Source organism: Bos grunniens, chromosome 10 (assembly GCF_055505025.1).
Source record: "Bos grunniens cultivar Pamir isolate PY7600 chromosome 10, Bosgru_T2T1.0, whole genome shotgun sequence".
In the NCBI taxonomy this organism is placed as follows: domain Eukaryota; kingdom Metazoa; phylum Chordata; class Mammalia; order Artiodactyla; family Bovidae; genus Bos; species Bos grunniens.
Window position 1 is genome coordinate 56,558,762 of NC_141174.1, and position 138,518 is coordinate 56,697,279.

The window sequence follows — 138,518 nt, forward strand, 5'->3', positions numbered from 1 at the left end:
TAAATAATAGTCTAAGACAATAAATGACGGATTGGGTATAACAGAATGTTCCTTCTCCCCTATTTGTTATCCATTAAAATGAGAGCCTACAAAGGGCTGAAGAAGGTAACCATCAATACTAACATTGCCACATTGCCTTAAGGATTTCAAAGTAGGTTCACATTCAGTATCTCACTTAATTTTCCTACAATCCTATGAGACACTTGTTTTATACCCATTTTACAGATGAGAAAACTGAGGTGCAGAAAGCCTATGTGCTGTTAAGCAGCTGAGCCAAGACAAAATCCAAATCTTACCCTCCAGATTCCCACCGTCAGTTTCTGCCTCGAATGAATGCTTGCAGTTTTATCAGGCACATGCCTGACGTACAAGCCTCACAGATTTCAATTCCCAGATTCTTTTTGTCCATCCTCCTGCAGGAAGAGGGGAGCGGTCTGCACAGTAGATCCTTTAAAATACCCACTGTATTTAGCTCTGCTCTGGAGGTTTGAAGAAGGGAATAGGAGTGGATTCAAGTGAGAAAGGCAGTCATTCTTTTTGAGCTCGGTAATTGAGGGGTTGAGGGAGGGGAGGGGGCTTAGACGTAGTGCTGGACAGGAACTGGAGGAGAAGCAAGATAAGGCACTCTGCAAATAATCCACAGGCAGCGCCACGGCAGCATGAAGGAACGAAAGCATCTCAGCTCCGGGGCGCGGTGGAAGAGATGCGGGAACTGCGGACTCAGCCTTCAAGGTCCTGCATTTGAAAGGCGTCCGCACACAAAGAAACGATGAAATTAAGTTCCGGTGGCGCAACACGCAGAGTTGGAAGCCCGGCCTCCCAGCTAGCTCTAGAGGAAACGCCTAATGCCGGGTCACCCAGCTTAGAGAGGATCCTCTTTTATCCTCTGGGGCCGCGGGGACAGCCCGCCCAAGGCACGCCCGAAGCGCCTCACAAGAACTACAAGTCCCATAAAACACTGGGACGCCGGCTGTGATTACGAAACCCCCGTGGATTGGCCACGCGGGGCGGGGCGCGCAGGCCTTCTCCGGGGAAGGGGGCGGGGGAAGGGGCGGGGCGAGCGGCGGCTCGGCGGGCACGCCCCCTCGCCCGCGGCCCCCTCCCCGCCTCTCTCAGCCGCTCTTCTGGCTCCCGGGTCAGAGGGCCGGAGCGAGAAGATGGCGAAGACGTATGATTATCTGTTTAAGCTGCTGCTGATCGGCGACTCTGGGGTGGGCAAGACCTGCCTGCTATTTCGCTTTTCCGAAGACGCCTTCAACACCACCTTCATCTCCACCATCGGTGAGGGAGGGGCTGCGGCCGCGGACTGGGAGTGAGAAATGGGGGGCGGGTGCGAGGGGGCCGGGAGAGAGCGGTGGGAGGACTTGGGAGCCTCAGTGAGGGGACCCCGAGGACAGCTGGGCGGCGAGGGCAGTGGGAGAGGGTGAAGGCGTGAGAGAGAGAGGCGATGAGGACGTGGGGCTGAGAGGGTTGAAAGGAGGAACTTGGGGGCAAAGGAAGAGGAGGAGGAACCAGAAGAACAAGGACTAGGGGTATTGGGGGAAATGAGAGGGTTGGGGGTGTGACAGGGAGGGGATCTTAGAGAGACAGAGTGGGGGGACACAGGAAAGCTCATAGAGAAAGAGAAGGGGATAGTGAGTGTGAAATGGATTAAAAGAGGAAGGAAATGGAAGGGGGAAACGAAGGGTTGGGGGAGTGGGAATGGAAGGTCCGGGGAGTAAAGGGACCGAGGACCCAAGGGACAAGGTAGAGGAGAACCCAGGAATCCGAAAGGAATTCGGAGGAAAGAGTGATTGAGAGTTGAGGGATGAGAGGGACACTGGCTGCAAGAAGTCTGGTCAGAGATACTATGAGGAAATCGTAGGAAAAGGTAGATGAGTTAAGGGGACTCAAGAACGAAATGAGGATACTCGGAAAAAGTAAAGGAGAGCTGGGTGTGAAATAGAAAGGAAAAGCAAAATATACAGTAAAGAGGTGGGGCATAGAAGAGAGAAGATGGTAAAGGGAGAGAAATAGAAAGTAGAACTTTCTCTAGTTACTGGGAGTACTGGTTACCATTTCTCTTTCTTTACTCCCTCTGGATCAAGTGCAGGAGAAAGAGCAAAAAGTGACTAATGAGATACTGTCTATGGACCATTAAATTGTTCTGGGAGTGTTAATGGGCGTTGGGAGGGTTGGTGACTTTTGGAATGATATGATCAGGAAAATATGGTTTACTATCTCCTGCAAAGCAGCACATCTCAATTTTTAAAATTCTTACCCTTGAAGGTTTAGTAAGTCTCAGCTGGGAAATTGATCTTACATTCTACCTGCCTTTCTGTGTATTTTCCTTTTGGTTTTATTACTTGCTAAAAGAATCAGAACATGCAGTGTACCCCCCAGTTACTTTCAATTGATTCTGATTTTTCTGGTCTTGGTTGGGAGCTGTCCTTCCTAGTTTTGGAGGACTCTGTTCAGGTAACAAGATCTCAGACTTAACCTAAACTGAAGAAGAGCAAATCAGAGCTGGTTTTAAGCTGCCTGTACAAGTGACCTTAACATCAGAGCTGGAGTTAATTAAGCACCTTAAGAATCTTAGCTGTTGGTTGTCTGGGTGATGTTGTGACTTCTCACCTAAGCATCTTTCAAATGGTTCTTATAGCATATTTCACCATGAATTGCTGGGATTATTAGGGGGGCTAGTGCTATGGTAATGAGTTATGTTTTAAGGATAATTTATCATTTATAAAAGAAGAGTATTGGGGTATAGAGCACTGTTCGGTGAAGCACTGGGAAAAGCTATGGTTTGTTTGTTCTGGCATCTTTCATATGGATTGAATGGTCTGAAACCTCCTGGGTGTTAATGATGTCTGGGCTTAGGGAAGTTTGAGTTGCAAGTTCTTGGCAGTCATTCGTGAGTGGGACTTTTTCTTTTCTGAGGAAGCAGATTTTAAATGTCATGTCTCAAGTATGTTCTTAAGAGATTTGATGGGAGCTGTTGTAGCCACCAAAAGGTGTTAATTTTTGATGCTGGTACTCATGTCAAAACCCCAAATCACCGTTTTTCATTGTTGAGTGCACACTGAAGTCCAGAAGGTAAAGGACAGTCTCTAACAAGTCAAGCGGGTCGCCTTTTGTCCATTCTATGAGTGAACCTCCCAGAAGCATTCTCCTGCATCGAAAGTGACTAAATCTCACTGAGGCTGTTTCTGTTAAGCTCCTTAAATGACTTTTGCTTGTTTGTAACAGTTTTGTTAGTTTCCTCTTTTTTTAGTCTTAATTTTTGTCCTACTTTTTCTGTGAGAGTGTCTGCTTCCTTTTACAATAGTAGCTTTGAAAAATTACTTTTTATTCTGAGGGAGTACAATCTTTCTTGTGTGAATTTTTTTTTTTTAAATGATTGAAATTCTGTTTTGTGGAGGGTTGCAGGAAAGTGAGCATCCTGAAAAAGTTTAGACCTGGAGGGAAGCATTAAAGGGGGGGTGAATCTCATGTATGATGTTGGCCTTTGCATTTTCTATGGAGTAGACGTGGTAAAAAGAGGCTCTGAGCTGTGTCTTCAGTTGACATGGAGGAGGGGAAATCCCATGCCTCTTTTTTAGCCCCAAGAGCTCTGACAGGAAGTGGTAGCCAAGAGGCTTCAAACAGCACAAAAAATACGTTACCTGCAACCTAATGCTTTGGAGTTGAAGTTAAGTTAGGAAAATAAGGTGAATGTTAACATCATTCTAGTGAAATGTTCCACACACATTGACCACAAACATAGGCTTGAAGTGTCTGCATCTCTAGCAGAAATATCCATGCCCCCAACCTTCACCCCCGTTTCCAGGTGGTCTGAAGTTGCTGAAGGAAGCGTTGGTGGTCCACCTCCTCCCAGTCACAATTATTTCTTGAGGCATCTCAGCATGGAAGTTTCCAGGGCTTCTCTGACTGGGTTTGGAAAGATTTGCCACATGATTGCTGACAAAATTTGATAAGGTCTACGTCACAGTAAAAATCTATTTCTTAATACCTGGGGTTTGTGTGTGTGTGTTGTGTGTTTCAGGAGTTATATATATAAATATCTCTTTCTTCCCATGGAGTTACATTTACTGTCTTAATTTTGCTTTATTAAAATTTAGGTAGTTTTAGAAAAGGACATCTGCCACCTCTCGACCCTGTTTTGGTAGGGATTCTGCCTTCATGAAAGGAAGGAGACAGTCATTTTCATTACAGATATAGTTGTCTCACAGATAGTTTCTTCTTTCATGTATGTAAGGTTCTGGTATCTTCTCTGATATCCTGGCTCTCCTCATTTCCTTTCTGCTCTTGAGGGTGGTGGAGGGTATACTTCTTTCAACTGACTTGCTGGGAGTCTTCACGTATCAGTCAGATAACTATTAACTATTGAGTAGAGATGTTTTATCCATTTGAAGTTGTAGGTTCAGTGCCTAGAACCAACAACCAACTCTCATTCAATTCAGATGTTTAAGAACTGAAAAAGCAATTTTGATTGGCTTCTCAAGCCCCTTACATAATCATTGTTGTTGTTCAGTCTCTAAGTCATGTCGGACCCTTTGTGACCCCATGGATTGCATAATCATTATCAGTGGTTAATTAAATGTATGTAAAATGTATCATGAAGACAACTAAGAAACAGTAATGCAATCTCTCTGAATTATATTTCCTATGGGATGTGGATACATGTTAATATTGATACGAAGGCAGAGGGACATCTTGGAATGGCCTGTACTGAACCTGGTGCCGGGAGAACAGAGAAGACCCAACTCTGTCTTCTAACAGGACAGTCTCAGCTTCTTCCCTTTACTGTCTCTCCCCTGCCCAGCCCCCCTCTTCCTGTTAGGGTATTTCCTGAGTGGTTATATTATTTAGTATAGTCATAGTTGAACAGCATAAAGAGCCTTAGAAATTATCTACATGATGTCTGTGCCCCAGTTTTATAAATAAGAAAACCAAGCTTAGGTTGATGCTGTCAAGATCATGCAGCTGATCAGATGCTTGTAGAAGCATCTCTAGTGAAACCTCAAACCCAAGTCTGGATTGCTTCTCATAGTTGAGCTGCTGCTGTTTCTGATCAGCATGATCACCGCTGTAAATTCAAATTACCATCTTTTCCAGGGAGGAATTCAATTTTGCACATTTGCTTATATGTGAGGAAAGTTAAAGTGTTACCATTTGGATCAGTTGTATCTCTTCAGGGAAACAGTAAATGCTAATACAACAACTCAGAGTCCTGTAGAAGTTTATATGGGCTAACTCAGCATGTTTTAACTGTCCTTTGCCCTTTTTTTCTATGTCTGTTGTTTCAGGTTAGGGAATCAAAGTGCATCCTGCCATTAAAATTCCTTCCATGTGCAAAGTAACTAATGACATTGACATTGTATTAATAGTGTGCTGGTAATTGGAGCCTAGTCCCATCAGAGCACTTTTAGACAATTTATTCCCTGGCATTTTTTTCTTGGATACACTTTCTCTATGTTTAGGAGTTGGTGGCCTATGGCCCACAGGCCAAATGTAGCCTCCTGCCTGTTTTTGTGCAGTCCACAAGCAAAGAATGGTTTTCACATTTTTAAAGGGTTATTAAAAACTAACACAAAACAAGAAATATGAAGCAGACACCATATGTGTCCCACAAAGCTTAAAAATATTTACTAACTGTTCTTTCACAGAGAGTTTGCTGACCCCACGTTACAATTAAATACTGTTTTCAGTTGGTAGCAATTCAAAACTTTTATCAAGACTTATTGACCGAAAAACAAACTTTGTCATATTTACATTTTTATCCAAGATGATATCAGCATTTGGCTGAGCATAATCCAGATATGTAGTACAAGTTGATTTGATTTTCATCATTGTTTTGTTTGATTTCAGCCTCTCAAACAGAAATATGCAAGGGCCAGGCAACTTCAGGGCTTCCCTGGTGGCTCAGACAGTAAAGAATCTGCCTACAGTGTAGGAGATGTGGGTTTGACCCCTGGGTTGGGAAGATCCTCTGGAGAAGGGAATGGCCTCAGTCCAGTATTCTTGCCTGAAGAATTCCATGGACAGAGGAAGAAGCCTGGCAGGCTTGCAGTCCATGGGATTGCAAAGAGTCAGACACAACTGAGCGAGGAACACTTTCAGGCAACTTCAAGTTGAACATTTTGTCCGTAAAACCTTAGTTTAATGCCATTGTGTTCTTTCAGAGTGTCAGTAGACTTCCCACCTAAGTGACAGCTTTGAAAATAACACTGTTTCAAGAGTGTAATACCTGAGATTGAAGGGTTAAACTCGTCTCCTCCGTTAGTGTTCTACTGATTGCAAAAAGCCATTCAACAAATTAAGGTAGGAAACTGAGTCTTGGAGACAGACCTGGACATGTCTTAAGAATACGTGTGCTTTAACAAAGAGCTTCGCCAGCTGTTCTGCATGGCAGCAAACCAGGGAGGAGGTTCTCTTGGCAACAGCACCAAAACTGTTTGGATCCTCTGAGAAATGCTGGAGGGAAATAGGTTTGGATATTGCCTAAGTGGAAAATGTCTGGTCTTTGAAGACAGGGAAAAATTTAGCAGTTGATGTTTTAATGGAAGCTCATCACTGAATCTGAGAAAAAAATATGGAACCAGAATTGGGAGACCTGGGAGCTGCTGACACGGCCTGAGGCTGACTGGCTCTAGGTCAGGTCTGCCTGCCTGTACACAGGACTGTTCTGGAGATGAGCTCTTGTGTGTGTTAGAATCGCTACATGGGAAAGATGTGCAGAAAAGGGTTTTCACAGTGGCATGAGAAGAGGGTGGGAGTAGGGAATGGGGAACTAGCTGTTAGATGGTAGTGTAGCTATATAATATAGTATGCTATGCTATGCTCCATAGCTTAATATGGAGCTACTGAGATGTAAGTAGCCAGTGAAGTGGCGTGGTCGGTGTTTGGTGTTAGGAAGATTGCACGGTGAATTAAGAGCAATAGGTCTGGAGTCAAATTGGGGTTCATGTCGTGACATCTGCTATTCCTACTTGTCTTACCTTTAGTGAGTTGGTGGTCCTTCTTGGGCCTTAGTTCCTTTATCTGTACTAGAGTATATTACTACTATGCCAACTTTTCACGGGTGTTCTGTGTTCCCTAGGGCAAGAATCAAATCTTACTCACTTTTTAAGTCTCTAAGGCCTCTATTAAATGACTGATCAATTGGATGAATGAATGGCTGGATGGATGAATTATAAAGCACTGTGAGCCATACAGCATTGCTTGAATTTTAGTCATTATCTTTCATAGTATTCTAGATAATTAGATGATGTCAGAGATGAGATTAAAAGTGCTTAATTTGAATTCCTAACACTATTTCTCCCTCTATCAAATGCTGTCTTTCTATAATCAGTTTTAAAGGGATATTTTAGACTCTGAAAGATATATCACTTGTCTTTCAGTCTCCATAATAAGCTGTTTTAACACCCTGCTTCCAACCCCCCACTAACATAAATACCAAATAGAAAATGAGTGAAATCACTGGGTTTGCTTTAGAAGAGCCATTTCAGCTTTGTCTTTGCCCATTAGCTGCAAACAATGCAACAGATGCCTGTTAACAGTTTCATGCCCAGTTTTAATTAGCAGATGGAGCTGTGTTTGTGTTTGTGTTCTGCCCAGCACTGGTTTGAGTGACAGCATAGTGAGTGGATTGGAACTGGGTTGGGCCTTTGGGTTGAATAAAGCCAAATGCTATTTTGAAAAAGATGAATATAAACATTTATTACATAGAACTGCTTGTGTATCTCAGTGGAACAGCTTCATGTCTAGAGGAAAACTAATGTTTGCAGTTATGTTTTCTGCTCTTACTATCCTTTAGTAATTATGTAATATGGAAAAATACCTTTTTTTGGCTTAAATGAAGGGTTTTGGGGAGTCTTGAAACTGTCACCAAGTGGCTTTCTCTGAAGATTGGTTTCAGTATTTCGGTATAGTAGGTTGAGGACTATGCAGAGCTGGGGTGAAATGGGCTTCAGCCTGAATGCCAGTGCTGAGTTGGTAGCTGCCTCCTGGCATGCTGTGTTGTATAGAGTTTTCAGGTCCTGTCTGAGCTCAGCAAGACCGAAGACTGTGACAAATTCCTGATGTGAGTCGTGGGCAGGGGATGGAGAGTGTGGGTGGCAACTTCCTACACATTTGCTGTCTGTTTCTGCCCCCTCCCCACCTCCGCCACCGTGTTATAAAAGAAGCAGTCCATTGATAGTTTTGCTCTGCAATGTATATTGATAGAAGATGTCCCTGGGCACAGCCTGGCAAACTGTATCCTTGGAACTGATGAGTGTTTTCAGTTTTGTTTTGTTTTTTTTCTGGAGTGAATAGGTAGTATTTGCTTTCCAATGTGTCGTGGCTAAATTTCAGTATTAAAATATTATCTGTCAGTGATTGCGGGATATATTGTGTCTGGAGATGTGTCCTTTTCCTTTGTTCACTTTTAAATTTTGGATTATTTTTATTTTGCATTGAATTATAAAGAACCTTAAAGGAAATAGGTGCCTGATTGTCTTCAGAGGAAGAAATGTCTGCGCTATTTTTTTTAAGTTACTTAGTTACTCAGGACTTCCTTAGCGAAGCACATAAAGTAATGGCGACAACTCAGAAACAGTTCTTACAGCAGCCCTGTGCCCTGACTGTGACAAAGTATTTTCTTGCTGTCTTAAGCTGTAGCATTCAGCATCAGTTTAATTACGCACTCTGGTGTTTCCCTGTTGCTCAACCTTTGGACATTTTCCACAGAGCTCTCATCTTCCTGGGCCCAGAATTTTAATTCTTGGCTCCCGGGAGGAAGTGTGAAAGCTCTGCACGTCCCCATGCTCGTCAGATTAGGCTTACTGTCACCACGACAGGCTGGGTGACAGTGCTGCTTGCAGTCCCCTGACGGCATTGCAGGACTTCAGAGCACTTGCAGAAGCTCAGTAGGGTATGGAATTCCACCTCATCATGATAAAAACCAACTACAAAGTCTTAACCAATATGTAGCGTTTCACAGCTTTCTGCTGGCAAAGTTGGGAGTGGCATGATTTCCCCACCTCACATTGCAGTTTTGCATATTTGGGGTAGAACTTGGCTAGTTATTTTAATAACTCATAGATACTTTCCTGATGTATAAAATAGGACAGTCTCTAGCATACATGATCAAGTTTTGCCATGAAATATCGGGTGATCTACTTAAAAGTTGAATTATAGGAGTTCATTTCTGGGGGACTTCCATGGTGTCCAGTGGCTACGACTTTGCTGTCCCAGTGCAGGGGGCCAGGGTTGAATCCCTGGTCAGGGAACTAGGTCTCACAGGCTGCAGCTACGGGTTCACATGCCCCAGCTGCAGATACGGCATCTGCAACTAACAAAACACGCAGTGCAGCGAAACAAATAAATAAACATTTTTAAAAAAACGTTTATTTCTGGGAATTCCCTGGTTGTCCAGTGGTTAGGACTCCGTACTTCCACTGCAGGGGGCACAGGTTTGATCCCTGATTGGGGAACTATTAATAAGATCCCGGCACCCCAAAAAAGTTCATTTCTTGTAACCCTATGCAATATTTTCTTAGCTGGAATAGGTATTGCAAAATATTCTAATCTCATACAAAAAATCCATTACGAAAGAAAAGTGTATACATTGTGAGATGTCAGTGACTGACCGTACTGTAATTTGTTTGTTGCTTATGAATTTGGATGGGTTAGCTGTTTATGGTTTTCAACAAGGAATTTTTTATCGTAAGGTCTCTGAATAACATCTTGAGATGGCGTGGAAAACAGTTCTTTATTGAGAGTTAACTATTCCATTTTTGAAATGATTCAGACCACTTTCTCATTTCACTCTCCATTGACACATCAACCCTATCAGGATTTGGGGCGAGGGGTCTGAATAGGGGAGAGAAGGATGAAAACAGCATTCTACCCTCCTCCTGTATCAGTTTCTTTGGCTACTTGTTCAGCCTCTTTTGCTTTTGTAAATTGGAGTAAATTGTTGGCTGAGAAGTGAGAAACTTCTGCCTAAAATATGGTGACTTTTGACTGCATTACTTTCTTACAGTGTTTAAAACTAAATAATAAAAAAATCATGATTTCCCCACTTCACATTGCAATTTTGTATATTTGGGGAGAGAACTTGGCAGTAGTTATTTTAATAATTCATAGATACTTTCCTGATATATACAGTAGAAGGACAGTTTCTAACATACATGAAATATAAGGTGTTCTACTTAAAAGTTGCATTATAAGAGTTCATTTCTGGGGGACTTCCCTGGTGGTCCAGTGGCTACGACTGCTCTCCCAGTGCAGGGGGCCAGGGTTCAATCCCTGGTCAGGGAACTAGGTGCTTGTTTCAGTCATAACCTGTGATGAACAGATGAAGACTTTGTCCACAAGCAAAATCATTTGAGTAAGTACATTTCCTTTGTCTACTTACTATTGTTTTGAAAACTTCCAGTCTTATAGAAGCATGAAAAAGTAATGAAACAAGTGAAATAATTTCTTTTACATCCACAAAATTCCATAACAATGAAATGTAAAAACATATATATATATATATATAAATTCAGAGGTGTGTCTCTGTCTTAGCCCTTCAGCCTTCAATTTGGATAAACACCATTGTATTTTATTTTATGTTGGGATCTCATTAATATGATTTACCACATATACAGTGCTCTGAAAAACAATGGTGCATGTTTCCAGTCAGTGGTGGTACAGGTCCTTCCTAAGGACATTAGCCTGGGTCTGTTTTCTCATTGTGAAAGGAAAGTTCAGGCTTCAGGGGTCTTGAGAATCTCTCTGGCTGCAGTGTTCTGTGAGTCTATGAAATCAGGTAGTATCTGTAAAGAAAAAAGAATTTGTCCTTAGTTAATGATTGTGGGGAAGTTGGGTCAGGAAGATCCCCTGGAGAAGGAAATGGCAACCCACTCCAGTATTCTTGCCTAGAAAATTCCATGGATGGAGGAGCCTGGTGGGCTACAGTCCATGGGGCCGCAAAGAGTTGGACACGACTGAGCGACTTCACTTTCTTTCTTTTCTTTTTGCAGGTGGACACTAGTGAGGTTTTGTTGTGTTTTTTTTGCCTTTGTGTTTATTTGTGAAAAGGAGAAGCTGGGGTTGGGAACTGTAGTGATTTATTAGTAGGCTACTAATGTCAGATACCAAGTCATTTTCACGAATTTTACTCGTTCAGTGAGCAGCTTTTTTCAGTCCACAAAATATTGAGAAGAGAAAGAATAGCAAGTGTCCAGGCAGTTTGAACTCAGTGATGAAAAGGGCTTCAAAGGGGTTAATGTAAGATGTCAGCAAAGAGTAGAGGAGAGGGAGAGGAGGGCATCTAGGAGAGAATAATGTGGAGGTTAAGATCAGAACCTCAGGAGGCCTTAGTTGGGTCGAATTTGGAGTGTCAGGAGGAGGGGCTCTCACCTGCAGATGTCGGGGAGACAACCCCTGAAGGAGCTCCTCCTCAATAGATGGGCATGTGGCACGGGTCAACTTGAAGGGTAATCAGAGGGCAGGTTGTGAAGGGACTTTAAACCTGTTCAGGAGTCTGGACTTTATCCTGAGAGCAGTGGGGAGTCATTGGGGATTTTCTACAGGGAGACCAGTGAGGAGATAAGCAAACATCCTTGGTTGCCCCGTCCTTCCTTTGGCCCTTTACCATTTACAGAGCACTTTAACTAACAACCCTGTTTAAACTCCTCAGTAATCATGTCCATGGACAGAGATTGTCTTCATGTTCTAGACGAGGAAGGTAAGGTTCTGACAGAGTGATAGACTCTTGATCCATCAACTAAGTAGGTAGAGGAGCCAAGACTTGAGCCTTGAACTCAGTTCTGAACCACAGTCTGTCCACAACAACCTGCTCCTCTCAGGATGGGTCCTGAAATTTTCCATGGGACTCAGTGCTCTGTCCGGAGAAGGCAATGGCACCCCACTCCAGTACTCTTGACTGGAAAATCCCATGGATGGAGGAGCCTGGTGGTCTGCAGTCCATGGGGTCGCTAAGAGTTGGACACGACTGAGCGACTTCACTTTCACTTTTCACTTTCATGCATTGGAGAAGGAAATGGCAACCCACTCCAGTGTTCTTGCCTTGAGAATCCCAGGGACCGGGGAGCCTGGTGGGCTGCCGTCCATGGGGTCGCACAGAGTCGGACACAACTGAATCGACTTAGCAGCAGCAATGCTCTGTCACTTAGCCTGTAGTAGCGGTCACTTCCACTGGTCTGTAAGAACTTTGTAAACTGACCAGCAAACCCTTGAGAAGTGTGTTGAGTAGAGGGATGAAATCAGCCTCTCCCTGGACGAGGCCCAGTAACAGCTAATGCAAACACGCATCGTGTTGCTTGCTGGCTGTGGAAGGTCAGCAGACTCTGGTTTCAGATTGTCTCCTGGCTTCCCCACCCAGTCCCATAGGAAGCAATCAAATACATACACAGCAGAACCAGGGCAGGAGGAGACAGAGTTTAATTATGAATCCAAGTCTTTTGTGGAAAGGAAGCTAATTATATTGAAATCTCAGCATTGCTTCTCCACATGGGGCCAATGGTTTGTTATACTTGTACGTTTGTTGTTGGTCTCAGCTAGACTGTAGAGTGCTAGGAACTGCTGCTTTAATTGTGAGCTTCCTTCCTTTGACAAATTAAATTTAAACTTTACGTTAGCCTCTCCTTTCCTTTTTTTTCCAGAGTGAAATTGGCTCTGCTCTGGGTTTTGTTTGTAAAGCTGTGTTTGGCAGTTTTCCTCAGATTCACAGTGACATTGTAGACCAGTCTAACACCTGATTTGTTTGCTGACTCTGGGTCTCTAGAACGCTGTTGTTGAGCCAGAAAGCGGAAAGGTCCAAGCAGCAAAGCTAGTTATACAAAGTCCATTTGCTAAAATGCTGAACTTGCCTCATTGGGGAGGGAGCCCCTGGATCCAAACTTAGCATTTGCATTCTTGCTTTAAAGCAGGGCTGGGGGCCTCCTAGAGGTGGGCCATCAGCATCTGAGAGGAAGAAGTGGCAACGTGGCAGTGGCATTCTTTATGTGACTTGGGGCAAGTCAGCAGCCAGCCTCCCAGGCTTCCTTTTTTCTCCATAAGCAAACAGGGAATGTTGTGCTAGATTCACTCTATAGTCCCTTCCAAAACTCTGATCCTAAGTGGTGACGACGGGTTCACTCACCACTTTTATTCACAAAATGGTAAAAACAGATGTGAAAACTGAAGATGACATTGTACAGGTAAAAAAGAACTTGGACTTTCGAGACAGAGACTCATATTCAAATCCAGACTCTGCTAATTCCTGTTGAGAGCTTTGAGTGAATTATTTAACCATTTTCCTTATTGATAAAGGAAGAGTACTGCAAGAATTTTGTTTTATTTCGAGAACGAAATGCATTGTTGTGTGCATAATACCTTTGGCACGTGGGAGACAGAAAGGCATGTGTGTGTGACTGTGTGGGTGAACTCAGTCTGAGTTCATTGAAGGTAGGTCCACACAGCTCTGAGAACCTTGGCGATCCATGGGGGTTTCAATGTTACAACACTTGCTTTTAATTAATAAGAGCTAATATTTACTTGGCCACCTCATGCGAAGAGTTGACTCATTGGAAAAGACCCTGATGCTGGGAGGGATTGGGGGCAGGAGGAGAGGGGGACGACAGAGGATGACAAGATGGCTGGATGGCATCACTGACTCGATGGACATGAGTTTGAGTGAACTCTGAGAGTTGGTGATGGACAGGGAGGTCTGGCGTGCTGTGATTCATGGGGTCACAAAGAGTCGGACACAACTGAGCGACTGAACTGAATTGCATATTTACTGAGTGTTTACTATATATCAGGTACAGTTTTAAGCATTTTACATGAATTAACATTTTTCATGGGTTGACCCATTTAATTCTCATAACAGCCTCTCAGGTACATTGTTATTATTTCCGTTTTTCCAAATGAGATCATCGAGGCACAGATGTTAAAGAACATCTCAGGGTCACAGAACTCATAAGTGGTAGAACCAACTTGGATTTGAATCCAGGCCGTTTGGCTCCAGAGTCTGTGGTTTTAAGCCCTAAGCCTTTCTGCCCCATCGGTGACTCAGAAATATTAAAAAAGAAAAAGATTAGCTACCCCTGGTGGCTCAGATAGTAAAGAATCTGCCTGCAATGTGGGAGACCCAGGTTCGATCCCTCGGTTGGGAAGATCTCCTGGAGAAGGAAATGGCAACCCATTCCAATATTCTTGCCTGGAGAATCCCCATGGACAGAGGAGCCTGGCAGGCTACAGTCGTGGGGTTGCAAGAGTTGGACACAGCTGAGCGAGTAACACACACAAGGAGTTGATGTGATGCACGATGCGTTGCGGGGCAGCTCCTTACCAGCTGGGTGACATCATTACATCCTTTAAACCACCTTGGTCCCTGTCTCTTCTGCAGAGAACTATCCTGGAATGGTTTAATGGAGTGTACTGGAGGGAAGCATTTAACACAGGGCTACACATGCAGCCAGGCTTAGTAAATGGTGAGGGTTTGGTTTTTCCCTGGTAACTTAAGAAGCACCTGTTAGAATAAGTTACATAAAAAATATGAATGGGAACATTTTGGTTACTTAATGGGATGTGCTTTAAAGTTTAGGACTGTATGCGTTTAACTAAGCTAAAACGGGAACCGTTTCTTTAAACTCATTCCCAAAGTGAAGGTCCTTATGCCTCAGCTGGCATAAGGAGGTGTCCAAGACAGCCCTTGGCCTTGGCTGTAGGATGTTAATGTGATGATATAAAGGGCAAGTTCTTCAGAGCCTTCTAGCTGCTGCAAACTCTCAGGCATATTGAATTCTTCCTTCTGGTGAAAATATAAATAAAATCACTGTTGAATGCCCTGTCTAGGAGGGACAGATGTTTCAATTTAAATATTTGAGCTCAGTGTCCTCTGTTAGGGCCCTGAATTTTAAATGCAGTGAGTTTCTGAGTGAGGTTCTGAATTTTAACGAATTTGTTTGCATACATGAATTTGAACAATATATTAATCTTGAAACACCATAGCTGATTTTAATGGAGTAAATTACCCAACTCGAAAGTTAGTTACTAGGTTTTTCTTTACCTAATAATCAAAAGTCATTAATCATATTTTCACAGTATCGATACATGCTAGTAGTTTCTTTTTAATCATTAAACTATCTCTCCAAGAGGATTAGGGAAATAAATGTGTCAGGGTGAGTGTATAGCATGATCTTCCTCCCTTTTAACCCGTTTCCTGCCACATACTAAATGATTACTTGTACATGGTAGGAATAAAGCCAAAATTGGGTTTGGCTTTGTACAGTGCTTACTTAAACCAAGAAGGTGAGGTGAGATGCTCTCCTCTAGTTTAAAAGTATTTTTAAGCATTTATATATATGTGTGTGTATGCACACATGCACACATATACAAAGATGGTACAGGAGGTGACAGAGACCAGGTCACAAGGAGCCTCGAGGGCTGAGGTTAGGAGGAGAGCATTTTTTCTGACTGCAGTTGAAAGTACGTATGCAGGACCACGTGCAGGGAAATGATACACATAATTGATCAGTTTTAAAGCGGCAGTGGTTTTAAGATGAGTTCTGTCTTGGGGTTTGATGGCACTGAAAACCACGCCGTGGAGCTTTCTGGTCCAGTCCATTCCCTAAAATCATGTTGTGTCCAGAAAAGTGTAATGTTAAAAACGTTCAGTTAGCCAGTCTTGCCTCCTGATGAAGCATAAAAATTGTGAGGGTTGGCTCAGCTAATGTTCTGAGCACTCAAATGTGCCAAAATTGTGAGCATGCAGAAGCTTTCAGGACATCCCACCTGATGGTGACCTTCTGGAAGACAGGAACCATGGCTTGCCTCTTCAGAGCTCATTTGTTTGATGTTCAGGCATGCGGTATCTGTGGGATAAATGAACTAACACCATATATTTCCTTCTGAGGAATGGATTTGAGCCTCTTGTAATAGTGAGATCTCATCCATTAGCACATACATAATCTTCAAAGGATATGTAATTATCACCTGTTACTGCTTATGGTCTTTCTCTAGATATGAGAGTGATAAAATCAGTCTGTTTCTCTTTTGCCTAGAGTATTTGCCTATCGTAATAAATGCCTGCTGATTTCACTTATGCCCACTTGTAAATGCACAGTTTCTGGTGTGTGGAAGGCCCTGCTTAAGTGTTTGTAGCCTGAATGTACAGTTGGTGGCCATTGGCACTCTCCAGCTGTTCATGTCTCACTCAGATCGCAGCCAGTGTCTCCTCTTTCCCCGTATTTTTCCAGCAAAGACCCTATGACTAACAAGAACTTTGCCAACATCCTTTCTTGCCAGAAATTTCCAGATAGTTTCATCTTCCCTTGTTTCCTTTTCCCTTCTCTTCAAGGAGCCGGTGTTGACCTCTTGGTTGACCCTCTTTCTTTTCTTTTCTTTTTTTTCTTTTGGCCACACTGCACAGCATGCGGGATCTTAGTTTCCCATCCAGTGATTTAACTGTGCCCTGTGCACTGGAAGCGCAGTCTTAACCCTTAACCACCAGGGAGGTCCCTGGTTGATGTTTTTGATGGAATACCTTTCCACTCTGCTGGAGCCAGGCTCTGGCAGTCATCTTCCTCTCATGTCTTCTCGCTCCTCTTTCTCTGGCTCAGCTGGCTCTTTCTGCTCTGCCATTAATCCTGTTGAAATCACCTCCATTTTGATAAAGAGATCCCTTAAATTCACTTCCTTACGTCACCTTTCTCGCTGTTTAACTTCTTGAAAGAGAAGTCTTATCGCTTGCGCTTTCCTACCATCTCCTCACTCATTAACCCTTAGAAATCCTGCCCTGCCTGCTTCAACACTGCACTCAGGGGGTCCTGTTCTCAACTGGTCAGTGGCCTTTGCCCAATCCTCATCCCCCTTGGCACTGTTTATTACTTGCTTCTTGAAGCTCTTCCTGCACCAACTTCCAGGAATTGTCTGCTCCGGTTCGTTTCCTACTGTTCTAACTGCCTTCTGGTTCCATGGGTAGTCTCATTTTGCCTTTTGATTGAAGTAATTTTCCAAGTATCTGCTCTCTATTTATTTTTTCCTCTTTCGGAAATTAGACACTCTGATGCAATTTGCAATCACCCACCTGTGTGATTACGTGAGTGCAGGTCCCAGGTCTGCTGGTCTTCGGTGTATCTCTAGGCACCTAGTATAGTGCCTGGCATATAGTGAGGTCTGCCGTCTATGGGGTCGCACAGAGTTGGACACGACTGAAGTGACTTACCAGCAGCAGCAGCAGACATCCATAAGTGATGAAGCAGGTAAGCTTGCCCCTTGTAAGCCTTCCATGTCTGACTCTCCAGTGTCCTGTCTTGTATCCCCAGCCTTTCCCAAACTCCTGCCCTTCACCCCAACATGAACTAATGTCCTCTTCATGTCTAGTACCCTTCATGAATTTTCATATATCTGTTAACACTACTGTCATATTTTTTTCATTTACCTAGGTTCAGAAATCTGGAAATCTCTTTGTTCTTTTCCTCACATCCTGTACATAATTTGTTGCTAAATCCTTTCCATTCTTCTAGTACCCTGCTTTAGGCCCTCAATGCCTCTCACCTGAACTTTGCATTCTCCTCCTGGGTAGCCTGAGCACTCAGTCTCACTTGGACAGCAACCCCCTCCACCCACTCCATTCCATCTCATACACTCTGATCAATTAACTGTGGAACATAGCTTTGATTGTACATCATGTTAATCCCTTTTCCCTCCCCTGAAAAGTCTTATCTTTCACTTTGTCTAATTGACTGTATCTTGCTCAGTCTGCCATTCCAAACCCCTACCTTGTGGCGTCACCTTTATTTCCTTCATCTCCTTTTTGGTTAGCCCACAGACTCCTATTACACAGTGGGCAATGCCTGAGTTTCCACCTGACCAGTGAGGTTACCAGCTACCCTTCCATGAGAGGGCTTCCCTGGTGGCTCAGACACTAAAGAAACTGCCTGCAGTGTGGGAGACCTAGATTCAGTCCCTGGGTTGGGAAAATTCCCCTGGAGAAAGAATGGCTACCCAATCCAGTATTCTTGTCTGGAGAATTCCATGGATGGAGGAGCCTAGTGGGCTACAGTACATGGGATTGCTGAGTTGAACATGACTGAGCGACTAGCACTTCACTTTCATGGGAAGGACTTGCATTTTTAAGTTTCTGAGATGAAGTGATTCCTGCATTTTTGGAATGAAAATGCTCCTTGTAAAATGATGGTACTAATAGATAGTCATTATTTATCTCATTATCCTTTGCAAAATTAAAAAAGAAATACAATCAGTCGAATTCTGGCTATTTTGTTTTTCCAGGGGGAAGAAAAACCTTTCTAGCCAGTGTTCTACCCAAGCAAATTTTATGGAATACAGAGTTCCTAGCTTAGTATATTCCGTATTTTAACTTCTTTCATTCTTGCCACCACTACTCTTTCATCCTTTCTCCCTGTGTCCCCTCCTGCCCCTGCCCCTGCCCGCCCCCCTCCCCTCCCCAACCCCGCCGCCGGAGATTTCACTAATTCACAAAATTCAAGAGTCTCAGAATCACTGCTCTATGAGAACAGATGGTTCCATGACACCCCTCATTCTGCCTGTTGACATTCTGCCTTTCTTTCTTGAGTCCCCTCAAATGTTACTTTCATTCTGTTGTCAGAGCCTTCTTTCTGTGCTTTCTCTTTCCTCAGTAGTACTTTATACCCTGTAGTAGTTTGGACTTCGGCATGGCATTTCCCATGTTCTTCCTGTGTTCAAGGTAGAGCCGGCTTCCTTCTCTATTTTCCCAGCTCCCCACCCCCACGAAAGCTTTCTTTGAGGCAGAAGCTTGTTTTATCTTTGTGTTCTTTGCATTTGCCAGACGTTGTATTTGGCACATATTTGGAGCTTGGAAAAATTGCCCTTGAGCTGAAATTTCAGGGTGATACTGATGAAATGATTAAGTAAAGCTCATCTTTGGAGGTAGGGAACCTCTAAAGGCACTAGTTTAGAATTTTTCTTCTGACAGTTCTGAAATTAGAATTACTAAAATATGTTAGGAATGATGATCTGTTTATCTTTTAAAGATAAAAGAATCTTAGACTGCAACCCCAGATAGCTCCGGGCCGGGGGAGGGGGTGGGTGGGTAAGGTCTGCTGTGGTTGAGGTGGTCAAAAAATTAAACATTTCATTTGGCCTTTTTTTGTGGAACTTCTTGGAACATTGATTTTGATTTCATTTGGACAAGAGGAGGCCCTGGAAAGTCTTCTTTCCCCCAGGTGATAAGGCTGCACTTTGTCTGGCTTGCCCTAGAGCTGGCAGCACCCTGTGAACATTGGCCTGATCTGGATAAGGAGGCTTTCTCTTATCTGCGAAAAAGCTATCTTTGAACTAGATACAGGCCTGTCACTTTTATTCTTCTTTAAACAAAACAAAAAAAATTTTTTTTTAATGAACTCGGTTTTTCTTCCCACTTTGCCTGTGCCTGCCCTGTCCCACCAGATCTTCTGTTACTGAATTTGGATTATGGGAAAGCAAGCCTGGCTGGGAGATAAGACAGGTAGTTTCACTACTGGGCCTCCTAGTATACACACCCGAGGCAACCTTCTGTGCAAAGTTCCTCCCCCCACCACCCGCCACCTTTTTAGTCATGACACGTGGCATATGGGATATTAGTTCCCTGACCAAGGATTGAACCCATGCCCTCTGCAGTAGAAGCTCAATGTCTTAATCACTGGACCACCAGGAAAGTCCCCTCACTTTTGGGTTCTTGACCTCTTGTGATGGAGCAATTTTTCAACTTTTTCCACGGAAGCACTGACATCATTTTGGACTTGGGGACAATGGTGGGTTTCTCACATGGAAGACCCTGAGAGGAGAAGGAAGAGGAAGCCGCTGCCTCTTCTGTGTCTTTTCTACTGAAAAAGAGATGGAGAGGGCAGTGACTAGTGATGGCAGTGGTGGTGCCTACAGCTGTGGCTAGTTCTTGGCCTTCTTTTTCTAAACTGGAGGCTGCTTTTGTGTTATGAGTGACTGGTGGGTAAATAGAAGACAAGAAATTGAATTGTCTCTTGAAGAGAAGGAAGGCTTAACATCATAAGCAGTGTGCTAAACAGTGCTGCTTGATGTGGTTCTGATTAGCTTTGAAGAGCCAGTACTTAAACTTGTCCCAAGGAACTTCTTCATTTTTTGCTGAAAGATAACCACTGCACAGTGACCCTTTGGAGTTCTTGCAACATCAGAAGATTAAAGCAGGAATAGTTTGGGGAGGGTTCTGTACTTTGTTTGAGACGTGTGTCTTATCCGAAAAGGCCAGGATAAAAGTGAATGATCAGCTCCACCCTCATTGGCTTAAGTGTTTTACATTAAAATCTCTTTTGGCTTTTCTGGCCTAACTTTTCTGACAGGGGAACAAATGATAGAATATTGTTGCTAGATCACAAGTAGAGAAATCACTGGGATTAGGGGGAAATGCTTCACAGATGTTCCTGAAACTTCAGCCAAGTTGAGTGGATTCTTGCCCCTTTACGTGCTGGGAGCTTGGGAGATTACTGTGTATTGTGACTGCTCCACTCCAGGTTGCATTCACTCCCGGTATCTCCTGGGGACAGGATTATTTAACCCTGTCATACTTTAATGATGAGGGCCATTTGACAGGACAGAATGTGTAAGGCTTTGGAGAGATTCTTAGTTTGAAATTTTATTTATATGAAGGATCTTGATACTGTGTTTAGCAAATACTGCCTTTAAATATAGCTTGTTAAAAGTAAAAGTGAGTATGGCAGAGTTCAAAATTAACTTCCGGTTAAATCCACTTATAGCTTTGGTGAATTTTTTGCCAGGCACCCACATTTTCCTTAGTCTCACCACATAGCAACTGAGATAGCATCTCTTATATATCAGATCTGAAGATGAAATACCCTAGTTGATTGTTCCACATCATGTGGAGTCCTGTCTTCCTTGGATGGTGCATTGTGGTCCTGCCTTCTGAGTTGGCATGGAGTCATCCTTGGTGCAGGGCATGCTGAGCTAGTTCCCAGCAAAAAACAGCAACAGCTCGATACCCAGGTTGTTGCATTGGCCACCGTGTTTATTTATCATTTTTACAGATAGTTTTTAAGGGAGGGATTTCACCAGCACGTTTGCTGTTTCAGTTCATGTTCAGCTGTGACTCATTCTACTCTTAACTCCATTTTGCTTGGAAATTTTTTTGTGCTAGAAAATGTCACTTTCACCCAGGGGAGGGGAAATTCTGATTGGGGATCAGAATAGCCAAGATACTGTAGTGATAATCTGGCATCACCTTTGACTCGAGGAGAAAAATAGAGAACCCCTGACAAAGGAAAGTGTTGAAAAGGACACAATGATTCTTATAAACAGGTGGGGGAAAGGAAAGTCACCTCTGAGCTTTACTGTGGGAAGGAGGTGGGGTGTGGATCAGGGAAATTACTATAGAATTTCTATACATGGCAGGGTAAGGGCCTCTGGACTTCCCCATATGTTGCCTTATCCACCGAGACAGCTCTAGTGAATTGCCTCACGATTGGTGTATGAATAGAGAGAAAGACGCTGAAACTCTCACACTTGATCCTGAAAGGCCCATCTTCATGTATAATCAGCCACAGATGTCTGTATGTGATTATATATTCCCGTAGTGAGCAAATGATACATGTAAATGAGGACCGTGATAAAATTTTGCCTCGCTTGCTTGCACATTTTCAGAATAGAATTAAAAGCACATGTCACTGTCAGTAGTTAACTGTGAGGTTCATGTTAGGTTTTTATAAGACTTTGGCAGAAACATAAAACATGTTTTAGTGTCAAAGTCCTTCCTCTTCCCTCTTTCCCTCCCTTCCTTCCTTCTTCCCTTCCTCCCTTCCCTTTGGAAATGAAAGGAAACTCTCTAGGTTCTGACTCATCTCTTTTCAAAACTAGGGATAATTCCAACCTCAACACAGATTAAATTAATTTTCATTTCTCTAGTACCTGAAATTGTACCTGAGTTATACTAGATAATTGCTTTCTAACATCTTTCTTCAAATGAAATTTGAAGGATAAATGTCTACGAGGCACTATTTCACTACCCCAAACAGGTGGATGTGTGTGGAGGTGGGGTATGGGAAGGGAGACAGGTCAAGTTAGGGGAGCAATCATAATATGACTTCGGTCAGTGGATCGGTACATGGTAAATCTTTGTCCTCCACATAGTGCCAAATGCCCAGAAAAGCCTAAAGAATTTCTTGTTCATTTAGCCACTTGTACTTATGCTAAAACTAATGTGTTCCTCTTTTAATTCATTAGGCTGTGCATTATGCCCACAGATAAAGCAGCTTTCATTTTAAAAATGATGACAAAAGCTTAAGTTATTATAAGGACGTTAAAAAAAATGAGGAAACCAAACAGTCTTCCTCTGATTAAGGGGAATTCTTAACACGAGTTCTCTTTCCAACCACATTTGTTTATGAGTATTGAAACTTAAAATGAGTAAATTGTCTTCCAAATAACATTCTGCATTTTCCATCTATTCCTCTCATATCTGCTCTCAGGAACAAAACAAACGTAGCTTCATTCTGTCCATAAGTTTTGTATAATGTAGACATTTTCAGTGCTTAAAAATTCAAATTGGTTATTCTTTTCAAAGCCTTAACAGTGTGGGAGGTAAAGGGTCTGTTTAATGTAGTTATCCAAGAGCTTAATTCCAGTTTGGAAAAAAATTCCGTGATGGTGTTGAATTCCTTGGAAAGGGGTGTGCTTGGTTTCTAACGCATTCCAAAGCTTGTGCATTTGACAATGGACATGACCAGGGCGGGTCTCCTGCCTCCAATTTCAACAGCAGTTCATTTCTCTTTTCTTACATAACCATCAAGATTTGAGTTTCTGCTTCTGAGAGTTCACGTTTACAATTTTTCCCCCCTCCTAACTTAAACACTGTATACTTTTTTCTAAAGAAAAACATATTTTCTATGAGATACATATATAGTATTTATTTTTCTTGTTTACTAAGGTCTTTAGAATTGAAGGAGGGTCTCTAGAGTGCCATGTCCTCATACCTTCTACCTCATCATCGTAGAATCAGGTGTCTGCAGTCTCTACAGGGTTCTGAGTTGCTTCCCCATTCCACATGGGCCCCATACCTACTGTTCCTGTTTGGGACCAAATGCCATGGTGGTCCCAGACCACCAACAGGGGCCCAGGGAGTTTGGAGACTAATGTCTGCATAATTGAGTCCCAGGATCCTTCCTCTCTCAGACTCATTCCTCCTCCACTCTCTGATTTTGACCTCTGTCTTCTCCATCTGGACCTAGGTTTTTCCTCTTGTGTAAAATAGGGATAGTAGCCCTCATGAAGGCTTATGTTGAGACTAGTGGTAAGGTATATTAAGTACATAGCACAGAGCCTGGCACTAAGTGGGCTCTTGAGGAATGTCAGCTATTTTTATTAATGATAGCCTATCCCATTATAACTGTCAGCATCATTATATGTTGAAGGGGGAGGAGTCTCAGGAGAATATCTTGAGGGGTATTATTTAATAATGATTCCATTATACAGGGTGATCTAATCTGATGCTCATTTGTTTGGCTACACTTTGTTCTCTGGTACAATTTGTACTGTAGCCATTCTGGACTGATTTAAAGTGAAGTTTAAATCCTTGATTTTGCAGGCAATTATTCCCTCGTTTAAAAGATACAGTTCTATTTTATTGATTTGTAATAAGGTAAATTATCAAACCCTGTTGAATTCTTATACCCTTTTTTGAAGGTACTTTTTCTCATTTTCTTCTTGGGCTTGGGCCAGTAAATCAAAGCATCTCAGGTAATGAGGAAGCAGAAGCTCTGGCTTTGTCTTGCTCAAAAAATTGGGCACGTTACCCAGGCAGCATTTCTGTCATTGGAATTCTCCTTTTTCTCCTTTAAGTCTTCTTCGCCTTACTCCTCTCTGTTAACTTTACCCACAACACAAAAACATCCATGTACACTTTTTAATGGCTTCTTAAATTTAACAGATATTTTAGTGCTTACAGTATACTGGGCCCTGAAGTTGTCATTTTTTTCCCTTTCTCTCTCTCTTGTTAAGAAGTGAAGCTGGAGTGGCTTTTTCTTATCAGCAAAGGAATTTTAGAAAAGAAAGAAATAGCATGTGACCTTTGGTTGACTTCCAGAATTTTCTTTAAGCCAGTGTTTTTCATTGTGGATTGCAGCCCATTATTGGGTCATGGAGTCAGTTTAGTGTGTCCAGACCAATCTCTCTTTGGACGGAGGGGAAGAGACTAGACCAGAACATAAGAATAGAAAAGAAAATACATTGTTTACAAAATATGCAAACAGCTCATACAACTCAACAACAAAAAAACAAAACCACCCAACTGAAAAATGGGTAGAAGACCTAAATAGACACTCCTCCAGAGAAGATATACAGGTGGCCATTAGACACCCAAAAAGATAGACTTTTAACAGCTCTTATTATTAAAGAAATGCAAATCAAAACTGTAATGAGCTATTACCTCACACCAGTCAGAATGGCCATCATTAAAAGTCTACAAGTAACAAGTGCTGGAGAGGATGTGGAGAAAAGGAAAGCCTCCTGCACTGTTGGTGGAAATGTAAACTGGTGAAGCCACTATGGAGGATTGTCTGGAGGTTCCTTAAAAAACGAAAAGCTACCATATGATCCAGCAATCCCACTCCTGGGTGTGTGTCCAGAGAAAAACATGGTTCCAAAGGATACCTGCAACCCCAGTGTTCACTTACGTAGAATCTAAAATATGATGCAAATCAACATACCTGCTAAACAAAACAGACTCACAGATAATAGAGAACAGAGCTGTGGTGCGGGGTAGGGGAGGAAAGGAATGGGAGTTTGGGATTAGCAGGGGCAAACTATTATATATAGGATGGGAAAATGACAAGTTCCAACTGTATAGCGCAGCAAAATATATTCAATAACGTGACAAACCTTAATGGAAAAGAGTATATATATGTATATGTATAACTAAGATTATGGCATCTGATCTCATCACTCCATGGCAAATAGATAGGGAAAAAGTGGAAACAGTGGCAGATTTTATTTTCTTGGGCTCCAAAATAACTGTGGACGATGACTGAACCCATGAAATTAAAAGATGCTTGCTCCTTGGAAGAAAAGCTATGACAAACTTAGCATATTAAAAAACAGAGACATCACTTTGCCGACAAAGGTCTGTATAATCAAAGCTATGGTTTTTCCAGTAGTCCTGTATGGATGTGAGAGCTGGACCATAAAGAAGACTCTCAGCACATAAGAATTGATGCTTTCAAATTGTGGTGTTGGAGAAGACCCTTGAGAGTCCCTTGGACAGCAAGGAGGTCAAACCAGTCAATCCTAAAGGAAATCAACTGTGATTATTCATTGGAAGGACTGATGCTGAAGCTCTAATCCTTTGGCCTCCTGATGTGAAGAGCCCACTCATTGGAAAAGACCCTGATGCTGGGAAAGATCAAGGGCAAGAGGAGAAGGGGGCGACAGAGGATGAGATGGTTGGATGGCATCATCAAATCAATGGACATGAGTTTGAGCAAATGCAGAAGATAGTGAAGGACAGGGAAGCCTGGTGTGCCACCACTGATGGGGTCCCAAAGAGTTGGACACGACTGAGCCACTGAACAACAACAGCAGCAACGTGGAGACTGTATTTAATTGAATAAATTATTTGTGTGTGTGTGAAAAAAACTAGACTTTTTAACTCTCAGGCTTTTGTTGATGGAAGGCTTCCACTGCTAGTTTGACTTGCTGTGTTTCTGTAAGGTAATAAACCTATTTGGGGTAATAAACCTATATTCTGTCTCCTTTTTTTGTTTTTCTGCTTTCTCTGTCTCTAAGTCCACTTAGAGAAGGGAGAACAACCATTCTAGTTGTTGGAGCAATGGCAAAAGGTCCCACACAGCAGAGATGTCTATAACATATGGTTTTGTGGTTGTTGCCAAAGTTTTAAGAAAATTATGGTTTCTGAAGGAAGTAAAACTTCCCTATATGAAATATTCAGTTTCCACTCCTCCTCCCAACCTGGGGTGTTATATTGGTTCTCCTAATATACCTAACAGAATTTTTATCTCATTTCATGTATGTTTTTAAAAATCATCTAGATTCCTAAGCCTATCAGGTAACAGAACCTTAAATTATAGGTAACAGAACTTTTAATTCAATTCTGTCTCTCTAGAAGAGACTGTATTACTATCTTTTCTTCATTCTAAAAAGAAAAGACATCTGTTTTATGTGTGCTGAGTACTGTGTTTTTGATTTGTTCTTTTCTCAATAATTTAATTTAGTGTTTGTGTGCCTTCCCTCCCTCCCTCTCTTTTTTCCCCTCCCTTCCTTCCTTCCTTTCTTCCCTCCCTAAAGTTATCCAAATATGTAGGTTAATTTGTTAGGCATTAAGATGCATTCCAGTAGGATCGGTTTGGAAATATGTCAACCTGATTGTTTTCAGAAGTAGAAGTGATTAATCAGTGTCAATAAGTATTTATTGAGTGCCTATGATGTTCTTGGCAAACAGGAGGGAAGGTTACAAAGAGAATAGCTTGTAAAAGATGAAGCTTCACTTCCCTTCATCCCTTTAAACATGTATTGAGCACCTAGTTAATCAGCTGCATACTGTGCCAGATGCTCTGCCTAAATTGAATCGGGAAGGCAAAACTTATCATATGAAGCAACAAGAATAATTAAATGCCACCACTAATGGTATTCTAAATTTGGTAGAAATTTAGGGTCGAGAGTGAGCAGAGTTGACCCAGATGTCTGGAGGACAGAGGAAGTGGAGTTACTGGGCTACTTGTCAGGATTCCAAGGGGAAGGATGGAGAATGTTCCAGATGGCAGGGGAATCCTGGAAAGACAGGGAATATCAGAGGGCAACATGAGGGAAGCATTTCTGAGTGTATGTACTGAGGCACTGTGAAAAGTAGGGTTAGATATATTGGGTGAGGCCATGTATTTTAAGGTGGATAATTGTAGAGAACTCAGAAGCTAAAAAGGCACTCCACATCCTGAGGTGCTTATCATCTAGTCTGGGAGAAGGGATTATAAATAATTAACCAGAATGTCCTGTGAACATGATGGAGGCTGGTACCATGGTGGAAGTAGTATAAGCAAAAACCTTGGAGTCACCGTGTCAGTGGCTACCCTTGAGCTATATTGGTACTGCTCCGGCTTAGAGCTTGGCAGCATTGCTGACTCAGTGACAGACTTCTTTTTGGAAGCCTGGCTCCTGACTTGCTAGCATATTTCACACTTAAGTTCACCAGCTCTTCCTTTCCCAAACTGCCCCCAGTTGATTCTGAAGCTGCAAGACAGTAATAGCAAGGTATGTACTGAGGTATGTACATTACTGAGATCTTCCTGCAAGATAGTAATAGCCAGGTATATACAGCTCCAGCTTGAGATCCTGAATGTGCTTCTCCTTCAGGGCCAGGATGTGGTTGGGGATCTGTCCAGGGACTTGCCCTCTGCCCCAGGCTCCCACATTAATGGTGAAGATGTTTTCTTTAAAACAACTGTTGAAAATAATTATTCACATTATTGAACGTTTGAGTCTCCATTTATCTGACTTTTCTGTCTGCTTATTTATTTGCCTACTTGATGTTGTTTATAGAGGTATCAGTCAGCTTTTGCTGATACACAGCCCCCAAATCTTAGTGGTTTACAACAGTAACACATTTAATTCTTACAGCTAAAGGTTGATCATATCCTTGGTCAGTTCTGTCAAATCCATTTCTTCCAACTCTTTTCCTACCCAAGCTCCTGGGTCAGCTGGCTTTAGACTGAGTTCAACCAGTTAGAGACATTGGAGGGAGATTGGAGGAGACGAGAAGGGGAGAAACAAGGTATTTCTCCTCCCTTTTGGCCCCAGGTGGCTTCTTCAGCAGACTGTTTCTCCGGGGCTCCAGCTCCCACTGGATAGGGGCACAGTGGTTCCACCCTTTTATCAGGTCTAGGCCTTCAGCTCCAGTAACTGTCTCCTTTTGTCTCTCTGGCTTGGGAGTGGTAATGGTTCCCTGCTGTTGCAGCAGAAAGGTTTACTTTATCATCCCCTCTTTGCTGTACTTAGTTGCTTAGTCGTGTCGGACTCTTTGCGATCCCATGGACTGAGGCCACCAGGGTCCTCTGTCTATGGGGATTCTCCAGCCAAAAATACTGGTGTGGGTTGCCATGCCCTCCTCCAGGGGATCTTCCCAACCCAGGGGTCAAACCCAGGTCTCCCGCATTGCAGGTGGATTCTTTACCATCTGAGCCACCAGGGAAGCCCAGGGAATCCCCTCTTTGGTGCTCAGCAATTTCATGGCTTGTATAACCAATTCCCTGTATTAAATTCCTCCTGTGTAAATACTTGAAGTGGTTTCTCTTTCCTGATTAGACCCTAACTGATGCGTTGTTTCAAAAAAGGAGTATTTCTTTTGTCTTTGTGTTGTTGTTTTTTTCTATAGTGCAGCCACAGAACTAGATATCAACCCATTTTATTATCCCACAAAATATCTCCTAATAAAGCAATGTGATGTGAAAAGAACACTAGGTTTAGAACCTAACTGAAGTCCCAGAACAGTCTATCAGCTGGTCATATTTTAATCTTTTGTGATCATTTGTAGTTATTTCCAACATAGTTTCTTTCTCATTACAAACTCAGAATTGGAAGATGCACCTACAATTATTAAGTTGTATAAAGCAGTCATCTCATGTTGGAAGAAATCTAAGTGCATTTAAAGAGTACTCTCTCAATGACCAGGAAATACACTTGACCACTGATGATACCATTGGTATCCTAGATTTTTTGGTTCTTCCTAGCTTTCCTTTGGAACCAAAAGCATGTTCCCTGGGGCAGCGTGAGTTATCATAATTCCTGTCTTGCAGGCTGACACGAAATGGATTTCCGTTGTAAGAGCAAAAGTTGCCTCTTGCCCCTTCTCCTTGAACACCCCTTATTTTGGGCCTTGCCTGAGGAGAGAGGTTTGCTTTGATTCAAAACAGACTTGGTGTGATGGAGTCTTTCCAGTTGGAAAGATTCTAAGATGATCAGATCTGTTTCATATTAGTCTAGAATAAGAATTCTTTATGGAATGGCTATACCAAACATACTGAGAGGGCTCACAGAACTAATACCTAGTATTCAGGTCCACCCAGAGTAGACCCATCCTCCTTTTGTGATCTAGAGATGACCTAGAGCTAGGTTCAACTTTCATTGCTCTTTCGGAAAGTGCTTCTTCCCAGATCCTCTGTGATCTGAATTCTTAGTGGATAGCCAACTGAAGCGAGCTAGGCAGGCACAGATAAACATCCCTGCTTTGCTCTTCCTAGCCTGTCATCTTGGACAAGTTACTCCTTTGAGCCTCAGGTTCTCTGATAGTGAAATGGAGGATAATAATGGCTATTTCTTGTGGTTATACCTGGAACATAGTAGGTACACAGTAAATGGTAGCTCCTTAATATCATTTCATCAGTAGCAGACAAAAGAGTTGAGGAAGGGGCTCAAGATTCTACAGATGAGCTCCAGAGGTATCTGAGCCTTTTAGTCTTTGCTCATATAACTTAGAAATGATAGTTTTCATTTGAATTTTTTAATTTTAAATTAATTTTTTAATTGGAGTATAACTGATTTACAATGTTTGTGTTAGTTTCTAGCAAAAATTGTTTTTGATATTACCATTCTTTGTAAATGTGATGTTTGCTCATTTTGATTTTTACCTGGTCATCACAGCTCTTAGAGTTCAGAGAAACTATCACACTTGACCAAGACTATTGCTTATATATTGGAGAGCTGGGTGGATAGAATGAGTCCTTTTTTTTTTTTTTTAAGACTGTTTTAAATCCTAAGCCAAATCGGTTTCTAAACAACAGTGAAAAATTGCTATTACCATTTTTGCCATTTGTGATAGACAAATGCCACTTGTTTTCTCTGAGCCTTTGGGGAGATAATTATACACTTGCTTATGGAGAAGATAGAATTAAAGCAGGCAGTTTCATATCTTAGGAAATCATGTTTTCTGTTGGCTCATCATCTGCTGTTAGTTCATGCTTCTGAAGAACAAACCTTAGAGTATTATCTTTAACAAAAGATGTAAGTATGACATGGGATTTTCACATTATGAGATTTTGGGGCCTGTTGGCCTGAGACTCAGCTCCCTGAGGCCCGTAACTTTTCATCTTTGTATTCCTTAGCACATAGCATCTTGTCAGGCTCAGGACTTCGTGTCAGATGAATACTGAAATTTGTCTTTTCATTAGTAAACTTGATTTTCATTCATGTGACTTATCTGCCTAAGCTCAGCTTCCTTGTATCTGTCGTATGTGGTTGAACACTGTTATAGCAGTGTCTTTTATGTAGACAAAATGAAGCTGTCTCAGTCAGTTTTCTGTTTTATAATTTGAGTCGTGGATTATACTCACAGACAGGCTGAGGAACCAGTTGCAAAGTCGAAAAGAGGGCCATGTCTGCCACTTCTCTGTGCTCAATATATCATAATTTTCAAACATGGACTGCAACGCTGAGGCCTGCAGAGGCTTATTTGAAGTCGATTCGGTATCCATTTTTCTGAGTGCACAACTTTTTTCTGTCACTTTCAGAAATCCATTCAAAGAATACCAGTCCAATGGGTGTGATCTCTTCTGTTCCCAGAATGGCCAGTGACATTTTTCTTCACCTTCCTTGTTCTGCTGATAGACCATCTGGGGTTAAAAATACACAGTCATTGTGTATCAGGTTTCTTAACCTCTTTGCATCACTGTTGTATGCATTTCCTGACCTAATGACTGCGCTGTCCAAACCGGGGGCACTGACATCGTGACCACCAGATGTGGAAATCCTGCTCCGGGCTTGCCCGAGAACATCACTGAAATGACAGTGTGTCTATAAAATGATCACATGCTTGGAGAGTCCTGTTTTTGTTTTTCACTTTAGTAACTGAGGGTTACAGTTAGGGTGTTGCCAGTGTACTTTTTGGATCAGTCAGAAACTGGGTAGATGAGTTTTAGCATTTTAAAATACCACCTTTTCAATTGCAGAGGTCAAATTTTCAACTTGATGATCAGGTTTGTTTTGTGTAGTTTTTTCTCAGCTGTTTATATGTGGCAACACTTGGGCTGGATCCACCCCTCCACGCCCAAGAACCTGAAATTATCTATTCTCTGTACCCCCGAGTTTACTTTTAAAATAATCTGTATATACCTGCTGTTTGTTTTTTTCTAAACCACATTGTAATATGGAACCTTAAGTAGAAAGATGAGTTAAAAATACACAAAGCAAATTATTCACCAGGGCCACTCGTGCCCTTTGTGGTGTGTGGGGGTATTGTGAGCCTCGGCTAAGCAGCTTTTCAAGTTCAGCGAGCTCCCTTTATTAAAGCTTGCACTGTTGCCCTCTTCTGTTTTACAGCTGATTGGATTAATTGAATAAGATTAATAAATTATAGTATGGCAAACTCAGAATTATCTTGTTAATTAAGGGCAGGGATAGCATGGAAAGATGCCTTTCCTCCTGGGTGTGTCCTGCCGATGCCCCCAGGACACATCATGTGAAAGCAAGCTCACGTTTCTTTATCCCTTGTTTTGGTCTTACCATACATTTTCTTGCAGGTGACAGCTGGTCCCCGGCAGGAGGCTCGATCCCGCCTTTGCGTATGTCGAGCCTCCTTCCTCATGACCTTTGCCATGGGCGGAGTACCTCACTCTGGCCCCCAACAGGTGACAGCAAATAAACTGAATCTGAGGAATTAGAAAAGGGACACATTTGTCTAGGCTGTTTTGTAGATAACGGTTGCAGTCTTCACTTCAAGACTCTTCAGGAGTGTATGAAATTGGTTATTTGATGTGCCTTTTTACGCCTTCCCCTGCATAGAAACAGTACTATATTCAAGGGTAAGATTTTGTAGGAGCAGTCCCCCAAAGCTTGTTGGTTTTTTTTTTTTTTTTTTTAATTATTTATTATTTGGCTGCACTGGGTCTTCATTGAGGCATGCCGGCTCCTTAGTAGTGGCATGTAGGATCTATTTCCCTGACCAGGGATTGAACCCAGGCCCCCTGCATTGGGAGCTCAGGGTCCTAGCCACTGGACCATCAGGGAAGTCCCCCCCCAAAACTTCTTTAATCCAGAATTTGAAGTTTAGTTTCAGTGACTACTATTTCATCTCTAGCATTTGTAACATTTTCTTCAAAATTGCATAATGTAAAGAAATGTGGGAATATGTGAACATTTTAGGTTCATAAATTTGAAAATCACCTCACAGTAATGTACTTACCCTAACATAACTGCTTTACTGTTTTACATGTTGCTTCCCATATGTACATATACATATATGTACAAATATTTTCATATTTACAGACATAATGCCTTTTATATTTTGCTGCTGCTGCTGCTGCTAAGTCGCTTCAGTTGTGTCCGACTCTGTGCGACCCCATTGACGGCAGCCCACCAGGCTCCCCCGTCCCTGGGATTCTCCAGGCAAGAACACTGGAGTGGGTTGCCATTTCCTTCTCCAATGCATGAAAGTGAAAAGTGAAAGTGAAGTCGCTCAGTCGGGTCCGACTCTTTGAAACCCCTGGGTCTTTGCTACTTTATCAAATTAGAACATAAATACTTTCCAAGTTTCTGTGTATTCTTGATAATGATCAAGGATTGCTTTTAATAGACTGAAAATACTCTTTCATGGTGAGAAAGAAGCAAAGCTTTCAGTGACTTCCCTAGCATTGGAAATAGGGGAGGAGCTGTCGGTGGGGAGGCAGGGCTGGGGGCGGCAAGCGGATGCCCTTTTCAAGGAAGTGTCTGTCTGTAGCTGCCTAAGAGAGAGTGTAACTCTTGGTCACTCACTCCTGGTGTTCTTCTGTGGGAAATAATGTTCTGCTCCAGACTCAAGGAGACTTCCAAATGAGTTGTTTGCATTTTATATACCTGTTGGTTGGGGCAACTGCCTGATGTGTGCTCAGTTACGTCAGACTCTTTGTAACCCTATGGACTTTAGACCACCAGGCTCCTCTGTCCATAGAATTGTCCAGCAAGAGTACTAGAGTGGGTTGCCATTTCCTTCTCCAGGGGATTTTTCCGACCCAGGGATGGAACCCACGTCTCCTCTGTCTCCTGCATTGGCAGGCGGATTCTCTTCCCCCGGAGTCACCTGGGAAGCCCACACTGCCTGATTATGGCTTGTTTGAAGAACATATTTGTAACTTTGCAACACTTGCCTGAGAAGGACAGGTGTTAACACACATTCTGTGATCCTTAACATACGTCTTCTCTAGGATTTGGAAAGAGCTGTCTATTTTGAACAAAATGGGTAGAAAGAAATTTCAGGTAAATAATTCTCCTATCCAAGATGGAGGACCAATTGGAGGCAACCATGGAGGTAGTTTTTTGCTGTAATGCCTGAGGCCTTAGTTATTGGCCATGGGGGTAGGGGACCTTGAGTGGGGTTTTCCACTTTGAAGTTGGTTTTATAAAACACGCTGATTCCCAGAAAGCTGGAAATCTACTCCCAATGCACCTTACGTAACTTCTGCACACATAGCCTAAAATCTCACCACTGGGGAGTCAGACTTTAAGGCAAAGAAAGTGGGTTTCTTTTAAAATACAGATAAACCTGAAAAGATCTGTCTGTTAAATAGATTTTTTTCGATCAATTTTAGAAAACTGTTTTATGTGGCGCTGGATGAATCTCCCAACCATTAAAGTATAGGATGGCTTTAAATATATACATATATTTGGCTGCACTGGATCTTAGTTGCGGCACATGGGATCTCTACTTGCAGCATGTGGGATCTAGTTCCCCCACCAGGGATCTAACCTGGCCCCCCTGCATTGAGAGCATGGAGTCTTAGCCACCAGACCATCAGGGAAGCCTCTAGGATGGCTTTTTAAAAATGATCTATTAAAAAAAAAAAAAAATGATCTCTTGTCAGTAGTGTGTAGGTCTCCTCCCCACTGAACCCCTCCAAAACACAGGGCTTTGGAAGTAGAAAGAATGATTAAAAGTGAATTCACTATAACATATTTTTGTAACCCACTCATTTTATGCTTTGAATCTAGTTATTACTCATTCTTTGTGTATTTGAAGTTTAAAGTGGCAGTTAGCCAGGGGACAGGGGAGAAAATAAAATATGACATGCTGCATCATTGGTCCAGACCACATCCATAAGTTAGAGAAGGTCTTGGATTTACCAACCAGTTGTAACATTGTTTTCTGTTTTAAAAATCAAACCAAGAAAGTAGTAGGTGGCATAATCCTTTATCACCTTATAAAGTTACAAAAATGTCTCAAGTATTTAGAGGTGGCTGGCTATATATATACATGAGATGTTCATTATAGGCTGGTGGAAGTATTTCCTATATACATGAAAGTTATAGGGTGTTGTCAACTTTGAACTTTTGTATCATAGGGAAGTATGTTTACAGATCAGGCCGATATAATCATCTGAAAAAGGTTTTCACTTTTGATTAGGAGAACTATATTCTGTTTGTGCCATTTTTGTGGATTTTTGTCTCATCCTTTTGCTTGCATATACCCCATCTGTTTTTTAACCCTACTCATTAGCAATAGCTTATTATAATTATCCATCTGCCACCCTGACTGCAGAGAGCTGTTAGTGCTGCTTTATTTTACTCTTGTTTTGTGGCATCGATGTTGGTTTTGATCAAGAAAAGGCGTTTTTGCTAACTAGATTCAGAGCAGTGTGAGTTTGCAGCTATGTTTGTTTATTTTGTAATCTCTGATCACTTTCCTTTTATCTAGAGAAAAGTCAGTGGGAAAAGAGGATGGGAGGGGTGAGGTGGGTACTGCAGGAGACAGTGTAAGACTTTAGATGATTCTTCTCTTCAGCCTCCAGTAATTTGGTATAGACCCTACCTATTCCGCATTAAAAGCTGATTTGTGTTAACTGAATGAAGAAATTTTTACATTTTGTACCAATATAAGCTGAAATCTTAAACAAGAGATTTGGAAATTTTCCTGGAAAATACTCAATAATAAAATTGTAGCTGGACTTCCCTAATAGCGCAGTGGGTAAGAATCCTCCTGCCAATCCAGGGGACACAGGTTCAATCCCTGGTCTGAGAAGATTCCACATGCCACAGAATAACTAAACCCATGTGCCAAAACTACTGAGCCTCCACTCTGGAGCCCACAAACCACAACTGTTGAGCCTGTGTGCTGCAACTACTGGAGCCTGTGAGCCCAGAGCCTTAGAGCCTGTGCTCCACAATAAGAGAAGCCTCTATAATTAGAAACCCGCACCCCCTCTTGCTGCAACTATAGAAAAGCCCAGGCAGCAACAAAACCCAGTGCAGTCAAAAAAAAAGATTGTAGCTAAGGTTTATTTCAGCCCTAGTTACTGACTAGTATATTACATTGATAACAATCTTTTTTTTTTTTTTTGGTTTTCCTCTTTTAAGAACTCATTCTTTTCTCAAAAGGAAAATATACACTTTGTTTTTAATTAGTTACACCATGTAATGTTGTTACTTAGTTTTTTTTGTTTTTTTCTTTATAGCTTTCATTTACCTCCAAATGAATGGAAAATGTGATACATGTCAAAACTTGGAAAAATTTAAAGGATCAGTTTTGCTATATTTTTGGTGCAACATCATTGGAATGTAGTTGTAATTTTTTCCAGTGGTAATTCCAGTGATTTGGCAGTATGGTTTTCCCATAGCATTAATATGTAGAATCTGAGATTTTTTATCTTCATCTTTCGAATAACCACAGTATTCCCTTCACCATTAAATGAAGCACACCTGACCCTGAGTTGTCAAAGTACAAAGAAATTCCTGGGTTGGGACTCTAGTGGATGCTGTTATAAAAGTACACCATCAGAAACAGTGGATAGAGCAGAGGAAATGCAACTGGTTTCATTGAGGAGCAGTTTGGTTTGGTTTTGGGGGTGATCATTAGTTAATAATGGGAAAAAAGAACTCTTAGAGGCATTCTAAACTTTTCTAACTACAAGGAATTCTGGTTCGTAGGTTTTATGAAAAGAGATTTTATTGAAGGGAAAACATCTGTTCATTGAAAGCCTTTAAAATCCACATTTTGACAACTTCAAGCACATTGCTATTTCCAGATTGAGTAACACTCAAAACACATTTCCTTTTGAAAGTGCACAATTTGCAAAAGAGACTTGTGCATTCTTTGGCCATTCTCAAATGGTGAGTTGAATGCTGAATGATCACTGCTGGCTCCTTAATCAGATTTAAACATGCTCAGTCCTTCCTAGGTGTTTCTGCATACTTTATATGAGTTGTTTTAGCTGTGTAATTACATCTTGTTTGCCAGTTGTTTTTCTTTCTTGATGTTTTGGCTGTTCTAGCATTAAAGAACTTTAATTTGTAATTCAGTTATATTAGAATACCAGAGATGGCGGAGCGTGGCGGGCTGCCGTCTATGGGGCTGCACAGAGTCGGACATGACTGAAGCAACTTAGCAGCAGCAGCAGCAGTTATCATTTGGTATTGTGGTGATTTATTATTTTGACTTTTCATTGCCCAAAGATATTTTAAAGGTTAATTGTATCTTTATATTTTAGTCTATAAAGCCCTTTGAGATTCTCAAATACAGAGATTCCTTAAAACTATTCTTAAATGTTCTGTTTTTGTATCTGTCATGCATATATTTATGGCTTGAAGAAAAATAAGTAAATTCTTCCTAATAGCTAGAATTAGTTTACGAATTTGTCATCTTTTGTTGGTGTGATTAGATTTTATGGGTTCAGCTGTCTTATGAAGAATGCCAAGAATTGGATTTAATTCAGTAACAAGTAGGAAATTCCAAAACAGTATAAAGACGTGCAGTTTTTTCAGCAGGAAATGGTGGTAAGTGTCAGTGTTGATTTACACCATAAATGAGGTTTCATTTGCCACTTCCTATTCACCAAGTAGAAGAACCAAAGAAATCTGAAAACGTCTAGTCTGCCTTCTTTTTTAGTATATCATATGTTCTTTCCTCTAAGGGTAAATTATGTTCACAGACCTCTTGTTAGTCCACCTTAAAAAAAAAAAAAAAAAATCCCCCTTTTCCAGTGTTGGATTTAACAAAACTTACATCTTTTGCTGCCAGTGATCATTTCAAACTGTTGTCACAGTGTCTTCTAAATTTACTTTTAATGTGTTTTTCCTCTTAAACTTTAGATTTTCTAATTTTCAAATAAGAAAACAGATATTAAATTTGAATACAAATGAATAAGACAAAAAATAGTTCTAAATATATGCAGCAAAGTTGGCACTTGGTGGAAATATGGCTTTTATGAACTTACAGAATGTGCTTCTTAAAAAGAACAATACCTTGATCTTCTCTCTTTCAATCTAAGTAACATCCTTAACTTTATTTCTACCTTTAAACATTGTTTTTCTAAGTCCTTCCTTTATTTTGGAAAAAAAATATTTTAAAGCTTCAATCTATGACTCATATTTTTTCCTATTTCATTAATCTGTTTTTCTAATTAGAGCTTTAGCCAATTATCCTGAAATTAGCTGCTCTAAAATTTAATTATTCTCCATTTTATTATTCTCCATGTTTATTATTCTCCACAGAAAAAGCACAAGCAAATATGGTTGTCAAGGTTTCAAAACTGGCAGGATCTATCTATGCTGTATCTTTATCGTTAATAATAAAGCTCTTGAGTGAGGAAATGAATGTAACATTTCTTTAAAGTGAATTTGAATATTTGAGATTTTTTTTTTTTTTTTCTGTTTCTGGGATATCTCTCTGAAATGTAAATAGACAAACCACATAACTCATATTCAGATCGCCTGGAATCACAGATGTTTGTTGTTCCCAAATGTACTTTTGAAACAAAGTACATTTTTTCTAATTATAAAAGTTCAGTGTTAAACTTCTGCTTCCTAAAGTCGGTCAAAGGGGATAGATGATCCATGTTTTTTCTCTCTCAGTGTGCACAGCACTGGGATAAACCCAGCATTGAAAGCTTGCATTGCTATCATTCACTGAAAGGCTAAATATCCCAGAAATCTGTTTGTTTTTTTTTCATGGCTCTCTTGACTTCAGCCAGATTGGACTTTTAGAAGAACATCAGTGGGAACCACATATCTAAAACCTCAGTTGAAGGAAGGTCCCTACTGTTTCTCAACTCCTGATTTTTCTTGGCGAGGCAACAGACTTGCCTAAGTGACCTGAGATAGAAGAGCTATGTGTGTTGGAAACTCCAGCAGCCACAGAGCAAAAATGCATCCAGTCACAGCTTAGGCCGAAGGTCAAGACAGCGCCCTGGGCCCAGAGAGTGAGTTCTGAAGGCCAGGAAAAGTCCTTTGTACCGTTTCCCACACTCCAGCAAGGGTATCCTTTCACCCATTCACAAGCCCAGCAACTGCCCTGTTCTCTTGCAACAGAGAAGGTAACATTATTATATCTGTTGGCTGACTAATTTGACTTCAGTGTAAGAGAATTTTGTCAATCTGTCTTCTCTCCACCTTAAATCGTATCTAACTCGCAGAATGAAAGGAGGCCCAAGACTGCTCATTCCAAGCTTCCTTTCCCTCTGAGGCTGTTAACTGTGTACTTGAGCCAAGTTCAAAGCTTCCATCCCTTTCTTTTGCTGATCACACCCTCCCTCAGCTGCCTCCAAGTCCACCACTGGTTTCTGAGAACTGTCTGATTGATAAGCAGTGCCTTAGGCAAGTGCTGGGTCCATATCCCTAAGTAAAGCCTCACTGTGGCTTCTGCCAGCTTTTGCCCCTGTGGGTCACCCTGAACAATGAAAACATCTTAGGTACACTCCACCTTCTCCTTAGAGGTGCTGGGCAGACCCTCCCGCCCCCGCCCCTAACTCACCTCCCCTCTCCCAGGCAAAGCCTCTTCCCTGTCCCATTAGAGATGGAAAATCAGGGCTCCTTTGTTCTCTCCCACAGTGCACTCCCAACAGTGACCACTTGTATATTCCTCCCTTGTCCTTGGCCCAAATGGAAGCTCCTTCTCCTCCAGGCAGGGGAGGAAATGTTCTTGAACCCCCTATTTGAAGTCTGAGTGGGCAGCACACCTTATTTTTGGGGCTGCACTGGGTCTTTGCTGTGACACATGGGCTCTTTGTTGCACTGCGAGGGCTTCTCTAGTTGTGGCTCTGGGGCTTAGTTGCTCCGAGGCTTGTGGTATCTTAGTTCCCTGACCAGGAATTTAACCTGGGTCACCTGCATTGGAAGGTTCTTAACCAGGGACCACTAGGGAAGTCCCTCCCTCCTCACTTTCTGAACTTGATCCAGTCTTGCTGTCACTCCATAACTGGTCACCAAGGGCTTAGTCATCTGATGCGAAGAACTGACTCCTCAGAAAAGATCCTGATGCTGGGAAAGATTGACGACAGGAGGAGAAGGGGACAACAGAGGATGAGATGGTTGGATGGCATGGCCGACTCAATGCACATGAGTTTGTGCAAGCTCTGGGAGTTGGTGATGGACAGGGAAGCCTGGTGTGCTGCAGTCCATGGGGTTGCAGAGAGTCGGACATGACTGAGTGACTGAACTGAAAGGCTTAGTCTGTTGAACTGAGCACCAAGTCCCTCTTTGTATAGAACACGTTGGGGAAGGGGTGGTGTCAGCCTTTCCCGGGATTAAATCTTCTCAGGTGCCTTTCATCTATAAAATTTGGTTTGATTTTTCTCCTTCCATGAATGAATATATGCCTCCCTATGTCGTTACCCCAGTAACTAATCGTTTCTTATAAAAAATATGAACAATTTTAGGCATACAAAAGTATACCTAATATAAAACAGCTCCCCATCCATGTACCACTTACGTTTAGAAATTTTGAACTGAAGTAGAGCTGAAGTCCCCGGGAACCCCTCCCTAGTCTTCTGCTTCTCTCCAGAGAGAGCAAACAGCTATCCGGATTCTGTCGATAATCCTTCTTATGCATTTTTAAAATACTTTAATTACACATGGATAGATGTATTGATATAACTGGTACCTTCTGTTGTTTTGGATATTACTGAAATTTTACAGAAGTGGTTGGATTGTGTGTGCGTGTTTGTGGTTGCTCTGTTCACTTGACTTTGTTTTGAGCTTCACTCATGTGGCTCTTGTTCACTGTTCCCTAGTATTTCCTTGTGTTCCAGGGTGTTCTTGGCCTTGTATACTAGGGCATTTCCATTGTTGCTAGTACTTTGCTATGATCCTTAGAGAGGAGGCCTCTTCAGGGAGACATGAAATTCTTGTACACACCTGTTTACGAAGTCCTGATCTTTATTTATTTATTTGTTTAAGTCCTGATCTTTAAATGTCAGAATTTGATTTTAACCCCGTTCTGAATTGGCTCTTGTGAACTGCCAATGAGTTGCTGCATCTCCTGGGCTGCAGGTTTCCTCGGCACAGAGTGAGGACTGGACTAAACCACCACAAGCTACTTCCCAGGCTTAGGATTCTGTGATTCCTTTCCTTCTTCCCTCCAGGCCTGCTTGTGTTGCATCATATGTATCAGCGATGAGCAACTATTTATCATGAGAATCAGTTCAGAAGAAATGAAAACCTATTAGTGTGAGTGTGTATGCATGTATTTAAATTCAGAATAAAAAATGCTTTTGAGTCCCTTCTAAAGTTTTCTTACAGTGTTTCTTACAATTTAGATTTCCTGTTTTATTGACTAGATGAATATTAATGAGAAAACTGGCAATTCTTTAAAGTCATCAAAAAATTAATGTCAGGGCATGTTCAAGCAAGGATGGAGTCTTCTCTTGAGCATTGATGTTGGTTGTGCTGCCGGCCGGGTAGGCTGCGTGCAGGCTGGTGGCTCATGGATTGCTCATGAGGTGGGATGACTCAGGACTGTCATTTTGAACATGATTTATTATATGCTGCCAAAAAATGATGCTTTCTAAAAGGCTATTGAAATACAGAGGGCTTTTTGACCCTAAATGTAATCTCTCCAGAAGCCATGTTTTTTGAGATTGTGTAGTTCCTTTAAAGGGAAAAAAAAAAAGTTGCTCTCTTACTGCCAAGATGAGTTTTGGTTCTTGCTGCTGGCAGTAATGACCACTTCCTCCTCTGCAGTCTGTACTCCTCTGGGGCCAGAGCATAAGCCAGGTCTTTGGAGCTGTGGACTCGGGGACTCTCCTAGCAGTGAAGATCATGGTTTAGCCCAGAGAGGTTGTGGCAGCTACTTGGGCTGCTCGTTGTCCTTATTTTCCTTCATGTTTTCTTTCTTATTCGTGGCTGAACAGTAGGAGAAATTATCTTCAGAGGAGTACTATAGTTATCATGAAATTTAATAGCATTCGCACCAGGGTAGTAGTGATAGCTGTTAAGATTTATCTGTTTCATGTAGCTATGAATATTAAATTTTATTAAATAAACTTGCATTATTCTAACAGATACTAGGACTGATTCAACAGCTTTCCCTTCTCTCCTATTTTTAGCAGCCCTGGAGATCAGGGGCAGTGACCCAGCTCCAGGGATGGGCCTGGATTCATCTAAATTTAGGGCTGGGCTTAGATTAATCCAATCTTGGTAACTGCCCATGGCAGTAATTAGTTCAGGAGCTTAGCCTTGAAGCTCAGGCCCCCAGAACAGGCCATCCCCATGGTTATAAATCCAGAAATGAGCCATGAAAGAAAGGTCGCTGGAGGCTGTGGGGAAACATTTCTCACTTTTAAGAGAGAGGCACAGGAAGATCACCTCTTTTCTTTCCAGTTTTGCTGTTGTAGTCAGGAACTGCTGTTGGTCAAAGGATGAAATTGCTTCTCCCAAGAGGACAGAGCCAGAGGAGGTGCAGAGAAATGAACCGGAACTACTGGACTGAGCCGTCTCTGAACCCCCACTCGCCACTGGGCTTATCATATGAGTCAACAAATTACCTGAAGCTAGTTTGACTTGGGGTTTCTGTTATTTGCAACAGAAAGCATCCTCATTGATATAATTATATTATTATTCTTATGACTGGCTATTCTTTTAATCCTGGAGTAGCCTCAGGAAGTTGCCTTTCCTTTAAAGCAACTGTTAATACACTATATATTCTACTGATACTGTCAAAGCTAATGGTAATGTAGAGATCTTCATTTTCTTAGTGTCATAATTTCTCAGCATCCATATTATTGTCACTAGAGTGTGCTAACAAAACTTTAAACTTCTGAGATTTTCTTAGCTCTCTCCACACTTAGAACCTTTACTTAATTATGTGTGTATGTGCGCTACGTCGCTTCAGTCACGTCTGACTCTTTGTGACCCTATGGACTGTAGCCCACCAGGCTCCTCTGTCCATGGCATTCTCCAGGCAGGAGTACCAGAGTGGGTTTCCATGCCCTCCTCCAGGGGATCTTCCTGACCCAGGGATCGAACCTGTGTCTCTTAATGTCTCCTGCATTGACAGGCAGATTCTTTACCACTAATGCCCCTTGGGAAGTCCTACCTAATTATGTAGAGGTGTTTAACTTTTCACTTAGTATCTGTGGTCTACATGTTTCTGTGTGCATCCTGGTTGGCAAAGAGAAGGTGGAGCCCTTACTTGATGTGAGAACAATTCCAAGTAGTTTATTAAACCCAGTAACACAGTACTGAGCTGCTGTGTAAAGGCCAGGCCTGGAGGTAGGGATGAACATGGGCTGAGTGGAGACCGGAGGAGGGAAGGAGGGACAGGACCACCGGGTAGAGTGGCATCTTCAGAGAAGGCTGCCAAGTGCGGTGGCCATGCACCTGCCGAGGGGAGGAGGTGCGGGGCCCAGTGAGAGGAACAGAGGTTGAAGTTGGAGAGAGGCTGTGAGGGTGGCGGTGCTTCCGGTGGGAAAGGCTGGATTGCCAGGCCCAGGAAGTTGGGTCCATGGCTTCTTGAATGGGGAGGTGACATTTCCACAGGGCTTGTTGAAAGCTTTTCTCTCAGTGGCATGCAGGGGAATTAGACCAGGGAGAGATGTTGTCATGGTGCCCTGGGAAGCTATTACCATAATCCATGAAGGAGGTGACAAGAGCTGCCAGATAATAGCATCTGAGTGTGGAATATCTTACATCTGTGTGAAATTTCAGAGTTCCTACAGCATTATCAAATACATTATCTAGTTTCTCTAATGAGATCCTCTCTGCCGTTTTTTATGGATGGGAACCTAGAGGTTCAGAGCAGGTAAGCAACCTCCTAAAAGTTGTTGATGACAGAACCCAACCTACAATCTAGGCCTTTTGACTTCAGGGCCAGTACTTTTCAATTGTAATACACACCGATATTTCCCATTTCTATGAAGTTCAAATTATGATAATTTGATTGTGCTCTAAAACAGAGGTCCCCAACCTCCAAGATGTAATGCCTGATCTGAGGAATAAAGAGCATGATAAATGTAATGCACTTGAATCATCTCGAAACCATCCCCCACCCGCCTGCCCCCATTCTGTGGAAAAACTGTCTTCCATGAAACTGATCCCTGGTGCCAAAAAGACTGGGGACCACTACTCTGCACTGTTTGTCTGTCAACTGGCTCCTGACAGCAGCATCAGCCAAAGCTAAATACCAGTTCACAACTCTTATAAAACATGAAAACTTGTGAAAAGTAAACAGTTGGTTAAGTATCACAGACAATAGTAGAACCTCCTCAAATAACAGAAAGGTAATCCTTCTAACAAATACAGGAAACAAAAGCCTAGGTCAGTAGAACGCTTTCTCAATGTTTCACATAAATGGAGAGTAACTGAGATTTAAGGGAGCCTCAGAATGGTTTTGTTAAATGAAGGCAAAAAAGTTGCCCATGACTTCCAACTACAGGTAACAACAGCCTTGAAAGCAAAGGAGTTACATCTTAATAAAATAGAATAAAGGAAAGTATTCACTTGGTAGGCATTTTGATAGACATCGTCCTTTTAAAATGTGAACAAACTATTTAAGATGGAATGTTGGATGACTTTAGTCTTCCAGTTAAGTAGGTTGTTTTCCGGAGTTACAGTAGGTATTTTGAAAGTCAAGAATTTTTCTTCTTTTTTTTTTTTTACTGTGATTAGAAAAAACAACACATAAAGTATAAGTTAACCATCTTAACCCTTTTTTCAGTGAGCAGTTCAGCAGTATTGTCTATTTACATTGTTGTGAAACAGATCTTTTTCATCTTGCAAATCTGAAACTTAATGCCAATGAAACAACTCTCCTTTTTCCCCCCTGCTCCCTTCAGCCTTTTATAACCACCATTCTATTTTTTGTTTCTATAAATTTGAAAAATTATGAATTTAAAAAAAATGTTAGTATCAAGAAACATTTATTGATTGCCTACCAGGTGCTGGGCATTGTTCTTGATGCTAGGGCCAAAAAGAGATGCAGGCTAGAGAGAATCCCTAGAGGGTCTTTGTTACACTGGATTTGGAGAGATATAAAAAGATAAATCACAAAAATCAGTGTGTGTTAAGTCTTAAATGAATGATAATCACAGTGAATTCTGTGTGATGCTAACAAGAACGTGCTGTGTTGCTCAGTTTTACTTGAGTGACTGCAGACCCTGCAGTACCGAGGTAACTTAGAGGAGGGAATGTGGGTCAGATAACCTGGGGATGTTGGGTATGAGAGTGTATTTGTTAATATAACCTGGTTATTAGTGAGGGGACAGAATGAGAAGCTGTTCTGCTAGATTAACTTGGGTGTGATTGCCACCTATTTCAAGATTCACAAGCATACCTAGAAAGGTTCCCTGGGGGAAAGTGGCCACATAGAGAAGAATGGGCAAATCCACTTGGTTTATGCCTTTGCCTTATGTGAAGCTAGAGCTGGCAAGCAGCCTTTTTGGGTGTTCTCAGTGCTAATATGCAGAAATAATGTAGTAATGTAGCCCTTGAAGACTTTTCTACCTCTAAATAGCTGCATTTGATGTTTAAGTCACTTTAGAGCAGCAGTCCCCAACCTTTTCGGTATAAGGACCAGTTCTGTGGGAGAATTTTTCCACAGACCAGGGGTGGGGGAGATAGTTTCTGGATGATTCACATGCATTTACATTTATTGTGCACTGTAATCTAATGCTGCCACTGATCTGACAGTAGGTACTGGTCTATGGCCTGGAGGTTGGGGACCCTTGCTTTCAGAGAATGCATAGTTGACATATTTTCTTGAAATGTCTTGGAAACCTCTTTAAGGGGTTCTATAGAGAATGTAAGGGCTTCCCTGGTAGCTCACCTGGGAAAGAATCTGCCTGTAATGCAGGAGACCTCGGTTCGATTACTGGGTTGGGAAGATCCCCTGGAGAAGGGATGGGCTACCCACTCCGGTACTCATGGGCTTCCCTGGTGGCTCAGTCGGTAAAGAAACCTCCTGCAATGTGGGAGACCTGGGTTTGATCCCTGGGTTGGGAAGATCCCCTGGAGGAAGACATGGCAACCCACTCCAGTATTCTTGCCTGGAGAATACCCATGGACCGAGGAGCCTGGCGGGCTGCAGTCCATGGGGTTGAGGGTCAGAGGGGACTGAGCAACTAAGCACAGCACAGCACAGCATAGAGAATGTGAAGGAGTAGAAACATCTGAAACAAAAGCTGAGTGGCCAGATGATGAGGATTTAGTAAATTGCAACTGAGTTGTGTTCACTCATTGGTCCCTTCAGAAAGAGCAGCAGCCTGTTCTTGATAAATCATAGGGGATGCTGATATTTGTCAGGGACTTTGTGGTTCTTTGTATTTGAAATTGCTGAGTAGATTTTGAGCTACTGTAGTGAGGGGATAGGGATTCCCTGATAGTTCAGTTGGTAAAGAATATGCCTGCAGTACAGGAGACAACAGTTCAATCCCTAGGGAAATCTGCTGGAGAAGGAAGGGATAGGCTACCCACTCCAGTATTCTTGGGCTTCCCTTGTGACTCAGCTGGTAAAGAATCCACCTGCAATGTGGGAGACCTGGGTTTGATCACTGGGTTGGGAAGATCCCCTGGAGAAGGGAAAGGCTACCCACTCTGGTATTCTGGCCTGGGGGATTCCATGGACTGTATAGTCCATGGGGTCACAAAGAGTCGGACACAACTGAGCAACTTTCACTTTCAGTGGGGGGATAAATAGGTGAGGAAAGAGTTAAGTGTTTGAATGTTGGAATGGCAAATGACTGTCACAGTGCTACCTGTCAGGCCTGTTGATACCTTATTAACCTTGGCTTCCAGGTCAGAATCACCTGGGGAACATTTAAAATTACCAGTGTGGGGACTTCCCTAGTGGTCCAGTGGATAAGACTGCTCTCCCAATGCAGGGGGTCCAGGTTCGATTCCTGGTCAGGGAACTAGATCCCATGTTGCATACCACAACTAAGATCCAGCACAGCCAAAATAAATAAATATTAAAATAAAAATAAACATGGGTGTACCTGTGGCTGATTCTTGTTGATGTATGACAGAAAACCACAAAATTCTGTAAAGCAATTGTCCTTCAGTTAAAAAATTAAAAATAAAATAAAAAATAAAACTACTAGTGTGCAGATCCCACCCTTGAACAGTTAAGTCAGAATCTCAAAATTTGGGGAAAAGAGCAGATCTAACCATTATTTTTATTAAGTTCTTCAGGTAATTCTAAAGTGCGGCCAGGTCTAAAAGCCCCTTTCGCTATTTACATTTATTAACGTGTATGTAAAATACTTGCTAACTGTATAAAATAAATCTACAGACTTTCCTATTTCTGCCTTCAGATAGATGGTTTTTGTTTTGTTCATTCTTCTTTAGCCAGTTGCAGATTCTAAAGAAATAAATGGAAGGAGGTGGAAGAAAACAGAAAGAGGTCTCATGGCCTTCTTTGAGAAGGGGCATGAGGGGTGGGTAGGAAGCTTTGTTTATTGCATTTCAGGAAGTAGAAAATATGGCATGGTCTCAATCTATCTTAAATTACGTAACTTTGAGGGATGTGATCCATTTGTGTCAAAATAAAGAGGCATATAATACTTTGCATTTAACATGTGTGGGAATTCTTTGCAGAGTAATTAGCATTCCTTTCTTTAGCCTGTATTCAGGGGACACATACCGTTCACACCCTCTCTGTGTTCACATTTTCCAGTGCGTTGGAGAGCTTTTTTTCAATAGAAATCTTTGTCCTTTTCCCAATAAGACTTGAATTATATTTGAAGACATTGAGCATGTCTTTCTTTCTTTTTCTGGCAGGCATTGATTTTAAAATCAGAACGATAGAACTAGATGGAAAGAAAATTAAGCTTCAGATATGGTAAGTAAAAAAAAAAAATATATATATATATATATATAGCATTTCTACTTTAGTCAGGTACTAAAGCAGGAATGAGAAGGTGAATTGTGGTAAATTAGAGGTATCCTTGGGTAGCTAAAACATCTTTTCTTTACCAGAACCAAGGGGGAATGGGTAAGTATTCGAAAATGTCTAACGCTCACTGCCAGGAGAGATCTGAGAACTCATTCTTCCAAAATGCTAATTTTAGAGGGGAGGAAACTAAATTCTAGAGTATGTCAGTTACTTTTTCCCTGCGGTTGTTGTAGCTGTGAAATTAGATGGGGCAAAGGAGTCAAGTGGTAAGAACCCCAAACAAAGTGCCAATCTGGAGTCAGCCTATATACTAAGAACTTGGAGCTCTTTGCTTCTCTTCTCAGGGCCTTCTTGTCCTCATTTGTAAATTGGTTTGTCAGACTGATGACATCTGAGTTCCCTTCCAGCTCTGATATTTCCTCATTTATTTGCCTATTTCTTCTCCTTCAGTTTAAAATGGGGAACCCTGCACTGGAGAATAAGGGAGGAAAAACTCAGGCCTCTGATCTCTCATGTAATATACGAGGCAAAGGTCTCCTTATGATCAATCAACTCCAACTGGTTTAATTCCTGAAAAATCTGTCAAACTACAGTGAATAAATATGGTTCCTCCAGATTGCCTGGTTGAATATTTCTGGGTTGAACTCACACTCTTTGATTTTTTTTTGAACCTCCTATAAGCCGATCTAAGTTCTTTCAGTGTGAGGCCTTCCATGGAGCCACATAGGTTTGCAGCCTTAAGGAAGGGTTTTGATGGTGTTTACTGACCTGATGTGTGACGACGACAGCAGGAAACAAAGCTTAGACGTTGAGAACATCATAGACTCAGAAGAAAGCAGGCCAAAATAGTCAAGTAATACGTATACGCCAGCTTTTTCCTTGGGCTGTTTTTCTTCTTTGAATTTCAGAACCAGGATAGAACTAGAACATTATATTGAAATCCACCACTTTTCTTTTACAGGAAACTGGGACATAGAGTGGTTAAGTCCATCTGAGGGCGTGTGTCTGGGTTAGTGATAGAACTGGGACAACTACCCCAGTACCCCAGAACCTTGCGTCAGCTTCATGTATTAACCCCAGATAGAGGTTCCCAGTATATTTCATTGCAAGACATTTTGAAGGTTACCACATGCTGCTCTTTTCATCTGTTGCTATTTAATAAGAAGTCAAATATTTTAAAGGTTAAAAAAATTATTTTAAGGGAAAAGCAAAGAGAATGTCTGACTCTGTGCAGTACAGCAGGGTTCCCCAACCCCCAGGCCAGGGACCACTACCATGCCTAGTTAGGAACCAGGCCACACAGCAGGTGGCGAGGGTCGGGCAAGAGAGTGAAGCTTCATCTGTATTCACAGCCACTCCCCATCGCTCACATTACTGCCTGAGCTCTGCCTTCTGTCAGATCAGTGGCAGCATTAGATTCTCATAGGAATGCAAACTTATGTGAGGCACAAACCTTGTGAACTGCACATGCAAGGATCTAGGTTGTGGCACTCCTAATGAGACTCTAATGCCTGATGGTCTGATTCAACATTATGGCAGGTCGTCTAATTATTTTGTTATGTATCACAATGCAATAATAATAGAAATAAAGTGCACAAGAAATACAGTGTGCTCGAGTCATCCTGAAACTGTTCTCCCTGAACCAGTCCGTGGAAAAACTGTCTTCCATGAAACTGGTCCCTGGTGCCAAAAAGGCTGGGAACCACTGCTGTATAGTCTTGATCAGAACAATAAGGAACATTTCTAGGAGCCTGTGGGTGATCAGCTAATTAGAGCTCCATGGCACTATTTATCAGCACTCTTGGCAGCAAAATAGTCTACATTCAGTCTTCATGACCTGCATTCAGGATGGTAGGGTTTCTTCTCCATCCTCACTGCAAAGCTGGTTCTAAATCAGGTAGCATATTAGAATCAAAATATACTTAGTCTGCTCAAAGGTGCTTTGCTTCTGTTTTCTCCATTTGTTTGCTGGGTACCAAATAAGTGCCTGTGGTACCTAATCCTGATCAAGGAGAAGATAGCAAGATAAGATAATGGTGGTGTGAGACCCGGCCCTGCACCAAACAGCCAAGGCCTTGGATACTTGATTCTCACTCAAGTGTATGAGCTGTTTGGGCTTCCCGGGTGGCACTAGTGGTAAAGAACCCACCTGCCAGTGCAGGAGACCTAAGAGACACAGGTTTGATCCCTGAGTTGGGAAGATCCCCTGGAGGGGGGCATGGCAATCCACTCCACTATTCTTGCCTAGAGAATCCCATGGACAGAGGAGCCTGGCGGGCTATAGTCCATGGGGTCACAAAGTGCTGAACACGACTGAATCGACTCAGCACTCAGATGAGCTGTTTAGTGGCAGAGCTGGGCCCACAGCCCACCTGAGCCTGTCTCCTCTTCTGGAGAACATGGATGATGGCAAAACTACCTCATTGGGCTGTGGTGGGCATCATTTGCACACCATCTGAAAGTATTTTGTAAGGTATACATAAATGGTAAGGTATTTATTAACATTTTAAATGACCATATTTTCCTTGGGCCTTCATCTCACTTAAATTTGGTATGCACATATTAGAGTTTCAGTGTATTTCCACAAATGCATCCTTTTTAGAAGCAATCAAATTAAACAATTTAGTTTTGTCTTAGTAACACAGGGAGTGAAATTAGTTCTGGCAGGAAGTGGAAAATTTAGGAATATTGATTTTTCCCAGATACCAAGGAAATTTGACTTCCTTTATAAGAATTGCTTTGGTAAATGTAATTTGAAATGCCAACATTTTTCAGAATGTATTTTAATGGTATGTCATTAGCCAAAAAAGTAAGAATAAATGCAAGTTTATATAACTTGGAGGTGTTGTTCATATTTTGAATTCTTGGTCAACAATTGCATGTTGAACTCCAGGGTCTCATTTAATCACGGGCTCTAGAGCTGAAAAAGTTCTTGAGGAGATCCATTTTAGCATGCTCTACTGAGCAGAATTTGCACAGTAGTAAGTCCAGCCTGACTGCTTGCTTTGTATAGAAATCAGACTTTCCATCAAAAGAGCAAAATGCCCTAATGATTAGGCATTTATAGAAAGGAATTGAACTGCCTCTAGGAGTCCAAGAATTTACAACTATTCTCTATTCTCTTTCTCTTCTGGTTGACGAACACAGTGTGCCTGTTCGGGCTGTGCGTTTTCTTGTCGCTGCTTTTGTTATCAGAGTCCAAGTTTTTCACCCAAGTCATTGTGAGCTCCTGACAGGCGCCCGTGGCCACGGCCGCCCCCAGTTCACAGACGCACAACAGGCTCTCTTTGTGTCTTGCCCCCTTTTCCCTGAAACCACTGCACTTGTGAGCAGACCGCAATTACATCTTCCTGCAGCTCAGAGTCTCTCGTCAGCGATGTTGTTGATGATTTTTCTAACTACCCTTTCCTTTGTTTCAAATCTTAGGGACACAGCGGGTCAGGAAAGATTTCGAACCATCACGACAGCCTACTATAGAGGAGCCATGGTGAGTGTGTTTTAGGGTTTTGTGGAAGTAAAACATGTATATTCATTCGTCAGGTTTGTAGGATTCAAGCTGGAGTCTCATACATTGAAGAAAATAGATTTTCTGATGTGAAAACAAGGCATTTAAAGGGTGTTTTTATACTGCGTTTAGTAGCTGTGTCCTCAACCATTGGTCTTCATAATATTACTCATGTATTTGGAGATGGGTTAGAACTCCACACATTCTGAGTGATCATATATTTTTGTGCTTTGTCCTTTTATTAATGCCTTTGCCAAATCTGAACAAACCACAAGCTCTGTGACCAAGTATTCATTTCTTGCACCTTCTCCCCCATTCAGCCCTGCCACCACCATACTTTGTCTCTCACCAGATCTACAACATCCGCTCCTATTGGCTCCTCTTTCTGGAGTCTCCTGCACCAGTCTTCTGCCAGCGGGCCAGGAACTAGCCGAAAGATGTGTGACTATCTGAGGCTTAGCATCTGGTGAATCTTTGACTACCAAGTCCTTCCTTGCTACATACTTGCCTTATCCTTGTTATCATAACTTCGTCACTTGGCTATTTTGCATCCTAAGATGCTTCATCTACACAACCCATTCTATTGTTGGCTCATGGTGGATTCTTTGTGGTGCTGCGAGTACAATGGTGAATAAGGCAGTGTAGAAACTGAGCTCTACTGAACCAAACCTAGAACGCCAGACCCAGAGCAGGGCTTTATCTCTGGCTTTTAGGCCTAAGTCACGTATAACTTTGGAGAAGGAAATGGCAACCCACTCCAGTGTTCTTGCCTGGAGAATCCCAGGGACGGGGGAGCCTGGTGGGCTGCCGTCTATGGGGTTGCACAGAGTCGGACACGACTGAAGCGACTTAGCAGCAGCAGCAGCAGCAGCAGCAGCACGTATAACTTAGAGCTTTAAATTATGATGAAATCCCGTATGCTCGGAGAGAAGACTGCACAGTCGAGATCAGGTAGACCAACCTGGTAGACTCTGGGGTGCCAGCTGCCGTCATACCTAGCTTGTTGTGTAAAAGACTTGGTGCTGAGAGTGTCTGGAGGTGCTGGAGCTGTAGGGGTGATGGCTGTCCCTTTGCTGCAGGCAGTTGTGATCTGAACCCACAGGTCCCTCTGTTGTCATGCTGCTCCCCCCGCCTCCTTCACTGCCACTTACCCTCCATTATTTGAGTGCCAGTAATACCCCCCACAGAGGTTGGGAATTCCTTTTGGGAATTCCTTTTTAAAGCTCTCCTGCCTGGGAACTATATACAACTAAGCATTACATATATATATGTTCTCCACCCTATAATACTTTAAGGTTTTAAAAGTCATTATTTTAAGAAGGGCGGTTGTCAACTACTCTCTATTTTGCTTAGATTAGAATCCAAGGGAAGGGACTTACCTTGTGTGAAGAAGTTTGTTTGTTGTTTATTTTCCCCCAGAAAGGATTTTTAAGGGTAAATAAGAACATCTTAACAGGGATGATTTAGAATAGTTCATAGGTAATTTTGATTAGAGGCATCTTTTAAACACAGTTTTTTATTTTGGGGGAGTAATGTATCGATACTACTTACAAGCTTGTTTTCACTAGACAGTGGGCAAGAACACTTAGAGTGTGAAGCAAATGTTTGCCTTGGATGTGTAGCTCTAGCTTATGGTACAAAGCAAGAGGTCATTGAAATATGTTCTTTGAGATTTGAAGATGGTCTGTCTTTTTCATTTATCTACTGCCTAGCCATTTTCACATTATTGCAAGTAATTAGATATCATTGCTATTCTAAAATATATCATCCTTTCCATTTTGACGGTAGGGATTTTTTGTCTCTCTTGCTTTGCTATGATGCCAGGGCCTTATACATAGTAGATGTTCAATAAATACTTGCCAAAGGAGTGAATCAGTGAAAAATTTCAGACCTAGAAACAGTCTTAGACACATCCTCAGGAAACCCTGCTCTACTTGAGTCTTGGATCCTGCATGTCATCCATTTCAGTGGGATGTGGGGTCATCATGTTCTCATTTCCACAGTTGGTGGTTCTGGCAGGTTTAGTTGGGTTGGCTCAGGTGCACAGCACAGTGGCAAGCACACTGCTGTCTGCCACCGTGACAGAGTCCTTGAACCTGCTTCATACTGTTCAGCAACACGTGTAGGCAGAGCAGTAACCCTGATGGACAGTCAGGCTCTGAGGAGAAGAGGGACCATATTCAACATTTCTCAGTACTGTCTGGCTGTTGTTGTTAAAGGTCTGTATACTAAATATATAAAATTTTTAACTGGTGTACCTGAATTTGTATTTCCAACTGATTCATAGTATCAATTAGCCTAAAAACATAGGAAGTAGTCAAAGGGTTTTTGCTACTGAAACCAGATATAAATTAGTAATAGCTGCCAATCATTGAGTCCAAGCTGTGTCCTAGGTTCTAGGTAAGTTAGTTCAGTTCAGTTGAGTCTCTCAGTCGTGTCTGACTATTTGTGACCCCATGGACTGCAGCACACCAGACTTCCCTGTCTATCACCAGCTCCTGGAGCTTACTCAAACTGATGTCCATCGAGTCAGTGATGCCATCCAACTGTCTCATCCTCTGTCGTCCCCTTCTCCTCCCACCTTCAACCTTTCCCAGATCAGGGTCTTCTCCAATGAGTCAGTTCTTTGCATCAGGTGGCCTAACTATTGGAGTTTCAGCCTTAGCATTGGTCCTATTCAAGTGAATATTCAAGACTGATTTTCTTTAGGATGGACTGCTTGGATCTCCTTGCAGTCCAAGGGACTCTCAGGAGTCTTCTCCAACACCACAGTTCAGAAGCATCAGTTCTTCAGGGCTCAGCTTTCTTTATAGTCCAACTTTCGCATCCATACACAGCTACTGAAAAAACCATAGCTTTGACTAGACGGACCTTTGTTGACAAAATAATGTCTCTGCTTCTTAATATGCTGTCTAGCTTGGTCATAGCTTTTCTTACAAGGAGCAAGCGTCTTTTAATTTCATGGCTGCAGTCACCATCTGTAGTGATTTTGGAGGCCCCCAAAATAGTCTGTCACTGTTTCCACTGTTTCACCATCTATTTGCCATGATGAGGCCAGATGCCATGATCTTAGTTTTCTGAACATTAAGCTTTAAGCCAACTTGTCTGTTTTTCCATGTCCAGTTCTAACTGTTGCTTCTTGACCTGCATACAGATTTCTCAGGAGGCAGGTCAGGTGGTCCGTTATTCCCATCTCTTTAAGAATTGTCCACAGTTTGTTGTGATCCACACAGTTAGAGGCTTTGGTGTAGTCAATAGAGTAGAAGTAGATGTTTTTCTGGGACTCCCTTGCTTTTTCTATGATGCAACGGATGTTGGCAATTTGATCTCTGGTTCCTCTGCCTTTTCTAAATCCAGCTCGAACATCTGGAAGTTCATGGATATTCAAACCCCTTATGATTATATGGTGGAAGTGACAAATAGGTTCAAGAGATTAGATCTGATAGAGTGCCTGAAGAACTATGGACAGAGGTTCTTGACATTGTACAGAAGGCAGTGATCAAGACCATCTCCCAGGAAAAGAAATGCAAAAAGGCAAAATGGTTGTCTAAGGAGGCCTTACAAATAGCTTAGAGAAGAAGAGAAGCTAAAAGCAAAGGAAAAAAGGAAAGATATATCCATTTGAATGCAGAGTTCCAAAGAATAGCAAGGAGAGATAAGAAAGCCTTCTTCAGCTATCAGTGCAAAGAAATAGAGGAGAACAATAGAATGGGAAAGACCAGAGATCTCTTTAAGAAAATTAGAAATACCAAGGGAACACTTCATGCAAAGATGGGCTCAATAAAGGATAGAAATGGTACGGACCTAACAAAAGTAGAAGATATTAAAAAGAGGTGGCAAGAATACTCAGAAAAACTAAACAAAAAAGATCTTCATGACCCAGATAACCACAATGGTGTGGTCACTCACCTAGAGCCAGACATCCTGGAATATGAAGTCAAGTCAAGAATAGGAAGCATCACTACGAGCAAAGCTAGTGGAAGTGATGGAATTCCAGTTGAGCTATTTCAAATCCTAAAAGATGATGCTGTGAAAGTGCTGCACTCAATATGCCAGCAAATTTGAAAAACTCATCAGTGGCCACAGGCTGGAAAAGGTCAGTTTTCATTCCAATCCCAAAAAAAGGCAATGCCAAAGAATGTTCAAACTACCGCACAATTATACTCATCTCACATGCTAGCAAAGCAGCGCTCAAAATTCTCCAAGCCAGGCTTCAACAGTACGTGAACCATGAACTTCCAGGTTCTAAGTAAAGTACTTTACAAATAATATGTCAGTTGATCCTCAAAAATCCAATCTGGGGACTTCTGGTGGTCCAGTGGTTAAGAATCTGCCTTACAATGCAAGCAACATGGGTTCAACCCCTGGTTGGGGAACTAAGCTCTCACATACCACAGAGCAACTGAACCTACGTGCGGTAACTATTGTGTCTGTGCGTATGCCCCAGAGCCCAGATGCCACAACTGGAGAAGTGTGCATGTCACGACGAAAGGTCTTGCATGCCATAATTAAGACCTGATGCAGCCAAATAAATAAAAATAAATAACACATATCTTTAAAGTAAATAAATAAATATTGTGGTTTTTTTTTTTTTTTTTAAAAAGGGCCAGTGTGGAAAATATTCTGTCCTCACTTCCCAAATGAGTAAATGCAGACTGAGAGGGACAAAGTAATCTCTCCAGCATCTCCCAGGTAGCATGTGGTGAAGCCCAGCCTGAGCGTCTCTGACTCCAGACTCTGTGCCCTTAACTACTACACTGGGTTTACTTCCTGTGCTAACTGCTCCAGGTACTACTTCACAGACAGAAAGCAGTGAAGATCCAGGTTGACTGTATAGCCCAAGAGGTATTAGAGCTCTGGAAGTATTTTGATTAATTTTAATTGTAGGCAGCCAAGCTGTTTGAATCAGGAATTATTCAGGTTGCATTTTTTTGAGGCATTTAAAAATTGTTGTAAAATATATGTAATATAAAATTTAGCATTTAAATGTATGAAGTGAAGTGAAGTCTCTCAGTCATGTCGGACTCTTTGCGACCCCACGGACTGTAGCCTACCAAGCTTCTCTGTCCACGGGATTTTCCAGGCAATAGTACTGGAATAGATTGCCATTTCCTTCTCCAGGGGATCTTCCCGACCCAGGGATCGAACCTGAGTCTCCCACATTGTAGACAGACGCTTTACCATCTGAGCCAAAGTGTATAGTTCTCCACTTTGATTTTTTTAAATTAAATTTGCTTATTGTAAAATCTTCTTTACAGTGTAGTCAAAGTTAAACATTTCCTTTTGAGGCTAGGAGGAGGGAGGGTAAAGAAAAATGTTGTTTGCCATTTAAATTTAAAGAATATTTATTTTTCTGCTTGTGAAAAGCTTACATGTAATGTTGTTGTTGTTCATTTGCTAAGTCGTGTCCCACTCTTCATGGACTCCAGCACGCCAAGTTTCTCTGTCTTTCAGAATCTCCTGGAAAGTGAAAGTGAGGTCGTGTCCGACTCTTTGTGACCCTATGGACTGTAGCCCACCAGGCTCCTCCATCCATGGAATTTTCTAGGCAAGAATATTAGAGTGGGTTGCCATTTCCTTCTCCAGGGGATCTTCCCAGCCCAGGGATCGAACCCAGGTCTCCCACATTGCAGGCAGATGCTTTACCATCTGAGCCACCAGGGAATCCCTAGTATCTCCTGGAGTTTGCTCAAATCCGTGTCAGTTGAGTTGGTGATGCTATCTAACCATCTCATCCTCTGCCTCTGTCTTCTCTGTTTGCCTTCAGTCTTTCCCAGCATCAGGGAGTTTTCCACTGAGTCGTCTCTTAGCATCAGGTGGCCAATGTACTGGAGTTTCAGCTTCAGCATCAGTCCTTCCAATGTATACTCAGGGTTGATTCCTTTAGGATTGACTAATTTGATCTCCTTGCAGTCCAAGGGACTCCAAAGAGTCTTCTCCAACACCACAGTTTGAAAGCATCAATTCTTCGGTTCTTGGCTTTCTTTATGGTCCATCTCTCACATCCGTACATGACTGCTAGAAAAACCATAGCTCTGACTATACAGACGTTTGTTGGCAAAGTGATGTTTCTACTTTTTAATACGCTGTCTAGGTTTGTCATAGCCTTCCTTCCAAGGAGCAAGAGTGCTTTAATTTCATGGCTGCAGTCACTGTCCACAGTGATTTTGGAGCCCAAGAAAATAACATCTGTCACTGCTTCCACTTTTTCCCCTTCTATTTGCCATGAATTGATGGGACCAGATGCCATGATCTTAGTTTTTTGAATGTTGAGTTTTAAGCCAGCTCTTTTACTTTCCTGTTTCATCCTCATCAAGAGGCTCTTTAGTTCCTCTTCACTTTCTGCCACTAGAGTGGTATCATCTGTGTATTTGAAGTTGTTGATCCTTTTCTTGATTCCGTCTTGTGATTCATCCAGCCCGGCATTTCGCATAATGTATTCTATATATAAGTTAAGTAAACAGGGTGACAATATGCAGCCTTGTTTTAGTGCTTTCCGATTTTGAACCAGTATGTTGTTCCATGTAAGCTTCTAACTGTTGCTTCTTGACCCACTTACAGATTTCTCAGGAGACAGGTAAGGTGATCTCCCATCTCATTAAGAATTTTTTATGGTTCATTGTAATCCACACAGTCAAAGGCTTTAACATAGTCAGTGAAGCAGAAGTAGATGTTTTTCTGGAACTCCCTTGGTTTCTCTATGATCCAACGAATGTTGGCAGTTTGATCTCTGGTTCCTCTGCCTTTTCTAAACCCAGCTTGTGCATCTGAAAGTTCTTGGCTCATGTACTTCTGAAGCCTAGCTTGAAAGATTTTGAGCATAATCTTACTAGTGTGTGAAATGAGCGCAATTGTGTGGTCGTTTGAACATTCTTTGGCACTGCCCTTCTTTGGGATTGGAATGAAAACTGATATTTTCCAGTCTTGTGGCCACTGCTGAATTCGAAAGCTTTAAAAATCCCAAGAAACCATCTTAAAACCCCACGTGAGACATAGCTTCTGTTAACATTTTGCTATGTTTCCTGAATTCTTTCATCTACGTGTACATGTGTGTTGTATATGATTTATGTTTATTTATATTTATATTTTTATTTATAAAGTTGGAAACCAGACCCTGAAAGATTTTGCCTACTATTTAAGGAATTTTAATATAATTAAGAGTACAATGGAGAGATGCTAAAGGATTTTAAGCAATGAGGTGATAACCCTGGTGAAAGCAGGGAGACCTAAGTCACCCAGGTAAAGGCTAATTGATGAAAATGTGAATAAGGCCATGCATGTAGGGTATCGGATTGTGGAAATATTGAGAGTGTTGAGTCCATAGGACTTAGTGACTGGTGGTAGAGGAAATTACTCCAGGGGTCTGCTTGTGCAGGCTGGCAGGGTTGAGTGAGTGAGTAAAAGTCGCTCAGTCATGTCTGACTCTTTGCGACACCATGGACTATACAGTTGGAGAAGGCAATGGCACCCCACTGCAGTACTCTTGCCTGGAAAATCCCATGGATGGAGGAACCTGGTAGGCTGCAGTCCATGGGGTCGCTAAGAGTTGGACACGACTGAGCGACTACTTTCACTTTTCACTTTCATGCATTAGAGAGGGAAATGGCAACCCACTCCAGTGTTCTTGCCTGGAGAATCCCAGGGACAGGGGAGCCTGGTAGGCTGCCGTCTGTGGGGTCTCACAGAGTCGGACACGACTGAAGTGACTTGGCAGCAGCAGCAGGACTATACAGTCCATGGAGTTCTCCAGACCAGAATACTGGAGTGGGTAGCCTTTCCCTTCTCCAGGGGATATCTCAATCCAGGGATTGAATCCAGATCTCCCGCATTGCAGACGGATTCTTCACCAGCTGAGCCACAAGGGGAGCCCTACAGGGTTGTACTGCACTTGAGAGCGGAGGGAGAAAGAGAAGATTTGGAGGGGACAAAGACAACTTTCTGTTTCGCTTAGCTGAGTTTTCGGTAACCAAATGGGCCATCTGGGAGCTGATGTCCAATCAGTGTTCTCCAGGGCACCCTGACCCCTGTCTTTGTCTTCAGCTTTATCTTGTGCCCTTCTCCCATTGGATCCAGGCACTCTTTTTTTGTTTTGTTTTATAATGTTTATTCATTTATTTGAGTGTGCTGGGTCTTAGTTGCAGCACACGGGATCTTCAGTCTTCCTGGCAGTCTCTAAGATCTTTAGTTGGTACATGTGGGATCTAGTTCCCTGACCAGGATCGAACCCCAGCCTCTTGGATTGGGAGCTCATCGTCTTAGCCATTGGACCACCAGTAAAGTCCCTCAAACCGGGGCACTCTTGCCACGCTGACCGTCTTTACTCAATCTAATAGGTTCTGGGCCTTTCTGGAGAGCAAGATAATTTATCCCATTTCTGTGATATTCCAGACACTGAGGGTTTCCCCTCTTCACCCCAGCCTCTATCCCTGTGCCCAGTTCAAATCTTCTCAGTCCTCAGGCCTTGGCTTTAATGTCATTTTCTCAGGGAAACCCTCCGTGAACCACCCTAGCCCCTCAACCAGATTAGATTAGCATTTTCACTCAGAACTCCTCAGCCTTCTTTATAGATTGTCTAAATTATAATTAATTATATAACTAGTGGTTCGTTGTTTTCTTTGCCAACCGTCCATAAGAAGAAGGGAACTTGTCTGTCTTATTTACTACTGGTAGCATTTGTTACACTATCAGGCACATAGTAGGTAGGTTGAAATGGATAGATAGAGGTGGATCTAGCACTTAATATGCAAGTGCAGTCTTGTGATATAGATTTTGAAATGGGTAGCATACAAGTGTCAGCTGAAACATTTAGAAGATTAACTGTTTAAAATACCAGACATGGGGTCTTCCAAAATATGATGATTGTGCCTTCATTAAACTGTGTAACAAATGCATTATATTTTGAGTGTCTGTGATTTACTTTTTTTAGATTAGTAACATTTGATCAGTTCATATAAAAAGAAATAACTCTAAAGTTGTGTGGTTATAGTCTTAGAATAAGTGTAAGAAGCAAAAGGACTTCCCTGGTGGTCTAGTGATTAAGACTCCATGCTTCCAATGCAGGGGACTCAGGTTTAATCCCTGTTTGAGGAATTAAGATCCCACATACTGTGTGATGTGGCCAAAAAAATTAAAAAAAATTTTTTTAAGAGTAAGAAGCAAGATACTTTCTGCTTAGAATAAATAAGTGCACAGCAGAAGTGATCCCCTCTTACCTTCAGTGTTATCTCTGCTGCTGCTGCTGCTAAGTTGCTTCAGTCGTGTCCGACTCTGTGCGACCCCATAGACAGCAGCCCACCAGGCTCCCCCGTCCCTGGGATTCTCCAGGCGAGAACACTGGAGTGGGTTGTCATTTCCTTCTCCAATGCATGAAAGTGAAAAGTGAAAGTAAAGTTGCTCAGTCGTGTCTGACTCTTTAGTGACCCCATGGACTGCAGCCTACCAGGCTCTTCGGTCCATGGAATTTTCCAGGCAAGAGTACTGGAGTGGGGTGCCATTGCCTTCTCCGAGTGTTATCTCTATTTTAACGTAAATATCCTGCTAGCTTTAATTGGTACCAGTTCTCATCCTATGAGGTCAGGTAGAAAGGGTGTATCACCTTTACCATAATCACTAATTCATTAAAGGTTAACAGTGGAAAAATGTAAACAGAATTTATTTACATGGTGAGACAATGGAAGATTTTATTTATTTATTTTGTTTCTCTGTATTTTAAACTTTTATTATAAATTCCTTTTATAAAGACAGAAAAAGGACGAACACAGAGTTCCTGGAAGAGAAGATACATTGATGTGATATTCTTTGCTTTAAAATGTATAAAGCACTAAATAAAGATCTTTTTTTTTCCTCTTATAGGGAATTATGCTTGTCTATGACATCACAAATGAGAAGTCCTTTGACAATATTAAAAATTGGATAAGAAACATTGAAGAGGTAGGTATGGGAAAGACAGTGGATACTGGAGAAGAATCCTGCTGGGTGCTTATAGAGGGCTCGCTCCTTCTGTCTCCCTGTCACGTAGCTGAGCTGCTGGAAGCAGGGTGCAGGCAGGTTAGACCCTTCACTCTGAGGAGTACCAGGGACAGTAACATCTCTGGTACTGCCAGTCTGACTGCTCCGTTGGCCTAGGGAGTGCAGACAGAGGTGCAGTTTCACAGAATTTTAAACTTGTTCCCAATCTTGAAAATAATTTAATCTAAAAAACCCCTCTTTTACACATGAGAAGACTCAGGTCAGAAAGAGGTAACTTGGCATGTGCTCTTAGAGCCTTTAAAAAGGAGTTGTTGTCATTCAGTCTCTGTGTCATGTCTGACTCTTTGCGACCCCATGGATTGTCTGGTTCTCGGGTTCTGTCTGTTCCCTCATACTGTTTGACTGGAAGAAATATGTCCTTATTCTGGTAACTCATTTTGCCCTTCTAATATTTTGTTCATCTTAGATATTTAAAATTTGATTTAATTCCACTTTGATTGGTACTGAGACCTTTTTTTTAATGTCTCTGACATTTCAGACTCTGAAATAATTTCATACACATTTATATTAAACCATGTGAATTTATTGTTTAAGTAGTTCAAAATCCAGAATACCTTCTGCATTGGCTCTCTTGGTACTGAGATTCTCTCCTTTCTTTGACCCAGACTAACATTTGGGAGTTTTATTGTTGGATAACTATAGGTTTTATTTTTGTTTGTTCATGTACCAAAGAAGACCTAAGAATGACTACAAGGCCTTTGGGGGAAAAGTTATGCTATAACTTTCCCCTCCTCTCATTTAAAAATTTTTCCTCTGAATCAGGTTTTGTGTTGAGTAAGAGACTATTTGTTTTGCAATTAAATTTATGGATCTGCTTCTGACAGGTTAAGATTTGCCTACTGGACAGCTGTGTTTTTCTCATGTTGTCTCCTAATATACTGCTTTATCCCTGCAGCATGCCTCTTCAGATGTTGAAAGAATGATCCTGGGTAACAAATGTGATATGAATGACAAAAGACAAGTATCAAAAGAAAGAGGAGAGAAGGTAAATTTGAACTGAATAAATGAAGATTGGAGTCTGTTCATGTTAAGCATTCATTTTCATACTATTATTTATTGATTTAAGTTTTTGAAATATCTATATTTTAATCCATTAAAAAGCCAGCAGACAGTTGTAATCCATACTTGAATGGTATGAATTAGTATTCAAGCTCCAACTCCATACACTGTGTAGTCATGACTCATTCTTCAAGAATTTGCTCTTTTCTGGGAGATACAATTTGGTCCTTTTTCAGATTCGTGCAGCTGAGAGTTCAGGCTGTTTCTTCCGTATCTGTGTGCAAATGCCCAGTTCTGAAGTTAAACCAATTCCTTCTCTTAGAAAAAAAGTCAGAGGATAGGTAAAGTTTCAACAGTAATCATTTTTCAGTTCATTATTTTTTTTTCCAAGAATATTTTACTACACATTCGATTTAGGTCATTATGAATAAACTCTTTTTAAACTCATTGAGCTTTAGATATTTATATTTATAACCCTTTCTCTCTTTTGTGTCCTGCAAAACAAGTCTATTATACATATATATTCATTTCTATGACATTTTCCAAACTGACTTAAAGGCTTCAATTTTTTAAGTCTTGTAATTTTGCTTTAGCTTTTTTTTTTTTTTTTTTTTCTTTTTTAGGGGTACAGGCAAAATGCATTTTGTTTTTTTAATCTGACTATACACTTTTCTCGCCTGAAAACACTTAGTCTTGTTGCAAATGAACTGGGAATTCTTTGGAAATAGATGGGAATGTAGAAGAATTCACAATTTGCCACGATAATAGAAACCCAAGCAATGAGATTTTAAGTTTTAGTATTTTAAGCTTTAGTTCTTTTATGCAGTTTAATAAAATTTATTTATTTTATTTATTAAAATAATATGTATTATCTTAAATATCCAATGTATTAAGAAAATAATGAAAACTTACAATAGTAATTGCTGGAGATTTGTAATTTGAAGGCAAATGTATCCCAAATTTATGGTAGAGGTGAGTGTCTAATATGTTTTCTAGTGATTAGAGAACTAAAGATATAGTAGAAAAAAAGAGAAGTACTCAAGTTATGTTTGGAGAGGAAGTGGTGCCATTTTAGTTACTTATGATGATGGAACTGGATCTCTAAATTTCAAACACAATAGAAGAAAGCAAAGAAATTTGAGGACCACAGGAGTTCTGAACTAAGTACTCTCCCTTTGGGACTTTGGAAAACCTAAAAAAATATAAATGCTCTATATGTTCAAGAAGCTTGCCCTGAATTTCATTGTTCCTCTTTTGTCTTTCAGTTAGCAATTGACTATGGGATTAAATTCTTGGAGACGAGTGCAAAATCCAGTATGAATGTAGAAGAGGTGAGAAGGAAATGTTTGGTGACTCGTTACGTAGTAGCGTTCATGTCTTGGTGCCTGCGTTCAACTCTCCGAGCCTTGATATTTCCTGACTTAGTGAATGCTTCCATTTCCATTTCATAAACTTTTGTGCTTCTGTTACGAGGACTGTGGTTGCTAGATTTCTAGCACCTGTCTTTCACTTGGCATATATTAGGTCGCTTCATTAGAGTCACTGGACAGAAGATGGCAGTTCAGGTTCAGTGCAGTTTTGCCCTTTGTTTGGGAAGCTGGAAATCCTGCTGCTGTGGTCTCTGCTCATTCATCATTGTTCATGTCATCCTACACCAACTTGTAGCACAGAGTCTTAATTCCTTTCATGTCTGCACTCTCAAGAGACAATTCAACTGTTAGCTTACTGAACAGATTCCCTTAGAATACATGCTTGAAGTCAATTAAGCATGATCCCTTTTAATACAATGGCATTAAATAGATGTAAGAAACTGTGTTCATCAGAGAGTAGTTTTAATAAGTTTTCAGTGAGTTAACTGTTAAAACCAAATTATCTAAAGTCTTCTAAGAAATAGATTTTCTTTAGAAGGGCAGAATGTTGATAATATTTTCTTTTTTAAAAACATTTTTTAAATTGATCATAAAAATAATACATATATGTTAATACATGTCATTTACTTAACAGTAATACTGAGGGTTTCGTAAACATTTACTTTCTCAAGCTAAGTCACTGTTCACCGTGACATCATGACTGCAAATTGAGACTTTAATGACTTGACTCATGGTCACTGATCAGAACTTTTTCTTTCTTTTAAATAACTAATGGTCATTTTTTCAGGTAGGGGGTGTTAGGAAACAGGAAACCTCTTCTGATTTATTTATTGGAGAACAGAAAAGTAGAAAAATGCTTCCTTTTGCTTGCAACAAAAGGATTTCCTTTCATGCAAAAGAGAGGAGCCTCTTAGTCAGCTTTAATGGTGGAGACAGGAGAGAAACTTGCTCTGAGATGTGGTAGGACTGTGCCACAGAACATTTTCTGTACCCTGACTACAGTCTCCACTAGTCCTGTGCCCTGATCTCACCTGTGACTTAAAGAGAATATTGAATTGTGAATTCCCTGGCAGTCCAATTGTTAGGATTTGCACTTTTACTGCTGAGGGCCCAAGTTCAATCCCTGGTCAGGGAACTAAGATATCCTACAAGGCACGTGGCATGGCCAAAGAAAAAAGAGAAAGAGAGCACACTGAGCTCTCTCTATGGAAATACTGACCTGGAGATTGCTCAGGCTGCTTATTCTAGTCAGGTTTCCTGCAGAGATTAGCAGTTTTCCCAGAGCTTTAACTTAAGCTCAAAAACTGGGATAGGATTACTTAGAAACTTTGACTCACAGGTGACCAGTGTGACAGTGAGACACTGACAAAGTGATAATAGTAGTTATCGTATTGCTTCTTTTTGACTGGTTTGGGAATAATAACCCTGCTGGACATGTTTGGGGACGTGAGGAATTGTTGGGAACAGATTGACATAGCAGTGGGTTTAGCATGGAGACAACTGAAGAAGCCTTAAGAATCCTGGCTCTGTAGAAGCAAAGTCAGGATGATAAGTTTTAAAAACATTTGACTTAGAGTTGGGTCAAGACACACTAGGCGTAAAATGCCACTGAGATTTTGTCCTGCCACCACTGGAACTTATTACCATAGTGGGGAATTTAGTTGAGCGTAGAAACTCTTGAGATTTGGGGGGGTTGAGACATGAGAGGTTCTATGTTTTCAGGGATAAGAGTGAAAGTCATTTGAAAGAGAGGAAGTTGGGAATAAAGGGTAGAAATTTTTATGAAAATAGATTTCAGAGCTGTGAAAGTGAAATGAAAGTGTTAGTCACTCAGTTCTGTCTGACTCTGTGACTCCATACACTGTAGCCTGTCCATGGAATTCACCAGGCAAGAATACTTGAGTGGGTTGCCATTTCCTTCTCCAGGGGATTTTTCTGACTCAGGGATCAAACCTGGGTCTCCTGCATTGCAGGCAGATTCTTTACTGTCTGAGCCACCAGGGAAAATTATTGCTTCAGTTATTAAGCAGATATTCATCATCTCCTACACCAGAAACTATGCCCTGACTTTGGGGACACACAAGTGCTGTAGAGCCTCTGCCTCGCAACTCAACAGGTGTCATATTAGGAACTTGTGCCGATGTTTGTGGGTTTTTTTTTTTTTAATATTTTACTTATTTGGCGGCGTTGAGTCTAAGCTGCATCATGTGGGGTCTTCATTGCATCATGCAGGTCTTTTGTTGCAGTGCACAGACTCTTCTAGTTGTGGCACATGGGCTCTAAAGCATGCAGGCTTCAGCAGTTGCAGCGCTCAGGCTTAGTTGCTCCGTGGCATGTGGGATCTTAGTTCCCCATCCAGGGAGCGAACCTGTGTCCCCTGCTTTGCAGGGTAGATCTTAACTACTGGACCACCACGGAAGTCCCAGTGCCAGATGTTATGTGCAGAAAATATTTGATGAATGACAGTTTGATTATATTGGAAAACCTTTATGATAAAATTGAAAAGTTACAGTAGTCATGTGTCTACTGATTGCAGTTATGTTCTTTTTCTCAATTAAAAACATTAAAGTAATATATTTTTATTCTATAATGAAATAAATCTACATTTCTAATTTAAAAGATAAACATATAATAATGAAATCTTTTGGTTTATCTTTTAGGCATTTTTTACACTTGCACGAGATATAATGACAAAACTCAACAGAAAAATGGTTTGTATAATATATAATTTTATTTTCCTTATGCTGTGTTTAAATAAATTTTCTTATTTATGTTATTTATTTAATTAAAGAAAAGGCATATATTCACATTAAGTCATTTTTTCCCTGTCTTACCTTTTATCCCAGTTAAATTTTGATTCTTATTTCTGTTTCCTCCGATTTTTTTTTTTTTTTCTGAACTGCAACTCTTTCAGTTCTTTCCTCTGGCTCCATAAGTGGTCTTTGATTGAATTTTGTTCAGAATAATTAAAGTAATAATGGCACAAATTAAATATTTTAATCTCTCTCTGTGTCTGTATATAACTATGATTTTGAAGTTGCTCAAGTCTGCTTCAATTTGAAACAATCTCAGTGATGACTCATTAGGACAACCTGAAAAGTTTGGTTTACCCTAAATCTTGCATGTAATTGTATACCTTATGTTACCAGCTCTTCTTGCCTCTAACAGGATTGCCTGTTCAGTTCAGTTCAGTCCCTCAGTCGTGTCCGACTCTTTGCGACCCCATGAATCGCAGCACACCAGGCCTCCCTGTCTATCACCAACTCCTGGAGTTCACTCAGACTCACATCCATTGAGTCAGTGATGCTATCCAGCCATCTCATCCTCTCTCGTCCCCTTCTCCTCCTGCCCCCAATCCCTCCCAGCATCAGAGTCTTTTCCAATGAGTCAACTCTTCACATGAGGAGCCCAAAGTACTGGAGTTTCAGCTTTAGCATCATTCCTTCCAAAGAAATCCCAGGGCTGATCTCCTTTAGAATGGACTGGTTGGATCTCCTTGCAATCCAAGGGACTCTCAAGAGTCTTCTCCAACACCACAGTTCAAAAGCATCAATTCTTCGGCGCTCAGCCTTCTTCACAGTCCAACTCTCACATCCATACATGACCACAGGAAAAACCATAGCCTTGACTAGACGGACCTTTGTCGGCAAAGTAATGTCTCTGCTTTTGAATATGCTATCTAGGTTGGTCATAACTTTCCTTCCAAGGAGTAAGCGTAGTATCTTAACATCATCTCCATCATTATCCTTGATACTTTACACTCTTGTGGTTATAATTTCTTTGGACTGGAAATAGGAACTTCCTAACCAAAATGTTGTTAATGTATTAGGTGCTCACCTTAAAATATTTTTCCCATTTTAACCCACCGTTTCCAAAGAAATAAAAAACATAAGAGCTTAGCTAGTTCCCTTCCTAATTAGACTACTGAGTACAAATTTATGAGCATGGTTAGATATTTTTATTTTTTAGATAATTGGGCTCAAACCATGAGACTTTTATCTCCTTGGTAACTTCATTTTCTGTTTTTCAGAACGACAGCAATTCATCAGGGGCAGGTGGACCAGTGAAAATAACAGAAAACCGATCGAAGAAGACCAGTTTCTTCCGTTGTTTGCTCCTTTGATGAACTCTTTGTGAGAGACTGCAGCACACCTTGAGGACCCTCTCCTGCTTCTCTGAAAGCACAGGTCACCCAGCCTCAGAACCATCCTGCCTGGCTGCTACTGAGAGCACCGCTGAACCTATACCTAGATTCTGCACACTGAGTGTGCAGTGGATTCCAGCCTTATGGCCCATCAGGATAACAGGCTTCTCTCTTCAAACGTGGAAGCCATGAAGTGGAGACACGTGCCGGACTTAACTTGTTTTTCCTCTGTTTTATTGCGTGTTGCAGAAGCTGCTATCTTTTTCTTTTTCACTTTGCACATCAGTGTTAGCCTTTCATTGTTACAGCACAATCTGAGATTCTTATCTGCACACTTCTGACATGAAGTTCTAGACAAATTTGCTTTGGGGAATGTTTTTTAAAAAAGAGTAGAACATTTAAAGCAGAAGTTAATATACTAAAATTTTAGGACATTTGGTCTGGTTCATATGGCCAAATGTTATTGCATTGATAGCATTTGTTTAAAGGCTCTGGTTTTCTTAAATAAGAGTCATTAAATTTTGATAAAAGTTTATCTTAGAAATTCCTAAAAATGCCCATCAGAGGCCACAGTTTATTTCTTTAGATTATTCAGAGTTTTTCTTCATTCCTGACCTTTTTGCCGAAGAGTCTGAGTAGCTGAATAAATCATTTTTTTAATTGATTACTTCTGCCTAATCTATTGAAGCTGCATTTGGAAACCATCTTAATGTCACTTTTCTTGAGATTTGTATTCCCTCCTCTTTCCTACATTTGACCTATTATAATCACTCACCTAAGACATATTTGAACACTGCTGTCTGTTTCTACATGTAAACTTCTTGAGCTGGAATTTTACATAGGCAGAGAGTTAGTTTAGGGTTTTATTTCAGCATCTAATTGATGTTTTGTCACATCAGCATATGTCATATAGCTCTTCCTAGACTCGCTCTTAGCTTGCTGGTTTAGTAGTAATGTCCAGTTCTTACCATAATCCCTGTCTGAAGAGTTAGATTCAGACTCAGTTCACAGAAAGCTTACCCATAGGGAGAGAGGTTAACTTGTGGATGTAATTTTATAGAGATAGTTGTTGGTAATGGTAGAAATGATTTTTTTTTTAATTGGACTTTTATTATTATTAAGAGTAATTAGTTCTAGTGCATCCTCTAGGAAAAGTCTCACCTTTTCATTAGAGAAAATAAGAGCATGGTTTCAGTTTTACAACAGCTGTTATTGAATGTGTAGAACCCAGATCCATCTGTTCAGGTTCACTGTTATAGAACTTGGTCCAGCCATTTGGGCCAAAGCCAACCAAAAGCTTAGCTGCCTTTCTCATCATAACACTGGTACTGGTAATGCCTTTTGTAGATGAATCTGTCACATAAGGAAAAAAGAAAGTATTTAGTATTAACTTAGGTGCCAAATTCATTCTATTATTCCAGCCTTCAGTGTCATAAGACAGAGAGAGTAATAACGAGGTGATTAGGCACTAATAATTATAGTTCCTGTTAAGCCAGTTTTGTTTCACACTGGTTGCCATCATGCTTGATGGTTAAGGTTGGAAGATGAAAGTGGAAATGGATTGCTTGTTACTGCAGAGAATTCTGCTTCAAATTAAGATGTATCACTGGAATACTTGGCCTAGTCAGTCTTTACTACTTGTTTGAAAACTTAGGCACAATTTAGTGGCAGGAAATATATACCAGAGCTAGTTTTGATGGGTTCTCTAAACTTAATATTCACAAATTTCGATCTCCTTGACTTTTTTTTTTTTTGGTACTCATAGGCTTAAAAGCACTTATTGGTGTACCAGTGAAATCAGTAGTTCCTTGATCACAAGTGGATTGTAAGTCTACCATCTTAAAATTAGATATTGATATATTTCTGAAATGAAGAAAATAGTTTCTTAGAAACATCTTGTATTCACTAATTTTCAGAAAAAGATCCCAGCAGTTAAGCTTTCTGGATGGTAACAAGGTAATTTCTAAAAGGCAAGTGCTATGACACCACATATGAATGTAACCCTCTTAGTAATTTACCTCGGACTCTTTGGTGTCTTAACACTTTGGTTTATATCTCAGGGGTTGTCTGCAAACCAAAACTGACATAATCTGTGGTTAGCCTTTTTTTATTTTTAACAGAATGCTTTGCTTTTGTTTGTTTTGTTTTTTCCTTTTCTGTTGTTGCTTATGGGTTAATAACTAGTCTCCATGAACTTCCCTTTGAAAGAGCCTATAAAAGTTAGATGAGTCTAAAAGTGTTCTTTGAAGTAGCAGCAAACTGGGGGTATATACTCTGTTATATAGAAATAAATTGTCCTTGCTATTTTCTTACATTTAGCTTTGCTAAATTGTATATAATTTGAGCTAAGACCATAGGAAATTCACTTTCTGCATGGTAACACTGCCCCAATAAATATTCCACTTTGCTTAATAATGTACATATAGTGCATTATTTTTTCTATTTGTAGATGAATTTAGTGAGAGATAATTGTCTTTTCCCTGCTGAAACCGAAGAAATCTAGTTTTGTGTGAACATTTTTGTGGTTTTATGGGTCAGGATACATGAAGATTTTTTGCAGCAGTGTTAGTGGTTCAGTGGCTGCATTTTATTATCAATGTGCTGATTTTTGACAATGATTGGGCTCGACCTTTTCAAATAAGAGTCTGAGGGTTATCAGACAATGCAAATGTGCTGTAACTAAGTAGCATGTAGATCAGTTAATTATAAAATGTTTCCCTGGGAACTTACTTTAGCTACATTTTTCTTCAGACAGATGATGGGAAAATAATCCACCTGTGCATCAGTTAGGCGGTGCTGCAAGGTTTCTTTCTCTTCACATGAACATTTTGTGCAGTCTTTGTTACAAATTTTCAGAAGACTATACTCTTTACTTTGAAGGACTATTTTTTAATTATACCTCATTTAGCTAACTAGTATTCTAATACCTAGTAGAAAAACAGTGAGCCAGTCTTTAAGTATCCAGCACAATTTAGACTCTATGTTTTGTTTTGAACTAAAGCATCATTGGAAAAGGTAGGAGGTAGTTTAGGATAGATCATACATGTCTTATCCAATAGCGCAGAAAAAAAAGTATTATCTTCCTGTCTCCATTAATAAATTTAGCTGTGCAATATAGATAAATGTTTGCAGAAATTTCTAAATAAGAGATTATAACTCCATTTTACAGGTTCTGAATGCTGAGAATCTGTATTAAGGCTTACTGAGTTTTTCTTGTGAGCAGTAAGTGATACATGTAAGCAGACTTTCTTTCCTTGTTCATAACTTTGATTTCTTTATAAATTTAGTTCTTAATCTTGAAAGATGAGTTTTTAAGCTTAACATTTTAGAACAGTATTTTGTTATGTTGGTTTACTTATCTCAGATTTTAAGCACTTGTTTCTCATATCAGATTTTTTAGATTTTTTCTTTTAACAGAAAGGACATTGCTTTTGCCTTCTTGTTACATCCAAAAGGGGGCGGGGGAATGTCTAAAAAATGCCTTGTCCGGTAGAGATGTAGATGGAGAGGATATGCTAATAAAATTTCAAGTACTAGCACAATTTTACAGTAGAAACGGTCTTTTTTCAGACTAATAAAATTAATGTCATGATCACGATGAAAAAAATGTAGTTGAAATTTGCAGAAATGGAAATTAGCAAGCAATTGTTTTAGGTATATTTTCAAATTTTACTTCATTTTTTAAAATGCTTGTGCCATACGCAATTGCATTTCTTATTGCCAAGAACTAATAGAACTTCTTGTTTCATTTCTTACCTTTTTTTAAAATGTGAATTTAATTATAATTCATTCCTATGGCCTTACAGATGGGTCTTATTTTGTTTATTTGCAGCTGACACTGTTCCTTTAAAGCAAAGTACCTTAAAGTTTTTGACTAAAATCATGTCCCAAGTGGGAAATACCTGTTTTTTCCATAGAGTTGTCCTCCTGTCTATGTTTCAGCATACTTTACCTTTGCTCCAACGGCTTAGTGTGAAAAACCTGCAGATAAAATGGATCTGTCATGTTGTTAATCTTGTTTAAGCCAAGTCATTAACTGTGTACTGATAATGATGCTATGTTTTGGGTTTGTTTTTTTTTTTAAGAAAAAAAAATGGATTTTATTCCAGATGAACTTTTTTTTACAATGTTCGTCTAAAATAAAAACTACATAATGAAAATACTCATGTCTCTCTGAAATGCACATTTAAAAAATGTTTCTTCTAATTTGCTAGGTATGTGTCACAAACCATGGTAGACCTGAGATATTTTAGCAAACTTTACATCTGACTTAGAGTTCTTTTTTGTTGTTGTTTTTTGGGAGAGGGAAATTTTATTTATATTTTGCAGCAGTTTTGATGATTTATAGTTGATTTACAATGTCATGTTAGTTTCTCTTTGTTCAGGCCTCCTTATCTTTTGCCTAGATTTCTGTAATCTCGCCTAACCAGTCTTCTAGTCTCTAATTTTATTTTCCTCCTCTCCAATTTTCACTGTGCTGAATGGTTTTTAAATCTGTAACTGCCACATTTAAACCCTTTAGCCTTGCAAAGTCTTTTGCGATCTCCACCTCTTTCTCTCCAGCCTTTGATTTTGTCACACTTGAACTCACACATATCTTTTGAGCCTCATCAGTACTTGCATCTCCAAACATAACATGCTTTGTCATTCCTTTCCTTAGGCTGCTCCTTCTGCTGACTTCCCACCCCTTGCCTGACTGACTTCTCCTTATCTTTCAATATTCAGTAAGGGTTTGGTGGGAAGACTTCAGCAACAACCCCATCCATGGTTAGGAACCCTGTCCTATGTCTGCCCAAAGTGTCACTCACGGCCCTGGATTGGAATCATCTGTTTACTTTCCTTCCCCACTAGACTCAGCTCTTGTAGGCTGGGGACTGAGTGTTTGGTTTTTGTATTCACAGTATCAGACAAAGGACCTGGCATATAGTAGGTGTTAAAGAAATGTTGGGGAAAAAAATGAGTGAATTTCAGCAGTCATCAAAATCAACTGTCACTAAAGAAAGTTAAGTATAAATTAGGAGTTGTTTGGTTCTCCATTTACTTTTTAATTTGAAGAAAGATTAAAAGTAAAGGGGGACTTCCCTGGTGGTCCAGTGGTTAAGAATCTTCCTTCCAATGCAGGGGACTCGGGTTTGATGCCTGGTCAGGAAACTAAGATCCCACATGCTCCCACAAGGGCCTCAACCATTGAGCCTGCACATGCCCAATGGGTGGCCCACATGCTCTGGAGCCCGGGTGCTACAACAGAAACCAAATATAAATAATAATTTTTTTTTTTTTAAGTTGGAAGTAAATTCATCAGAGCCTCAGTAAGTTTGGCAATAAAAAGAGAAGCTTCATTATCTGGCCCCCATCTTTATTTTAGTCTTTGTTAAATATTTTACACTATTTTAACCTTTACTAAATACAGAAGGATCTTCTTTTAATAAGACAAATCACCCAGAATGCTGTTTATATATCAGTAAATTGAGTAAATCCTTTCCCCCTCTCTTCAATGTTTCCTATTCACAAAATTTAAGTTTTTTAATACTAGTTACAGGGATACATGAGTATACTCCCACAGCAAGTATGTATGAAACACATCAATGGCCATATCAGCAAACAAAGGATACTGTGGCCATCAAGCCATGAGCCACTGCATCCACCACCACCACCCCCCCCACACACACACACCCCGCAAAACAGCACCTAGAGGGGATTCAGGATGAAGAAAAGCAGGACGCTGACTCTAGATCTAGATAGGTAAGGTACATACCTAAGAAATGATTTCAGTGAGCCCAGACTCTTGCATCTTCCCATCTGTAGAAAAGTGCTAAATTCATTAACATGAACAGTAATCTTTTTGATGTTCTGACTACCAGGTTTTTTGCTTTTTCAAAAATTCCTATATATCTGGCTCCTTCCTTGCCTCTTTGAATCAGTAACTCAGAAATATCTGAGAGGCTGTCTTATGGGCTTAATGAATGAAGTCGGCTGAATGAAACAAAATTCTCAACTTTTAGGTTGTGCCTTTTTTTTTTTCAGTCAACACAAGTAAAATTAATTAATTTGTGTGTGTATATATATATCTTTGCAGAAACCATCATCCTTGATTTTTCCCTCTTCCTCACTCCATGGAGCCCATCAGTAACTAACTTTTGTTTTGCACAATTCCTAAATCTCTTTTGAGTTTGTCTGCTTTTCTCCAGACTCCTGCTATTTCCCTGATTCATACCTGCAGATGCCAAGAACTTCTTATCTGGAATCCCATTTCCCATTATCTGCAAAGGAGATCAGAGCCTGCCACTCCGTTGGATAAGCCTGGAACTTGAGGTGAACTCTAACCTGCTGGCCTTTTTTGTCTCATCTCTCCTCACACTCCGAGGACATCCTGACCTACTTCCTATGCTCAGAAATGCTCGGCTTTCTTTCACTTTGAAGCCTTTTCTCTTGTCTTTCTATGTCTCTCCTACTTCCTAGCTTTACTAACTCCAAAGCCGAGTCCTGAATGAGTGGGTGTCATCTTCTTTAGCAATACCTCACAAATTTGGATTGGCTCTCCTTCTGAAACAGGAGAGAAGAGGGCAGGGTACAACCTTTGAAAAAATGACATAGCCCGAGGACATGACATAAACTGATCAGAACTAAATAGGTCCAAGATGGTGGATGAAGAAACAAATAGGTCCAAGATGGCAGATGGGTTGACTTCCACGAGACCTTGAGCCTCATTATATGCTCATTGTAACACATCATCAAGCTAAATGACACATCCAGCAGCACCATGATAGTTCTGAGACCAACCATCAGAGGCCAAAAGGTGGGCAGCGGCCCAGTTCCTGGAAATCCCCACCACTTCCCCCAAAATAGTTGGAACACTCCTCCCACTCAGCCTATGAAATTACCCAGCCCATAAAAAATAACCATGCCATATTTCAAGGCCACTTTCACCTTCTGAGATGGCCAACATACTGTGGAGTGTGTTTCTCTCTAAATAAATCCACTTTTTTACTTATCACTTTTGTCTTTCACTGAATTCTTTCTGCAGTGGAACATCCAAAACCTGAGTTTCATTAAGTTCTGAAAACAAGTGTGTGATCTCAGTTAAAAGACCATGGGTTTTGACTGGGTTTGAGTCCAATCTGAGTTACATGGATTCACTTTCCCCTTTCTTATATCCTCATAATCCTTCTCCTTGCCTGTCTTGATAAAGAATCCACCTGCAATGCAGAAGACCCTGGTTCAATTCCTGGGTCGGGAAGATCTGCTGGAGAAGGGATGGGCTACCCACTCCAATATTTTGGGGCTTCCCTTGTGGCTCAGCTAGTAAAGAATCCGCCTGTAATGCAGGAGACCTGGGTTTGATCCCTGGGTTGGGAAGATCCCCTGGAGAAGGGAAAGGCTGCCCATTCCAGTATTCTGGCCTGGAGACTGTATAGTCCCTGGGGTTGCAAAGAGTTGGACACAGCTGAGCGACTTTCACTTTCCTGTCTGGTGTCTTCACTAGACTGTAAGCTCGGTGAAGACAGGATGCACAGCTGTTTCATTGGTGTAACTCCCAGTGCCTAGCGTTGTGCCTGATACGTCATAGTCATGCAACATGCATTTTGAATGAATAAGTAAATGGTTGAGTATAATCTATCAGCACTATCAGAAAATAAAGCTCAAGTGAATTCATTAGCATATTATGAATTACTAGTAGCTATGTCCAAGCATTACTGGATAAATTGCTAAAATGTGGTATTACTTTTTATACTCCCACTCCTCCAGCAGTTTGTATTCTTGTCCATAGCACGTGTCAGCCTCCTTCCCCCAGGTATCTTTTCGAGACTTAACTCCCAACATCACTTAGTATGTTTTCGAGTTTCTGGAGAAAGCTCATAGTAAGTTCATAAAAACTTGAGAAGTCAATAGCACTGCTATTTAGCTTCTCAGTCCTCACTAGTAAACGGAATTGCTAAAATCAGTGTAAAGTGCTTTTTAAACAGCAATGCATTACATAAATGTAATTCAGACAAAGCTTGAAATAAGTGTTTTTAGTAAATAACCATGAGTGCTGAAGATTATCTTGTTGATGATTTTGATGGTTTGTTCTAGCTAATTTCTATTCCAACAGACATATCAGTTAAAGATGTCCTAATATTGGGGGTGGGGGTAGGAGGGAGGTTTAAGAGGGGAGATACACACACACACACACACACACACACATACACACATATGGTTGATTCACGTTGTTGTATGGCAGAAGCCAATACAACATTGTAAAGCAATTATCCACTGATTAAAAATAAATTTTAAAAAGATATCTTCATAGATAGGGGGCAGATTCATTACATTTTACATTGGTGGTGGTTGTTTAGTCGCTAAGTTGTGTCCGACTCTTGCAACCCCATGGACTGTAGCCTGCCAGGCTCCTTTGTCCATGGGATTCTCCAGGCAAGAACATTGGAGTGGGTTGCCATTTATTTCATAATTAGAGCTGCTAAATACAATTGTCTCATATTTCTTTGTAAGGCCTAGGTATGATTTTTTGGAGAGTGGATAACTGATTGTTAAAACATCATTTCCCCAATGATGAAAACTTAACTTAATTATAGGTTTTACACTGCCTCCCCATTTTTTAACTAGACTTGAAGACTAAAATTGAACTGAGATATAGTCAAGATATCATAAGTACAAATTCCCCCAACTTATAGCTCTCTATGTTGAGTTGCCTACTTCCAAAGTATTTGAGGCAGCTTTAATGGAGACACAGATCTTGGTTAAAATCAAGGTAATCAAATCAAAATAGGGATAAAAGAATAAGCCATATTCTGAAGTCATGGCAGTAATTGTAATTAAAACGAAGAAGAATAGTTGCTATAATCGACTATTAGATTTAGCTCCAAGCTTCCTGGGAATTAAGATAAAGCCTGAATATGATAAGTTAGCTCTCAGGCTGAGCATATGTGTTTGTCAGGCAAAATAAAACTTTTTTCCTAGCCCTGAACTTAAAAAGTAAATTAGAGATATTGAATAATGATAATGAAATAGTTTTGTGAAATTTGCAAGAAAAATGTAGATAGCCATTTTGCTACATGAAAAACTGGGTTCACCTCTTGGTGGACGTCAATGCAAAAAAACACAAGGAAGCCAAAGATCAGGAGAAGGAAGGATTTATTACTCGCAGCAAGTATGGAGAACACTGGGGATCTTTCTCAAAGCAGTGTACAGACAGCAAAAATGGGGAAATGTCAAGGTAACTGTGCATGCATATTCATGAAGGGGCTTGAGCAGAGGGGAATTCAGCATAGAATCGAGACTAAGTTTGACAGTAGTCCAAGCTTAAGTTGATTGAAGTCATGAAGGTCAGGAAAGGTCAAATGCATCATCCCTCAGGTTCCAGTTGATCTGGTGGTTGAGGTTTCAGGCAAATCTTTACCATTGAAACAGTCTTTATTGCTGATGTATTATCTTTACCATTGTTGCTTCTCTTGCCTGATAATAGTCGTGCATTCTTTTGTTTCCTTAAGATTATTAATTACTGGGACATCCCTGGTGGTCCAGTGGCTAAGAGTGTGCTCCCAATGCAGGGGGCCCAGGTTCAGTCACTGGCAAGGGAGCTAGAGTCCACATGCCACAACTAAGACCCAACACAGCCAAATAAATAGAAATAAATATTTTTTAAAAGAAGATTATTAATTACTAAGACCAGTTCAAGGACAAGCATTGTGTCCAGGCTTAGATGACAAAACAGCTTAAGCCAAAAATGGCTTTTCTTATGTCAATAAAGCCATGCCTGTTTGTCTTTCTCAGGGGATCCTCTATTGTATCTGCTTACAATTTCTCATATTAAAAAAAGCTTAATTTCACACCAAGGACATGAGTATGATATGCTTCCATGAAGGCATTTCTGCATGGACCTGAAATAATGTAATTACATTTGGCAAATCTGATTCAGGATAGAACCAAAGGAATCTATCTAATGGTGAATCACTTTATCAGTTTCAACTATTGTCTCAACCTGAGTTTTAATAGATACTGGAAAAGACATTTCAAAATGAAGAAAAATTCTGTGGAGTAAAAGGAAACTATATATGTCTCTTTTAAACGGACAAAGATGACATTTTACCATAAAGAAATGAGCCGCAAAACATTTTCAGTCAGGTCCCAATTTTTGTCTTTTCAGTGTTGATTCCAAAGAGCTTTATTCATGATAGATAAAGAATAAGTAGAAATGGCTAACACTTATATAGCACTTACCAAGCAGGCACAATTCTCAAAATAACCCATAATATGTTAAATATTATCCCCATTAAATGTGGCTCAGACAGTAAAGAATCTGCCTGCAATGCAGGAGGCCTGGGTTCAATCATGGGGTTGGGAAAATCCCCTGGAGAAGGGAATGATAACCCCACTCCAATATTCTTGCCTGAAGAATTCCAGGGACAGAAGAGTCTGGCGGGCTCCATTCAGTCCATGGAGTCACAAAGAGTTGGACAAGATTGAGCGACTTAAGACCAGACTGTTAGACATGGAGATAAATCTTATTAGATGTGAATGATCAGGGAAATAAACCTTCTGGTTTTAATTTGTAAAACTCTCAGAAACTGTTCAATTAATATAAAATAGCAAATGTTTGTGAATTCCACTTTTTAAATTATTTCATTCATTGAACACGTATTTAGTGAGCACCCTCTTCTGGTCTGAAGGCAAGAATACTGTAGTGGGTAGCCATTCGCTTCTCCAGGGGATCTTCCAAACCCCAGGATACAACACAGGTCTCCTGAATTGCAGGCAGATTCTTTACCATCTGAGCCACTGCTGTTGTGCAAACAGCAAAGAACAAAACAAAAACCCTGCCCTCCAAAGTTTTATGTATTAATGGGAGAGACAAACGAGTAAAAACTGAGCAGGGAGATGTTCCTGTTACTATGAGGTAATCAAAGAATGCCTTCAAAACAATTTTTTAAAGACTTGGCAGGAGTGGAGTACAAATAAAACTAGCTCACCTAAACAACCCTGAGATGGGCCTTTTACAGTCTGAGGGTTATCACCTGGGTCATCAGAGCCACCCCAGCTACAGTTTTGTACAGTCAACAAATGGCATAATGTCCTTTAAAAAAAAGACTCCTTTGTTTAGAAATGGAATCCTGCCTATGTCCTGCGTGTTCTTCAGTTGATCGGGAATCTTCCCCTGTCCTGGATCCAAAGGGGGTTGGGGACCTCCACTCCTCTTAGGCACCTCACGGCTGGCGTCCTTGGCCAGCCTGATGTATACGATTAGTGGCAGCAGGGGACTGAGTGCTTTGCTCCGATTTTAAAATCTCCAGCGATCTCTGCCTCTGGATCAGAAGCTACTACGCCTTGAGACATGTTAGAACTGGACACGGAACAACGGACTGGTTCCAAATTGGGAGAGGAGTATGTCAAGGCTGTATGTTGTCACCCTGCTTATTTAACTCATATGCAGTGTATATCATGCGAAATGCCGGGCTGGATGAAGCATAAGCTGGCATCAAAATTGCCGGGATAAATATCAATAACCTCAGATATGCAGATGACACCATCCTTATGGCAGAAAGCGAAGAGGAACTAAAGAGCCTCTTGATGGAAGTGAAAAAGGAGAGTGAAAAAGCTGGCTTAAAAGTCAACATTCAGAAAACTAAGATCATGGCAGCCGGTACCATCACTTCATGGCAAATAGATGGGGAAACAACAGACTATTTTCTTGGGCTCCAGAATCACTGCAAATGACTGCAGCCATGAAATTAAAAGATGCTTGCTCCTTGGAAGAAAAGCTGTGAGGAACCTAGACAGCGCATTAAAAAGCAGAGACATTACTTTGCTGACAAAGGCCCACATAGTCAAAGCTATGGTTTTTCCAGTAGTCATGTATGGATGTGAGAGTTGGACCATAAAGAAGGCTGAGCACCAAAGAATTGATGCTTTCAAACTGTGTTATTGAAGAAGACTCTGGAGAGTCCCTTGGACTGTAAGCAGATCAAACCAGTCAACCCTAAAGGAAATCAATCCTGAATATTCATTGGAAGGACTGATGCTGAAGCTGAAGTTCCAATACTTTGGCCACCTGATCCGAAGAGCCAGCTCATCCTGCTGCTGGGAAAGATTGAAGGCAAGAGGAGAAGGGGCGACAGAGGATGAGATAGTTGGATGGCATCATCGACTCAATGGACAAGAATTTGAGCAAACTCCGGGAGATGGTGAAGGACAGGGAAGCCTGATGCTGCAGTCCAAGGGCTCGCAGAGTCGACGAGGGCTGAGTAAGCAAACAACAACAGCGCCTCCAGAGCGGAAGCCCGGTGAGGCCCACCCCGCCCCCCAGCCCCTCCAGACCTGCCCCGCCCCGCCCCGCCCCTCCGCAGCGGCCCGCCCCACCGCCGCGCCCCGCCCCGCCCCCACCACGCCCTCGCCCTCCGCGGCGCCCTGCTCTCGCCCCGCCTCCAGTCCCTGGTCCTGCTCCGCCCTCGTCCCGGTGCACAGCTGGTTCGGCGCTCTGCGCCCCAGGGTCCAGGCCAGGCCCCCCGGCCGGCTTCTGCGGTCGCCATGACGGCGGCCGTGTTCTTCGGCTGCGCCTTCATTGCCTTCGGGCCTGCGCTTGCCCTCTACATCTTCACCATCGTCACCGAGCCGTTACGCATCATCTTTCTCATCATTGGGTAAGGCGGTTGCGCCGGGAAACCCGGACCCGCGGCTCCCCTCCCCCGCTGGGGGTACCCGCGATCCCTGGCGCCCCACCAAACTTCTTGATCACGTTGGGCTTTAGAGCGGAGAATGGTTGGAAGAGGGAGAGCTGAGACCCCTTTCCCTGGGACTTCTTGCCCTCCTCCGAGGGTCGGCGACCTCAGAGAGCGAGCTCACATCGTAAAGGAGCTAACACCGTGGGTCTCAGAAAACTCTGACGCTTGGTTCGGTAGTCTGCCTAGGGTCCGTGGGTGGGCGTTCGTCATACATTAAAACTGTGTAAAGAATTGTGGATAACTTCAAATATGCATCTTTGATTTATTTTGGAGAGAGCGCGCCTCAGATTCAAACAGGCGTCTGTAATCCCAAGCTAGTTAAGAGCCCTTAAGCACCTGGGGATCAGGTGCTTTAAAACACACTCCTGCCCAGCCCCTACCCGTGATCAACTGAATAGGAATGTATAGGGGGTGGGATTCAGAACACGCAATTTATTTTAAAAGACCCAGGTGATCCAGGTATGCGGCCAAGGGGTAGAAGCCTGTGAAAACTCCGCGGCACCTGTAGTACATCTCTTTGCAGGAGCTTGGTCAATACCGAACTCCTGTGGCGAATGTGATCATAATGCCAGTTTTCACCTATCTGGCAGCTCTTACTGGAGCTTCCCCATGACCCTCTGTGCTGTTGAGTCTCAACTGGCATCAGGAGAAACGGCCAGGCCAGGCCAGTGAGTCCCACCTTTTCTGAACTTCTTCACCTCTCTCACTGTATTGAAAGTGCTGCATCACAAGAGTCATTTAAAAACCAATATAGAGGGACTTCACTGGTGGTCCAGTGGTTAAGAATCTGCCCTTCAGTTCAGGGGACTCTGGTTCGATCCTGGTTGGAGAACCAAGATGGGACATGCCTGCCTTGGGGTAACCACGCCTGCTGGCCACAACTAAGATCCTATGCGGCCAGGTAAAACAAAACAAAATACAATAGAGATTTGGGCAGAAGGTCTGTAAAGCTTGTTATAATCATTAAACTCCACAGGAATGTTGTAAAAACCAGACGTGGGAAACTGATCTAGATCAGAGCACAGGCTTTCAACATCTGGATTTTAAACAACTGTTCTGTTAATAGAGACATAGACATTTTCCTGGAAAAAATATTTACACATCAGTGGACACAGCTTTAGTTAGGAAGCTTAATTAGCAAATAACGAAGTTTCCAGCCAGACAGTCCTTGGCAAATAGTCTTCAGATGTACTTACAAAAAGAGGGGTCAGTGAAAAACGTGATTTTTTTACGAAAAATTTCAAATTCCTCTTGGACTGCATGTTTGTTTCACCAGGGAAACCGCACATTAATTAAGAACAGTTGAACGTTTTCTGTCAGGAAATCTCTTTATTCTCAAGCAGGGTTTTATTTTTATTTATTTTATTTATAATTCTTTCAGCTGTAAGCAGTATATCTTGGCTCTATACATTTTATTTATTTTTAACTTTTTACTTTGTTTTGAGCTGTAGCCAGTTAACAATGTTGTGATAGATTAAGGTGAAGAGCAAAGGACTCAGCCATATGGATACACGTATCCATTCTCCCCCAAACCACACTGCTATATTTAAAATGAATAACCAGAACCTACTGTGTTTGGAGAAGGCGATGGCACCCCACTCCAGTACTCTTGCCTGGAAAATCCCATGGATGGAGGAGCCTGGTGGGTTGCAGTCCATGGGGTCGCGAAAAGCCGGACACGACTGAGCGACTTCACTTTCATGCATTGGAGGAGGAAATGACAACCCACTCCAATGTTCTTGCCTGGAGAATCCCAGGGACGGGGGAGCCTGGTAGGCTGCCGTCTATGGGGTCACACAGAGTTGGACACGACTGAAGCGACTTAGCAGCAGCAGCAGCAACTGTGTATAGCACATGGAATCGTGCTCAGTGTTATGTGGCAGCCTGTACATTTTATTATTATTATTGCCATGTGATATGTGGGATTTTATTCCCCAACCAAGAATCTAACCTGCTCTCCCTGCATTGGAAGCTCAGAGTCCTAACCACTGGATGACCAAGGAAGTCCCTTTTTTCTTTCCTGCTTTTAAATCATTTTTGATCCTGTTCACTTATAACTTTTTTCCCCTCCAATTTTCAGAGCTTTCTTCTGGTTGGTGTCTCTGCTGTTTTCTTCCCTCATTTGGTTCACGACAGCAACCCTTATTGGTAACAAAGATGAACCAAGAGAGAAATATCTGCTGATTTTTGGAGTGTTAATCTCAGTCCTTATCCAAGAAATGTTCCGGTTTGCATATTATAAACTTTTAAAGTAAGTGTTTGGTTTACCTTTTTCCCCAGTGTTTTTTTGAATTATTATTTAGTAATTTGAAACATTAGTATGTTGTTGTATTTGAAGGTCCGTGTCTTCCTACATAGTTCCAAGCCAGGGGATGGTACACTTCCAGCCTGAAAATATTGAGTATTTTGAGTTGTGGGCCCTCATTCCTTCCTTCACTCATTCAAAAAATATGTCTTGAGAGTTTGCTTAATGCCATGCACTACTCTGGGTACTGGGGATACATCATGATTAAAAGACAGTCTCATGGTGGTGGTACCTTATAGTGGAAAGAGACAACAAATGAATAAATAAGAAAATATATCATACATTACAAGATAAGTGCCATAGAGAAAAATAAGGTAGAGCAAGTCATCGAAACAATAAGTACAAAAACTGTTCCAAATCAGAATTTATATGTGCTTCTCTTTGACATCACCTAAAATAGATAATTCTTATGGCAGTTATGCTTGCCATAATTTTGACTGTATTGGGGAAACAGGTGTTCATTTTGTGATAATGTCATATGATTTCATGTCTGTAATAGAAAAATACATTAAAAAAAAAAAGTGGGCGTGAGTTCCCTTTCTAGGCCAAGAAGCAGGTCATCTGTAGGATCCATGAGGAGCTCACGTGAAACCACTGTTTGAAAGCAGAGCTTGAACTTGGAGCAGTAGTTTCCTTCCGGCAGTCATGAGTTTGGCTTTGATTACGTAGTAATGCTTAGTTAGTAGGCTGATAAATGTGCTGTTTTTTCATTTCTGCAAATGAGTTCATTAAAGCACTTTATGACTTTCAGGGGTGCAACCAAGACAGAAAGGACCTCAATAGCATCTCTTGTAATAGGCTTCTGATCCTTTGTTCCTGTCAAAATGCCAAGGCTTCTGTATTTTTTACTTGATGCTTTTAATAACAGATACTGAAATTTTAATAATGAAGCAATTTAAACCACGAGTAGAAAACCAGGAAGCCATTGCTTAGAAGCAAAAGTAGTATCTTAGAAAAGGTTTAAAAATGAAAGTTCCATTAGTTCCTGGAAATATTAAAGAGCAACAGATAAAAATCAAAGATAACATTTCAGGTTCCATGGGAATTACAGTATCCTTAAGAGATGGACATTCAGCTATGGTTGAATATTTCTGGCATGCAGCAGTTAACTGCCATTCCAAAATTTAATTTTTACTGTAGAATATGGTAAGGTAATAAAAATCTCCCCTCTGTCTCACCTCTACCATGCACAGGCAAAAGCGGTCTCTCACATGGTTGTCATCTTATCTCTTTCAAGACTGTGCATTCCTCATTTTCTCACCTGGCCCTTAGAAGACAGGGATGTGACTTCCAAATCTTTTCCTGTCTCTGTTCTTTTATGTCAGTGGACACACCCCTTTTTGGCAATGCCCGGGGTTTACCTGTGCCCAGGACCCAGCACAGTGCCCCGCTGTGGTCAGAGTGGTTCAGAAAGCAGGGCCCTTCCCACCGTTGACAGGGCACTTTTCTCTTAAGCCAGTTTCTAATTGTACTGGACTTTCTTACTCTAACGTCATCGTCATTGGCTCACATTGGTTTTGCGTTTTCTGATTTCAGTAGATTTTCATAGATAGGTCCTGGCTTTAGTAATAACCCTTTAGGTCTTGAGATTCTACAACCTCAGTTACCTGAATTGGCTGAGTATCTGCTGTTCTTTACTGTTGTGTTTCTTCATGATTTCCTCCTGAAATGCAAAGCTTTATTGGCTCTAACCCAAGGTTCCAGTGGCAACCCGCTCTAGTACTCTTGCCTGGAAAATCCCATGGACGGAGGAGCCTGGTAGGCTGCAGTCCATGGGGTCACTAAGAGTCGGACACGACTGAGCGACTTCACTTTCACTTTTCACTTTCATGCATTGAAGAAGGAAATGGCAACCCATTCCAGTGTTCTTGCTTGGAGAATCCCAGGGACGGGGGAGCATGGTGGGCTGCCGTCTATGCCGCACAGAGTCAGACACGACTGAAGTGACTTAGCAGCAGCAGCAGCAACCCAAGGTTCCAAAAGACAACAAGCCCAACATGAGTTGCCTTTTTGTGGGGAGTGGGGGCGGGGAATGGCGGCTATTGCTGTGCTGCTTGTGGGATCTTAGTTCCCTGACCAAGGATTGAACCTGCATCCTGGCAATGACAGTGCGGAGTCCTAACCACTGGATTGCGAGGGAATTCCCCATGGGTTGCCCTTTTTAATGAGGGCAGTGAGGGCATAGGACCACATGCGGAAGGAAGTATTGCTGTCAGTCTGCAGGCTCTCAGGCCAGGAAATTCAGAGAAACCTCCTTGGCCTTCTGGGGAAACCATATTTGGTCCTCCAAAAGGACCTTTGGCGATTTGCAGATAAATAATAGGACAAATATGTATTAACAGGTGCCTTTGTTTGCCTTTACAAAATGGATCTGCAACAAACCTTTGGAATATGATAAGTATTTTCCTAGCACATTTTTAAAATGTTGGATGTTATATAGTTACATGTTAAAACAAGTTTGAAAATTATGTACTTTACTCATGACTAACATTTATATAGATACATTTAAGTTGCTCTCTTAGGCTTCACCAAATTAAATATAAGAACTTCAGTTTAATCAATATTTTAACTATCTCCACTGCCAAGGTAGGTTTTGAAATTTTAAGTTTAAAGTACTGCCTCAATAATATTTTTGCTACCTGAATTTGGTGCCAAGATTAAAGTGTGGAGAGCTTGCACCAGTTTTATATATATATATATATATATATAGAATTGAATCAAAGTATTTATTGTTGTTTAGTCACTTCAGTAGTGTCCAGCTCTTTTGTAGCCCCATGGACTGTAGACTTCAAGGCTTCTCTGTCCATGGAATTCTCAAGGCAAGAATACTGGAGTGCGTTGCCATTTCCTTCTCCAGGGTATCAACCCGGGTATCAAACTTGCGTCTCCTGCATTGGCAGGCAGACTCTTTACCACCGTGAGCCACTAGGGAAGGCCACTTATCATTGTAGTTCAATATGAATTTATTTCATGACTCAGGCCTTAGGAACAGTGCTTCATCTTGAATGAATGAATCGTAACTTTCAGCCTAGCAAAGCATTGCACTGTGAGAAATTGACACGTGGCCACAAATGATAGTTTTTTCTAGCTTAATTAGAAGGAAAAAAAAATCCAAGTTATGGTCCTGCGTATTGCCTAAAATATACACTAGAATGTTTTTGGCTTGGAGTGAAGCTTTTGTAGTTTCAGTTGTCTGATAATGCTGATCCCATAAAGATTTGGTAATTTAAAAATCATTTATAGAAGAAGTGATAAGATAATCATTGCTATAACCTTTTAAAAGGCATAAGTCTATTTTAAAAAATTTCTAAAATAGTGCATTTACATGCATATTCCGCGGTACTTTCCCTCTCTTACACACACATGTAGAGTGAATCAGAGCAAACAAGAAAGCTGGTATTTCAGTTTATATTTCAAAAAATTGAGCTTTTTCTTTTTTTGTTCTTAGAAACAATAATAAATGCAAACAGAATTTTTCCATTTCAGTAAAATGGTGAAATGAAAATCACTGTCCCTCATGTCATCAGTTGTGTGTTGTTCCATCAGGAACTTGGAAGCAGATGACGGTGCCTTTTACTTTTTCACTTCCTGGTATTGGCGCTGAGAACTGTTGGTGCACTAGACCTTTCCTTCCTCATAGGAGGAGGACATTTACAAAAGTTTTCAGTTTACAGCCTTAATATATTTGTGATAGCAGTACTTTGTTATACTAAATATCAAAAATCTTTTATTCATTACTGAGCAATTTATATAAAACAGAAATCTTCCAAAATTTACTGATTCTATTATACCATTATATCTGTTTGTTGATGGAGATTATTGCTCTTATGTAGGTCTGTAAGCATTCATTAGCCTTTCAAAACACTCCTGTGATAGGTGAGTTTATATAGGCTACTTGGGCATTTCAGGTGGTTACTGTTCCAGAGAAAGGTGGTCACAGTATGGCAAATGAAATGGCAAATTTTTCTTTTCCTTGTTTTTTTTTTTTGGTCTTGTTGTGTGGCATGTGGGATCTTGGTTCCCTGACCAGAGATCAAACCTGTGCCCCCTGTAATACAAGTGTTGGGTCTTACTTAACCACTGGACCACCAGGGAAATCCCAAAGACATTTTTCTTTATGCATATTACTATTTTGATTGAATTCTGTGTTGCCTTGTTTAATACATTAAATAATATATATATATATGGCAAATATATATAAATATATATTTATATTTATGTGATGAGATAGGCTCACTGCAGTGAATATGCATACCTTGAAATTTAATTAACACAATAACCCAGAATATAAGTTCTGTGTTCTGGCTAATTTTCTACTCTTAGAGTTAACCTCACTCACTCTTGTTTCAGCACTTGTTGAAAAGTCATTCTAAAATGTTTGGTTCCTTAGTAGCTTTACAAAATGTATTTTATGGTAAATATAATTTAAATATCCTTTGAGTCAGGAATATTGTTGCAGACTTTCTAACCAACAAAGGATAGTAATAGTGACGAGAGTGGAACTGACCTGGCCACAGTCCTGACACATTTGTGGCGGAGTGGGGGGCAGGACTCATGTAAGTTTGCAGGTTGTCCACAACAGAAGCCTGGATACAATCACTCTGAAGATCATTTCTTACTGAGCAGTGGTTCTTTCAGGTGTTCACTTATCTTCTTTTCTGAAGGTAGCATTTTATTCTCCCCTGAAGCCTGATTGGGGATATGAAAGAACTGTTTTAGAATCAGAAGACCATGTGATTAGGTATCCATATGAGAGTTCAGACCATCAGTGTGAACAGGATTTAAAAGTTAAGGAGAGGGACTTCCTTAACTCTTCCTTAAGGAGAGGTAGTCTAGTGGTTAAGACCTGGCTTCCAGTGTGGGCGGCAGGTTCGATCCCTGGTCAGGGATTTAAGATCCCACATGAAAGATCCCCATAAGAACAACAAACAAACCTAAGACTAGAGAGAGATGGGGTGAATGACTATCAATCATTGGTAAAGATGGCTTTTTTGAGCAATTGTTGCCTGAACTAGACTTTGAGGAATGAGTACCATTCAGGTTCTACGGAGTGGAAGGTAGAAGGGAGGGTGGCACAATAAGTCTAACCCAGGCAGAAATGCAGCAAAGTACTAAGAAAGTGGAATTAAAGATACAGTACTTTGGGGAGAGGAACAGTTCAGAGTGGTAGATGCCATGGCATGTTGAATTAAGTACTTCCTAACACAGACTGGTTCCAAATAGGAAAAGGAGTACTTCAAGGCTGTATACTGTCGACCCTGCTTATTTAACTTCTATGCAGAGTACATCATGAGAAACGCTGGGCTGGATGAAGCACAAGCTGGAATCAAGATTGCTGGGAGAAATATCAATAATCTCAGATATGCAGATGACACCACCCTTATGGCAGAAAGCAAAGAAGAACTAAAGAGCCTCTTGATGAAAGAGAAAGAGGAGAGAGAAAAAGTTGGCTTAAAGCTCAACATTCAGAAAACTAAGATCATGGCATCCAGTCCCATCACTTCATGGCAAATAGGTGGGGAAACAGTGGCTGACTTTATTTTTCTGGGCTCCAAAATCACTGCAGATGGTGATTTCAGCCATGAAATTAAAAGACGCTTGCTCCTTGGAAGAAAAGTTATGACCAACCTAGACAGCATATTCAAAAGCAGAGATATTACTTTGCCAACAAAGGTCTGTCTAGTCAAGGCTATGGTTTTTCCAGTGGTCATGTATGGATGTGAGAGTTGGACTATAAAGAAAGCTGAGTGCCGAAGAATTGATGCTTTTGAACTGTGGTATTGGAGAAGACTCTTGAGAGTCCCTTGGACTGCAAGGAGATCCAACCAGTCCATCCTAAAGGAAATCAGTCCTGAATATTCATTGGAAGAACTTATGTTGAGGCTGAAACTCCAATATTTTGGCCACCTGATGCAAAGAAATGACTCATTTGAAAAGAGCCTGCTGCTGGGAAAGATTGAAGGCGGGAGGAGAAGGGGATGACAGAGGATGAGATGGTTGGATGGCATCACTGACTCAATGGACATGAGTTTGAGTAAACTCCTCAAGTTGGTGATGGACAGGAAGGCCTGGCGTGCTGCAGTCCATGGGGTTGCAAAGAGTTGGACACAACTGAGTGAGTGAACTGATACTGAAGCTTAGTCATGGTGGTGCTAGTGGTAAAGAATCACCTGCCAGTACAGGAGAATAAGAAATGAAAGTTCAGTCCTTGGGTGGTGCAACCCACTCCAGTATTATTGCTTGGAGCATCCTGGACAGAGGAGCCTGGCGGGCTATAGTACATAGGGTCGCACAGAGTCAGATATGACTGAAGTCACTTAACACACAAGCTTAGTCATAAGTATTGCTTTTTTTCCCCCTTATTAAACCCAATACTGATGGCTTGTTTACTTATATTATTTTTCCTATTCTTTGTGAATGTCAGATAAAAGGCAAAAGTTGATTGGAAATTTTGGTTGATTTTAGTTATTTGAAGCTTTGTTGTACTCATTTAAATGGATTTTAGATTTAGAGTATAATCTGATCAAAAACCTCATTAAGTATCTGAATTTTAAGATACCTTATGTGTTTTTCTGATATACTACTTTAAAAAAATTATATGTGTGTTTTTATTTTAGAAAAGCCAGTGAGGGTTTGAAGACTATAAACCCATATGAGAAAGCACCCTCTATGAGATTGCTGGCTTATGGTAAGTTAGAGCTGCATAGTGTTGTAAAGATAAAAAAAAAAAAAAAAAAAAAAAACTTGACCTAAAAGCCATTTTTATCTTTTATAGCTTTGTGGGTTTCTAGTAGTATTACTGCATTGACCTATTGGTGTATTTTTTTTTTTTTTTTTGCTTTCTAGAGCCCTTTTATATGGAGAAGGCAATGGCACCCCACTCCAGTACTCTTGCCTGGAAAATCCCATGGACGGAGGAGCCTGGTGGGCTGTAGTCCATGGGGTCACAAAGAGTCAGACATGACTGAGCAACTTCACTTTCATTTTTCACTTTCATGCATTGGAGAAGGAAATGGCAACCCACTCCAGTGTTCTTGCCTGGAGAATCCCAGGGATGGAGGAGCCTGGTAGGCTGCTGTCTATGGGGTCACAGAGAGTGGGACACGACTGAAGCAACTTAGCAGTAGTAGCAGAGCCCTTTTATAAAGGAAAGTGATTTCAATTGACTCTTATCTGTGTGTCCATTAACTATTAACCAAATTTGACAGTTAGGTTTTTATTAACATGTATACACTCCGTTAACAATTTCCAAGTGATGTTACTATTACCCTCTCTGGGTTGATTCCATGAATTTGTACTGGGAAAACTCTTCATATTAATACAGTTAATACCTTTTCGTACTTTTCTTTCAGAATTATGGTTTAAAGGTTGGATCTAGGTTCCTAAATTGAGTCACCCAGCTTGACTGAGGGATCCCTCTTTACAATGCAGTCACCCCTCAAGCTCAATTGCATCAAAATTAATTCTGTAGACTCTGTTATCATGAATTAAAGTCAGAGCTTTAATATCATATCCTTCTGTCTCGCCTGTCACTTCAGAGCCTTCTTGGATCTCTTTCATTTTTCATTTCTCTGCTACATTTCACTGTCCATTCCCCCACGCCTCCACCCCAGTTCATCATTTTGCCAAACACTTGCCTTTTCTGAGACAACTTCCCACTGCTTCTCCAACAGTCTGTGCACCCTTTTTCCTTCAGCAAAATAGTGTCCCCCAGTCCTTGGGGATGTGATTTGAAGAGAAATCATAGTGTGAATAAGGTTTAACAGTGTTTTCCTTCCTCTTTAGTTTCTGGCCTGGGCTTTGGAATCATGAGTGGCGTATTTTCCTTTGTAAATACCCTGTCTGACTCCTTGGGACCAGGCACGGTGGGCATTCATGGAGACCCTCCCCAGTTCTTCCTATATTCAGGTATGTGTCTGGTTTGAATGTTCAGACTTCTGGTCTATGGTCATCCCTAGTGGAATTCCCTGGTTTAGGAATTCCAGTGAATAGAAATTTATGTTGTACCTTCTAAAGGCAAGGTACTGTTAGACACTGTGATGAAAGAGACCTAGGAAAGTAAGAATTACAGTTAAGGTATTTTTGAATTTTAGAGTGGATTTAGCTTGTATAAAATTCATTTTTCTGTTACTATACTAATAATTTTGCTGTATAGTTGATATAAGTGAATTTTTATAGGGTTAGGGTTCAGGCACTAGCTACATGCTTTTTTGATTTTTTCTAACAGCATTATTTTTATTTATTATTTTTAACATTTTATTTTTAATTGGAGGACAATTACTTTACAATATTGTGATGGTTTCTGCCATACTTAAGCATGAAACAGCCACAGGCATACACATGTCCCCTCCCTCTTAAACCTCCTTCCCACCTCCCTCCCCACCCCACCCCTCTGTGTTGTCACAGAGTGGGTTTCCTGCATCATGTAGCATGTCCCCACTGGCTGTTTCACATGTGGTAATGTACGTTTCAGTACTGCTCTCTCAAGCCTCCTACCTGCTCCCTCCCTGACTGGGACCAAAAGTCTATTCTTTCTGTGTGCACCTCTTTTGCTGCCCTGCAAATAGAATCATCAGTACCATCTTTCTAGATTCCACATATATGTGTTAATATACAATATTTGTCTTTCTCTTTCTGACTTTCTTCACTCTATTTCTGAGGCTCTAGGTTCATCAACCTTATTAGAACTGACTCACATGAGTTCCTTTTTATAGCTGAGTACTATTCCATTGTGTATATGGACCACAACTTCTTTATCCTTTCACCTGTTGGACCTCTAGGTGCTTCCATGTCCTAGCTATTGTAAATAGTGCTGCAGTGAACATTGGGGTACATGTGTCTTTTTCAATTATGATTTCCCAGGAGTGGGATTTCTGGGTCATATGGTAGTTTTATTCCTAGTTTTTTAAGGAATCTCCACACTGTTCTCCATAGTGGCCATATCACTTTGCATTCCCACCAACAGTGCAAGAAAGTTCCCTTTTCTCCACACCCTCTCCAGCATTAATTGTTTGTAGACTTTTTGATGATGACTGTTCTGACTGGTGTGAGATGATACGTTATTGTAGTTTTGATTTGCATTTCTCTAATAACGAGCAATGTTGAGCATCTTTTCATGTGCTTATTAGCCATCTGTATGTCTTCTTTGGAGAAATGTTTGTTTAGGTCTTCTGCCCAACTTTTTGATTGGGTTGTTTTTCTGATATGAGTTGCACGAGCTGCTTGTATATTTTGGAGATTAATCTTTTGTCCGTGTTTCATTTGCTATTATTTTCTCCTATTCTGAGGGTTTTCTTTTCACTTTGCTTGTAGTTTCTGTCATTGTGCAAAAACTTAATTAGGTCCCATTTGTTTATTTTTGTTTTTATTTCCATTACTCTAGGAGGTCAGTCATAGAGGATCTTGCTGTGATTTCAGTCAAAGTGTTCTGCCTGTGTTGTTTTTGTTTTTATTTATTGGCAGTGTAAGGACTAATCTTTATAGTTTGTCATCTTGGCTGCTTTTGGGGATGGAAAGTATAATTTAATCTTGAAATTGAGAGGAAGGAAAACAGTTCTTATTTAATGTGAGGTAATGTCACTTATCTAAAAAATGTGTGTACCATATCTAAAATTGCAACTGTAACAACCCATCTTCCTTGTTTCTTAAGAACTGGAACATGAGCAGGAACTTAGAGTCCCTTGCTCCTCCCCACTCCTCCCCCACAGGAAACTGCGGCCCTGATTTTGTGGTGTTCAGTCCCTGGGTTAGCCAGGTCTGAAAGTTAGGTTTTTAACATGTACAGATGTTAGGTTTTTAACATGTACAGATGTTTTACTTTGATGCTAAAACCTGGAAGTTTTACCTTCATGTGTGTATCTGAAAAAATATATTTAGTCTTCTTGCTTTTGAACATTTAAAAATAAACTGTACTGTATTCTTTAAAAAAAAAAAATAGTTGAGTTCACCTTTATCCAAAGATGCCTATAAAAAAAAGCCAATATATTTCAAACTGCTTTTTCATCCACCAGATGAATATTGTCCCCGTGATACAATGATCACACGTTTAAGAGTTGGTAGTGTACATAATTAGTATAAAATCTCTCCTAAATTACACAAGAATCTATCAAAAAATAGTTTTCTAAAACACCACTGTATTTTTTTTGTCTTCATAAGCTATATCATTGAAATAAATGACCCCATGCACAGATTCTTTTAATTAAATCATCTTTAACATCTTTATAAAAGTAATTTGTCTTCAAGGAGCTTATCATTTTGGAGGGGGAATAAGACCCCCCCAAAAAGTGATTAATCTCGTCAAGGCAGTTTGAAGTAATAACAGAAAAGATATAAGATGAAAGTGTTAGTCGCTCAGTGACGCTGGACTCTCTGCGACCCCATAGACTGTAGCCCGCCAGGCTCCTTTGTCCACAGAATTTCCCAGGCAAGAATACTGGAGTGGGTTGCCATTTCCTTCTCCAGGATAAGATGAGGTATAACCGAATTTAAAAAATTGCTGCAGTAAAAAGTTGACAGATATCCTGCATGTTACAGTGATCCTCTAACCCAGTGGACTCTTGTTCATCATTTCGGTTTAGGCCTTGTTACCTCCTGTCTAGATTACTACCATTAACCCCCACCTGGTTAGTCTTTCCTCAACACACTTTCTATAGGTATCCATCCTTTATACTGTCCCCAAATAAATCTTCCCTGTGTAAAACTAGGTAAGGGCTTTTCAAGGCCTGCAGGATAAAGTCAAGGCCCTTCACATCTGGCTGCAAGTTAAGGGAAAGGAAAGTATGTTAGTACAGTGGGTCATACTGATTTAGTCGTGCCTCTAACAGAGCAAATTATCTTCCTTTTAAACATCCCATAACTAGAATATTTCTGACAACGTAAAAAAATGATCGTAATAAGGAGTCTTAGTATTTTTTTAGAACTGGAGTACAAGTAGCTAAAATCTGTTAGAATCCAATATAAATTAATAAAACATAGCCAGGAGGGGGTGCTAGAGTTTTCTGTATTTTTCTAAATCAGTGTATTATACTGCTACATAAGCAGTTTTCTTCTTTGCTTCTCAAATAACAGTCTCCTAATGAAATTTATTTTTCTACCAGCTTCTGTCACTAGATGGCGCTAATTCCCTTTAGAGAGCTAGGCTGTTTTTGCAAGATTGACTTAAAAAGATTCTTTTAGAAGAAAGTAAAAAATGTGCAGCAATTTGGTGATAGTATGTGTGACTTCTGTAAATTCAAGAAAAAAAGTGTTATAATATCTTTAGATAATATCTTTAGAGGTGGCAAGAATACACAGAAGAACTGTACAAAAAAGATCTTCATGACCCAGATAATCACGATGGTGTGATCACTGACCTAGAGCCAGACATCCTGGAATGTGAACTCAAGTGGGCCTTAGGAAGCATCACTACGAGCAGAGCTAATGGAGGTGATAGAATTCCAGTTGAGCTTTTTCAAATCCTGAAAGATGATGCGGTGAAAGTGCTGCACTCAATATGCCAGCAAATTTGGAAAACTTATCAGTGGCCACAGGACTGGAAAAGGTCAGTTTTCATTCCAATGCCAAAGAAAGGCAATGCCAAAGAATGCTCAAACTACCGCACAATTGCACTCATCTCACACGGTAGTAAAGTGATGCTTAAAATTCTCCAAGCCAGGCTTCAGCAATACATGAACCATGAAGTTCCAGATATTCAAGCTGAAATGGCAGAGAAACCAGAGATCAAATTGCCAACATTCGCTGGATCATCGAAAAAGCAAGAGAGTTCCAGAAAAACATCTATTTCTGCTTTATTGACTATGCCAAAGCCTTTGACTGTGTGGATCACAATAAACTGTGGAAAATTCTGAAAGAGATGGGCCCACCAGACCACCTGACCTCCTTCTTGAGAAATCTGTATGCAGGTGAGGAAGCAACAGTTAGAACCGGACATGGAACAATAGTCTGGTTCCAAATAGGAAAAGGAGTACATCAAGGCTGTATATTGTCACCCTGCTTATTTAACTTATATGCAGAGTACATCATGAGAAACGCTGGGCTGGATGAAGCACAAGTTGGAATCAAGATTGCTGGGAGAAATATCAATGACCTCAGATATGCAGATGACACCACCCTTATGGCAGAAAGTGAAGAGGAACTAAAAAGTCCCTTGATGAAAGAGAAAGAGGAGAGTGAAAAAGTTGGCGTAAAGCTCAACATTCAGAAAACTAAGATCATGGCATCCAGTCCCATCACTTCATGGCAAATAGATGGGGAAACAGTAGCTGACTTTATTTTTCTTGGCTCCAAAATCACTGCAGATGGTGATTTCAGCCATGAAATTAAAAGACGCTTACTCAAAAGCAGAGATGTTACTTTGCCAACAAAGGTTCGTCTAGTCAAGGCTATGGCTTTTCCTGTGGTCGTGTATGGATGTGAGAGTTGGACTATAAAGAAAGCTAAGCGCTGAAGAATTGATGCTTTTGAACTGTGGTGTTGGAGAAGACTCTTCAGAGTCCTTTGGACTGCAAGGAGATCCAAGCAGTCCATCCTAAAGGAGATCAGTCCTGGGTGTTCATTGGAAGGACTGATGTTGAAGCTGAAACTCCAATACTTTGGCCACCTGATGCTAAGAGCTGACTCATTGGAAAAGACCCGGATACTGGGAGGAATTGGGAGCAGGAGGAAAAGGGGACGACAGGATGAAATGGTTTGATGGCGTCACCGACTCAACGTACATGGGTTTGGGTGGACTCCGGGAGTTGGTGATGGACAGGGAAGCCTGGTGTGCTGCGGTTCATGGGGTCGCAAAGAGTTGGACATGACTGAGTAACTGAACTGAACTGAATATCTTTAGCTAAGTTAGGATAGCAGGCTGACCATACTATGAATGTGTACCTATAGAGTCAGGAATACCTGTTACTTTATCATGTGCTAGAGTTTATTTGTTATAACATCATTCTTTGGAGCATAAATTTTGAATTATACATTTAAGAAATTGCTTATTGCATTTAAGAATATAATCTCAAATTTGCTTGTATTTGTGTTTATTGTATGTATTATTTGCTGCTATTACCATGTATTTAAGCATGAGATCATTTAAAATTTTTCATTTAGTTTCAGTTTAGTTCAGTCATTCAGTCGTGTCCAACTCTTTGCGACCCCATGGACTGCAGCACACCAGGTCTCCCTGTCCTTCACCAACTCCTGGAGTTTACTCAAACTCATATCCATTGAGTTGGTGATGCCATCCAACCATCTCATCCTCTGTTGTCCCCTTCTCCTCCTGCCTTCAGTCTTTCCCAGCATCAGGGTCTTCTCAGATGAGTCAGTTCTTTGCATCAGGTGGCCGAAGTAATGGAGTTTCAACTTCAGCATCAGTCCTTGCAATGATTATTCAGTATTGATTTCCTTTAGGATGGACTGGTTGGATCTCCTTGTAGTCCAAGGGACTCTCAAGAGTCTTCTCCAACACCACAGTTCAAAAGCATCAATTCTTTGGAGCTCAACTTTGTTTATGGTCCAACTCTCACATCCATACATGACTATTGGAAAAACCATAGCCTTGATTAGACAGACCTTCATTAGCAAAGTAATGTTTCTGCTTTTTAATATGCTGTCTAAGTTGATCATAATTTTCCTTCCAAGGAGTAAGCGTCTTTTAATTTCATGGCTGCAGTCACCATCTGCAGTGATTTTGGAGCCCAAAAAAATAGTCTGTCACTGTTTCCACTGTTTCCCCATCTATTTGCCATGAAGTGATGGGACCAGATGCCATGATCTTAGTTTTCTGAATGTTGAGCTTTAAGCCAACTTTTTCACTCTCTTCTTTCACTTTCCTCAAGAGGCTCTTTACTGTACTCCATTACAAATGGCTAAGTAATAACCAGAATAAAAAAGACTATGAGATCTAATTAGTGTATCTGTTAGTACAAGTTATATACTATGTGATACCTGTATGTACATAGGTTGTCATGTAGCAACTAAGCATAGTTTATAAATTAAATGTATTATAAGTTAATTCTTTTTGTTTGTAGTTGTGTAGCAGGCTAACATTAACTTTTATTAGAATCATTACCATTTCTTAGAAATTCTGTATAGAGGCAAGATATGGGAATTGAGTCTTAAGTTCAAGTCATATCCTGGCTCATTAATTTAGTATTTTAGGCAAGTCCTTTGATCATTTAATCTCTCATTCCATAAATAAATATTTTTATTCAACAGCCCAGTCTGTATATACTTTCCACTCACAGTGGGGAATAAAGACAAACAACTGATGGTAACAAAGTGCGCTAAGTACTGTGATGAGGAAGAGCCATGAATGCACACAACAGCTCTCACCCACTCATTGTATCAGTGCTTCTCCTTTGTAATACTTACCATATTTGTAGGTAATTAGTCAACTGTGTAGTTATTTGTGTCTTTCACCCCAACTGGATGCTCAGCCATAAAAGGGCAAAGACTCTGCCTTGTTTCCTGCAGTATCCCCAGCACTTTGTGGAGTTCTTTGTTTCTAGATGAACTCATAAATATTTTTTGAAAAAAAAGGAAAGGTAGGCATTGCTTATGGAGGAAGTGCTGTCAGTAGAAAGTTAAAGGATGAATAGTAGGTACGCTGGCATAGCAAGCTGGGTGTTGGGAAGGAGTGTTCCAGGCAGAGGGAAGCAGTCTTCCTAGTAGTCCCGGAGGTAAGACAGACAGTGTTCATGGGTACAGAAGTACTGGACTTCCGTCCAGCCTTCAATTTCCTCATCTTTCATCAGAGGCAAAAATAATACCTAGCTCCGGGTTATAAAGAATTAAATGAAATTAGCATATATTTAAGTGCTTTATAAACTATAAAATGGCCTAAGGGTAGAGAATTTGGTTCTTGAAGCATAGCATTTAGAGAAAGGATAATTCCTCTGATTTATGTGGTATCTGGGTTCATCAGTCTGAATCGGCTCCCTTATGATTTAGAAGAAAAATGTATTAATTACTCAGTAAGAATATCTGATGTTTTATTTTTAAAACTTCCCTAAGTCATTTCATTTACATTATATTTTCTTGGCAGTGCTCTTGTCTAGGTGAGATTTTCAACTTTTTAGCTACTAAACCTTTTATTTGGAGAAGTCAGTACGGGTCAGATCGCATGTGAAGTATCATGTTCAGTTCTTTTTTATTTCTTCAAAGTAATTATATTTGCTTATTTCTGGCTGTGCTGGGTCTTTGATACTGAGCACGGACTTTCTCTAGTAGTGGCCAGTGGAGGCTACTCTAGCTGTGGTGTGTGAGCTTCTCATGGCAGTGGCTTCTCTTGTTGCAGAGCACCAGCTTCAGCAGTTAGGGCTCGGTAGTTGTGGCACATGGGCTTAGTTGGCCCACTCAGTGTGTGTAACATTTCCAGACCAGGGATTGAACCTGTGTTTCCCGCATTGGCAGGCAGATTCTCAACCACTGGGCCACTAGGGAAGTCCTTGTGTTCAGTTCTGAGCATTGTGATTTAATAGGAATACTGAAGCACTAAAGTTGGTGTAGAAGAACATCATTCGTATGGTGAAAAACCTAGAAGCTGTATGACTGAAGGGCAGAGGAATATTGAGCTTAAAGAAAAATGAAAGGGAATGTGGGAGATTCCATTTTTGTCCAAATTTGTCATTCTGCTGTAGTAAAATTATACATCCACATCCTTCCATTGCCTTATGATGACTAGATTGTGCTTGCCTATCGCTGACTTTGACCTCAGTCCTGTGACACGAATTGGCCAAATGGCTAATGTAATGTAAGTCACTAACTGGATATAAGTCAGTGACTTAAAAAGCACTTGCATGGTTGGTTCTGCCCTCTTCGGATCTGGGTCATGGACCAGAGAACATGCCCCGTAGTTAATGCCCCTTTAGCCTGGACCACAGAATGAGCGTGTATAAAGCAGACCTGGGCCCAGCCTGCAGTGACAAGCCAACCCAGCTGTACTAGTAACAGAGCTGTCCAGCTGAGCCTGGGCTCACTTGATCAGCCAAAGCATAGTCATCCTCTAGACAAATGAGCATGAGAGTAAATCTTTCTTGTTGAAACCCAGTGAGTTTTTTTTTTTAATTCATTTTACTTTTATCCCCACAGTATTTTGAGTATAATCTCTATAATGTGGCAGTTTGTTAAATGTTTAGACTTTTAAGTGAAAGCACTTGGTGTGCAAAACTATCTCTGCTGCTGCTGCTGCTAAGTCGCTTCAGTCGTGTCTGACTCTGTGCGACCCCAGAGACGGCAGCCCACCAGGCTCCCTGGGATTCTCCAGGCAAGAACACTGGAGTAGGTTGCCATTTCCTTCTCCAGTGCATGAAAGTGAAAAGTGAAAGTGAAGTCTCTCAGTCGTGTCCGACTCTTCTCGACCCCATGGACAGCATCCCACCAGGCTCCTCCGTCCATGGATTTTCCAGGCAAGAGTACTGGAGTGGGGTGCCATTGCCTTGTCCAAAAACTATCTAATAACTACCAATTCCAAAGTGGTAGAGGAACTATTACATTATTAATGATACAGAGAAAGTAATTGACTATAAAGCTTAATCTGCAATTCTTATCTTTTTCTGAATTTGTTAGAGTCTTAATTATAATAAATGATCCCAACTGTCTCTGCTGGTGATACAAGGATACTTCATATACTGTCATTGGCTTTGTCACCAAAGATGTATTTTCATTCTGTGCTTTCTTTACATCAGTAGTGCAATAGTCTTTCCTTCAAGTTGCTCAAATAACTGAAAATGTTAAGGTTATACTTTGTAAATTTCCTCTCCCCAAGCCTTGGCCTGTTGCAGGCTCTAGTAGCCTGTGATACATTATCAAGTGTGCGGAGCCCAGGTGGCCATCTTCAGGGAGAGCTGCTGCTGCTGCTAAGTCGCTTCAGTCGTGTCCGACTCTGTGCAACCCCATAGACGGCAGAGCACAGACAGGCAGTTCAGTGAATTGCGTCAGAGAGTGGCTGAAAGAATGCCACAGCCTGCGGCTCTTCCACGGGTGTCCCCGGTAACCTTCTGAGACACTGACGTCTCCTTGCTCCCGTGGCTGGGAAGAGGCCCTGCTGACCCCTTTGCAGCTCAAGCAGCCTGAAGCCTTGTGCTTCTGTCTCTCCAGGCCTTATATCCTCTTTTATTTATTTATTTGGCTGTGTCTGGTCTTAGTTGTGGCATGTAGGATCTTCAGTCTTCATTGCAGCATGCCAGGATCTTTAGTGGGCAGCATGTGGGATCTAGTTTCCTGACCAGGGATCGAACCTTGGCCCTTTGCATTGGAAATCTTAGCCACTGGGCCACCAGAGAAGTCTGAGGTCTGTGTCATCCTCACATGTGAATTGGTCCTTATTTTCTTTATCTACTGCTGCCTTTAACATTTGGTGCTATGAATAAATAAACATTTATTTATTTGGTGTGTGTTTAGTGTCTTTTTCTTCAATGAATCTTACAGAGTTTTTTTTCATAGCCACGATGACCAGCCATGATAGTACCCTGTAAAGATGATTTGCATTGGGAAAAAGTAGTCTTTTTTTTAAAAATATCATTCAGCGTAGTATCTTCCTTCATTTAGTTCTATAGGAATATTAATTTACCCATGACACCCAATATTAATAATTTGCAAGGAGAAAAAAAAATCCTGTCTTCAGCTTTATTGATGAGCCTGGCCTTCCTGATCCTCTGCAGCGCCATGGCTGGGCCCCTGGCATTTACTGACCTGCTCTGTGCTCACATCTCACCAAGGATTCTCATCAGCACTGGAACCGCTTCTACCAGTTCATCTTCTCCCTCTCCCCTGCTCTGCTAGAGAGAACCACCCTGTTCCCCTCGGGGTGGCTGCATGGCTCGGTTTCTGAGGGAATTGTTCACGTTGCAACACGTCTCATTGGTGTTATCTGAAGTTTTCCAACACTATTCCTGGAACAGGTTTTAGCTCAGTTTCCCCAAACCGCTTTTCTTACATGCATAGATGTTTGGAAATCTTCATGGTTCTTTTAAGGGATTAATCAAGCTTGAGGTTTATTTTAAGAGACGGAGCTATCAGATTTTACCATCTTTTTCATTCTCAAGTTCTTAGCCAAACATTTACTTGAATATTTTCATTTACAAAGATCTTCTTGAATGTTTCTATCTTGAGATTGAAGTGCCTTGTTTCAAATGGTAGGCTGTTTTTCCATTTCTCAGGGGACTTTCTCCTTACATTCACCGAAACAATGATTTACAGTATCCTGGACCTACAAGCATTTCTGGAGGACAGAAGACAGAGGGACAGCGTCTTTAGAGCGGAGTACCTCTGTGGTCTCCCTCATCTCAGCTGAAGCACTTCCATCCTTCCTGTTGCTCAGGCCCAAAAGCTTGGAGTAATCCTGATTCTCCTGTTTTTTCATTAAGTCACATCTAATCCAACTGCAAATGTTACCTCTAACTTCCATTTAAATCTCCATCCAGGTTCTTATGGGCTCGGTTTTGCTTTAGATATGGCTTTAGGAGTGGAAGTTTGAGAGCTGGTTTGGAGCAAGCATTTTAAGAAAAGATAAACCTGATGGTGGGTAAGGTAAACCTGCAGCCATTCCAGGGCAATATCAGATGTGGGAAGGTCCTAGTTAATTTCATGAAGTCAGTGAAGCAGTCATACAAAGTATTTTTTAAATTAATTTATTTTTAATCAAAGGATAATTGCTTTACAACATGCAAAGTATTAATAGAACCCTGAGAGCCCACACACACTGAATTAGGAACTTGTACCCCAGGTTCCTATAAGCACTGCCTTACACCCTACGTGCCAATGGCAGCTCTGGCCAGTGAGTTTGGCGTGGTTTCTTATGCAGCATTTTTGTGACAATAGTTGAGCTATAACAGGGAGTTTCAGGTATTTTTAATGTGCCACATATGGGAAAAAAGAGTTGACTTTTGGTTCTTCAAAGAACCTTCCTAGGCTTCTTAAGAAGCAGGAGCTGGTAAAAGATTTCTCAGCCTTGTTACTATTGGTCTTTGGAGTTCTTTGTTGGGGCGGTGGCGGGGGCTGTCTTGTGTATTGTAGGATGTTCAACAGCATCCCTGGCTTCTGTCTACTAGAAGCCAGAAGTACCCCACCCGCAGTGTGGCAACCAAAAATGTCTACAGACATTGACAGGTGACCTCTGGGGGCAAAATCACCCCACTTGAGATTCACCAAATTAAAAGGCCAGATTTGGGTTCAGTTTGAGAAGAGACTTTCCCATAGTGACTGTTGTGATGAAATAAGCTTCTAAACTGGGAGTAATTGGAAGTGGACCCTGTGTGGGATCTGCTTTTTCATTGCACAGGGGACTGGATCAGACAGCATTTAAGGGGCTTCCCAACGCTGACTCTCCACACTGATTGGAGGAGAGAATTTCATCATTTGTCACCATCTGCTCTGGGGCTTGTCAGCATAACATTGTTTCCTTGGCAGTCTGTTCAGCTCGTGAATGTCCTTCAGGAGCATTTTCATAAATCTGAAATGATATTTCATAGTGTTATATTGTTTATATTCAGATTGCTTTCAGGACATTTTCTTTTTGATCTGGTTGGTATTAAGGGCTAGTACTATGCCTTTCTTATGGCTATATGAGATGGCGTTCAAAATGTCTTATTTTAATGTGGGAGAATGTTACTTGGTTAGTAATAAATGTACATTTATATTACAATAAACTAGATAACAGAATTCTGTTACAGTTTTTAAAGCAAAAATGTAAAGTTAAATCCTTATTACTGGAAAAGCATTTTCAAAAGCACTAGATGTGTTCTGGGGTCTGACTTGGGCTAGGTCACTAGAGATCTCTCCAGGATCTGGCGAGTTTCTGCAACCAGGAAGGAAAGAGGAGAGGCTGTCACTTTGCAGAACCTTGATGCGCCAGACCCTTCTCTTACTGGGGAAGAGAAATCAGGAGCCCTTTAGTAATCACACCGTGGCTCTGGGCAGCTGAGTTTGAGCCTTGGCTTTGGGAAGTCCTCCTCTGCCTGTTGTTGCCACCACCCAGCAGCAGCAGCCTGTGGCGCTCTCTAGCCTGGTTATAGACATTCTCTGAAGTTGGCAGGGGAAGCCAGATAGCTGTTTCCATGCTAGTATTAGAATCAGTAGCTATATTAGGCTGTTGTCTGTAAGGACAGAAAAGTAGATACTGGGAATGAGGGAGAGAGGGACAAGCATGAAAATGAAGATAGTTATGAGTTTGTGTGCTGGAAAGCTTGGGCTGTGTTCAGCAAGGATTGATGAACCAAATAGTAAATGTAGCCTCTTAGAGATAACACTGAAACATTTTCTTTAGAAATAGGTTGGATTGAAACATTCTCTACCAAGAGAATGTGTAAAAGGTTATTAGAAGAGGAAGTCCATTATCAAACTAGCAAGCTAAAAACAAAACAAAACTAGAAAGCTATAGTTTCACAAACAGATGTACAATACTTCTTAGCACTCTTCAGCTTTCTGATTGATGTTCCCAAATATTAGAAATTACGGAAGCTCTTTTTATTAATCTGGATTATAAAAGCACATAATTTTGATATTCTTATAGTTAACTTAGAAAAGTATTTTTTCGTTAAAAAAAAATATTTAATTTGGCTGTGCCAGGTCTTATTTGCAGCACTCAGGATCTTCAATCGTCACTGTGGCATCAGGACCTTTAGTGGTGTCATGTGGGATCTAGTTCCCTGATCAGGGATTGAACCCGGGGCCCCCTGCATTGGGAGCGCATAGTCTTAGCCACTGGACCACCAGGAAAGTCTTGAAATTTTTTTTAACTTTTAAGAGTATTAGAACAAAGCAATGGGGATTCCCTGGTGGTCCAGTGGTTAGGACTCTGAGCTTCCACTGCAGGTTTCCTGGGTTCAGTCCCTAGTTGGGGAACTAAGATCCTGCGTGTTGTGTGGTAAGGCAAAAAAAAAAAAGCTAAATTTTAGAATTAGATTCATTGATTCATTGAAGGACTTTTAGAATTTTGTATCTTTAGGAACATGACATGAGAAAGGTTTAGTAAATAAAAGACAGTACCCTGCTGCTGCTGCTGCTGCTAAGTTGCTTCAGTCGTGTCCGACTCTGTGCGACCCCTTAGATGGCAGCCCACCAGGCTCCCCCGTCCCTGGGATTCTCCAGGCAAGAACACTGGAGTGGGTTGCCATTTCCTTCTCCAGTGCATGAAAGTGAAAATTAAAAGTGAAGTCGCTCAGTCGTGTCCGACTCTTCGAGACCCGATGGACTGCAGCCTACCAGGCTCCTCCGCCCGTGGGATTGTCCAGGCAAGAGCACTGGAGTGGGGTGCCATCACCTTCTCCAGACAGTACCCTAGTGATACTATTAACAAATCTTCATTTCTAATTGTAGTTAATTCCATTTACTATAGAGAAGTATCAAAATAGTGTGTATGTAGCTCTAGCTACATGTATATGACAGAATCATTTTAGATATTCAGGTCTCAGTTTCTGTTGGACCTCTAACCAATTAGGAAAAACAAATCCCAGTAATCTAAGCAGCACATTGTAATAGTAAAGGCTTATGACCATAGAAGCCATCTAATAATAGAAACTCAGTTCAATTCAGTCACTCAGTCATGTCTGATTCTTTGCGACCCCATGAACCGCAGCATATACCAGGCCTCCCTGTCCATCACCAACTCCCGGAATTTACTCCAACTCATGTCCATTGAGGAGAAGGCAATGGCACCCCACTCCAGTACTCTTGCCTGGAAAATCCCATGGATGGAGGAGCCTGGTAGGCTGCAGTCCATGAGGTCGCTAAGAGTCGGACACGACTGAGCGACTTCATTTTGACTTTTCACTTTGATGCATTGGAGAAGGAAATGGCAACTCACTCCAGTATTCTTGCCTGGAGAATCCCGAGGACAGGGGAGCCTGGTAGGCTGCCGTCTATGGGGTCGCACAGAGTCGGACACGACTGAACCGACTTAGCAGCAGCAGCGTGTCCATTGAGTAGGTGATGCCATTCAACCATCTCATCCTCTGTTGTCCCCTTCTCTTCCTGCCTTCAATATTTCCCAGAATCAGGGTCTTTTCCAGTGAGTCAGTTCTTTGCATCAGGTGGCCAAAGTATTGGAGTTTCAGCTTCAGCATCAGTCCTTCCAATGAATATTCAGGACTGATTTCCTTTAGGATTGACTGCTTGGATCTCCTTGCAGTCCAAGGGACTCTCAAGAGTCTTCTCCAACACCACAGTTCAAAACCGTCAATTCTTTGGCACTCATCTTTCTTTATAGTCCAGTTCTCAATTCCATACCTGACCACTGGAAAAACCATAGCCTTGACTAGACGGACCTTTGTTGGCAAAGTAATGTCTCTGCTTCTTAATATGCTGTTTAGGTTGGTCATAACTTTTCTTCCAGAGAGCAAGCGTCTTTTACTTTCATGGCTGCAGTCACCATCTGCAGTGATTTTGGAGCCCCCAAAAATAAGATCAGCCACTATTTCCCTGTCTGGCTCCAAATATAAAGTCTGTCACTGTTTCCCCGTGTATTTGCCATGAAGTGATGGGACCAGATGCCATGATCTTAGTTTTCTGAATATTTGGGCTTTAAGCCAACTTTTTCACTTTCCTCTTTCACATTCATCAAGAGGGTCTTCAGTTCTTCTTCGCTTTCTGCCATAAGGGTGGTGTCATCTGCGTATCTGAGCTTATTGATATTTCTCAGGGGAATCTTGATTCCAGCTTGTGTTTCATCCAGTCCAGCATTTCTCATGAGGTACCCTGCATATAAATTAAATAAGCAGGGTGACAATATAAAGCCTTGATGTACTCCTTTCCTGATTTGGAACTGCTGCTGCTAAATCGCTTCAGTCGTGTCCAACTCTGTGCGACCCCATAGACAGCAGCCCACCAGGTTCCCCCGTCCCTGGGATTCTCCAGGCAAGAATACTGGAGTGGGTTGCCATTTCCTTCTCCAGATTTGGAACTAGTGCTAGCTAAATAAATAAGCCATCAAATAGGAATACCAGTGTTTTAATAAATGTCTGAGAGATCCTGTTTAGGTATTGTGTTAATAAAACATAGTAAACTGAAAAAAATGGGCTTGTTTTCTGAAAAGGAAGTTCCTTGGGACTGTGTTTTATCCTCTGGGATAGCCCTGTTGCCTGGCCATGTGCTTAGTCGCTCAGTCATGTCTGACTCTTTGCGACCCCATGGACTGTAGCCCTCCAAGCTCTTCTGTTGATGGAATTCTCCAAGCAGGAATACTGGAGTGGGTTGCCATTCCTTCCTCCAGGGGGTCTTCCCAACCCAGGGATCGAACCCAGGTGTCCTGCATTGCAGGCAGATTCTTTACCATCTGAGTCACCAGGGAAGCCTGGCCCGTAGTAGGTGCTAATAAATCTTTGTATGGATTAATAAAAGAGAAGGGAAGAAAGTAAATGTAAGAGTAATACTCCAGTGTTAGATGAAGAAGAAATCCACAGGAGTGAAGGAGTGCATATTTAAAGTGTTTTATTCACTTATTTTTGGCTGTGCTGGGTCTTTGTTGCTGTGCTCGGGCTTTCTCTAGTTGCAGCAAACGGGGGGCGAACGGGGGCTGCTCTTCCTGTGGTGCTCAGCTTCTCATTCTGGTGGCCACTCTCGTTTTGGAGCACAGGCTTTCGAGTGCACAGACTTCAGTAGCGGCAGCCCATGGACTTAGTTGCTCCACAGCATGTGGAATCTTCCTGGACCAGGGATCAAACCCATGTCCCCTGCGTTGGTTCTTTACCATTGGACCACCAAGACAGTCTGAGAATACGTTTTAAAACATAGTCAGGTACCCAGGAAGCTTGGGTACATGTGATAATTGCTTGCTGCTTTGCTTCACTTTCCAACGTGTTAGTGCAACTCACTAAATTGAAGGTCCTGGCTTATATTCATCTTTGAATCTAGACAACATAGCACATAGTAATCGTCATTTATTGAAAAACTACGGTTTGCAAAGCACTGTTCTTCCCTACACAACAGCCTGGGGCATTATTTGCATTTTGGAAATAAAGGACACAAGCTCGGGGGAGTTGGATCGCTCGCCCGAAGGCACACTGCGGGGCCAGGATCCCAGCTGAGGGCTGTGCGGCCCTAGAGCCATAGGCATCGTCCCCAGGCAGACTCTCTAGGCGCTCAGTAACTGTGTGTGGAGTGCAAAAACAGAGGAGGCATCAGGATGACGTCATTAAGGGGATGGCATTGAGCTAGGTGTTAAATAGAAGTAAGATTTAGGTGGGGTGAAAAGGGCAGGGTGGTGGCGAGGGGTAGAGGATTCAGGCGAAAGGGACAGCCAATTAAAAAAATGAGAACATAGAGGCACAGAGAGAGTATATGTAGGACTTCTGGTTTCCTACCAAGTAGGATGTGTTTGAAGATGAGTAGAGGATAGTAGTTTGGGTCTAGGTTGCAGAGGGCCTTGGATGCTAACCTGAGATGCTTGGACTTTACTTTAGAGACAGAGTCAGTCCATCAGAGAGAATTTTTATCAGGAAAGAGCCTTGCATGCAGAAATACTCACCTAGAATTTGGAAGAAAGTTCAAGGCTAGTGATTCCTTGAGAATGCTTGTCTGAAACAGAGTAATGCTCTTTTGGATGAGAATGAACTAAAAAGTCCATAAGTAAGAGCATTTTCGAGGTATCTGAACTCTCAGACTTGACCATAGGAAGATGATTGGCTGGTTTCAATATTCGTGGTAATGTGTAGAGGAGAGGGCAAATAGAGCTGTCAAACAAAAGATAAAGCAGGAGGCTGCAAATAAGAGTGTTCTGGAGTCTTAAGAATTACTAGTTGGAAGACCCAGATTTGTAGTCTTACAAGAATGGGTAGTCTTGAAAGAAAGTCCCACGGAAGAAATAGAGTCGGGCCTAATAAGACAAAAGGCTATGAGGTTGTTAAAAGTTGAGTGGTAAGAACTGTGATGGACATAAGTTAGAAAATATTTGTCCTTAAGGAATCACATGTTGTTTTAGGGTAGTGGTCCATTAAGTGGGTAGACTCTCGTGAGTTATTCTAGGGTAAGGGTTTAAGAAGTGTCTTGAGTTTCTGGCAGGTTTATGACTTCATCAGGTAAAAATATCAGATTCCATCTCAGCTAAGCTATGCCTAAGTCACACTTCCTTAATGGCCGCCTGGCTCTATTTAGAGAGTTCTATTAGCAACACTGACTCCATTTTGATCTTCCTTTCACATAGCTGATGAACAGATGACTCATTAGTGGTGTCATTGCTTTCTCTTGACACTTGATTGACATGTAGGCTTTAGAAAAGCCTTAGAGTATGAACGTCTGTGTCTGTGAATCACAGTTTCTACTCTGGTCTTTTCTGACGTAAAATGAACTACTGGGTGCTTTCAGTTGTCTCAACTCTATACACTGTCACACAGCCAGGCATCTATATCTTCAGGGAAACTGCCCTTTCAAGGATCATCAGTGGGATTAAAATAAATCACTTTAGTTTAGTCTGCTATTGTTCCAAAGTTGTTTTTTTTTTCTATCCCCCTTCTCCTGTAAAGTATTTCTCATTATTTGCTGAAACACTCTCACTAGATGTAACAAATTGCTTTCCTCCAACCTCAACAGTTATGTCTCTGTGATAATTTGCCTTTTGACTTCGTATAACTGAAATATGGGCATTTTCTCACAATGTGCTTTTCCCCCACTCAACATTATTTTCTTGAGACCATTATAGAACATGTAAGTATTCCACTGTGTGAATACACCACAGTTTATTCATTCTGGTTTATTCATCCTGATTATTCATTCTGGTTTATTCATTCATCCCCACGTTGAAGCTTTCAGAATATCCAGAACTTGCTTTCTCTCTCTCTTTTTGGCCATACCTCATGGCTTGTGAAATTTAGTTCTCCAACAAGGGATCGAACCCCGTCCCTTGGCAGTGAGAACACAGAGTCCTAACCACTAGATGGCCAAGGAGTTCCTGAAACTTGCTCATTTTAAGTAAAAAATCTCCAGGATGCAGGACACACACATACATGCGTGCACACACACAGTATTCCATAGAAAAACCTGTGTGTACTGATCGGATTCAGTTTCCATTGCTTAAGAAGAATCTTAGATGATTATTGCAATTTCTAATATTTTTATTCTCCCACTGGCCTTAAAAAAAGATCCAAGAAGAAATTCCACTTTAATGAGAAGACTTGTTTAAATCAAAGACACTTGTTTTTGTTTGTTTGTTTGTTTTCCTCTTAACATTTTTATTCTTAAACTTTTTCCCTCTATGGACTCTCACTTTTTTTTTTTAACTAGAATTTCTTTTTTTTTTTTTATTTTATTTTTAAACTTTACAATATTGTATTCGTTTTGCCAAATATAAAAATGAATCCGCCACAGGTATACCTGTGTTCCCCATCCTGAACCCTCCTCCCTCCTCTCTCCCCATACCCTCCCTCTGGGTCGTCCCAGTGCACCAGCCCCAAGCATCCAGTATCGTGCATCAAACCTGGACTGGCATCTCGTTTCATACATGATATTTTACATGTTTCAATGCTATTCTCCCAAATCTCCCCACCCTCTCCCTCTCCCACAGAGTCCATAAGACTGATCTATACATCGGTGTCTCTTTTGCTGTCTCGTACACAGGGTTATTGTTACCATCTTTCTAAATTCCATATATATGCATTAGTATACTGTATTGGTGTTTTTCTTTCTGGCTTACTTCACTCTGTATAATAGGTTCCAGTTTCATCCATCTCATTAGAACTGATTCAAATGTATTCTTTTTAATGGCTGAGTAATACTCCATAGTGTATATGTACCACAGCTTTCTTACCCATTCATCTGCTGATGGGCATCTAGGTTGCTTCCATGTCCTGGCTATTATAAACAGTGCTGCGATGAACATTGAGTACACGTGTCTCTTTCCCTTCTGGTTTCCTCGGTGTGTATGCCCAGCAGTGGGATTGCTGGATCATAAGGCAGTTCTATTTCCAGTTTTTTAAGGAATCTCCACACTTCTCCATAGTGGCTGTACTAGTTTGCATTCCCACCAACAGTGTAAGAGGGTTCCATTTTCTTCCACACCCTCTCCAGCATTTATTGCTTGTAGACTTATGGATTGCAGCCATTCTGACTGGCGTGAAATGGTACCTCATAGTGGTTTTGATTTGCATTTCTCTGATAATGAGTGATGTTGAGCATCTTTTCATGTGTTTGTTAGCCGTCTGTATCAAAGACACTTGTTTTAATTTAGAAAAGTTTCTTGGGGGCCTCACTGGTGGTCCAGTGGTAGACACCCTCTGAGCATCCAGTGCAGGGGGCATGGATTCAATCCCTGATCAGGGAACTAAGATCCCACACATCTTGTTGTGTGGCCAAAAAAAAAAAAGTTTCTTGATTAGTGGAAAAAAAAAAAAAAGCTTCTTGATTAGTACAGAAGGCCAACTTGGAAAAGCTGAGTATATATCAGAGTAATTTTATTTTGTTCCTAAGAGAAACTCCTTGAAAGCCAGATCCAGGTTGACTGTTTGACCGGTTCACATTCTAGGTGAGAAGCTGCTGCAGAGCTGGCCCCTGGTTCAGAAATGTTGCTTTCAGAATTACTGTTCACGCGAATGTTGTGGCAGGGTCCTCTGTCACTTGTGGGTGAACCCTCACACTAGTGCGGGGCACCCCAAGAGCCTGCGTCCAAGGGCGTGTTCAGTGGACTTTGGGGTCTGCTCACCTGCGACTGGGCACTAATGCTTGCCTGTCTTCCAGCTTTCATGACACTGGTGATCACGCTGCTGCACGTGTTCTGGGGCATCGTGTTTTTCGATGGCTGTGAGAAGAAGAAGTGGTATACCCTTCTTGTAGTTCTTCTCTCCCATCTGCTGGTGTCAGCCCTGGTGAGTATTGCAAATCTGCTCGAACTGGGTTTTGGAGCTTTAAGTCCACACATCTGAAGTGATAGATTCCACTCTAAGTGAAATACACTCTCGTGGGATAATGAGGAAATTCAGAAAAAGTCATTTAAAACAATGAGTGAATGATAGATTAAATCATCCAAGTCTTACTATAGAAAGATAACTATTAATTTGTTGGTTGATCTCATAAACTATTTCTTTTTGGTAGTTGTCTTCTTTTAATTAAGTTAGTCAAACCTGAAATAGTCTTGCATTATGCTTATGTTATGGAACACATTTTAAGCAATTTCTACATTATTATGGATCCTTTTAATATTTACATTTTAATAGCTTTTTATATCATTACATAAAATTATAGTTTGCTTAACTGATCATTTGTTTTTCTACTTTTGGTTATTAGAAAGCTGTTTTGAATTGAACATCATTGTATATGAAACTTTTTCAATATGTTGTTCAGATTCTAATGAATGGAGTTAGGAAGTCAAATCGAATACTGTATAGCACAGGGAACTATATCCAATCTCCTGGGACAAACCATAATGAAAGAGAATATTTTAAAAATGTATATATGTGTATAAACTGAGTCACTTTGCTGTACAGCAGAAATTGGCACAAATCAACTATTCAGTTTTTTTTAATGTCAAAAATAAATAAATAAAATAAAAACCTGTCTGCAGCTTGAGGGAAAAAAAAGACTTCAGACAAACTCAAAAGACAATTTAAGGATTTCCTTGGTGGTACAGTGGATATGACGGAGAGGGCGGTGGCACCCCACTCCAGTACTCTTGCCTGGAAAATCCCATGGAGCCTGCTGGGCTGCAGTCCATGGGGTCATTAGAGTCGGACACGACTGAGTGACTTCACTTTCACTTTTCACTTTCATGCATTGAAGAAGGAAATGGCAACCCACTCCAGTGTTCTTGCCTGGAGAATCCCAGGGACAGGGGAGCCTGGTGGGCTATATGTATGTATAAGACAGTGGGCCGTCTATGCGGTCACACAGAGTCGGACATGACTGAAGCAACTTAGCAGCAGCAACAGTGGATACGAACCTGTCTGCCAATGCAGGGGACACAGGTTCGATCTCTGGTCTGGAAAGATTCTGCATGCCAAGAGCAACTAAAGCCTGTGCACAATTACTGAGCCCTGCTGTAGGGCCTGCAAGCCACAACTACTGAAGCCCGAGTACCTAGAACCCTTGCTCTGCAACAAGAGAAGCCACCGCAGTGAGAAACCTGTGCACCGCCACGAATAGTAGTCCCTGATCTTCACAACTAGAGAAAGCTCGAGTGCAGTAATGAAGACCTAGTACCATCACAAATAAATTAATTAATTAATTTTTAAAGAGATAATTTAATCTGTGTTAGAAAGCATTATATACAAGAACTCACTTTCTAGATTTTTAATAAAATTTTATCCAAAAAAAATTTAATATGTCACTTTCGTGCAAATTAGAAAAAGGATTTCCTTCCTCAAGATACTTTACTTTTGGGAAGAACTATAACTATGCTAATTTTGTTAGGACGAGACAGTTCATCGCTGTCGCCCAGAAAAATGGCATAATAAATATTGGGAACTTCCTTGATGGTCCAGTAATTAAGACTTTGACTTCCAATGCACGGGATGCCAGTTCAATCTCTGATCCTCTGATCGGGAGTTAAGATCCCACATGGCTGGAGGCCAAAAAACCAAAATATATAAAAGGAACAATACTGTAACAAATTCAATAAAAACCTTAAAATGGTCCACATCAAAAAAAGCTCTTAATATTAAAATCTAAAAAAAAAATTATATATATATATATATATATTAAAGCCCTTGAGGCAGATTGCTAAAATTCTCTCCAAAAGGGTTATACTATTGTTAATCATTCTGATTAATATCAAGAGTGCCTGGGACTTCCCTGGCCGTCCAGTGGTTAAGACTCCAAGTTTCCAATGCAGGGGGCTCAGGTTTGATCCCTGGTTAGGGAACTAAGATCCCACCCACATGCCACATGGCCAAAAAAATGTGAAACCCCCTCCCAAAGAGTACCCATCTTAATCCCTCCTCACTGGTATTAAAATGCCAGTTTTCAAAAGAAAGTTGAAAAGGATACTTGACTAGGTGTATTTTTAAAGCACTGTTTAATGCTTTGGTCTGATTTTAATCATAACTTGTCATATACTTAGAATGATCCCAGCCATTGCCTCATCTAGACCGTCATCATTTCTCACCTAAAGTATTCAAAAGTTCCTTCTGATGGTGTCCTGCTTCATGTTTCTTTCTTCTCCATCCATTTAGAGTTCATATCAAGTTTTCTTATACTGGACTCTGCTCTCTCACCCATCTAAAGAACAGTCTTCTTGCCTTCCCTACCTAAAACATTTCAGTCATACTAAAGTTACCCTTAATATGATGGCAGCTGCTGCTGCTGCTGCTAAGTCGCCTCAGTTGTGTCTGACTCTGTGCGACCCCACAGATGGCAGCCCACCAGGCCCCTCCATCTCTGGGATTCTCCAGGCAAGAATACTGGTGTGGGTTGCCATTTCCTTCTCCAATGCATGCATGCATGCTAAGTCGCCTCAGTTGTGTCTGACTCTGTGCGACCCCATAGATGGCAGCCCACCAGGCTCCTCTGTCCATGGGATTCTCTAGGCAAGAATACTGGAGTGGGTTGCCGTGTCCTTCTCCAATGATGACAACTATGTAAAGTCAAATCTTCATGGAAAAATAATTGGAGAGAGAATGCATTAAAGTATTAACAGTTTTCATCTCTGGATGGGTTCTTTTATTCTTTATGATTTTCAACATGTTCCAAAGTTTCTACTGTATATACTTTAATAGTCAGAAAGGAAATAGCAAGAAAAAGCCAATGTCCTTCTTATGGATCCAGTCCACCATTCATTCATTCAGCAAATAGTGCCTTCTGTATTACAGACACTGTTCTAGATGAGCAAAACAATTTACAGGAAAAAAAAAAAAAAACTGTGCCTTTACTATCTAGTGGATAGAGAGACAATAAGCAATAGACATAATAAAACGAAATATGTTAGAAATTGATTGGTGCTGTGAGAAAAAAGGGAAAGTAGAGTGGGTTCAAAGGGCTCAAGGGACCTCCCTGGTGGTCCAGTGGGGAAGACTCTTTGCTCCCATTGTAGGGGACTTGGATTCGATTCCTGGTCAGCGAACTAGATCTCACATGATACAACTAAGACCCAGTACAGCCAAAATAAGTAATTAAAAAAAAAAAGATTCTAGATTGTAGGGGCTGGGGATGTTGAATTTTCAAACTAGGTAGTTCAAAGTCAGCTTCATTGTGAAGGTGACATTTAAGCAAAGAAGTGAAGTTGGTGATGTGGCTGTCTGGAGAAGGAACATGACAGACTGAACAGCTAGTGGCAAAGTCCTAAGACTAACATGCTTGGCACGTTTATGGAAGCGAGAGTGGCCAGAACCATGAGCCAGGGGAAGTTAGTAGGAGATACTGTCACAGATTTGAAATTGGGGATGGAAGTCATGGTTGGAAATGGGAACCATATCTAGATAATGCAAGGCTTGGGCTTTTAGCCTTAGTGAAATGGATTCCTGTAGGGTGTTGGATACAGGGACTTGATTTGAATCACGTTTTAAAAGGCTCACTTTGACTGCTGTTTTCAGAGTAGACTGTAACAGGGGAAGAAATTAAATCATCAAGAGAAGGATGGGGACACCTTGGGTGAGATAGCAATGGAGACAATGAGAAATGTTCAGATTCAGGACATGTTTCTGATAGTAGAGCTAATAGCTGTTTCCTGACAGACTGGATAACGCTAGGGAGAGAAAGAGGAGCCAAGGACATCTTCAAAATTTTGAGCCTGGGCAACTCAAAGGATGGAGTTGCCATCAGCTGGGATGGAGAAGCTTGTGAGGGAGAGCAGGAGTCCTCTTTGGTCCTGGTACCTTGGAGGTGCCTGTTGGACATCCAAGGTGGGTATCTGGATGAAAAAGTCTGGAGTTTGGGAGAGAAATCCAAGCTTAAAAAGGTCATTACAGGGAGTGAGTCTAAGCAGACGAGAGAAGAGGCCAGAGGACTAAGCCCTGGGGCATTCCAACCTTGAGGCTGGGGCAAGAGCAGAACCCAGCCACGGAGACTGAGAAGGAGCAACTTAGTGACGTAGGAAGAGAACCAGGAGTCAGGTGTCCTGAAGCTAAGTGTATTAAGGAAGAGAGAGTGATGGGTTGTAGCAGAGGCCAGTGGAATAAAACCCAGACCTCTTCGTTTGACATAAGCCTGTTACTGAATCTTACTGGTGCTAAACTTAGCTCTTGCTGCTCCCCATAGTTCATATCATACACTCTATCTGAACTGACCCAGTGTGGCTCACAGGTTGTTCATGCTGTAATATCTGCAGTGATGGGTCTCCCCCCTAACCTAGGTCAGCTTAGAAAACTGTTCATTTCATGTGAGGCCTTCCTGGAAAAGGTGCACATTTCTGAAAGCACTATCCTAGCCCCTTTTTATAGCTGTGTTATAACCCTTCTCCCTGGCCAGCATTATTTTATTTGATACAGCTTTTACATCTACGTCTCCAATTAGGGTTTGATCATCAAGGATGGGATCTTGTCAATCTTTGTATCCTGAATCCCTGGCACATAGGAGATGGCCAGTAACTATTGTTGAATATTGAAAAGTTTATATTATTCTCTCTGATGATTGAAAAGAACCCAGAAAATTTGAAAGATTACATACCAAAATGTTAACAATAGTTGTCTCTGAATGACAGATTTCAGAAAAAGTTTTAAGTTTTATGAATACAGCACATGTACAGTAAAGTATATGAATCAAAAGTGTACATCTTTTTTTTTTTTTTCTAATCTTTGGGCTTCACTGAGCAGCATGTGGGATCTTATTTCCCCAACCATGGATCAAACCCACGCCCCCTGCATTGGAAGCGCAGAGTCTTAACCACTAGACCACCCAGGTCCAGTGTGTGCATCTTGATGAATTTTCCCAGTGTGAACACACCAATGTCACTCAAACCCAAATGAAAGCTAAAACATCTGCTGCCATGAGCTTCCTGGTGCTACTTCACTGCTCCCCGCCCCCCACACCCCTCCAGGGATAACCACGGTCCTGACTTCTGACTCGATACCTTGCCCTGCCTTTTGGTATTTATTAAACAGAACAGTACAGTGTTTGCTCTTGCGTCTGACTCCTTTCACTCAATCTTTGTTTGGGAAATTAATTAGTTTATAGCTATTGATTGCTATTTCTTTGCAGAATAGTGTTCTACGGTATGACTGTACCGTCATTTATCCATTCCACAACAGAGAGGCATTTATGCTGTCTCCAGGTTTTAACCATTGTGAACAGTACTGCTTTGAACATTCTAGTGTGTATCTCTTGGTAAAAATGTATGCATATTTCTTCTGGATGTATACCTGGGGTAGAATTCCTTGTCATGGGGTGTACATATGTCGATTGTTCATACCACTCACTTTTTCAGAGAGGTTGTATCAACTTACACTCCACCATTGATTTATGAGTTGTATTTTCTCCACCTCTTCATCAGCACTTAGGATTGCATTCTTTATTGTCACCCTTATCTAGCACTGGATGTGTAGTGGTGTCCCATTTTGGTTTTCATTTTCATTTTCGTGATGGTGAATGAAGTTGAGCGTGTCTTCCTATGTTTATCAGCCATTTGGATAATTCTCTTGGGATGTGCCTGTTCACATCTTTTACCCATCATTCTACTGGTCGTCTGTCTTTTTTTTTTTTTTAGGTTCTTTTTTGGTATTCTCTAAAAGAGGCTTTTATTAGATATGCCTGTCTACTCACTTCAGTCATGTCCAACTCTTTGTGACCCCATGGACTGTAGGCTGCCAGGCTCCTCTGTCCATGGGATTCTCCAGGCAAGAACAGTGGAATGGGTTGCCATTTCCTTCTCTGTTATTAGATATATGCATTATAAATAACTTGTCCTACAGTGTGGTTTGTCTTTACATTCTCTTAATGTTGAGTGTTGTGTAAAAATTAGCCTATCTGAATTTCAAGTTTTAAAATTTGTTTTACTCGTTTGTACATTTTAATTTTCTACAATAATCACGTATTGTTTCTGTAATTGTTTAAAAGAGATAATTTTATTAAAGAAACAAGCTAAAAGATGGAAAGTAGCTTCAGTTCAGTTCAGTCGCTCAGTCGTGTCCGACTCTCTGCGACCCCATGAATCGCAGCACGCCAGGCCTCCCTGTCCATCACCAACTCCCAGAGTTCACTCAAACTCACGTCCATCAAGTCGGTGATGCCATCCAGCCATCTCATCCTCTGTCGTCTCCTTTTCCTCCTGCCCCCAATCCCTCCCAGCATCAGAGTCTTTTCCAATAAGTCAACTCTTCGCACGAGGTGGCCAAAGTAGCTTAGCACCCTACAAAGTGTGTTAAAACTCAGCAGATTTGAGGAATAGAATTATCCTTAAGAATCTGAAGGAGAACCTGAAGGGCTCAGTGCCTGCCATGCCCGCAGATGCTTCCTGAGAAAAGCGCTCTTTGTGCACAAGGTGCTGTCTGCAGAATCAGCCTGTGACCCTGGCCAGAGCGGGTAGGAAGGTTTCGGGGGTTTCGCGCAAGGGAATGTGCAGGCAGGGCGAGGGTGAGGACGCTGAGGTGCTGGGGAGCACTCCCCCTGAAACCTCGCCGGGCAGAGGTGTGTGGTGACAAACTGACCCAATTAGAGCCTCTTCTTTCTTAAAAAGAACCTGTTTCTCCACCTTATCCTGGTCGAGCAGAGAAAGTATTCCTTCTCCTGTCAAAGGCTAGTCCCTTGTTTGAGCTCCAGACCTAATTCTTTGCGACCTTACTCCTTCTGTCCTCCATCACCAGCCTTACCGTCTCTTCACCGGCACATAGACGTGTCTGGGTTTGGGGCTTGCTTTTGTTTTATTTGGCCGCACCAGGTCTTTGTTGTAGCATGTGGAATCTAGTTCCCTGACCAGGGGTCGAAGCCAGGCCCCCTACTTTGGGAGTGCAGAGTCTTAGCCACTGGGAGCCACCAGTAAAGTCCCTAGACGTATCTTAAATAAAACTCTTCATTATTGCCGGTTCTTTCTAGCCGTGACTTGTTTTCCCTAGTCTGCATCGCAGCGAAATTTCTGTCATGTTCCTAGTGCATTCTGGCTTCTGTCCAACCACTCTTCTAAGACTGCATGTTTCAAGATCAAAAAGGACCTCCATCACTCCATATCTAAAGGATGCTGGGTTTTTTTTTTTTTTCCCCTCCATCTCATCAGCCTTTAGGAGGAGTTGGCCGCCCCCTCTTTGTAACATTTCCTCTTTTGGCTTCTGCATCGCGCTGTCCTGGTTCCCTCTCATCCCACTCCTTGCTCTTCTCAGATGCCTTGCTAACTCTTTTTCAGTATGAGTCAAGCCAGTAGGGTGGTGCTGGTGCTTTTATTTGCTCCTGCAATACTAAACAGCACAAATACTTTATAATTGTTCTCAGGACTGGAGCTTGACTTCGCTTTTCCCTTCTCTCTACACTAACTCTGTGGGTAATCACATTCGTAGCCGTGGCTTTAAGCCCGTTTATGAACTGTGCTTCTGTATTTCTCTTTTTAGCCCAGGCCTCTCCTCAGAGCCTCATACTCAGAAACCTAACTGCTTACCTGACATCTGTTTGTTTGTTTGTTTGTTTTTGACCATTCATTACAGCATTTGGGATCTTAGTTCCCCAACCAGGGATTGAACCTGTGCCTCTGTATTGTAAGTATGGACTCTTAACCACTGGACCACCAGGGAAGTCCCCTGACACCCGCTTTTTGAAATCTCAGAGCCAGCCCACTCTTAGTATGTCCTCTTTGGACTTGGTTCCCACCTATCACTCCTAGCTTAGTCTTTGCCCAAGTTTTTTAAACTCGGTCTTCCTCAAGTCTTGCCTAGCTCATTACTATCGCTATTTCCTTAAAGCCAGAACCATGGAAGTCACCCCTGGGCTCTCTGTTTCTCACATTGCATCCATCAGCAAGTCAAGTCCTGTCACCCACTCCCTCCATCTCTACCACCACCACCCTGGACTAAGCCACTATCCTGTACTCCACTCATTTGGTGAGGAGTTGTCTTAACTGTTCTCCCTGCTTTCACCATTGCCTCCTCGAATGCATTCTCTGCAGTTTAAAAATCTAAAATTGTTCAGCTCCTTGACCTAACATCCTTCTGCACCCTTCATTGTTCTGAGGGTAAAATTCACACTTAGCACCGACATGCCTATCTGGCCCCTGCCTTCCTCTCCTATCTCTGTGCTTTCTCTCCATACTTACACATCATTTATAGTGATTCTCAGATCCTCAGCTGCACCAAACTCTTTGCCCTGCTTGGGTTCCCTCCCTTAGTCTAAACCAGGCTGGCTTACACCTCCTCTTGTAAGTCTCAGATTAAATGCCGTTTTCTCAACGCCTTCCTTGTCCACCTTGAGTGGATCACTTTGTTCTTAACCTTTACTAGCACCGTCTCAGTTGTAGTTATTCTGTCCTGGCATTTATCACAATGTGTAAGTATTTATTTTTTTTATTATTTATTACTTTGGCTGCACTGGGTCTTCATTGCAGTGTGCAGGCTCTCTAGTTGTGGCGTGTAGGCTTAGTTGACTCCCGGCGTGTGAGATCTTAGTTCCCTGATCAGTGATCGAACCCATGTCCTCTGCATTAGAAGGCAGATTTTAACCACTGGGCCACCAAGGATGTCCTGTGATTAGTTACTTGTTTCTTCACTCATTGCCTGTCTCCCTTACTGCCATAAGCTCTGTTAGGATAGGCTCTGTGGTCTTCACTGGTACCTTGTGGGACCTCATCAGTGGTTTTTAAATGAACTTTTGGAACCCTCAGCAGTTGTGCAGCTGAAAAAGAGATGCTGTTCCCTCTTGTTCCCTTGATTGGAGAGGGTGGCTCAGATGGTAAAGAATCCACCTGCAATGCAGGAGACCCAGGGTCGGGAAGGTCCCTGGAGAAGGGATGACAGTCCACTCCAGTATTGTTGTCTGGAAAATTCCATGGACAGGGGAGCCTGGCAGGCTGTAGTCCATGGGGTCACAAAGAGTTGGACACAGCTGAGCCACTAACACTTTCACTTTCAACACAGACTTGTCTTAAGTTTCTCAATTCTCAGAGCTAGTTAACAGAAAAATGATTATAAACTGGACCCTGGTTATATAACATCTGTTTTCTATTGGGTATTTCATTAGGTCTGGCTTCTGATTACCTTCTAGGGTTGCCCTTTGAATACACCAAAGCACAGGTTTATGGGCTAGTGTCTGCTGACCAGGTTAATTCCTGTGTGTCTGTGGGCCCATGACATACATCAGATGTTTGGTGAAACACACCTCCACTATTGAAAGTATTTCATATTTTCCATTATCTTAGGTTATTCCACATATTTAATAAGGTTGCTTTTATTTTCCCTCTGCAGACCTTAATCAGTCCTCATTACGGATTAAATCTGGTGTTGGCATATATCATCATGGTGCTCATGGGCGTCTGGGCCTTCTTTGTTTCTGGAGGCAGCTGCCGAAGCCTGAAACTCTGCCTGCTCTGCCAAGACAAGGACTTCCTCCTCTTCAACCAGCGTGCCAGATAACCTCCGAGAACCAGCACTTCTCAAACAGTAAGCTGCCTCATTAGAGGAAGCACAACTGTGCCTTTTTCTAAACATCCCTTTTCCTGGTGGAATTTAGAAGAAACCAAACTATTTAGACACGATTCGGCTTTCATGCAACAGCTTTCTGAAAGGGATACATCTCTGGTGCAGCCAGCGCATGTTAGAACTTCCTGGGGAACAAAGAATACTGATCTCTGGGCTCCATCTCCAGATTTAATTGGTCTGAGCACTTGGTAATTCTTTAAAGCTTTCTAGATGACACTGATGCACAGCCAGGTTGAGAACCATTGCTGCCCAAATAGGAACTTCCTGAGAACACTGTAGGTGAATAAAAATCAGATGTTTTGCTATCTCTTAACTCAGCCTGCACTGAGCGAGTATCTGAATATAAATCCTGGTTAGCCTGTGTCTTTCGAGTTCTGAAGTCACAGAAGGCTAAAGGGCTATCATCTCTATGAACTGTTTTCATGTACTTCACTGGTACCCTGTTTTATGAGAACGTGGAGGCCGTGCTTCAAATACAATAATACATTGCACTGACACTATGATCATTTAGCCAAAGTAAGCTATGACGAATAGACTGTATTTTTCTCTACTGTTTCCAATCTTGATTTTGCTTTTTTGAAGCATCACATTGTTTTAGAGCATAGGTTCCATTTCTTTAACTAAAACCCAATTTCCAACTTCCTGGGAAGATGATATAAAACCAAGAATTTTGTGCAACTTCTGTAGGTCCTGGGCTTAAGGCTCTTCATGGGCTCTGCCCCGGGGCAGTGTTTACCAGCTGAGTGCTCACTGCTGGACTAGTTGACCTGAAGTCGTTTGTTCTATCTCTGAGCAGCTCTGCAGGTTGCTGAGTGATGTACCCTGGGACAGGCTTCACTGGAGCTGGCAGAAGTTTACTAAAAGCAGGAGGAGAGCAAGCCAGTAGAGCGGTGTTGACCCTTCTAATTTGCTCCTGTGACACTAACTGGCACATTCCCCCCAAATAGTGTAGTGGAAAATTAGGAATATGTCTTAAATTTGCCAAATTCATGCTTTTAACATAGTCCATGTACTCTTTAGATCTTGTAAATGTCTCTGGATTATTGTTGGCAGATAGGGCATTCCCTTTATAGGCGTATCTAAGATGTTTGTTCAGCTTCCAAACGACTCTTTTTTGGTTTCCTCTATAAAGAGGAATTGTGCCTTTACTAGGCTAGAAATTGTTCCCTTTTGATGACTTTTAGGGAGCTGTTGGTATGAAATGGAAATTCCGTACACATTAAAGAGAGAACCTCAGTGAATCCCATATGTACAATAGAACAGCCAAAAGAAATAGAAGCAGGAAATGAAAGGGTTCACCAATGAGGTGACAGGTGGGAGAATTTGACAAGAATTTAACAGATATGTTTAAAATGGAAATGCAGCCAGTATTTTGGGGTAGTCACACATCATTCTAAGAACCAGAACCTTACACGTGAACTAGATCTTTATCAGTGAAATCCCCTCTTATGTTTAAATTATTTGAATTTTTCAATCTGGGGATTCAGGAGCAGTAGGATTTCTGGCAAAACTATAAACAGTTTCGTAAGCAATTATAGTTATTCCCCTAAAGTGTATTTCAGCACTGACACCAGTGTTTTTGCTGGGGTTTGCAATTTTCCACCTTTATACAAGATTTTCTTTAGACTAGGTGAGTTATGGAAGAGTCAAGGACATAGAGACTGAATAGTGAAATCTGCTGTGCAGAATTGAAGGGAATTATATACCCATTGAACTGGGCTTCATTCCTATTGGAACATGGTGTTCTTTGATGAACAGAATAAGAAAAAGATACAGTTGGTTATGACGGTTGATTTACAAATCTCTTGAATGTATAACCTCGTAAAATATTTGCTGATCTTTAAAGTGTGTAAATATCTGAGAATATTGATATTACTCATACTTGAGCTCTGAGGATGTCTTCTGTGCATTAATAGTTCAATATTAAGAATCTGGGATATTGTGAAATCTCATTTATAAATGCATCTCAGGCAGGAAGAAAATTTTCTTTGATGGTGAGACTGTCTTTTTAATTCAGGAAATTATTTAGTAATTATTTAGTAATCCATGCTTACCTATGAATAAAGGAACTTTGTAGCTCCTTATTTCTCTTGTGAGTGTTGCCATAGTCAGCTTAGGCACAGTTATTGCAAATAGCCTTGTTCTGCCTGATGCCAAGGAAGCCCAGAGGGAGAGCAGCCTTCCTCTGTTGTATGTATATATTGAGATGTGCTTTCTTTTTATCTTTTCTCTTTTTTTGCATTTGTTACCTCTAAGGAACTTTCTGAGCCCTAATAGTGTTTGGAGAGGAGGCGATGGTGGTAATCTTGTATGTTCTCCTCCACACAGAGCTTTCTCAGTTTGGAGGGAAGTGAGGCTGTAGTTAAAGTTGACCATGGAATGTGAATGTTGTTGCAGCACTTGACTCTGTTGCCGTGTGAATCATTGAGATCGCTTATGGTTCTCTAATAATTTTTTTTTTTTTTAACTCATTTGAGTTAGTGGTTGTAACTGGAGACGTTTTGTTACCCTTGATCGTGGCCTGTGTGACTGGCAATAGAATAGTAGCAGCCTCTTTGCAAACCTTAGTGAAAACATGGCTGAAAGGAATGAATGGTATCTGCAGATTGTATAGAAGATGGCTTTTGTTCCCAACGTTAGTATTTTTCTTCTCGAGCACATTTCATTTTTTCCTGGGAGTGGCAGTTACGGGTCAAAAATGCTAGGTATTCTTATTGCATAGAGTTGGTGCAGGACAAGCAGTCATGATGGAAGTGTCTTCTTACCTGATCCTCTTCGCTGGCCTCACACTAGCCCTAAGACATGGATTAATGGTCAGAGTGGGCCTGAGGGCTCCAGAGAAGCCAGAATGGCAGCTTGTCTCAGGTGTCAGCAGCCGGCTTCTTGGGAAGAACTCCTTGAGAGTGTCAGCTTTTTGCTGACTTCGTTTTCCTAAGGCCCAACCATTCCCAACTCCAGGTAGACGGCTGTCACAACAAAAAAGTTTCAGAGTTCTTCTCTTAGAGCACTTTGTATATGATTGCAGTGTTTACATTTCTGATTTAATACAAGACTTTGCTTCATCCCATTAACTTTTAGTGTTTAGAGGGCTGGGCACTGTCTCTGTGTTCTATATGTATCATTTTATATAAGTTATACTGTTATGTTGTATATACTTGCAGTATCAGACCTTACGTTCAGTACACAATGCAATAGACTCTTTCCAGACTTGTATTTTTCAGTAAACAATAAAAAGATTGTCACGACTTGTTTCTCATGTTTCCTCTTCTTTGGAATAGTGTATCCTTCAGTGTCTGTTACTACAATTTTTGCCTCTTATAAAATTTGATTGTATGTTGTTTGTAACTGGTCAACTCTGAGATTCTTTTCAAAGACAAATCTTTGTTTTCTGATTTAAAATTCAAAAGGCTGATTTCATTTCTGTTTGTTCAAAAGCAGTTTGGTGCAGGCAAATTCCTTGAGGTGTCATAAACCTAGTGGAGGAGAATTCTCGAAGGTCCTGAATGCCCTTGAAAAAATCTCCCAAGTAATTGTGAGATAGTAAATTTATAAACCATCATGGAATCCTGGCTAAAGATGGCAGTTGGTTGACCAGGATAGTATAATTTAGTTTCTCCTAGTGACCCTGAGCAGCCTGTAGAGTCATTTTTGTTTTTCCTTCCCTTGGTGTGGAGTCAGTGTGGCTAAAGGGCTGGGCTTGGCCTCCACCATCAGACAGGTTACACAGAGAGTTGTTAGGGCCTGAAATTCGATACCCTGTGATGCGTCCTGATACTGGTTTAAAATGAGGCTGCTCCACATTTACGTTAACCGTGTTATTCGGTGAAGTATCCTCAGGAACCAAGGATTCTGGTCTAACTTCCCTGGTGGTCCAGTGGTTAAGAATCTGCCTTCCAATGGAGGAGATGCAGGTTTGATCCCTGGTCAGGGAACTAAGATCCCACATGCTGTGGAGCTACTAAGTCTGCCTGCTGCAATTACTGAGCCTGAGCACTGCAACTAGAGAAGCCCGCGCACCGCCTGGAAGTGCCTGTGCCTCGCATCAAAAGATCCTGTGCCCCAGAAGGAAAGCTCGCACACGCCGCAGTGAAGATCTCAAGTGCCGTAACTGACACCCAACGCAGCCAGATAAATACATAAATAATTTAAAAAATAGTAACAAAACCATAACTTGTAAGACAAAAGGTAGGCTTTCCTCAGATGACAGCCCAGATTCATGTACAATTTCTCTGTTCCTTCTGCACTGGAATTCTGGCTCTAGTTTAATTATTATTTGTTTGATATTTAGTTGGAACAGGGATTTCCCTGTGACCAGCCTCAACACATAAGAAACCTCCCATGGAAAGACCTACGTATTTTACCTTTGCCTCATTGAAAATGCTGAGTGAAGGACCCACTCCAGGCTTATGGTCTCAGCCTCCATAGAAGAATTGGGGATTTGACACATTCTAAAGGGATGACAGTAGATTATGAGCCCTGGCTTTAATATTCAATAATTAGTAGGTGGTGCTTGTTGCTTAAGTGTGGGTCACTGTAAATCCTGTTTCTGCTGCTGCTGCTAAGTCGCTCAGTCATGTCCGACTCTGTGCGACCCCATAGACAGCAGCCCACCAGGCTCCCCTGTCCCTGGGATTCTCCAGGCAAGAATACTGGAGTGGGTTGCCATTTCCTTCTCCAATGCATGAAAGTGAAAAGTGAAAGTGAAGTTGCTCAGTCATGTCCGACTCCTAGCGACCCCATGGACTGCAGCCCACCAGGCCCCTCTGTCCATGGGATTTTCCAGGCAAAAGTACTGGAGTGGGGTGCCATTGCCTTTCTACCTAATAGTAAATCTATACATATTTTCTGTGCTTGAACAAAATTAGAGATGGAATCTGCAGTGTTTAATCAAGGCTCACCATACACAGAACATTGTATCAGATACTTTATTGTGTGGGTGTGTGTAAGAGAGAGACTTTAAAAGGGTAGAAAAGAACAAGATGGTGAGGATCATTGTTTTTAGAGAATATATAAGGCAGCTACAAAATGCACTACAAACTAGGAAATGATATCGAATAGCTTGAATACATAAGATGATACTTAAAGTTTTAGACATGAAGAAGGGTACCTGGGTCATGGATGTATATCAGAGGAAAAGGTGGGACTGTGGGCTGAGCTCTGGGTGCACTCCAGTTGACAGGTAGAGGTGGGGTGATCACTGAGGAAAGAAGAAAAACCAGGAGGGCATGGTGGCCTGGGAGCTAGGGGGATGTATGTCAAATGCTGCTGAGCAATGACTAACATGAGAATTCTAACTAACAATAAGAATTGATCTTTGCATATGGACAGATGAAATTTTCTGGTGACTTTGATAAAAGTACTTTCGGTGTAGGGGTGAATACCTAAATGGAGTGGATTATAGAGATTAGGAGATAAGGAAGTAGCCACAGCATGTAGAGTACAGATAACCATATAATTATAATAGGGGAATTGGATGATAGCCCGAGAAGGATGTGGGAGCAGGAGAGGGCGTTCTTCGTTTTTTTTTTTTTTTTTTTCTCTATAATATTGTACTGTAACAGCATGTTTGTAAGAAGATGGGGATGATTCAGTGGAAAGGGAAAAATTGATGTAGTAGAGGGGATAATTGCCAAAGTAGAGTCTCTGAAGAGAGAATGCAATGTGATCTTTTCAGCATTAAATGTTATATTAGATCAGTTAAAATATTTAAAAATAAGAACTTAAACTTTTACTTTAAAAAACTTTTACTTTTACAGAGGAAGGACTTCCCTGGCAGTCCAGTGGTTAAGTCTCTGCACTTCCAATGCAGGGAGTGTGGGTTTGATCATTGGTCAGGGAACTAAGATCCCACATGTGAGAGGCCAAAAAAAGTTTTTAGAGACAGGGGAGCAAACTAAAGCTAAAATAAGCAGAAGAAAGGAAATTAGAAGAGAAGAGCATACAAGAATAGCGTAAGTCAGATAGAAAGCAGAAAAACAGTGGAGAAATCAATAAAATGAAAATCTTTGAGAAAATCAATACAGTTGGTAAAACTATGTCCAGATTGATAAGGAGAAAAGAGAAGGTACAAAATATGAATATCAGTAATAAGTGAAGATATCACCACAGCATCTACATTATTAAATAAAAAGGGAATATTATGAAGAACTTAAAGGCGATAAATTAAAATTGTAAATGAAGTAGACAAATTCCATTTTAATAAAGCTCACTCAAGGGACTTCCCTGGTGGTCCAGTGGTTGGGAATCCACCTTCCAGTACAGGGGGCTTGGGTTTGATCCCTGGTTGGGGAACTAAGATCCCATGTGCCTCAGGGTGTCTAAGCCTGCCTCCCTCAACTACTGAGCCTGCGTACTCTCAAGGCCATGCTCTGAAACTAGAGAAAGTCCTCGTGCCTCAAGGAAGAGCTTGTGCATCCAAAATTTAAAGAAAAAAAATTTTTTAATTAAAAACTTACTCAAGAAGGACTAGAAAATCTGGATATCCCTATATCTCTATAGCCTGTGTTTTTTCTTACCTCTTAATGTGCCTTGTAATTATTGATTGCAAGCTAGACATATGTATTGGGTAATGGTAACTGAAGTAAATAGGCCTTTAATATAAGTTTTGTGTCAGTCTGAGCAAGAGTTGGACAGTGTTTAATGTTTGCTGCAGTGCTGAGTACCAGAGGCTTTAGGTCCTTCCAGTGCCCTTGGTTTTGTCTCCCCTCTTGACTTTGGGCTCTCCCATGTGCTCCTTCTCAAAGTCCATGTCTTGCAGATCTTTGAACTGTAACCCACTGTTTTTGTATTGGAGCCCTGTTGGTTGATAGTAAGGTTGATGTGGAAGAGGAGATGTCCTACAATCTTAAGACTAAATCTTAAGATTTAGTTTTTTGGTGAGCCTACATCCCTTAACCTTCTCTAATGAAGGTGAGAAAAATACTGATTTTCACTTTTAGAATTTTATTACTCTAAGTGTGGGAGTGACAGCTTTCAAGCTCTTTATGTATTGGAGCTGACCAGAAATGCCCTATGTGTATTAAAGACTCTGAATTTCCAGTTTACATAAAGAAATTCCTAAAAGGCTTCACTGAAGAATTCTACCAGAAAAGTTATGTTATAAAGCTGTTGTTGTCAAAACATTATAGTATTGGCATAAAAAACAGACACATAAAACCATAGAACTTCTAGAAGAAAACAAAGGCAGTACTCTGGTATCAGTTTTAGTAATATTTTCTTTGACTATGTCTCAAGGAAAACAAGCAAAAATAAATGGGACTATATCAAACTGAAAAGCTTTTTGCACAGCAGAAGAAACTGTCATCAAAATGAAAAGGCCACTTACTGAATGGGAGAAGATATTTGCAAATAATATATCTGATAAAGGGTTAATAATACAAAATATATAAGGAACTCATAAAACTCAACATTAAAAAAAAAAAAGAAAACCTGCAAACAATCCAATTAAACAACCAGAGGATCTGAAAAGACATTTTTCCAGAGAAGACATTTAGTTGGCCAACAGGCTCGTGAAAAGGTGCTCCACATCACTAATCATCAGGGGGTGCAAATCAAAACTACACTGAGATATCACCTCACACCTGTCAGCTGGTATCATCAGAAAGGCTGCAAATAACAAGTGACGGCAAGGATGCAGTGAAAAGGCAAGCCTCTGGACTGCTGATGAGAATGTAAGTTGATTTAGTCACTATGGAAAACAGTATGGAGGTTCTTCAGAAAATTAAAAATAGGACTACTGTATGATCCAGCAGTTCCACCCGTTGGTATTTATCCAAAGAAAACAAAAACACTAATTAAAAAAAAATACATGCACCCTGTGTTCATTGCAGCATTTATAATAGCCAAGATACGGGAGCAGTCCAAGTGTGCCTATCGATAGGTGAATGGGTAAAGAAGACGTGCTATATGTATTTATATGAAGTGGAAGTCGCCCAGTCGTGTCCGACTCTTTGCACCCCATGGACTTATATAGTCCATGGAATTCTCCAGGCCAGAATACTGGAGTGGGTAGCCTTTCCCTTTTCCAGGGGACCCTCCCAACTGGGAATCGAACCCAGGTCTCCAGCATTGCAGGCGGATTCTTCATGAGCTGAGCCACAAGGGAAGCCCAATATATTTATATGTGTGTGTGTGTGTGTGTGTGTATAAAATATGGAATATTACTCAGCCATAAAAAGAATGAAATCTTGCCATTTTCAACAACATGAGGGTATTAAACTTTGTGAAATGTCAGCAAGGAAAGACAAATACTGTATGATTTCACTTATATGTGAAATTTTAAAAACAAAACAAACAGTTATCGATACAGAGAACAAAACAAGTGGTTACTAGAGGAAGGGGTGGGGAGAGAAAAGAAATAGGTGAGAGAGATTTAAGAGGGACAAGCTTCCAGTTGCAAAATAAATGAGTCATGGGTATGAAACGTACAGTGTGAGAAATACAGTCAATAACTGTAGTACCTTTGTATGCTGACACTTTGTAACTAGATTTATTGTGGTGATAATTTTGAATTATACCGAAATACCAAATCACTACATTATGTAACATAAGAACTAGCATAGTGTTATAGGTCAGTTATACTTGATAATAAACAAACAATAATAAACAAACAAACATACAAACAAATGGAAAAAGATCAAATATATGGTTATGAGGAGTGGAGAGTATGGGAAGGGGGAAATTGAATAAAGCAGTCATAAACTACTATGACTTTCAGTTATAAGTTAAATAACTACTAGGGATATGATGCACAACATGGTAAATAACATTGGTGATGGTGGTCCTTTAGTTGCTAAGTCATGTGTGACTCTTGTGATGTCATGGACTGTAGCCCTCCGGGTTCCTCTGTCTATGGAGTTTTCCAGGCAAGAGTTCTGGAGTGGATTGCCATTTCCTTCTCCAATAATTAACGTTCCTATACATTATATGTGAAGGTTAAGAGAGCAAATCCTAAGAGTTCTCATCACACACAATTTTTTTTTCAGTTTCTTTAATTTTGTATCTGTATGAGATAATAGATGTTCATTAAACATATTGTGATAATCATTTTCATGATGTATGTAAGTCATGTCGTTATGCCATATACCTTATGTTTATACAGTGCTATATGTCAATCTCAATAAAATAAAGAACTGTTGAGGATAAGGTTGGAACAGCTTGTTGTCAGCAAACAAACCAGTACAATCCTTTTGGGTGGTAATTTAGCAAAATTTATAAAATATTGATAAGATTTTGAGATGTGTTTTTAAATTGTTTAGTTGAGTTTATTGTCTTTAAAAAATTGTATTGGAAAAAATTGTATTGGAAAATAATTGCTTTACAATACTGTGCTGGTTTCTGCCACACACCAATAAGAATTAGCCACAGGTATACATATGTCCCCTCCTCCTTGCACCTCTCTCCCATCCCCATCCCACCCCTATAGGTTGTCACAGAGCACCGGGCCGAGCTCCCTGTGTCACACAGCAAAGTCCCACTGGTTGGCTGCTTTCCATACGCTGGTGTGTGTGTTTCCATGCGACTGTCTTCATTTGTCCTCCCCTCTCCTTCCCCGACCATGTTCACAGATCTGTTTTCTATGTCTGCATCTCCATTGCTGCCCTTCAAATAGTTTTATCAGTACCATCTTTCTAGAGTCCATGAGATGTGCATTTTTTGAGCCAGCAATTCCTTTTCTAGGAATTGATCCTCCAGAAATATATCCAGGAACATAAGCATCTTGTAATAGTCTTGTAACTGTAAAGAATTTGTAATGTCTGTCTGTCAATAGAGCTTTGCCTCCAATTGCAGAACACTTTTCAGCCATTTAAAAAGAATGAGGATATTTGGAATATGCTAGAAAACAAAAAGCAAGGTATAAACCATTTTTCCATTTAGTATTTTAATATGCCAGACATTGTGCTAGGTACCAAGAATACAATAGTTAAAGCAGGTGAGATCTGTTTATTAAATATTTGAAAATGAATGTTTAACACACAAATTAATTGTGGAAAGATAAAATTAAATTTTTAGTGGAAATTTCCTGCTGGTCCAGTGCTTAGAACTCCGTGCTCTCACTCCTGAGGACGTGAGTTCCATCCCTGGCTGGGGAACTAAGATCCCACAAACCACATGGAATGGAAAAAAAAAAAAGTTAGCTATGACTATTTCAAGAGTTAAGATTATGGGGGACTTTTTGGCTTTATACATAATTAGGGGATTTCCCTGGAGGTTCAGTGGTTAAGACTTTGCCTTCCAATGCAGGGGGCACAGGTGTGATCCCTGATCAAACTAAGATCCCCTGTGTTTTGGTGTGCAGCCAGTTTTTTTTTTTACTACATAATTAAATAGTTATATTTTAAAAGAATGAGTAGATATTATTTACAGAATCAGCCAAAATGTAATCTAAACACTTCTGTGATTTTTTTTGCTGTCCTTATTAGAAAGTATACATGGGGACTTTCCTGTCAGTCCAGTGGATTAAGACTCCACACTTGCAATGCAGGGATGTGGGTTTGATCTCCGGTCAGGGAATTAAGATCCCCATGCCTTATGGCATGGCCAAAAAGATTTTTTAAAAATCAAATAAATAAAATTGAAAAAAAATGTATTATCAAAAAAAGAAAGTATATGATATTTTATGTATCACAAAATATATGATACAAGGCCTTTCACACTCTGATCCCAACTACTGTCCTGCCTCCCACCATTCCCTATCCTCTCTTCCCAGGCATTCTCAAACACGTCCCTGACACCTCTGCTTACTATGTACCAGGGACTCTCAAACCTCCACATCTTTTTTCTTGTTTTTAGCTCCAACCAGAAAACATGGTGTTCTTCCTTCAAGGTCCTGCTCAAGTGTCCCTCTTTGTGAAGTGTTTCCTGATTAGACTCAGGAAAACAAGTGACTTTTTCCACTGTGATTTCTTAACATTCATGTATATATATATTTTAAATCCAGGAATAATGTACATACAGAAAAATGCACAGATCTCAGAAGTGTACAATCGGATGAGTCTTGAAACTGTGTCCGCCTGTCTAAGCACCACCCCAGTGAAACTGTGGAGTGTTTACTGTTCCCCAAGTGGTTCCCTCCCCCCCTTCCTAGAGGCAATGGCTTCCACAGAAGCAATGGCTGTTTCCAGCCTCTGTCACCATACATTAGTTTTACTTTTGAACTTCATATAAATGGAATAACACAGAGTGTACTCTTTTGTATCTGACTTCTTTCCTCAAGGTAATTTCCTGAGTTTCATGCTTTGAGGTATATCAGTAAGTTGTGACTTTTTGCTGAATGGTATTCCATCTTAGGGATATACAGTTTGTTTAGTCCTTTTATTGATAAGACATGTAGCATCTTTTCATACAACTCTTTATTATGGTTAATGGTTTCCGTCTGTCTCCTCAAATAAGATTGTGATGTCAATTATCATTGAATACAGGTACTGCTGTATCTTAACTATGGTTGAATCACCATCACTTACTCTGTGTTAAAGCAGACAGTGGTTCCTCATTAAATCTTTGCTATTGGATAAGGAAATGTGAGAAAGAGTCAGCTGGAAGTTACTTTGAATGAGAGAAGAGAGATAAAGGAAAATACTGTTTTCTTTTAACACTTTTGACAAACCTGTAGGTTTCTCCACACCAAGCAATTCTCTAGTTCTTGGTGGACACCAACTGTGTTCTACAATTTATTAACAACTCAGTTCTGACATTAACTGTCTGAAGATATTGCAGATGCCAAAGGCTGAGGGCTCAATCCCACAAGCCTGCCCCTACTGTAGACATCAGTTGCAAGTCCCAGGTTGTCTCCTGTATCTCTGTCTATAAATTGCAAGTTCCCATGACTTCTCAGCTCTGATATTTTACTAGAACAGCTCACAAAACTCAAGTAAACATTTACTTACATTTGCCAGTTTGTCATAAAGAATATTACGAGGGATACAGATGAACAGCCAGATAAAGAAGTCCGTAGGTCAAGGCATGGAGAAAAGAGGCAGAGCTTCCATGTACTCTGTGGGTGCACCCCTATCCTAGCACCGCCCTTGGCAGCACTCTGAACTTCATTGTTTAGAGTTTTTATGGAGGTCCCACTATGCAGGTAAGATTGATTAAATCATCCCCATTGGTGACTGAGCTCAGTTCCCAGCCACTCTCCCCTTCCTAGGGGTTAGGGTTGGGGTTGAAAGTTGCAGCCCTCCAGTCACATGGTTATTTCCTCCGGCAACCAGCCCCCATCCTCCAAGCTTCATCACCTAACTAAAAAAAAAAAAAATTATTATTTAATTTTGACTGCACTGGGTCTTCATTGCTGCACTTGGGCTTGCTCTAGTTGCAGCAAGCAGAGGCTACTCTCTAATTGTGGGGCTCAAGTTTCTCATTGCGGTGGCTTCTTTTGTCGCAAGCACAGTCTTTCGGTCCATGGACTTCAGTGTTCATGGTGCACAGACTCAGACTCAGTTGTAGCACATGGGTTTGGTTACCCCACAGCATGTAGACTGTTTCCAGGTCAGGGATTGGACATGACTCCTGCCCTAACAGGCAGATTCTTAACCTCTGGACCACAAGGCAAGTCCTTCATCACCTCTGCAGCATCAGCTGAGGTATGGCTTAAAGGGGCTTCTTATAAATAACATTTAGGATCTCTGTGCCAGGAACTGAAGACAAAGACCATGTACTTATTTCTTATTGTATCACATAAGATTAAGCCAGATTTTACCCAGTGGCTCAGAGGGAGTGATGAGCTCCTGACCACACTTGTTCTACATGAAAAGGATGTAGCATATTCAGGAAAACTTTTCAAATGGGTATGTGCCGCATGGTTGGGAAGCAGTGAGATTAAGATGCATGAGACCTGTCGTTGGATCTCTAGGTAGCTTGGGCCACTAGTTTCAGCAGATGAACTAGCTGGTTACGTTACCTGCCTCACCAGAAGAGCCTTTGCTTGTTTCAGGGAAGCTGGTCAACCCTGTCACCGTTGGCACAGTTGCTGTAGAGGTCTCAGTGTGCCCTTGAACTCGTAGGCCCTGTGTCTGTTGTCTTCATTGCAGGTAATTGTAAGTTAATATTTGAAATGAGTGAACTCAAGCAGAAGGAATGACTTTGACTTACAATGTGGAGAGGTCAAAGTGGCCATGCGAGTAGAGATCACGCTCTCTCCTGGGCTCCCGCCAGCAGGACGAGTCCCAGAGATGTGCTCCAGGCCTGGCCAGGCATCTCCTTCTTGATGCACCAGGGGTATAAGCTCTGAACGGAAATGCCAGGTTGGGGCAGGATGTTATTTGCTCTATGGGGGTTTTCTTCTTCTTCTTCTTTATGGCTTTATTGAGGTATAGTCTATGTAAGATAAATTGCACTAGTCCAAGTATGAAATTTGAGCAGTCTTGACATATGTAGAGAAACCATCACCACCATCAAGATAGCAGACATTTTCATCATCTCAACAAGTTTTCATATCCCTTGTAATCCCTTCATCTCCCACCTCGTCCCCAATCAGCCACTGATCTGAGGTTTCTGTCACTATAGTTTGCATTTTTTAGAATTTTATACAAATGAAGTTTATATATGTGTATGTTTCTGTGTTTATATGTGTGTGTGTATTTATTCCTTATCTCCAGTTCAGCTTTAGGAAAGGAGAAAGTTCAGTGAACGTGTCCTTGGGGAATTTGGTTCGCTGAGTTAGAGGTGAGGGGAACATCCCCGAAGTTAAGCTGACTCCTTTGTCTGCTACCAGTAGTGGTCAAACTTCATCAAACTTTTTCTGAGCAGATGCTGGAGTTTAACATTCCAAAGCAGATTGGAGGCAGGGGGTTGTGGTTGACTTTCCAGAAATTGTTGTCACAAAGGCCTTTAGTGTCTTTATCGTGTGGGGTTTTATGAGGTTGTGGCATGATTGTGATAAGCATGGTAAATTCTGTTACATGAAGGCGTTTCCGTGTCACTAGAGCTGTGGAGGGTGAACCTTGCACTGTCATTGAAGATCCTCCACCTCGGGAGTTTTGTGGGCATGACTCAGCCCAGAGCACCAGCCCTTATTTCGTTTTCCTTATAAGATCGGGGCAGGGCTTTCTCTTTCCCTGGGTTGTTGGATAAGGACGTGAAGATGCACTGACCCACTCAAAAGTGTACCGCCAGGAACCATTACTGAGTTCCTGGTTGACTGCAGTCTCGATGCTATGCTGCCCTGCAATAATTTTTTTATAGTGAATAATTCTGTACCACAAAGCACTCTGACCCTTATTTCTGTCCAGTCATTCTATAGTGAAAGGGCACGGGTAGGGTGTGGAGACTCTCCTCCATGGCGTTGTCCCGGCCTCACGCCTTCCCCTATACCTGCGACTGTTGGATCTGAGCCAGAGGACTGTGTCCAGTGTGGACGTGCGTGGTGATGCCATGGTGACCCCACTGCCCAGGTGGCACTTATGCTGCCTGGCAGGCAGCCCTGGAGGTATTGTTATTTCTTATAAGTGGGTCTCGAGCTTCTCCCCACACCTTGAAGGAAGGTGACTCCTTCTCACGTGAGGGATGGGGCACAGCTAACAAGTCAAGAGACATGGGTTTCAGGCATCCGCCCTCTTGGAAGAGAGGAGACACCTTGTCCCATGAGGGAATGTTAGGACTCCGAGGAAATGGGGAGAGAGGTCCTGCACCTGGCCAGGGTCCTTCAGCGAGGTCCCTGAAGTTAACCAGATGCCTTGTGCCCATGGCCCAACCTTCCTCAAAGGCAAGGACACCCTAGGCCATGTCACTGTTGAGCACCTGGACCCCAGGGTGTGGCTGAGGGGTGTGCCAGGGCAGGGAGGACTGGGGACCCCCAGAAGCGGAAGAGGTGCAAAAAGGAGGAGAGCCATGCCTAATGTCTGCTGGCCTGCTTGCCCCAGCCTGATTTCCTGCCTGTCCTCTTTTCTCCTGTCCTCCCAGTCCACTTCCCTGGATTTCCCCATCCTCTGTCTCCTGTCCCCCATCTTCACCTTCCAGGGCTTTCTTCCAGGTTTATTTTATGTGACAGTCATCTAGGTCTAACCCTTCCAAAGCGTCTGTCAGAGGCACCAGGGTTCCATATCTGCACAGTGGCTGAACCGGCCACTGGCCGGGTGTAGCTGCTGAGTGCTTGGAACACGGCCATTGAAACTGAGAAACTCCATTTATTTTAATAAATTTAAATTTAAGAGCTGATAATTGATTCAGTTATTTGGAAAATTTTATGCTGGAGCAACTTGAGTATGTGTATATGCTTTTTTTTTGAATTTTTTAATGTGGACCATTTTTAAGATCTTTGTTGAATTTTGTTTCCATATTGTTTCTGTTTCATGTTTTTGGTATTTTGGCCACGAGGCGTGTGGGATCTTAGTTCCTAGACCAGGGATTGAACCCACACTCCCTGCGTTGAAAGGCAAAGTCTCAACCAGTGAACCACCAGGGAAGTCCCTAAACACACTTTTTCAACTGTAAACTTTTATGAAATCTAAATATAGATCAGAAATTTTCAGTGGCAATTTAGCATTTGAATGGAGATGAGCTGTAAGTGTAAAATACCAAATTTCAAATACTTTAGGGAAAAATGAATGAAAATCACTCACATCAAAATACATGTTGAAATGATAGTGTTTTGAATCCACTGGTTTACATAAAATATATTATGAAAGTGTCACTGGTTTTTGTGGGAGGTTTGTTTTTTTTTGGCATGGCTACTAGAACTTTAAAATCTCACATATCACACTATGTTTTATTGTATTTCTGTTGGACCCTGGGCCCTGGATTGTCCATTTAGCTGAATTTAGATGAGGAGGTAATGGGCAGGCCAAAGGAGGACTGAATCTCCTCGCCATCCATGGCTCTCATCAACACACCTCTTTGAGCATCAGCCCAGATGCACCTTGCATTCAGGGAACGGAGAGAAAGGCAGTGGAGAGACGGGAGATAATTTCTGTTGCTCGTTTCTTGCTCCAGGAAGTGCTTCCTCCAACCTCCCCCATCCCTACCCCCATCCCAGTGGGATGGGAGCAAGTCTAAGGAATGGGTGTGCCTGGCTCCCCTCTGACCTCATCCCTGCAAATGGCTGTGACACCAGGAAGGATACCAAAGGGGAGGAACCAAAGAATCCTTGTATTCCAACTGAAGAGACCATCAGGGCCTGAAGAGGTTAGTAATGTTTCTGTTCCAAAGCTGGACTCACTGCTTTATCTCCTGCTGGAGCAGAGTTATCTTTGAACAGTTTACCTGTCTCGGTCCTAGGGCAACTGAAGTGAAAATCCAAAGTTTTTTTAATAACTCAACAGGGATGGTGCCCACTTGTAACCTTTATAGAACTGCTTCCTTTAGCAAACCAGAATGTGAAATCTGGATTTAGATAAAAGATTATATGGAGGGGGACAGCAAAAAGAGTCCAAAATAAGGTAACAGTCAGGCAACCAAGAGATGCTACCAACCTGCTCCCTGTATTCAGGTCACTTTGGTTAGAAATGACTCCTTCTCTCTTTTTTATTTTTTCAGAACTTTTAAAAATGCATCTGTTTGGCTGTGCTGGGTCTTAGTTGTGGCACGCAGGATCTTCCATCTTCATTGCGGCACGTGGGATCTTTAGTGGTGGCATGTGAACTCTTAATTGCAGCATGTGGGATCTAGATCCCTGACTAGGCATCGAACCCAGGCCCCCTGCATCAGGAGTGTGGAATCTTAGCCACTGGACCAGCAGGGAAGTCCCATGGCTCCTTCTTTTATATTCATCTGTTCAAATATGACTTATTTTTCAAGGCTTGGCTCAGATACCGCCTTCTCCCTGAGCCAGTCAGTCCCTGATTACTCTAGACATACAAGATCCTCTAAGTGTGACTGTGTGACCAGGGCTGCACACATCGGAGGCTTGCATCCTTGGTAAAATGCTTTAGGGCATCCGTGTGTTTTCCTTTGGAGCTGGGTTCTATGACCTGGCTGCAAATGACATCATTATTCATTCTGACTTGTTCCCTATCACCATAGACAGGGAACCCCAAAGTACTATTGTTTTGCCAATAGTAATACTTTTAGCTTCACTTCCAAAAACTAGTCTGATCTGAAAAAAACATTTTATTTACAATTTCTCATATTTGTATGTCTTCATTACAGTCATTCTTACAATAAATACAGAAGTCCTAAACAGACCATCATCACAGCCAGTGGTCCACAGGGACAGAAGGTGGTGCCCATCCCTGGGGTTTTCCAAGGGCCAGTAGGAGGCCTTCAGGGAGCTGAGTGAAGGGGAGGAGACTTTAAGGTGGAACCAATAATGGGATCAATAGTCAATGCAGCAGAACCCTAGGATGTCTGTTAAGGAAACAGGCACAGGTTTTTACTGTTATCATCATCATTTGACACTAACGAAACAGAGCAAAGGAGCTGAAGATCTCCCACTGCAGAGAGGCAGAGAAGCCAGAGCCTTGCCTGCGTCTCTGCCCCAGCCGGGGCCTGGCTTTTTCACCTCCACCCGTGCTGGGCACAGCGCCAGGCCCTCCCAGGGTGAGTGGGAGGCAGAGTATCATCAGCACCGCCACACCACTCTCCTGTAGAGGCAGGTGGCGTCAGGGAGGGAGTGAGAACCTGAGGAAAGGTTTCCCCGTTGCAGGGCTGGGTCCTCCGGAGTCCCATGCGGATTAGCAAGGAGGGCGGTGGTGTTGATTCTTGGCGCCCTCTCCCTGGCTTTGTTTTATCTGAGCCAAGAGGTCCCAGAACCTGGGCTGTGCCAAGCAGGGAGAAGCAGGAGACGTGGCTGTTTTCACCACCCCCGTAACTTTCCATTTTTATCAACAGCCACTGTGCTAGGTACAATGACTTCTCTGTTCTCTCACAGAATGTGTCAAAAAAAAAGCTGTAGAAAGCTCTTTGAAATACAGCCCCACAGCTCTGGAGTGGTTTATGTCGGCTTCTGATTGGCGGTTATGGGCTGAGGCCAAGAAAGCATCATCTAATTCCCATTGCTCAGTCCTGAGGGTTGTCCCTGCTGTCATTTGATCAGCATCAGGCCGGCATGCTAATGGCAAGGCAGGATGCCGTGCCAGCCTCCAGGGTAGTCAGGCGTCTCATGTAGACAAGAACTGTCTGAGTCTCCGAGTCCCCTGTAACTCTGCCTAGCATCACTACAAGTTACGACAGCAGACAAGAGAGATTTCTCAGAGTCAGAGGGAGGAGGGGGAAAAAGACATGCTAAAGAAACCTGTCACCTAGACAGGGAACTGCAAACTACCATTGCTTTGCTAATAGTAATGCTTTTAACCTCACTTCCAAAACCTCACTTTAGATGTGCTAAAGAGAACACCCCATGCTGTCACAATGAGAGTGAGAACCATAAGGTTGTCTGTGAACTGCAAGGTTCCAGCCAGGAGAGTTTGGTGGGGGTCTCCTTCTCAGTCATGGAACAGACTGATATCCACAGGGCTCTTAGGTCAATGGGAGGAGAATGAAGGAGTTGTCTCAGAAACTGTCTTCGTCACTTGGCAGGGAAGACCATGAAGGATCTTTGTTAACATTCCATTATTTCTGGTCCATGAATACCATGATGCCAGCCCCTGCACAAGTAACTTCCCGTTTTCATAGTTTGAAAATATATTGTAATTCAGCCACGACTTGACATCCTTCAAGTCAGAGAAGTAGGTAGGTCCCAATTCAAGGTTGACAGTAGGCTCACCACAAAGGCAGCAGAAATGAAATTTGGGCAAAAGAGACAAAGGTCTTCAACCATTTTGCTTCTGTCTGTTTCCTCTACATACAAAAGCAGCTGAGGTCATCTCAGAAGTCACGTCTCCTCTAGGAGAGAGAAGGCAGTAACACATTTTCAAGGAACAGCCTAATTATTTATAAAATCTGTAGAGTACAAAACAGAATGATGCCCCTGACAGGAGGTTGCGTTGGGCTTAATATTCTGTCCTCCTCACACTTCACAGCTTGACGTGCAACTTCTGATTCCAATATGATTTCTTTTCTTCTTTTTAAAATATTTATT

General features: G+C 41.4%; 2 protein-coding genes across 12 annotated transcripts; both read left to right on the top strand.

Moving 5' to 3' along the window:
• Nucleotides 1-1,138: 1,138 nt before the first annotated feature.
• Nucleotides 1,139-71,262, top strand: RAB8B (RAB8B, member RAS oncogene family). Of its 2 annotated transcripts, none has more exons than XM_086321372.1 (8): nucleotides 1,139-1,281; nucleotides 46,939-46,999; nucleotides 50,480-50,540; nucleotides 60,411-60,488; nucleotides 61,483-61,572; nucleotides 62,852-62,917; nucleotides 65,617-65,667; nucleotides 66,987-71,262. In XM_086321372.1, the coding sequence occupies exons 1-8, from the start codon at nucleotides 1,158-1,160 to the stop codon at nucleotides 67,077-67,079; spliced, it is 624 nt and encodes a 207-aa protein (XP_086177498.1). In that variant the 5' UTR covers nucleotides 1,139-1,157; the 3' UTR covers nucleotides 67,080-71,262. The 2 variants fall into 2 exon arrangements, with proteins under 2 accessions (XP_086177498.1, XP_086177499.1); XM_086321373.1 differs by lacking the exon at nucleotides 1,139-1,281 and adding an exon at nucleotides 16,527-17,222.
• An 8,170-nt stretch (nucleotides 71,263-79,432) lies between these two features.
• On the top strand, nucleotides 79,433-136,626 carry APH1B (aph-1B gamma-secretase subunit). Of its 10 annotated transcripts, XR_015134721.1 has the most exons (8): nucleotides 79,439-79,735; nucleotides 81,897-82,067; nucleotides 88,739-88,809; nucleotides 89,907-90,029; nucleotides 109,767-109,894; nucleotides 119,333-119,527; nucleotides 135,494-135,685; nucleotides 136,037-136,626. XR_015134721.1 is itself a non-coding variant. In XM_086321378.1 (7 exons), the coding sequence occupies exons 1-6, from the start codon at nucleotides 79,623-79,625 to the stop codon at nucleotides 119,498-119,500; spliced, it is 774 nt and encodes a 257-aa protein (XP_086177504.1). In that variant the 5' UTR covers nucleotides 79,439-79,622; the 3' UTR covers nucleotides 119,501-119,527; nucleotides 120,363-122,811. The 10 variants fall into 10 exon arrangements, 9 of the variants coding, with proteins under 9 accessions (XP_086177513.1, XP_086177504.1, XP_086177508.1 ...); XM_086321378.1 differs by lacking the exons at nucleotides 135,494-135,685; nucleotides 136,037-136,626 and adding an exon at nucleotides 120,363-122,811; XM_086321381.1 differs by lacking the exons at nucleotides 79,439-79,735; nucleotides 135,494-135,685; nucleotides 136,037-136,626 and adding exons at nucleotides 79,973-80,484; nucleotides 120,363-122,811.
• Nucleotides 136,627-138,518: the final 1,892 nt, after the last annotated feature.

Excerpts from the sequence above, each read along its gene's own strand:
- RAB8B (XM_086321372.1), top strand. The coding sequence starts at position 1,158 with ATGGCGAAGACGTATGATTATCTGTTTAAGCTGCTGCTGATCGGCGAC. Across the intron at positions 1,282-46,938 it reads CACCTTCATCTCCACCATCG|GCATTGATTTTAAAATCAGA; the intron begins GTGAGGGAGGGG and ends TTTTTCTGGCAG. Across the intron at positions 50,541-60,410 it reads CCTACTATAGAGGAGCCATG|GGAATTATGCTTGTCTATGA; the intron begins GTGAGTGTGTTT and ends TTCCTCTTATAG.
- APH1B (XM_086321387.1), top strand. The coding sequence starts at position 79,623 with ATGACGGCGGCCGTGTTCTTCGGCTGCGCCTTCATTGCCTTCGGGCCT. Across the intron at positions 82,068-88,738 it reads GCATATTATAAACTTTTAAA|AAAAGCCAGTGAGGGTTTGA; the intron begins GTAAGTGTTTGG and ends TTTTTATTTTAG. Across the intron at positions 109,895-119,332 it reads ATCTGCTGGTGTCAGCCCTG|ACCTTAATCAGTCCTCATTA; the intron begins GTGAGTATTGCA and ends TTCCCTCTGCAG.